Source organism: Triticum aestivum, chromosome 6B (genome assembly GCF_018294505.1).
Source record: "Triticum aestivum cultivar Chinese Spring chromosome 6B, IWGSC CS RefSeq v2.1, whole genome shotgun sequence".
Lineage (NCBI taxonomy): Eukaryota > Viridiplantae > Streptophyta > Magnoliopsida > Poales > Poaceae > Triticum > Triticum aestivum.
The window spans coordinates 657,715,086-657,859,264 of NC_057810.1; positions in this window are offsets into that span (position 1 = coordinate 657,715,086).

The following is a 144,179-nucleotide window of genomic DNA, read 5'->3' on the forward strand; positions in this document are numbered from 1 at the left end:
TCGTCGAGTTCTTCCGACCAACCATCAATGTAGAAAGAAAGGCAAGCATTTCAAAGGCGAGGCAGATCACCGAAAGAAGCCCGCCATGTGTACCGGTGATCACGTACTTGCTATGGTCAATGATTTAGACGTAATCTTGGAAAGGGTCCCGACGCACTAGCTGTTCCGAATGACGCTGGGGGACACGCACCCATGTGGAATAAGAAATCTATATTTTGGGACCTACCCTACTGGAAATACCTAGAGGTCCGCTCTTCAATTGACGTGATGCACGTGACGAAGAACCCTTGCATGAACCTGCTAGGCTTCTTGGGCGTGTATGGAAAGACAAAAGATATAGCTGATGCACGGGAGGACCTGTAACGTTTGCATGAAAAAGACGGCATGCCTCCAAAGCAGTATGAAGGTCCTGCCAGTTATGCTCTTACCAAAGAAGAGAAGGAAAGCTTCTTTGAATGCCTGCTTAGTATGAAGTTCCCGACTGGCTCTCGTCGAATATAAAGGGAATAATAAATATGCCAGAGAAAAAGTTCCAGAACCTAAAGTCTCATGACTGCCACGTGATTATGACACAACTGCTTCCGGTTGCATTGAGGGGGCTTCTACCGGAAAATGTCCGATTAGCTATTGTGAATCTATGTGCATTCCTCAATGCAATCTCTCAGAAGGTGATCGATCCAGAAATCATACCAAGGCTAAGGAGTGATGTGGTGCAATGTCTTGTCAGTTTCGATCTGGTGTTCCCACCATCCTTCTTCAATATCGTGACGCACGTCCTAGTTCATCTAGTCGACGAGATTGTCATTCTGGGCCCCATATTTCTACACAATATGTACCCCTTTGAGAGGTTCATGGGAGTCCTAAAGAAATATGTCCGTAACCGCGCTAGGCCAGAAGGAAGTATCTCCATGGGCCATCAAACAGAGGATGTCTTTTTGTGTTGACTTCATTCCTGGCCTTAAGAAGATAGGTCTCCCTAAATCACGGTATGAGGGGAGACTTACTGGAAAAGGCACGCTTGGAAGGGACTCAATAATATGCAGGGACGGATATTCTTGGTCTCAAGCACGCTACACAGTTCTACAGAACTCTACCTTGGTGACCCCGTATGTCGATGAACACAAGAACAGTCTGTGCTCCAAACACCCGGAGTAGTGCGACGACTGGATTACATGTGAACACATCAGGACTTTCAGCAGTTGGTTAGAAACACGTCTCAGAGGTGACAACACTGTTTGTGATGAGATGTACTTGTTGTCCAGGGGACCATCTGTCACGCCCAATATGCGACCCTATCCAAAAGGAACTCGAAGGTCCCACCAAGGATAGACCCACATATTGAAACGCTTTTGCAAGGTGGATATCATTACATCAACATTACATAATAGATGGTGATACATACATAAGGCATACAATGCCACACGAATACAACATCACAATACATCAGAGCATCATCCGACTACGGATGAAACACAAACAGAAACTCAAACGACATCCACCATGCTAGCCCAGGCTGCCGACCTGGAACCTATCCCCTGATCGAAGAAGCAGAAAAAGAACTCAACGCAAGAAAGCATCGCTCTTGCGTCATGATTATCGCATGAACCTATACCTGCAACTGTTGTTGTAGTAATCTGTGAGCCACGAGGACTCAGCAATCCCATTAGAATGGGTATCAAGACTAGCAAAGCTTAAAGGGAAAGGAAGGGGTAAAGTGGTGAGGCTGCACTAGTGACTAAGCATATATGGTGGCTAACATACACAAATAAGAGCGAGAAGAGAGCAAGCAGAACGGTCGTCAACTAGTAATGATCAAGAAGTGATCCTGAACTCCTACTTACGTCAAACATCACCCAGAAACCGTGTTCACTTCCCGGACTCCGCCGAAAAGAGACCATCACGTCTACACACGCGGTTGATGCGTTTTAATTCGGATCTGGTGTCCAGTTATCTACAACCAGACATTAACAAATTCCCATCTGCCTATAACCGCAGGCACGGCTTTCGAAAGATTATACCCTGCAGGGGTGTCCCAACTTAGCCCATGACAAGCTCTCGCGATCAACGAAGGAATAGACCTTCTCCCAGGAAGACCCGATCAGACTCGGAATCCCGGTTTACAAGACACTTCGACAATGGTAAAACAAGACCAGCAAAGCCGCCCGTTGTGCCGAGAAATCCCGATAGGAGCTGCACATATCTCGTTCTCAGGACACACCGGATGAGCAAGACGTCGGGTTGGCATAGACCCCGGTTGCCCAGGGGGCGCCGGACATCGCTCGGTTCGGACCAACACTTAGACAAGCACTGGCCCGGGGGGGGGGGGCTAAAATAAAGATGGCCCTTGGGTTGGCCGACCCAAGGGAAAGGGATAGGTGGTGATGAGGCAAATGGTAAAACCAAGGTTGGGCCTTGCTGGAGGAGTTTTATTCAAAGCGAACTGTCAAGGGGGTCCCATAAATCACCCGATCGCGTAAGGAACGCAAAATCCGGGAACATAACACCGGTATGACGGAAACTAGGGCGGCAAGAGTGGAACAAAGCACCAGGCAAAAGGCCGAGTCTTCCACCCTTTACCAAGTATATAGATGCATTAATAATATAAGAGATATTGTGATATCCCAACCAAAATCCTGTCCACCATGGAAAAATCTTCAACTTCACCTGCAACTAGCAACGCTATAAGAGGGGCTGAGCAAAAGCGGTAACATAGCCAAACAATGGTTTGCATAGGAAAGGTGTCAAAGGTTAGAGGTTCATGGCAATTTGGGATGGCTTGATAAACAGGTGATAGGTAGCACAGCATAGCGATAGAACGAAGCAACTAGCATAGCAATGGTAGTAGTGAGATCCAGGGTAGCGGTCATCTTGCCTGAAATCCCGCTAGGAATAAGAACAAGTCCATGAAGAAGACGAACGGATGAAGCCGAACCAAGCGTAGACGAACGAATCCTCACGATCGCAACGAAACATGAACTATCGAAAAGAAACACACAACATAGTAAACACACCACACATGAACATGACATGATGCACAACAGAGCATGATGCATGACAAAGCTACATGAAGCTACTCATGGCAAGAGATGATGCAAACAAGAGCAACACATCGAGGCAAGTTTAAATGAGGCCGGGAACAACATATAACAATTCCGGTAAGTCCTCATATGCAAATTTCGAAATTGGTCCAGATCTGAATAAACCTTATGTTCGAATTGTTAAACAGAAATTTAAGATACACCAGGATGATCTACACGAGATTCTAGTCAAGTTACATATAAAGTTCATTTAGTTCGGAGCTACGACCTATAAGATATGAGCAAAACAAGTTAACCATGGCATTGATGCAAAATTCACCCAACCATCAAGCAAACACCTCAAAACAAGGTTGCAACATGATAATATGAAACTACATGCAAATCAAGCAAGTTTCATATAGAGCACACTCAAAACGGAGCAAGGGTTCAACACACATACATGAAACAAGTTTAAAGGACAAGCTGTCCAAAATAGCCACTAGGCATAGTGCAAGCATCAAAACAACATGCTACAGCATCCTAACATCAAAACAAAAGACAAGGGCATGATGTACATGTAGAGCTTAACAAAACATGAACACTGAGCTATCTCCAGAAATCACTAGAACATGCTCAAACACACATGGTAAGATTGCAAGTTATAACAATTTCAGACTTTGCAGAAAATAACATCACGTTGCAATGTTTAGAGCTATCAAACAACATGTTACAGGAACTTATAATGGCAAACAAAGGCATGGCATGAATCTACTAATTGCATAGATAAAAAGTCCCTTACTGACCATAAGCCAAAAAGGATCAGAAAAAATGATGGCACCCATGTAAACATAGCAAGTTATTATACAGATTCAAACATGGCAGAAACAGCATTATGAAGGCATGTAGATGAGCATGTGCAACTCACTACAGAGCAATACATGGCATGTCAAGGCACCCAACAGTAAGAAGACATATTTGTGAAGCTAAGCATGGCAATAGCAAGGTCATAGGGTGCATGGAACACTAGCAAAACACATGGAAAGAACTGAACTTAATGTTAACAGGCTGACAACAACATTATGAAGCAACTTTGGAGCAAGGAAACAACAAGCTACAGGAACCTATAAATGCAACCAGGGGCATGGATGGATAGAGGATGACATGTAGATCAAAACATGTTCATAGAACATCTCCAGATTATGCATAGAATGATTAGTAGCAACATGTTTATATAGCATCACGAAATAACAGATTCAGCCTAGCAAAACAGCAAGATCACGAACACTACTTAACAAGCTCGATACACACTCACCACAAGTCATTGCATGACAAGATAAGCATAGCATCATCAAGAAGACATGTTTGTGGAACAAACCAAGGTAAGAACAAGTCCATAGCATGCAAGGATCAATTATAGCAAGCTTGGCCAAATTGAATAACATGTAAACAATCTGCCAGGAAACATTTTGAAGCAAAAGTAGAGCACGAAAATGACATGCTAGACTACTCCATAATTTTAACCAAGGGCAGGGGTGGATAGACAATAACCCTATGTTCAAAACATCCTTACTGAAGTATCTCAAAATATGCATGGATCTCTCTGTAGCATCATGTTTGCATGGCATCAAAATAACATCAGAACAGGAACTAAAATCAGCAACATCATGATGCCTAGTTTGCATGCTTGTGCTAGTCACCATGAAACGGAGCTACGGATGCAGAGATACGGCATGACGAACATGGCATGAAAATTACAGAATCTGGGGACTTAGAGGAATCGGGGTCAACCTCCGAAATGGATCTGGATCAGGCGCGACTCCCGAGGCCGGCCGGACCTCGCCGGAGCGGACGGGGCCGGAGGCGGGGAAGAAGGGGCCGGGGCGACCGGAGAGGGGCGGATCCGGCCGCGGCCAGGCCGGATCTGGCCGGGAAGATGGAGGAGGTCCCAACGGCGCGGGGCGAGGCCGGCGCCATGCGGCGGCGGGGCGGCACCGGCGGCGCGGGCCGGCGGCAGGGCGGCACCACGGGGAGGCGGAGAAGGGCGGCAGGGGCGGGGCCGAGGCACGGGCGGCGAGGAGGCCGGCCGGCGAAGGGAGGCACCGGAGAGGGCGGCGCCGGCACGGAGCCCCGGGCGCGGTGGCGCTCGGGAGCGGGCCGAGGAGGTAGACGGCGGCGGGGCATATTCTGATGAGTCTGCCAATTGTTACATGATACACTCATGTGTGTATATTCTGATGAGCCATAACCATCTAGCCAACAACATGGATATAATACACATTCTGGACCTAAATCAACATTTTATATTTTGTTTATGAAAAAATGCTGCTGATAATATATGCCAACGGTATCTTTACCTACAAATTAGGCGGTGAGCTACACGAGGTAAAAAATGAGATAGCAAAACAAGCTTACTAGCTAGCTAGTACACTAGAATGTGACCATCCAACATGCACACACGCATCATGCAGGAACATGTATGAACATTTTTCTGTAAGGGGGACATCAAGACCCTGTTTTGGAAGGACAAAAGAGCTCTTGAACGAGTTCTTGTCATCAGGTGCTTCTTCACCATCTGGCTCATTTGCTGCTGCTCATCCTCCTACTCCATCTACATGAACAAGAGAAAATTAGTTGTTTGCATGGCATTCACTTAATAAAACAGCGGGTCAAGCTGAAAATCTGTAATACAATGGAAAGATGCAGCAAATACGAGATTTCTGCATCATAGGATAACCTGATGGAAGCCTAGATGGAAAGATTAGCAGTACATGCAATCTAATATAGTTACAGTCGGACATTATCCTAGATGGAAGCCTTATATTACTGTAGAATTACAATTGCAGAGGAGGGATCGGAAATTACCCTCAAGGGCCCATGGAGATTGCCCCAGCAGCGACCTCGGAGAGGCCGGTGATGAGGACGAGGGACGAGCAGGCAGATCACCACCACCACCACCCTTGGGCGGCCGCGCGTTCACATCCTCTCACTGTGCCGCCGCACCAGGAGACATGGAGCTGAATGAGGAGTGCGACTGGATCTGGAAGGAGTGCTCCAATAAATCAAGGGGATGAAGGATCAAATCAAATATTGAGGTTGCCGCTTATATCTTACTGACGATCCTGGCGCGGGCGTCGGGCTGGAGCCCGGAGCGCCAGTGGCCTCCGGCGAGGGGGCGCCGGTGCGTTCGGGTCAACCCCGCCTCCGGCGGCCGCGGTGGCGGGACTTGAGTCTTGGGTGGGGCGCCAGTTGGCGTCCATGCTCCCCCTCCCCTCGCCCCTCCGGCTCGTCCGCCATACCCAACGAGTAGATCGGGGAGGAAGGTCGCTTGCTCGGGAGATCGATTGATGGCGACGGCGCCTGGACGGAGAAGTGAGGGGAACTGGGCTCGGCAATGGGACCAGCGCGGGGGCGAGGGGAGGGCGAAGGTGGCTCGCCTTCCCTTTTTCGGCGTGGGGCGTGCGGCGTGGTGGGAGACGGAGGCGAAGTGGTGAGCGGGCGAGGAACCCGGATCAGGGAGGTGCGAGGCCATGAGTAAAAGGAGGTGCGGCGCCGAGGGCGGGATGAGCGCGGCGGCCCTGCAGCGGAAGGCGCCGACTGAGGCCTCCGGGACGGGCGGAGGAAGAGCGGCGGACGTCCTCCAGGAGGCGAGGAGGAGCGGGTGGCGCGCGGGCATGGGCGGCGGGGTCGGATCTGAATCGGGAGGGATGGGATCGACGGGGTGGCGGCGGCGATGTGGGAGCGCGTGAGGTGGGTGGCGGATCTGGAGCGCTAGGGTTCGTGGGGTGAGAGGGTGAGGGAGTTTTCTTTTTTCTTTTTCTTTTTTTGAGACAAAGAGGGGGAGGGGGGTGAGGGAGAAAGGGCTGCCGCCGGATCCGAGAGCATCCGACGGTGTTTGAGCACGATCCGCGTGACATGTCAATGGACCAATCAGAACCCAGTACACGTTATGATCTTTTAAATTGGTCGTAATTGACTAAAAATAAGGTGTTGAACCATATTTTTGTCAAAAAATGGTGTTGAATCATATAAATAGTTTTATGATATGAGAAATTCAAAAAGAAACATTCTCATTTTGTCACCAAATGTGACATAGTTTTTAGGAAAACTAGCAAACTTGGAATTGGAATAAGACAAATATCTTTTAAAAATTGTTATGAGAAATGAGTTTTTAGGGGGGGGGGATCATTTTCTATTTTCGGAGTGCCAAAAATGTTTACAGCACCACTCCATTTTCCAAAACTATAAGACAGCATTTTATGTACAGTTGACCAAATCTTTAGATGTAAAATGCTTTCGATCCACCTCTCATCAAAAAGACAAATTGTGTTTCAAAAAAGCATCTACCTCGACATTCTTTTGTTTTTCTTCTACTTTTTCACATGAAAAATTCAAAGAAATGATCTTATATTGTGCATAATGGTGCATCTTGGAATGGAAAACAATGTTACCTAATAATGTTTTCATTTTCTTTGCAATTATTTTAAAAAAGTGTTCTCAGAAACGAGCTATCACGTATGGAGATCAATGGCTTTCAAGCCAAATGATCAATCTTATGGCCACATTCATGGCATAGTTTGTTCAAATGATCTCATATTGTGCACAAGGGTGCATATTAGAATGGCAAACAATGTTGCCTAAGGAAGTTTTCATTTTCTTTGGACGAAAAAACCATTTTTCATTTTCCGAGTGCCCGAAAGGAGGTTTGTTTGTGAAGGAACTACCAAATAATTGTTGCAAAATTGGACCAAATCATTTTTCTAAAATACTAGGACATATTTAATGCACAATTGACCAAATGGTTGGGTGTAAAAAGTTTTGATCCACCTCTCGTGAAAAAGACAAATTGCCGCCGATTCAGCTGGAAGCGGGTCAAATTTGAACTGTAGCTGCCTCATAGTTTGCTCGTTATTTTTTCCAAAAATCATTTCTAGGTACATAAGTATCTATTTAATCATAGAAACACCCAAAAAAATTCCAAGATTCAACCACTAGCTAGGAACGGTCATTCCCGCCGTTTTGACCGCATTTTGAAACGGGCATAAAAAAATTCAAAAAAATCAAAAAATTGGAAAACCTTCGCATTGTGTCATTATATGTGGACAAGTTTCCAGGAAAAATAACAAACTTGTAATACGGCAATTATTTTAAAAAAGTGTTCTCAGAAACGAGCTATCAAGTGTGGATATCAATGGCTTTCAAGCCAAATGATCAATCTTATGGCCACATTCATGGCATAGTTTGTTCAAATGATCTCATATTGTGCACAAGGGTGCATATTAGAATGGCAAACAATGTTGCCTAAGGAAGTTTTCATTTTCGTTGGACGAAAAAACCATTTTTCATTTTTCGAGTGCCCGAAATGAGGGTTTTTTGTGAAGGAACTACCAAATAATTGTTGCAAAATTGGACCAAATCATTTTTCTAAAATACTAGGCCATATATAATGCACAATTGACAAAATTGTTGGGTGAAAAAGGTTTTGATCCACCTCTGATGAAAAAGACAAATTGTCGTCGATTCAGTTGGAAACGGGTCAAATTTGAACTGTAGCTGCCTCATAGTTTGCTCTTTATTTTTTCCAAAAATCATTTCTAGGTACATAAGTATCTATTTAATCATAGAAACACCAAAAAAATTCCAAGATTCAACCACTAGCTAGGAACGGTCATTCCCGCCGTTCTGACCGCATTTTGAAACGGGCATAAAAAATTCAAAAAAAATAAAAAAATTGGAAAACCTTCGCATTGTGTCATTATATGTGGACAAGTTTCCAGGAAAAATAACAAACTTGTAATACGACAATTATTTTAAAAAAGTGTTCTCAGAAATGAGCTATCAAATGTGGAGATCAATGGCTTTCAAGCCAAATGATCAATCCTATGGCCACATTCATGGCATAGTTTGTTCAAATGATCTCGTATTGTGCACAAGGGTGCATATTAGAATGGCAAGCAATGTTGCATAAGGAAGTTTTCATTTTCATTGGACGAAAAAACCATTTTTCATTTTCCGAGTGCCCGAAAGGACGTTTTTTTGTGAAGGAACTACCAAATAATTGTTGAAAAATTGGACCAAATCATTTTTATAAAATACTAGGCCATATATAATGCACAATTGACAAAATTGTTGGGTGAAAAAAGTTTTGATCCACCTCTGATGAAAAAGACAAATTGTTGTCGATTCAGTTGGAAACGGGTCAAATTTGAATTGTAGCTGCCTCATAGTTTGCTCTTTATTTTTTCCAAAAATCATTTGTAGGTACATAAGTATCTATTTAATCATAGAAACACCAAAAAAATTCCAAGATTCAACCACTAGCTAGGAACGGTCAAGCCCGCTGTTTTGACTGCATTTTGAAACGGGCATAAAAAATTCAAAAAAAATCAAAAAATTGGAAAACCTTCGCATTGTGTCATTATATGTGACCAAGTTTCCAGGAATAATAATAAACTTGTAATACGGTAATTATTTTCAAAAACGTGTTCTCAGAAATGAGCTATCAAGTGTGAAGATTCATGGCTTTCAAGACAAATGATCAATCTTATGGCCACATTCATGGCATAGTTTGTTCAAATGATCTCATATTGTGCACAAGGGTGCATATTGGAATAGCAAACAATGTTGCCTAAGGAAGTTTTCATTTTCGTTGGACGAAAAAACCATTTTCCATTTTTCGAGAGCCCGAAAGGAGGTTTTTTTTGTGAAGGAACTACCAAATAATGGTTGCAAAATTGCACCTAATAATTTTTATAAAATACTAGGCCATATTTAATGCACAATTGACAAAATGGTCTGGTGTAAAATTTTTTGATCCACCTCTCGTGAAAAAGACAAATTTCTGCCGATTCAGTTGAAAGCGGGTCAAATTTGAACTGCAGCTGCCTCATAGTTTGCTATTTATTTTTTCCAAAAACCATTTCTAGTTACATAAGGACCTATTTAATCATAAATACATGGTTTGGTGGCGATACGTCGAGGTTTGGGCGGTGGCCGAGGGCCCCAACTCTAGAGCGCGTAAACTCGCATGCCCGCCGCGTGGTCACCGCGTGACCGTGGCGTTGCCATGTGTTCTGGGCGGCCTAGGCATGTCTAGTGGGTTGGGAACTCCCCAGGTTGGTGCTAGGAAGAAAATTACAACATAAGATTCTCACGAGTAGACCAATCGATGCTCAAACATGAATTAGCAGCCAAGTGTTTGATTAGCGGTACGGGAAATGTACATGGCTAATGGGCGTGAGTTTTGGCTGAGGATGATCAGTTACTAAGAAGACCGTTTTCACAAATTTTCAGCTCAAAAGGAGGAGCCTAGGTGGTACTTGCTTTGCAAACCACCACACTGGACATAAATACGAATGTTGAAGCTCGTCTCAAAATAATGAATGGATTGAGCTGGCATTTGGTGGAGGATGGTTATTTGGGCATAGGAAAGCACTGTAGAAAATGGATACTATTTGGACATGCCAAAGTGGTACTTCCTTCACAAACTGTTACTCTGAACAGAATAGGAAAATGAATATTTTTGAATTATTTTTGAACTAGGCAAGGAAGGTTTTTACATATTTGACGAAGATATGACCCAAATAATTTATGAGATTTTTTTGGGAATTTTGGGAATGACAGAAATATAGGTTGCTTCACAACCTATGGCAAAAACTGCCACATGGACATGACACATAGGCAAAACTGATGAGGTGGCGCCTAGTCATAGCAACCCACCACAATTTACAAGGCTATGGCCATCTATATTGGTCGTTAACAACTAGAAATAAGGCAGCGAACTAGCGTTGTTAGCTTTATGACCATTTCATGTAAGGAAATTATGACCTTTCTGACCAAAATGGTCGCAATGGTTTAGGGTTTGGAGCCCCTCGAACAGCTTTTGACCAATTGGTCTCAAATGGTCATAAATCTATGACCAATTCTTCCAGGTTCACTGACACAAGGTCATAAGTTGACATATTTCTTGTAGTCCCCCCCCCTTTCAAAAAAAAACAAAAACCACAGCCACTGAAATTCTGACGCGTGGATGCCTTTTGGTCCCGGTTGGTGCCACCAACCGGGACCAAAGGCCCTCCTGCCTGGGCTTGGCGCACCGGCCACGTGGAGGCACATCTGTTCCGGTTTGTGTTAGAACCAGGACTAAATGGGGGAGGCATTAGTCACGACCCTTTAGTCCCGGTTCAAGAACCGGGACTAAAGGCCCTTACGAACCGGGACTGATGCCCCCTTTTCTACTAGTGAGAAGAGCGGGGTTAGCAGACGACACAGAGGGATTTACCCAGGTTCGGGCCGCAAAGATGCGTAAAACCCTACGATCCTGCTTTGGTGGTTGTATTAGTGTTATTGAGCTCTCGAACTAGCTCTGGGTGCTGCGGGGTTCAAAAGAGCTGAATCCCCTCTCTGTATACCATGGGCCTCCTTTTATAGGCGAAAGGGGCTGCCACAGTGGCAGACAGGAGGTGGAAAGTGCTACAGCGTTGCGAGGTTACTGCTAGCATTACAGGACAAAGCGCATTTAATGCCAGGCTTAGGAGTCCATTCGCTTTATTGGGGACGGGGGTGAGGCCCGTCCCGTCCATCGCCGCTCCCTTTCGCTTCGACACGCGCCCTGGCCAGTGACGCATGCGGTGCCATGTAGGTAGGCAGGCAGCTGTGATGGCGTGGTGGTGGAGCCTCCATGAAGGATTGCATGCTGCCAGGGAGGTGTCTGCCCAGCTGGTTGGGTTGGTAGCTGCGTGCGAACGACTGTGGGAACTTGGCTGGCGCGGGCCTGGCAGTGGCCTTGCCGGGTGGTCTGGCAAGGGTCCTGCTGTGGCACGCTGGCTTCCCCGGTAAGGTTCTTGCCGGGGGTCCTGTGGGGTTTCTTTGGCGAGGATGGTTGCCTTCCTATCCTCTCTTGATCTTGAGCATTCTATGTCTTCACAAAGATCTGCATGCCACCACGGAGGTACCTCCCGAGCCTTGTTCCAATGCATCTGTTTAGAGTTGGTGGGCTCAAGGGTGGCTCGCTCGGTTGGCGTGGGAAAGCTGCCCCGGCAAGGGCCTTGTCGGGGCTGCTGGGGCTGCCCCGGCAAGGGTTCTTGCCGGGGGAACCTGTTACGCCTATCCGATATTTGTGGCCTTGATCCTCGTTGTTGCTTCATTTGTCCTTGTGTTTCGGCTTCTCTCCGGCTTCCCTTTCCTGCCATGTCTATGCGTGACCATGGCGGGAGGCTCTGACTATTCGTGCACAAGTAAAGGTGTCAAAAGCAGAGCCCCTACTTTAGTACACCGACAGGAGCCCCCGGGCCTGGGCCACACATAGGCGCAGCACGTTGTTGGGCCAGACCAAGAACGGTGCGCGGGAAGTTGGGGCGCATTTTTACCGTGGTAACTGTTCCGTCCGCTGCGCTTCCCCCCACGACCTGTGTCGGATGCGCGTCATGGGGGAGTGTGGGTGACGTGGGAGGCATGCGTGGGATGGAGACCGCACGCATGCGTCGCCTCACAGTTAATGGGAAAGGAGGCGGCCCGCTCATCGCCGACGCGCTCCCGTCATCCTCCACCTTCTTCGACCGTAATGGCGCCCAAATCCACCAAAGGAAAAGGGGTAGCCAAAGATGTCGGAGCGGCGGAGCCATCGGAGAGCGAGCTGGTGGCGCGACGGGCGCAGTTCGCCCTCTTTCCCTCGCCGGTCAACATGCTGATGCTCCGAGATTACTACAAGCTTCTGTGGGGCGTGAAGACGGGGGGAGAAACGACGGGGCATCCGGCCACACGCGTCGTCCCTGCCAGCGCTGGGCCCGCCCCAAAGAGGTACCCTTTTTTCGTCGACTACTTCTCTTGCGGGCTTTGTCCCCCTTTCTCTGATTTCTTCAAGGACATCATGCAGACCTTTGGCTTTCGCCTTCTGGATTTTACCCCAAATGCCATGGCGTGCATGGACCTTTTCGCACACCTCTGCCAGGGCTTCGTCGAGTTCCATCCCAATACGGCGCTCTTCCGCCACTACTTCTCCCCTCGGATCCAAAAGGGAGGCGCCATCACCGGCAGCGTTGCTTGGATCCCGAGGGCCAAGGGAGCGTACCCGGACGGTGCCATGAAGGAGAGGTGGGAAGAGTGGCGGGGCCGGTGGTGCTTCATCGAAGAGGAGAACCCGCCGGTGTTTTGTGAAGTCCGTTGGGTGGCGCCGGTCCATGGAAATGACTGGGGCGACGTCGATGTTGACGACGAGAAGCTCACGGTCGCCACCACCAGAATCCTCTGGCTTACCAAGGCCGAGCTCACCCTTGAGATGATCGGTGCGGACTTCATCCACCGCCGGATCGCTCCTCTGCACGACAAGGGGAGGCCGGCCAGGCTTTTTGTCAATGCCGCTGACATCATGAAGCTCCGCACCGGCCTCGACCATAATCTGACGGTGCTGAGGCACGCCCACCTTTGCAAGCGGATAATCCAGCTTGAGGTGAATGAAGAAGGCGATGTCAAGCGGTCCGGCAAGGTGGCAAGGGCTGCTGCGAAGGTCGGCAAGGTGGACAAGGACCTTGTCTTCAAGCTGCCGGCGGGAGTGGTCCCGCTCAGCAACAACTCTTGCCGGTCAGAGATCATCTCCATGATGCCACTCTTCAATGCGCATGGCCTTGACCCGAGCTGGGTTGAGCCTGACGAGCTCACGGTGCAGGAATTCTTCGACACCTTGCATGAGGTGTACGTTGTTGCCGAGCCGCGGCTTGTCCAGGATACCTCTCAGGTGGAGTTGGACTACATTGCTGCCAGCTTGCGGGAAGCAAGGCTCACCGAGGAGTCGGCAAAGCTGGTAGTGCTGGCGGTATGGTGGACAGCGCCGTAGCGGAAGCGGAGGAGGAGGACCTTGCCCGGTGTGCGGCGGCCGCTGGTGAGGCCAGCGGCGCCAGCACCGAGGCCACCCTTGTCGAGGACGTCGTCGACGGGGCTTCGGAGGAGGACGAAGGGGAGGAGATCGTAGCCTCGGATCCTCCAGCCACTGGGAGGGGGCGAGTTCTGCGACAGGCTGCCTCCGATGAGCCGGTTCGCCCTGGCTGGGTCACGCAGCTGCGACTGGCTCAGGGGACGTTGGCGCACCAAACGAAGGCCGCGGTGATGAAGAAGGCGGCGGAGGCCAAGGCAGCGGGGAGGGGGGCGTCTGCTTCCTCGTTGTCGAGGCGTGCCCGGACGCCACCGCCCTCCCCGCCGCCGGCAGGTGTTGGCGCGGGGATTGCCTTTGACTTCGGGCCCCTCAGCCCGGAGAGATACTCTGGGTCACCCAGCCCAGAGAGAAAAAGGAAAGCAACAGAGGAGGAAGGAAATGACGAGTAAGCCTCTGCTTTCCTCCCTCATTCCTTGCACTTCTCCCACGGTGTTGCTTCCTTGCTTTCATCTTGCAGGGCTGTAGAGACGCTGGCCGAGAGGATGATGAGGGCCAGGAATTTGACGAGTGGCCAGCCCCCGGCAGGCACCTCTGGCACGCCACTGGGGGTGTCGAGCAGCCTGGACAGCAGCCCCCGGCCCGGCCCCCAGCATGAGTCCATCACCCTCCCTCCATCAGCGTGTGTTATGCGCGATGCTTCAGTGCTAACCATGCCGTGGATGTAGGAGGGGAGCAGCACCAAGGGGAGCCACAAAGGGCTTCCCCTATCGTGCCACCACCGTCAACCACACCGCCCCGAGGGGCGTCCCCGGCAAGGGCACCAAGCTCTAAGGCCATGAACACGGAGGAGGGGGAGGAGAACGCAGGCGCTGGTGGCTTTGCTTCAGTGCCAGACCGCGGAGAAAGGGCCTCCGCCTCTTGGCCTGGCATGGGTAGGAGACTCACTCTTTTCTTATGTTTGCATTCTTCTTTTCCTCTTTTCATCACCGGCTTTCAATCTTGGCTCCACCCCGTCCATTTCTTAGTGTCTAGGCCCCTCGGAGGACGTCGACACCACCATCAAGGACGTCGCCGCGGAGGCCGCGGTGGAGGCGGAGAAGATTGCTGCTGAGGAGAGCGCCAGGGGTGCCGCCGAGGACGCCGCCAAGGGGCCCACTAATGGGCCTGACAACGGGCATGCCGAGGAGACCGGCAAGGGTCCCGCCAAAGGGACCGGCGAGGCCACTGCCGAGGAGGCGGCGGTCGACGACCATCCCACCTCCTCTGATGCTTTTGGCTCCGGCAAGTACTTGAAGGTGGGCGAGGACCTCTTCGTCCACCTTCCAGGCGCGTCAAGCTCTAGGGCCCCCATTGAGGGGGAGTTGTTCGACGGCGAGGTGCTTGCCACTGCCAGGCTTGATGTTGTCGACGAGCCGAGCGTCGACGACGATGGCTCCCAGGAGGAGCGGTTGCTCCGGGCCATGGGTGCCAACTTCCGAAAACTCCAGGCTCTCAACCGCGCTCGCCTGGACAAGGCCAAGTACAAGACGGTGGTGGTGGAGAAAGTGGAGGCAGACTTCAAGGGGCGCATCGCCGAGGCGCAAAATTGGTGGTGCTAGGCTCAGGACGAGCTGAAGGCCGCTTAGAGCGAGCTGGCCAGGCGCGACCTGGAGCTCACCATGAGGCTGGCCGACATCGAGAAGGCCCAGGAGACGGTGAAGAGGCTGGCCGATGAAGCCGCAGCTGTCTGGTCCCAGTACGAGGCCCTGAAGACCCAGGAGGAGGACCTTGCTGCGCGTGAGGAGAAGCTTGCTGCCACGCTCCACGGCAAGGATGAAGAAGTGGGCCGGCTCGTCACGCAGCGGACCCAGGAGCTGGAGCAACGGCATCAAGAAGCACTCAATGCCCAAGCTCAGGTCTACGCCGGCAAGGTGAAGGAGCTGGAGGAGAAGGCCTTGAAGCTGTCCCAGGAGAAGGACACGCTCAACGGTGCCTTGACAGTGGCACAGGGTGAGATCATTGGCAAGTCTGGAGAGCTCTTCGAAGCCAACACCTCCGTCAAAGATCTCAAGCTGAAGCTAGGGGAGCTCGAGGAGATGTTGTCGGGGGCCTTGACCCGGGAGGGACTCCTGACAAGGGAGCTGGAGATGGAGATGCAGCTGCTGAGGAACGAGACCGCCAACCTCAAGGATCACAAGGCGGACGAGAAACGCTGGCTTGAGCGCCTCGCCGCCGTCGCAAACTCGGCCACCGACCAGCTGGCCATCATGGGGATGCCGGGCATGGAGTACGCCCCGGAAGTGAACCTAAGCCCCAACGCCAGCCTGACCATATACTTTGAGAGGGTCGTTGGTGCCTTGAAGCTGCTCCACTCCAACCGGGCGGCCTCCCTTGCCGAAGAATCCCGGATTCTTTGCCAGGGGCCATCACCAGGGTGCTCGTCAAGATAGCGCATTGGCATCCTGACCTCGACTTCAAAGCTGTGCTGAAGAGCTTGCCGGAGGATGCTGACATCGCAGCGCTCAATGAGCGTATCCAGCCCATCCTCAGCCGCATCGACAAAATCAAGAGGGTGGAGGGCTAGTGTCGAGACTGAGCACCCCGTTTCTTATCGCTGCTGCATGTTCATGACCAACACAATGCTATCTTTAGTTAGAACCGTGGTGGCAATTTATGTAATTTAACTCTGCAGTACTCCTGAAATTATGCATGTTATTTTCATGTTTGATTTTCCTTTGTATGCATGCCCCACATCGAGTAGGTAGGCTTGCCGGCGCGTAAACCCAGGGCGGCGTCTTGAGGATGAATCCTCAGTAGCCTGTCGGGCGTGCTTGCTGCCGGGCAAAGCACCTTACCGCCCCCAGCGCGGCCGCTCGATCTGTCGAGCTTGACTCGAATCAGAATCGAGAGCGTAACTGGTGGCAAAAGGCTACCCTGCCGCTCTTGATGCGGCTGCTCGAACTGTTGAGCGGACTCGAAACCGAACAAGGGCGTTGCCAACCGTCAGAGGTTCCCTCCGTGCACAGGTTTTCCATACATAGGCAGAACCATCAAGGATAACAACCTTATATTTACGGATAAAAATTTAAAGTTCAACATGACTTAGCTCTCTTGTTGTCGCCTCGGCATCCTTCGCGCCAACAGGTAGCGCCGCCCTCTTGGTTGTTCTCTTCGCAGGAGTCGTGGCGATGATGAACTGCTAGGCCTACCACCAGACCAGATTCTCAAAATAGCGCCCCCTACCTGGCGCGCCAAAGACATCACTGGAATCCCTTCTACGGTTGCAGGGCGTGGGATCGTGAGAAGAGCGGGACTAGCAGACGACACAGAGGGATTTACCCAGGTTCAGGCCGCAAAGATGCGTAAAACCCTACGATCCTGCTTTGGTGGTTGTATTACTGTTCTTGAGCTCTCGAACTAGCTTTGGTGGAAAGTGCTACAGCGTTGCGAGGTTACCGCTAGCATTACAAGACAAGGCGCATTTAATGCTAGGCTTAGGTGTCCCTTCGCTGTATTGGGGACGAGGGTGAGGCCCATCCCATCCGTCGCTGTTCCCTTTCGCTTCGACACGCGACCTGGCCAACGATGCATGTGGTGCCATATAGGCAGGCAAGCAGCTGCGGTGGCGTGGTGGTGGAGCCTCCATGAAGGATTGCATGCTGCCATGCAGGTGCCTGCCCAGCTGGTTGGGTTGGCAGCTGTGTGCGAATGGCAGTGGGAACTTGGCTGGCGCGGGCCTGGCAGTGGCCTTTCCGGGTGACCTGGCAAGGGTCTTGCCGTGGCGCGCTGGCTTCCCTGGCAAGGATCTTGCCGGGGGGCCTGTGGGTTTCTTTGGTGAGGATGGTTGCGTTCCTATCCTCTCTTGATCTTGAGCATTCTATGCCTTCACAAAGATCTGCATGCCACCACGGAGGTACCTCCCGAGACTTGTTCCAATGCATATGTTTAGCGTTGGTGGGCTCAAGGGTGGCTCGCTCGATTGGCGTGGGCGAGCTGCCCCGGCAAGGGCCTTGCCGGGGCTGCTGGGGCTGCCCCAGCAAGGGTCCTTGCCGGGGGAACCTGTTACGCCTATCCGATCTTTGTGGCCTTGAACCTCGTTGTTGCTTTGTTTGTCCTTGTGGCTTCGGATTCTCTCTGGCTTCCCTTTCATGCCGTGTCTGTGCGTGACCATGGCGGGAGGCTCTGACTGTCCGTGCACAAGTAAAGGGGTCAAAAGCAGAGACCCTACTTTTGTACACCGACATACGGCCAGGGCTCGTGTTCATGGGGAGGCAACGGAATGTGTCGTGTTCATGGGGAGGCAACGGAATGTGTCGTGTTCATGGGGAGTCAACGGAATGTGTCGTGTTAATCTGGAGGCAACGGAACGTGTGGGAACCAACCGGCTGGGTCGGAAGGGAATGCGTGGTCGTGTTCATCGGGAGGCAACGGAACGCGTGGGAGCCCACCGGCTGGGTCGGAACGGAATGCGTGGTCTTGTTCATTGGGAGGGCTTGGATGGAACAGGCGATGGAAACGAGGTCTGGCGTACCGCAAAACGGAGGAAATGGACCTCCTACGTTCGGAATGGGGTCCTGTTGATCGGGAGGGGTCTGGCGTACCGCAAAACAGAGGAACGGACCTCCTAAGGTCGAAACGGAGGTCCTATTGATCGGGAGGGGTGTGGCGTACCACAAAACGGACGAAACAGACTTGTGTTGGAGCGCTACTGTCGAAATGGGGGTCCTGTTCATTGGGAGGGGTGTGGCGTACCGCAAAACGGGACTCCACGGGATACTGTTCATCTCCACCATCGACATCCTCCAGCCTCCACGGGCTACCTTCGACCTCCTACAGCCTCCATGGCCTCCTGTTCATCCAGCCTCCACCGCGCGCTACTCCACCAGCTACTTTTCAACCACCCCTCCACGGGCACCCCTCCATCGTCTACTGTTCATCCAGCCCTCCACACCATGGGGTCCTGTTCAACCACCCCTCCACGGGCACCCCTCCACTGTCTATTGTTAATCCAGCCCTCCACACCACGGGGTCCTGTTCAACCACCCCTCCACGGGCACCCCTCCACCGTCTAGTATTCATCCAGCCCTCCACACCATGGGGTCCTGTTCATCCAGAGGCAACGCCACCGCTCACTGTTCATCCAACCCCCCCCCCCCGCAACGCTCACAGTTCATCCAATCGATCGGCTTTAGTTAGCAGGAGTAGCGAAGGAATCGCTCGATCGGGTTCAGTTAACAGCCATCGATCGATCGCTTGGGTTCAGTAACGCATAGCCTGCAGTGCAATCGCTCGGGTACAGTTAGAGCCCAATGCCTCGCTCGGGTTTAGTTAGAGCCAACGCCTCGCACACATGCGCGTACGTGTATGAGAGAAATGCACATCGCTCGGCCCCCGACCTCCCACCGTAACCGGGAACTCCCTGAAATTTTCCTCCCCCTCGCTTCTACCATGGTTTTTTCCATCATGGACGGCCCAAAGAATGTCATGCAGCTGCGTCTCCGGCCCGCCCAGGATGAAAAGCCCATTTTCTGTCATGATTTTTTGTCATAGAAGTAGGATCCCACCACATCTATGATGATACCGGGTTTTTTCACAATTATCGTCATAGAAGTGTCATATGTATGATAGAAAAAAAATTTATTTGGCCCAAAATGTCACGGATGTGTCTTTTTTTTGTACTCTAGGGGGAGCTTTGAAGCCTTCTCATGTAAGAGTATGATCAACTAAATTTTGATAAGTGAGTCCATTAAATCATTCTAATAGGGTCAAATTACAATTTAATTTGCAGGCAAAGCATGGAGGAAATGATCGTTGGATTTGACTAAGTCTTGAACATGAGCTACATACTTTGCATCACACTATGATTTACGGTAGCTGCTTTTCTTTTAGTGCTGATGTTGATAGTTATTCATATGTAGTGATAGTTATATATAGTTTGTGAATTCATTGGATGCCTTGAGCTTACCAGCCAGGGAGGGAAGTAGTTTTAGGCGGGAAACAGTCTTCTGGTGGGAAACAGTGATGCTGTTGGCAATAAGAAGTAAGAGGGGTGAAAGAGAGGGAGAGAAACAACACCCAATCCACACACACATCCTGCTCCTTCTCTGGATCCTCTCCTCCAGCAGATCTGCTCGGTCCTCTACAGCAGATCCTCATCCCCTCCTATCCAGGAGCTCCTCATCCTCCTCCTCTCCAGTAGCTCATCCTCCTCCTCTTCAGAACAGCAGCAACCAGCAACAGCAAGGAGCCAACACCTCTGCCTCCCCCTTCTCCCCCACCATCATATGCTCTGTTTCTTCATTGTTAAGTTGTTCATTACTTGTTGTTTTCAGTTGTTAATTGCTTCCTGCTTTGCTGGTTGCTCAGTGCTTTGTGCTAGCTGCCTTGCTGGTTGCCCACTTCCTCTCTTATAGTGGTCAGTGGATGCCTGGATGGTTAGAATATTACTGGTGGGGATAAGAGAAAGTGCACAGTGGATGTTTCCTATATGGGCTCTACAACAAACAGCAAGTGCAAAATGTGTGGTGTGTATGCCTAGTTGCCTACCAAATTCTACTTCATTCTACTGCTTAGAACTATCTAAGGCGTCCGCCTTGCCTTACGACTTGATGATTTCCTCATTTGAAATATTACTATTACTAAGCTCAGTTATGGTATATTAATATTTGTACAATGGCATTAAGCAAATTTATAAGTGAAAATGTATTTGGCTGTTGAATATCAGACTCTTTTTTAAATTTTATTTCTTATGAATATACTTTGGTGTAGTGGTGGATCATTGATTTCCCTGTACAAATGTTTGTTTTCAGTGCAAATGTGTTCCTTGATCAACTAAACTTGGTGAATGTACGATTAGGGGGAGCCTTGAAGCCTTCTCATGTAAGAGTATGCTCAACTAAATTTTGATAAGTGAGTCCATTAAATCATTCCAATAGGGTCAAGTTACAATTTAATTTGCAGGAAAAGCATGCAGGAAATGGTAGTTGGATTTCACTAAGACTTGAGCATGAGGTACATACTTCGCATCACCATACGATTTACGACAACTGCTTTTCTTTTACTGCTGATGTTGATAGTTGTTCGTATATAGTGATAGTTATATGTAGTTTGTATTACCAAATATATAGTTAGTGGCTTCATTGGACGCCTTGAGCTTGCTAGCCAGGTAGGGAAGTAGTTTTAGGCAGGAAACAGTCTTCTTGTGGGAAACAGTGATGCTGTTGGCGCCAAGAAGTATCTGCTCCCTCTTCTCCTCAATCCACACACACATCCTCCTCCATCTCTGGATCTTCTTCTCCAGCATCTGCTCCCTCTTCTCCCGCAGATCCACATCCTCCTCCTCTCCAGTAGCTCATCCTCCTCCTCTTCAGTACAGCAGCAACCAGCAACAACAAGGAGACAACACCTCTGCCTCCCCCTTCTCCCCCACCATCCTCTGTTGTTTCTTCCATGTTAAATTGTTCATTGCTTGTTCTTGAGGCCCTGTTCATTGCTTCCTGCTTTGCTGGTTGCTCACAGCTTTGTTCTAGCTGCTTTACTGGTTGCTCACTGCCTCTCTTATAGTGGTTAGTCGATGCCTGGATGGTTAGAATATTACTGTTGGGGAGAAGAGAAAGTGCACAGAGGATGGATCCTATATGGGCTCTACAACCAGCAGCAAGTGCAAGATGTGTAGTGTGTATGCCTAGTTGCCTACCAAATTCTACTTCATTTTACTACTTAGAACTATCTAAGGTGTCCGCCCTGCCTTATGCCTTACTAACGCGCCCAACAAGCGCCTTGCCTCGCCTTACCGCCTTAAAGACAATGCATGACTTTACTGTACTCATTGACGTGATATTTCGAGTCATAGTTCACATAACTTGGATGGAGTTATACGATACAAGGAGTTATAGGGTCCGTCGCAAAACCGACGTTTAATATATCCAACACACCAAAAAGTATTTAAACCTATATATTTATATCTGCATGCATTAGTCCATCTTCAATTGCTTAAAACACTCAAGGCTGCTCTAATCTCTGGCGGGATGTTTGTAGCTGCTTCATTGTCTTTGACCATTAGCATATGGACCGTAACTTGGTGTCTGAGCTGTATTAGATCCTAGGAAAGGTGGAGAAACTCAATCATTTAATAAATTGTGTGGATAATAATTAGCACACATCAACTCATCATATATGTACTTACGCTAGTGTTCATCCAGCCGATGCTACACAAATGCCCAATTTGGTGGGCCATCTCCTATAGGACAAATAAGCCAGAGTGTTTGCTTCGACACAAAAAATAAATATTAAACATTATAACGGTCTACATCTTATGTATGCGATCAATTTAGTAGATTACCTACGACTAGTAGATTACATGGTATCCTGTCCCAAATCCATGATATGGGTATTCCAACCAGGGATCCTTGTCTGCAACACATTGTCCCCAATCCATGTTATGAGTGCTATCTTCAAGATCAAACGTGTTGAAGGATGGATCCATCACGACAACCCTCCTCCTCAGCCGGTTGACTACAAGTAACCCGTAGGAGGAATCTGAAAGTTTCAATGGTAGTAGATACTGCAGCATCAAGACACATGTCAATTGCTATTATAATAAGTATAACTAACTTTAAGAACGAGCGTCTCTTACAACTATAGAGTTGAACACATCATATTTAGGAAGAGGCTGGACCACAACATAGTTAATCAGCATCGTGATGCGCTCTCCTTGCGTCATCCAGGAGTACCTCGGGGCCTGTGACTGAGCATGAAACTACAAGTTGAAATACTGTTTGCTTCCAACCCAGTTGGTGCCTGCGGTCATCTCTACTTCAGCACTCGCAAGCTTACGAACAACAAGGTTGAAGCATTCGGGATGAAGTTTTTCATGAAAAAAAGGGTGTCCTAGATCATTCGGAGGCTGATTTCGATCGGCTACAGCCGGGCGCTTCTTATCCATATTGAGCTGCAAAATAAAATGCACAACAACATATAGCAAAAGACATCAATGGTCCTCTTCTAGATTAACTTTCTCTATACTAACCTATAAACAGAAATCATGGTTAGATTGCATGAAATTGCACGAGGTCAGATTGTCCTCACCTAGATGTATCTACATGTATGAAATCTAGTACCTGAATGCATGGCCTTTGCATGACATTGTTCATGTACAAGGATTCAACTAAAAAACGTATACATGTACCTATGAATGTTTTAGGTTTGCAAGTCTAGCTATCTTAGTTTGCTCTATAGCAGAGTGTTCCAACATGATTTGTATATAGCACAAGAATGTATAATAAGACAATTTACTTTAATGTTTCTTGGTCTCGAACGCCCATGATAAAGTGAAATATATTGGAGTGCATCTTCCACGGCATGCATTGGTGGGGGCAGAAGATCCATGGGTGTGGGCACATCCTCCTGGGGCCCGGGAACATCCTCCTGGGGTGCGGGCGCACCCTATTGGGGTGCGTGTGTAGCATTCCCAATGATCGCCTCCATGGGATAGAAAATTCGTTCTTGATCGGAAATTGCTGATGGCATATATGTGAACTTGGGTGGGTGGTTAAATAGGACGCAGATGGAGTTTATATCATTTTGTTACCGTGGCATCTCATTGTTTGGGGAGTTAATATTGCCTTCCAAAAGATGAACGTCGTTTAATTAAAGACGTTATTAATTTCCTTGTATAAATTATTTCCAATTGTGTTAGGATCATATCTTGCTCCCAATATTAGATAATATCTTCCCAATCCAATTATATTCAGCCATCCAACCGTTTATTCGCTACATATAGATAAACCATAGGCAACTAACAGTGCGTTTCAGCGGGGTATATATATTTTTTCAATGGTTCAACACATATATCACATAATATAACATATACCATGTGGAACAATCTATAGCTTTACCCTTAATTCAATTAGGCAACTAATGCCAACTGCTTTTACATGCATTGTTCCATATTCTGGTCGTTGGTATATCTCCCTGGAGTTATAAAATACGTTTTTGCTAAAGAACATTTAGATGTGCTTTTAGTAGTATTGCACATCTAAAGAACATGTCTTTGATTGTGCATGAAGATTGTTGTGGGTTGATTTTTTCTTTTATTCTATGTTTGAGTGTCTCATATTAATGTGGAATAACTAAGACACATCTAGTTATGCCTCAGACATACACATAGGACGCCTTCTTGAAAGAAATATCATGATTTATCAATAAAAAATAGCAGTAGTAGAATACATTATTCATATTGCCAAATGGATAATTATCAATTCGATCCCTAACAAAACTGTAGTAGCCATTTATTTGCGACATTTGAATATGCAACAGTACATAGCCAGTTATCCAAAACCCTCAAGGCCACTCTAGTTTCAGCTGGGATACTTCTAGCGTCCATTGTTCCTAGTTTGAACAACACCATTAACGTACGAACGTGTTTGATCAAGTGTCATGAGGCTGGCTTCATGGATATCTACGATAAAAAACAGTGTTATATAGTAGTGACATAGTATCAAAGACAAAAAACATTGACAATAAATTTAAAATAGAACGCAGGCCCTACCTTGTAGATGATGATCATCATCATTAATGTTAGGAGAGAAGAAGAATGTGCTCTCCCTCATAGTTTGCAAGCATCGGTGCCTCCGATTTACCTGTACGTAAGTAACAACAATCTTCTCGAACAGATTGTCAGTGCATTGCAAATGGCAGAAGTGACGACCAACATGTTCTTCACGTACACGTAAGAAAATTATCTGCCGTCTACAAACAAATATAAATGTGAGTCTATCATTGCAGCAATGAAATTACAAAAAGAAGCATATGAAAATCTCAAATTATAAATGGCGCTTACTGAAAGTCCAAGAGGCCAATCACAAGGGAAGGGACGCGGCACCTATATATTGAATCCCACTTATATTCTATCTGACCAACATAGGCAAGGATAGCAACCACATCGGCAATTTTGAAATCACAATGAGACTCTAAGATGTAGGGAGTAATATGCATTCACAAATATAAAGATGATGCACCAGTGATTGTTCTGTCCCGTAGCTCGAATATTTCTCCAAACTGTGGGAACCATGTTGGGCAAATTGTCGACGTTATCTGCTGTGCCGACATCCAAACCTCAGTCGTAGCACTTAGTGTGGTGACAAAGTCCATGGCCAGGTACCAGAAATGTCCTTCAGGCATTTCTCTGGGGTTGAACCCGACACGATTGAAATCATAGGTACTACTAGTTTGTAGAATGCTGATAACCCACAAGTGTAGGGGATCGCAACAGCTTTCAAGGGTAAAGTATTCAACCCAAATTTATTGATTCGACACAAGGGGAGCCAAAGAATATTCTTAAGTATTAGCAGTTGAGTTGTCAATTCAACCACACCTGGATAACTTAGTATCTGCAGCAAAGTGTTTAGTAGCAAAGTAGTATGATAGTAATGGTAACAATGGCAAAAGTAAAGATAATGGTTTTGTAGTAATTGTAACAGTAGCAACGGAAAAGTAAATAAGCAAAGCACAAGATGTGAAAAGCTCATAGGCATTGGATCCGTGATGGATAATTATGTCGGATGTGATTCCTCATGTAATAGCTATAACATAGGGTGACATAGAACTAGCTCCAATTCATCAATGTAATGTAGGCATGTATTTCGAATATAGTCATACGTGCTTATGGAAAAGAACTTCATGACATCTTTTGTCCTACCCTCCCGTGGCAGCGGGGTCCTAGTGGAAACTAAGGGATATTAAGGCCTCCTTTTAATAGAGAACCGGACGAAAGCATTAACACAAAGTGAATACATGAACTCCTCAAACTATGGTCATCACCGAGAAGTATCCCGATTATTGTCACTTCGGGGTTGTCAGATCATAACACATAATAGGTGAGTATGGACTTGCAAGATAGGATCAAGAACACACATATATTCATGAAAACATAATAGGTTCAGATCTGAAATCATGGCACTCGAGCCCCAGTGACAAGCATTAAGAACAGCAAAGTCATAGCAACATCAATCTCAGAACATAGTGGATACTAGGTATCAAACCCTAACAGAACTAACTTGATTACATGGTAAATCTCATCCAACCCATCACTGTCCAACAAGCCTACGATGGAATTACTCACGCACGGCGGTGAGCATCATGAAATTGGTGATGGAGGATGGTTGATGATGACGACGGCGACGAATCCCCCTCTCCGGAGCCCCGAACGGACTCCAGATCAGCCCTCCCGGGAGAGATTAGGGCTTGGCGGCGGCTCCATATCGTAAAACGCAATGAAACTTCCTCTCTGATTTTTTTCTCCGTGAGACGGAATATATGGAGTTGGAGTTGAGGTGAGCGGAGCTCCAGGGGGCCCCCGAGACAGGGGGCGCGCCCAGAGGGGCTGGGCGTGCCTCCCACCCTCGTGGACAGGGTGTGGCCCCCTGGTCTTCATCTTTTGCCAGTATTTTTTATATTTTCTGAAACTTATCTTCGAGGATTTTCAGGTCATTCTGAGGACTTTTGTTTTCTACACATAAAACAACATCATGGCAGTTCTGCTGAAAACAGCGTCAGTCCGGGTTAGTTTCATTCAAATCCTGCAAGTTAGAGTCCAAAACAAGGTTAAAAGTGTTTGGAAAAGTAGACACGTTGGATACATATCAACTCCCCCAAGCTTAAACCTTTGCTTGTCCTCAAGCAATTCAGTTGATAAACTGAAAGTGATAAAGAAAAAATTTTACAAACTCTATTTGCTCTTGTTGTTGTAAACATGCAAAGCCAGCATTCAGGTTTCAGCAAATATTATGAACTAACCATACTCACAATAGCACCTCGGTCTCACAATTACTCATATCAATGGCATAATCAGCTAGCGAGACATAATAATAAAACTCGGATGGCAACACTTTCTCAAAACAATCATAACATGATATAACAAAATGGTATCTCGCTATCCCTTTCTGAGACTGCAAAACATAAATGCAGAGCACCTTTAAAGATCAAGGACTAACTAAACATTGTAATTCATGGTAAAAGAGATCCAGTCAAGTCATACCCAATATAAATAAATAGTAATGAATGCAAATGACAGTGTGCTCTCTAGCGGGTGCTTTTTAATAAGAAGGTGATGACTCAACATAAAAGTAAATAGATAGGCCCTTCGCAGAGGGAAGCAGGGATTTGTAGAGGTGCCAGAGCTCGATTTTAAAATAGAGATTGAATAATATTTTGAGCGGCATACTTTCACTATCAACGCATCAACTATGAGATGGTTGTATCTTCCATACTACATGCATTATAGGCAGTTCCCAAACAGAATGGTAAAAGTTTATACTCCCCCACCATCAACAAGCATCAATCCATGGATTGCTCGAAACAACGAGTTCCTCCAACTAACAACAGCCCTGCGGCAGTTTTGTTTAATTATATTGATTTGCTTTCATCTTTTTGGATCATGGGACTGGCATCCCGGTTACCGGCCCTTTCTCGTGAATGAGGAGCGAAGTCCACTCCTCTTGAGAATAACCCACCTAGCATGGAAGATATAGGCAGCCCTTGTTGAAACATGAGCTGCTCGAGCATACAAAACATAATTTCATTTGAAGGTTTGGAGTTTGGCACATACAAATTTTACTTGGAACGACAGGTAGATACCGCATATAGGAAGGTATGGTGGACTCATATGGAATAACTTTGGGTTTTAAGGAGTTTGGATGCACAAGCAGTATTCCCGCTTAGTACAGGTGAAGGCTAGCAAAAGACTGGGAAGCGACCAACTGAGAGAGCGACAACAGTCATAAACATGCATTAAAATTAATTCACACCGAGTACAAGCATGAGTAGGATATAATCCACCATGAACATAAATATCATGAATGCTATGTTGATTTGTTTCAACTACATGCGTGAACATGTGCCAAGTCGAGTCACTCAATTCATTCAAAGGAGGATACCATCCCATCATACCACATCATAATCATTCTAATAGCATGTTGGCACGCAAGGTAAACCATTATAACTCATAGCTAATCAAGCATGGCACAAGAAACTATAATCTCTAAATGTCATTGCAAATATGTTTACTTCATAAAAAGCTAAATCAGGAACCATGAACTCATCATATTTACAAAAACAAGAGAGGTCGAGTTCATACCAGCTTCTCTCATCTCAATCAGTCCATCCTATATTGTCATTATTGCCTTTCACTTGCACGACCGAACGTTGTGTATAATAATAATAGTGCACATGCATTGGACTAAGCTGGAATTTGCAAGCATTCAACTCAAGAGAGAAGACAAAGTAATATGGGCTCTAAGTTAAATAAACAATCATGCATATGAGAGCCACTAGACATTTTCAATGTGGTCTTCTACTCTCGACCCCCAAAGGAAAGAAAAGAAAATAAAACTATTTACACAGGAAAGCTCCCAACTAGTAAAAGAAGAACGAGAAATCTTTTTGGGTTTTCATTTTAATTTCTACTACAAGCATGGAAATTAAACTAACTATTTTTTTGGTTTTTCTTAAGGTTTATCAAACACACAAGAAGAAAACTAGAAAAAGAAAATTAAACTAGCATGGATAATACAATGAAAGAGTATGAGCACCGACAACGAGAATAGTGTGTGAACATAAATGTAAAGTCGGTGAGAAATATGTACTCCCCCAAGCTTAGGCTTTTGGCCAAAGTTGGTCTATGGCCATGGGTCGCGGCTGCTCTCTTCGGTGTACTGAGGGGTGAAATCAGGATACCACTGGCTGGCCGTCTCCTCCGGGTCCCACTGGTAAGATGATGCTTGTTAAGGGTCCAGTGAAGGTTCCGGCTCGCGCTCGGGCTCTAGAGTGGATGCTTGGCCTCAATTAGCGTACACCGCTTCCGGCGTGACAAGATAATTGTCTGCAGTCAAATCAAACAACAGAGGTGCAGGCAGAATAATAGTCTCATTGTGTTTTTACTAAATCTCAAGTTATACAGGAGCATCTTATCATCATTATGAACAATAAACTCATGTGCTACCATGCTCCTGTAATCTAAAATGTAAGGAGGCAATATTGTGTCCTCTTTATCATGGTGCCTAATAGGTATCTCAAAATATTTAGCAAGACGTGCAACATAGATACCTCCAAGGATGGGTCCCTTTGTACGATTCAGGTTTAGACGTTTAGCAATAACGACACCCATGCTAAAACTATTATCACCAAAGAAGGCATGGAATAGAAGAATAATATCAGGGACATTGAAGTTTCCACTTATTTCCACGACCAATTAAGCATCGACTAGCAAATAAGGCAAAGTAGCATAAAACATGAAAATGTATGCTAGTGATTCTCGCATCGGAACCCTTCTGGATGCCCTACAGTAATGGTGTTAACAAAGCCATCCACATCTTTACGATGTGGTACATCTAATCTGCCCTCAAAGGGTATTCTACATACCGCACAAAAATGACGTAAAGACATTTCCTTGAATTCATCATATAAATAGAATGATACTGATCGAGGTGAATTCTTAGGATAATAATAAAAGTTTTGCATGAAAGTATTGGTGAGTAAGAGATACTGATCGATCCGGTCATGGAGGAAGTCGGTGAGGCCAGCATTTTCAATCAAGGAATAAAAGTCTTCATAAATACCGGCTTCTCTTAAGAAATCATCACATGGCCGTTCACACGGCCGTACCTCCGCTACGCGAGGAAGATTATATTTGGCCTTTTCCTTTTCTTTAGCTTGTTTATCCTGGGAGCCTTGGCTAGAAGAGCCCCTCAAAAATGTCCTTAACATTTTTTGAAAATTTCTGAAATTTTAGTAACTTGAAAATAAAAGTGAATAAAACTAAACAAGATTGGTAGCAACTACTCCTACAAGTGCCTAGAGCCTATATCATGCATTAGAATTACTTGGGACCTCATAAATTGAACATGCAAGCTCAAGAACAGGGTCACCAAGACAGCAATGAATTTGCAACGAATAAAGCACTAGAACAAAAACTAATTGGACCAATGGAGGAGTCACATACCAAGCAACAATCTTCCAAAGCAGTTTTGTGAATGGAGCTTTGAGCAAGGAGATCGAAAATCGCAGCAAAATGAGCTAGAACTCGTGCTTGAGCTGGATGGGGATTTTTTTGGGAAGAAGATGGAGTGTGTGTGTGCTGGCATAAGTGGAGGGGGTCCACCGGGGGCCCAAGAGACAGGGGGGCACGCCTAGGGGGTGTGGGCGCGCCCTCCACCCTCGTGGCCTGGTTCTTGCCCCTCCTGCAGTGATTTTAGTGCCTAAAATCCTCAAATAGTCCATAAAAAATCATACTAAATTTGCAGGGCATTTGGAGCACTTTTATTTTCGGGATATTTTTTTATTGCATGGATAATTTAGAAAACATACTGATAATACTATTTTTTTTCTTTATTTATTTTAAATAACAGAAAGTAAAAAGAGGGTACATAAAGTTGTGCCTTCTAGTTTCATCCATCTCATGGTTATCAAAATGAATCCACTAACAAGGTTGATCAAGTCTTGTGAACAAACTCATTCTGAATAACACGGAACCAAAGAAATTTCGAATAACACTAGGTTACCTCAACGGGGATATGAACATCCCCAACAATAAGAATATCATACTTTTGCTTGACAGTAGGGAGAGGAAATTCAAAACCTCCAATAATAATTGATGGAATTTTCCCAATAGAATTTATGCTATGAACTTGAGATTGTTTCCTCGGAAAGTGTACCGTATGCTCATTACCATTAACATGAAAAGTGACATTGCCTTTGTTGCAATCAATAACAGCCCCTGCAGTATTCAAAAAAGGTCTACCAAGGATAATCGACATACTATCGTCCTAGGGAATATGAAGAATAACAAAGTCCATTAAGATAGTGACATTTGCAACCACAACAGGCACATCCTCACAAATACCGACAGGTATAGCAGTTGATTTATCAGCCATTTGCAAAGATATTTCAGTAGGTGTCAACTTATTCAAGTCAAGTCTATGATATAAAGAGAGAGGCATAACACTAACACCGGCTCCAAGATCACATAAAGCAGTTTTAACATAATTTCTTTTTATGGAGCATGGTATAGTGGGTACTCCGGGATCACCAAGTTTCTTAGGTATTCCACCCTTAAAGGTATAGTTGCCAAGCATGGTGGATATTTCAGCTTCAGGTATTTTCCTCTTATTTGTAATGATATATTTCATATATTTAGCATAAGAGTTTGTTTTAGGCATATTGGTTAAGTGCATGCGTAAGAAAATAGGTCTAATCATTTCAGCAAAATGCTCAAAGTCCTCATCATCCTTTGTCTTGGATGGTTTAGGAGGAAAGGGCATGGGTTTTTGAACCCATGGTTCTCTTTCTCTACCATGCTTCCTAGCAACAAAATCTCTCTTATCATAACATTGGTTTCTTGATTGTGGGTTATAAAGACCAACAACAGGTTCAATTTCTATATCATTGTTATTACTAGGTTGAGCATCAACATGAACATCATTATTAGCATTATCATCAGGTTCATGTTCATCTCCGGATTATGTTTCTGCATCAGAGATAGAAGTATCATTAGGATTCTCAGGTGTTTCTACCTTAGGTTCACTAGAAGCATGCAAAGTACTATCATTTTTCCTTTTCTTCTTCTTAGAAGAACTAGGAGCATCTAGGTTATTATTCTGAGAATCTTGTTCAATTCTCTTAGGGTGGCCTTCAGGATACAAAGGTTCCTGAGTCATTTTACCAGTTCTAGTAGCCACTCTAACAGCAAAGTCATGTTTATTATTTAGTTCATCAAGCAAATCATTTTGAGCTTTAAGTACTAGTTCAGCTTGAGTGGCAACCATAGAGACATGTTTACTAGTGAGTTTAAGTTCACCTTTAACTCTAGCCATATAATCATTCAAGCATCCAATCATATAAGCATTAGTTTTCAACTTCCTACTAACATAATCATTGAAATTTGCTTGTTTACCCATAAAGTCATCAAATTCAGCTAAGCATGGGCTATGAAATTTAGTAGAGGGAATTTCAGCTTTATCATATCTATAGAGAGAATTTACCTTCACTACCTGTGTCGGGTTATCAAGAAAATGTGGTTCTTCAACAGGCAGTATATTAAGACCATGTATTTCTTCAATAGGAGGTAAATTCTTAACGTCTTCAGCTTTTATACCTTTTTCTTTCATTGATTTCTTTGCCTCTTGCATATCTTCAGGACTGAGAAATAGAACACCACTCTTGTTCGGAGTGGGTTTAGGAATAGGCTCAGGAGTTGGCTTAATTGGTTCAGGAATTGCCTCAGGAGTTGGCTCAGAAAGAGTCCAATTATTTTCATTAGTCAACATATTATTCAATAGTAATTCAGCTTGGTCGACTGTTCTTTCCCTGAAAACACAACCAGCACAACTATCCAAGTAGTCCTTGGAAGCATCGGTTAGTCCATTATAAAAGATATCAAGTATTTCATTTTTCTTAAGAGGATGATCAGGCAAAGCATTAAGTAATCGGAGAAGCCTCCCCAAAGCTTGTGGTAGACTCTCTTCTTCGATTTGCACAAAGTTATATATTTCCCGCAAGGCAGCTTGTTTATTATGAGCAGGGAAATATTTAGTAGAGAAGTAATAAATCATATCCTGGGGACTACGCACACAACCAGGATCAAGAGAATTAAACCAAGTCTTAGTATCACCCTTTAATGAGAACGGAAATATCTTAAGGATATAATAATAGTGAGACTTCTCATCATTAGTAAACAGGGTAGCTATATCATTTAACTTGGTGAGATGTGCCACAACAGTTTTAGATTCAGTGCCATAGAAAGGATCGGATTCAACTAAAGTAATAATCTCAGGATCAACAAAGAATTCATAATCCTTATTAGTAACTAAGATAGGTGAGGTGGCAAAAGCAGGGTCATGTTTCATTCTAGCATTTAGAGTCTTTTGTTTCAGCTTAGCTAACAATTTCTTAAGATCTGATCTATCATTGCAAGCAAGAAAATCTCTAGCAGTTTCTTCATCCATAACATAACCCTCAGGAACAACAGGCAATTCATAATTAGGAGGAGAACCTTCATCTTCACTTTCATCAATAATTTCATTTTCAATAATTTCATTCTCCCTAGCCTTAGTAAGTTGTTCATCAAGAAATTCACCCAATGGCACAGTAGTATCAAGCATAGAAGTAGTTATATCATAAGTATCATGCATAGCAGAGGTGGCATCATCAATAACATGTGACATATCAGAATTCATAGCAGTAGAAGGTTTAGATGTCGAAAGCTTACTCAAAACAGAAGGAGAATTTAGGGCAGAGCTAGATGGCAGTTCCTTACCTCCCCTCATAGTTGAGGGAAAAATCTTGGTTTTTGTGTCTTACAAGTTCTTCATAGTGATCAGCATATATAAATACCAAGTGACTCAAAGAATAGAGCTATGCTCCCCGGCAACGGCACTAGAAATTAGTCTTGATAACCGACAAGTGTAGGGGATTGCAACAGCTTTCGAGGGTAAAGTATTCAACCCAAAATTATTGATTCGACACAAGGGGAGCCAAAGAATATTCTTAAGTATTAGCAGTTGAGTTGTCAATTCAACCACACCTGGATAACTTAGTATCTGTAGCAAAGTATTTAGTAGCAAAGTAGTATGAGAGTAATGGTAACAATGGCAAAAGTAAAGATAATGGTTTTGTAGTAATTGTAACAGTAGCAACAAAAAAGTAAATAAGCGAAGCACAAGATGTGAAAAGCTCGTAGGCATTGGATCCGTGATGGATAATTATGTCGGATGCGATTCCTCATGTAATAGCTATAACATAGGGTGACATAGAACTAGCTCCAATTCATCAATGTAATGTAGGCATGTATTCCGAATATAGTCATACGTGCTTATGGAAAAGAACGTGCATGACATCTTTTGTCCTACCCTCCCGTGGCAGCGGGGTCCTAGTGGAAACTAAGGGATATTAAGTCCTGCTTTTAATAGAGAACCGGACCAAAGCATTAACACAAAGTGAATACATGAGCTCCTCAAACTACGGTCATCACCGAGAAGTATCCCGATTATTGTCACTTCAGGGTTGTCGGATCATAGCACATAATAGGTGACTATAGACTTGCAAGATAGGATCAAGAACACACATATATTCATGAAAACATAATAGGTTCAGATCTGAAATCATGGCACTCAGGCCCTAGTGACAAGCATTAAGCATAGCAAAGTCATAGCAACATCAATATTAGAACATAGTGGATACTAGGGATCAAACCCTAACAAAACTAACTTGATTACATGCGAAATCTCATCCAACCCATCACCGTCCAGCAAGCCTATGATGGAATTACTCACTCACAGCCTTTAGCATCATGAAATTAGTGATGGAGGATGGTTGATGATGACGACAGCGACGAATCCCCCTCTCCGGAGCCCCGAACGGACTCCAAATCAGCCCTCCCAAGATAGAATAGGGCTTGGCAGCGGCTCCATATCGTAAAACATGATGAAACTTCCTCTCTGATTTTTTATCTGCGAAGCGGAATATATGGAGTTGGAGTTGAGGTCGGCGGAGCTCCAGGGGGGCCATGAGACAGGGGGCGCGCTCAGAGGGGGTGGGCGCGCCCCCACCCTCGTGGACAGGGTGTGGGGCCCCTGATCTTCATCTTTTGCCAGTATTTTTTATATTTTCAGAAACTTATCTCCGAGGATTTTCAGGTCATTCCGAGGACTTTTGTTTTCTACACATAAAGCAACATCATCGCAGTTCTGCTGAAAACAGCATCAATCCGGGTTACTCTCATTCAAATCATGCAAGTTAGAGTCCGAAACAAGGGCAAAAGTGTTTGGAAAAGTAGATACGTTGGAGACGTATCACATGCTGTTGAAACGGATTGCCTGGCTATTGTACGCAATCACTTCCATCTTTGTTCCCTAATATATTTTTATGAATCATAACAACAATGAGCAAAAAAAATGCTTATCAATATTCTATTTTGAAAATGCGGCCTATAAAGTAGATGATTAATGCCTTACATGACGATCTAGTAGTATGCACTGAAGGTACAAGTTTCCCATGGAATTCTCTTTGATGTGAGCCTTCCACATGACCCTAGCTTGAATAATCTAGTAATTCTGATCTATGTGCTCCATTTGGACGCGATGAAAATTCAAGTTCCTGTAAGTAGAATAAAACAAAAGGATGAGGTAAAATTATTTTGCAACGGGAGCATAAAATTAAACAGACAAGTAGCGTAACATTCTTGTTTTTCTTATTTATTTTCTTGTACCTTTTCTTCTTCTTTTTCTCCTTCATCATATTATCTCCTCCTTCCGAGTACAAGATTTCCACCACCCTCAATTGCACATCTGGCGATTTTTTTAGGGGTTGCATCTGGCAATATAATGCGTAGATTGATTCTGTTTTATTTGGACGGACTGATTGGCATCCATGGAAAAAATGTATGTCCTACGGGGTTTGATTATAGCAATATAATATTTCGCTCCTCCGAAAAAAACAATTATGTACTTCAGACTCACTTTCCAATAGGTTTTAACTAATATATATACAAGATGAACAAGCCGAGTCTATTACTATGTTCATCTAGTTTTCACAAACATGTTTTAATCGCCAAGCCTATTACTATGTTCTAGTGTATGCCATGTGCTCCATCTTTTAAGATAAGGACCAAGTAACAAAACAATGGTGATTATTTCAAGAAAATAAAACACTATCTAGTGATGGCAAATAGACGTACAAAAAGAGACTTATATCTTGCCTGTTCATTGGAGGGGTGATCGGTTGACTAATGCCAGGAATTGGCGGCGACGCCATCACCCTCTTAGAGGTGATCGATCCGTATGAGATTACCATGGTGTCGGTGTACTAGAATAGGGGTTCCCTAGTACCCCAAACTTGTGCACGGGCAGTTGCAGCCCCCCGCGGCAAGGCTTGCCGGGCGAACGCCAAGATCCTCCAAGGTTCCCTTGGAGCCATCCAAGAACAAAGTATTTAAGCTAAGGAGACAAGGCCCCGGCAAGAGGAGCTTGCCGGGAAGGCCAACCAAGGCACTCCAAGGAACTTGCCGCGACGCGCCACGCGCTCCGGCAAGGCAACAAGGCCCCGGCAAGAGGAGCTTGCCGGGAAGACTAAACAAGGTACCCCGAAGCCCGGTGAGCGACGAGCTTCTGGACCCGACAAGATAACAACAGCAGCAAGGTGCTTGCCACGGCAGGCGGCCACTCTGTGCCCACGCTCCAGCGCATCCACCAACATGTCGCTCTGGGGACCTCTCCAGGCGCGCGTGGCGGGAGGCTGTGCAGCCAGCGGTGCGTAGTGGCATGCGAAGCTGACAAGATCGCCATCATGGCGAATGGTGGCGCCCCTAACGGTCCTTTTCTGCACTGTTTGGGCGACTCAGACGGGCATTTAATGCCCTTGTCCCCTGCCGTCAGGGTTAGGTAGGGTGCACTATATAAGTAACTGTATCAACTACCTCGCTTTTTATGTTTGTACCCTCCTCTGTGTTGCCACCTGTCGGTGACCCCTTTAGCGTATAAAAGGAGGCCCATGCGCAACGTAGAGGGGGTTCGGACAGGAAAAAAGGCTCGACTCACTCCGAAGCCAGAAAAACCTTAGCTCTCACGGGCAAGAAGACAAGATAATACAACCAGACAAGCAGCAGTAGGAGTGTTATCTCTCCGGAGAGCTCCGAAGCTGGGTAAACTGCTCGTGTGCTTCGCCTCGATGTGCTCTTCGTGCTATCTCCGCCCCCCACCGAACCGAAAGGGGCCCGGTCCGCCGGCCCCATAGGTGTTCATGGATCAGTTTCCCCTGACATCTTTGGCGCGCCAGGTAGGGGGCGTCGAGAGTGTGTGAACCTGATCCGGCGTTCACACGAGCTAGATCTTCATTCCCTTCATCAACATGCCACCGAAGAAGAAGACTTTGGCGGCAGCCGCTCCGTCCGTGTCACTTCCGCCACCGTTGGAGCAAACGGGTGGTGGAATGGACGCCGGCGGAAGAATGGACGTCGACGAGGAAGCTCATGATGCCGCCAGGTCCAAGAACAAGGCTGCACAAACCTGGCGACTGTACACGTTCCACGCCACTCTCAAGAGGCGCAAGACCAACAGCGTCATGGCACTAGCAGTGCCATACGCATGATATCCCAAGACCAAGCTGGTGGATCTCGGGGCGCTCAAGACCAGCATGCGCGCCAGCATATCAGCACGAGCGGGGCACGGTCGCCTGGAAGGGATACTGCTCCTTCTAACATAGTTAGAAGTTCGAGCACGTCCCGCTCCTCGCGCCGTCCGCCACTGCCACCCACCTCTCCAGCAGAAGCTTTGGCACGAGCTCAACTTCTCCTAGATTACCCTCCTACGTCGGACAAGATCGCCGAATGGAGGGCCACCATTCAGAGTCTCATCGGCTACGCCAACGGCGACACTCCACGGCGGCCGAGCGCGTCGCCGCCGCGGCAGGGTTGCTGGACGTGAGCCGGTGGCGACGAAACGAGCGGAGGTGCAACTACCATGCAATCACCGCCCCGAAGGCCAAGATCGCCGACTCACCGGATCCACCTCGACAGCGACTCCATTGCATCGTCGGATCCACGAGCTCGTCGCGATCAGCGCCAAGTTCTTCATGATCGACAACAAGAAGACGCTCGAACCTGCATCGAGCGCCAAAGAGAAGCGCGACGTCAATCTGACAAGCGCGCTGGGCCCTCTGTTGACATGCATGCGCCAGGGGAACCAGGCGATCTGCCGTACGCGGTAGGTTGTCCTGCGTTCACTCGTGAGCTGCGGCAAGTCCAGTGGCCCAGCACAAAGAACTTCAAGCCAGATGTACCAGAGAAGTACGACGGCAAGACGCATCCGTCGGAGTTCCTCAGCATCTACACCATTGCGGTACAGGCTGCCGGGGGACGAGATGACAAGATCCTTGCCAACTACTTCCCGTTGGTGCTCAAGCCCAACGTCAGATCCTGGCTCATGCACTTGCCGGACAACTCCATATCCTCTTGGGCTGATCTGTGCCATCAGTTTGTCAGCGCCTTCACAGGCGGACACAAGCCTCATGGCCAGGAGAGTGATCTTCATCTGCTCGCCCAGAAGGAAGGAGAGCCCCTGTGCAAGTACATTCAGAGATTCAGCAGTGTGCAGCACAACATCCCAGACCTCCACCCTGCCCTGGTGATCAGCGCGTTCCATCAGAACGTGTGAAACCGCAGGATGCGAGAGGAAATGGCGATGTGCAAGATCAGGGACGTCAGTGAGTTATATGCACTGGCCGAGAAGTGTGCACGTGCTGAGGTAGGGAGGAGACTCCCCGGAGAAAATATAGGAGCGGGAGGATCTGACAGTGAAGATGCTGCCCTGACAAGGAAAAACCGGCGGTGGAACAACAGAAGGAGGAAAGGCAAAGAAATGCTAGTTGTTGAGCAGTTCGGCAACGGTGGCGGCGCCAAGGAAGCCAAAGCTGGTGACTCCGGCAAGGAGATTGCCGCGGAGGTGGCGGTCGCCGACAAGCAGGACACCACCAACAAGCAGTATTGCAAGATTCACCGCACCAAGGGCCATGATCTCCAGAACTGTAAGAAGGTCGAACAGCTTGTTGAGCAACAGAAAGCTGAATACGAGCGGCGTGACAAGGAGAAGGCCCAGGAAGGAACTGGTGGATCCGGCAAGAAACGTCCCGGCCGAGGAGGACGCCGCGGCAAGGCCAAGCAGCGGCAAGGAGACAGACCTCCTCATGGCCGCGACAAGGATGAAGATGATAACAACGATGAAGACATGGATGACGAGCAGACTGATGAGCAGGAGTTCCAGAAAGCCACAGAGGTCCTGTGCGTTGACAGTGGTGCTTCTCTGCATATCTCGCACCGTCAGCTCAAGCAGTGGGTGCGGGAAGTTAATGCAGCAGAACCACCCGTCGAGTCACGCAAGCCTCTAAAATGGTCCGGCACGCCTATCATCTTTGATATTGAGGACCACCCGGATCGCATAACTGCGGTCGGGTGCTTGCCAATGTTGGTTTCACCAACAATCCGCAACCTCAAGGTCACTAAGATGCTAGTTGACGGCGGGGCCAGCTTGAACTTGATCTCCTCCGCGGTGCTCCAGAAACTCCAGATCCCTGACAGCGAGCTCGAAGAGACCGGCACATTTCAAGGAATCAACCCGGGAAGGAGCAAGCCAAAGGGAAAGATCACGTTGCCGGTAACATTTGGCAGGGAGCTGAACTTCAGGACTGAGAGGGTCACGTTTGACGTTGCCGACTTTCCATTACCTTACAATGGAATCCTTGGCCGTCCGGCACTCGCCAAGTTCATGACAGCCTCTCACTATGCGTACAACGTACTGAAAATGCCAGGCCCGATAAGTGTCATCTCTGTCCCTGGCGACAAGAAGGATGCTCTTATCTGTGCCGACAAGATCTACCGGGAAGCAGCAGCCGCAGCAGAATGCAGGACACTTGCCGCTGAAGCTCCCGGGGGGAAGAAGAAGACCAAGTCCGGCAAGAGCTCTGACGCCCACCCCGGCAAGCGCACCTCTTCAGAGTGCTGCGCTACCATCGAGGACGCACCATCGAGCTCCACCGGCAAGCGTAAGAAGGCAATGGCAGCTCCACCTGAGACCAAGAAGGTGTCCGCCAAGGAGGGCGGCACTGGTGGTACCTTCACCATCAGCGCCACTCTTGACCCCAAATAGGAAAGCGCGCTCGTTGCTTTCCTACGGGCGAATGTCGACGTGTTTGTGTGGCAACCGTCTGATATCCCCGGTGTTCCCAGGAAAGTAATTGAGCACCACCTTGCCGTCTGTCTTCATGCGCGGCCCGTCAAGCAGAGAGTCAGGAAGCAGGCAGTAGAGCGCCAAGAATTCATCGCAGAAGAAATCAAGAAGTTGCAAGCAGTAGGCCTTGTCAGAGGAGTGCTCCACCCCACGTGGTTGGCCAATCCTGTTGTTGTGCGCAAGGCTAACAGGAAATGGAGACTTTGTATTGACTTCACTGATGTTAATAAAGCTTGTCCCAAAGACCCATTTCCCTTGCCGCGTATTGACCAGATTGTTGACTCCATAGCCGAATGTGATTTTCTTTCATTTCTTGATGCATACTCAGGATACCATCAGAAAACCGCATTTATCACCCCATGTGGCACGTACTGTTTCGTACGGATGCCTTTCGGTTTGAAGAATGCTGGTTCAACATTCGCAAGGGTAGTCCATCATGCTTTTGAGCCGCAGATGCACAGAAATGTGGAAGCTTACATGGATGACATAGTGGTCAAGAGCAAGAACAAGGCGACCCTGATTCAAGATTTAGACGAGACATTTGCAAATCTGCGCAAGATCAACCTCAAGCTTAACCCCGAGAAGTGCGTGTTTGGAGTCCCTTCCGGCAAGCTTCTTGGGTTCTTCGTGTCTCAGCGGGGAATTGAAGCCAATCCCGACAAGATCAAAGCCATTGAGCAGATCGAAGCACCAAAGCGCGTCAAGGATGTACGAAGGCTTGCCGGTTGCGTGGCTACTCTCAGCAGGTTTGTCTCTAGATCTGCTGAGCGCGCCCTGCCATTTTTCAAAATTTTGAAAAAGGCAGGTCCAGTAAAATGGACTCCGGAAGCGGAGGCTGCGTTGCAGGACTTCAAGAGATACCTGTCCTCCACTCCAACGCTTGTCGCACCTAAGCCACAAGAGAAGTTGCTACTGTATATAGCGGCAAGCAATCAAGTGGTTAGTGTTGCATTAGTGGCGGAGAGGGAGGCGGATGATGAGCCAGCAACCACGGCAGATCCATCCAGCGACAAGAAGGGGGCTTCGCCAACAAGCTCTGGTCCCGACAAACAATGGTTTGCGCAGGAGCATGATAAGATGCCAAAGAGAATGGTGCAGTGTCCAGTTTACTTTGTCAGTTCCCTTCTGCAGGGGGCTAGATCAAGGTACTCTGGTGTGCAGAAGTTGCTTTTCGGCCTCCTCATGGCCTCGAGAAAGCTGCGCCATTACTTCCAAGCACATGAAATCACAGTCGTCACTCGCTTTCCGCTGAAGAGGATACTGCAAAATCCAGAAGCAACGGCAGGATTGTCGAGTGGGCGCTGGAACTGTCAAGCTTTGGCCTCAAGTTTGAGAGCACTTCAACTATCCAAAGCAGAGCATTGGCGGAGTTCATAGCAGAGTGGACGCCAATCCCAGATGAAGAAATTCCAGAAACGAGCATCCCCGTCAAAGAGGCAAGCAAAGAGTGGCTGATGTACTTTGATGGTGCCTTCTCGCTGCAAGGCGCCGGTGCAGGCGTGCTGCTTGTCGCACCCACCAGAGAGCACCTCAAGTACGTAGTCTAGATGCACTTTCCCAAGGAGCAAGCAACCAACAATACCGCAGAGTATGAAGGATTGCTTGCCGGACTCAGAATCGCAGCAGACCTTGGGATCAAGAAGCTCATTGTCAGGGGTGACTCGCAGCTTGTCGTCCACCAAGTGAACAAGAACTACCAGAGTCCATTGATGGAAGCATGTCTTGATGAAGTGAGGAAGCTAGAAGAGCACTTTGACGGCCTACAAATGGGGCATATCCCAAGAGCTCAGAATGACATTGCTGATGACCTGTCAAAGTGCGCCGCACTAAAGTTACCTGTGGAACCAGGGATCTTTGTGCTTAAGTTGACTCAACCATCCGTAACACCATCAACTGGACAAAGCAAGAAGAGGAAGTTGGTTTCTGGTGACTACTTTCCGGCAGAGCTCCCCGAAGCCGCCGCCAAGAAAGTCCCCAAGATCAACACCAAGGAGGCTGAGGGGCAGTCTGCTCCGGCAAGCCTTATGGTTTGTTCCGTTGAAGCAGACGCTCCCGACAAGCTTTGCTCCGGCAAGCTTGCCGGGGAACATCAAGCTCCGGCAGGACCACAAGTCCTTGCCGTGCAAGTGGATGTTCCCGCAGCAGCAGATGTGCCTTTAGTCCTTGTTGTCGAGCCACAAGCTCCAGCATGGGCACAACAGATTGTCCACTTCCTTCAGACAGGAGAACTTCCCGAAGAACAAGAAGAAGCGGAAAGAGTAGCCCGGCAGTCAAGTATGTACCAGTTTGTCGATAGCATACTGTACAGAAGAAGACTCAACGGTGTGAAATTGAAGTGTATTCGCCAGGAAGATGGACAAAAGCTGTTGGCAGAGATACATGGAGGCATATGTGGCCACCACATTGGCGCAAGAGCACTTGCGGGCAAAGCTTTCCGACAAGGTTTCTTTTGGCCGACAGCCCTCCAGGATGCAACTGCACAAGTAACCAAGTGTGAAGCGTGCCAGTTCCACTTCAAACAGATACACCAGCCAGCTCAAGCTCTCCAGACGATCCCCTTATCCTGGCCGTTTTCGGTCTGGGGGCTCGATATCCTCGGCCCCTTCCCCCGAGCTGTCGGGGGCTTTGAGTACTTGTACGTCGCAATCGACAAGTTCACAAAGTGGCCGGAAGTGCAGCCAGTGAGGAAGGTGACAGCACAGTCAGCAGTCAAGTTCTTCAGGTCCATTGTTTGCCGTTTCGGGATCCCTAACAGGATCATCACCGACAACGGCACGCAATTCACGAGCCGCACCTTCATGCAGTACGTCCAAGACCTTGGCGCCAAGGTCTACTTCGCTTCTATTGCTCATCCGAGAAGCAACGGTCAGGCAGAGAGGGCAAATGCTGAAGTGCTGCGCGGGCTCAAGACCAGAACTTTCGACAGGCTGCGCAAGTGCGGAAGAAACTGGATTGAGGAGCTGCCAGTGGTTCTTTGGTCGATCAGATCGACGCCAAATCGAGCCACTGGCTAGACACCTTTCGCTCTAGTCTACGGAGCAGAGGCAGTTCTCCCCACGGAACTCGTATACGGATCGCCTCGAGTGCTCGCTTATGATGAGCTTGAGCAAGAACAGTTGCGGCAAGACGACGCGCTGCTCCTTGAGGAAGATCGTCTTCAGGCTGCTGTACGAGCTGCTCGATACCAGCAAGCTTTGCGCAGCTACCATAGCCGCAAAGTTAAGGCCAGAAGCTTCGAGGAAGGCGACCTTGTTCTTCGGCGCGTTCAGTCCGCCAAGAATTGCAACAAGTTGACGCCAAAGTGGGAAGGCCCTTATCGGGTGAGACAAGTCACAAGGCCTAGCGCTGTCCGCCTTGAGACCGAAGATGGCATTCCGGTGAGCAACTCCTGGAACATAGAACATCTTCGTAAGTTTTTCCCATAGGGCGCGGTTGCCGGAACCCCGTTCCGGCAACCACCTTTTGTACAAGTCTTGCCGCTGTTGCATGTAATCCTTTGTACAAAGCCGGGCGCAGATCCCGTGCATAAAAAGAAGCCCATGTGCTCCGCACAACTTGTCCATTTCTTGCATTAGTTCCTCTCTTGCATGCGATTATCTGACACTTTGTGCAACACCTACATCCAGTAAGCAGTAACGAGCCGAAGAGCTCCATATTATTATTTTCTCTTCTTTCTCCTTTTTTAAAGGAAAAGAAGGTTCCCTCGCACACAAGTTTGCCGGGGGGGAAGGAGAAGATTGTGGTATGGACCAGGCGTCGTTCAAGCAAAGACTTGCCTTACCGGGAAGCAAACGACAGAAAAGCTAAGTTGCCAAAGTTTGAGCAATCAATTTTTAAATTTTTGAGTTATCTTCCTCGAACGACCCTGCTTTGTACAGAAAACCTGTGCGCGGAGGAACCGACTCGTGGCTAGTTGCGCCCTTACTTTGTTTCGAGTCCGCTCAACAGCTTAAGTGTGCTGCATCTAGTCGCGACAAGGTTTCTTGTCGGAAGCAGCACCGCCAGCAGGCTGTTGAAGTTCCGCACTCAGCGCTCGCGGCTCGGGTGCCTGCGCCGACAAGTTCCCTAGAAGCGTAGGGTAAAAACATACAAAGGAAGGAATCTAGTAAAGGAAATAACATAGCAATTGATAACAGAAATAAAGTTATATTACAAGATAACTTGTCGCAGCTCTAACAGAATGTTTTCATAACATGACTAGCAGCGGCAAGGGAAGAGAAGAAATGGACGGCCTAGTCTACGCGTCCGCCCTCGATCCTCTTGATCTCGCTCACCTTGTCCACAATGGGTGCGACAAGGGCCTTGAGCGCATCCAGATCGGCGTCAGGCGGCAAGGACCTGAGGACATTGGTAAAGCTTAGGCCTGGGTTGCGGAAGGCCACCTTCATCAACACCTTCTGGAGAACCCCGGCACAGATTTTGCGCGACTCGTCGGCCAGCTGCTTCGGGATCCTCTCCCGGAGCCGCTGGAGTGTCGTCGCCACACCCTTGTAGAACAGGCTGAGCTTGGCGCTGGGTTGAAGACTCTCGTCAGAAGGATACCCAAAGTCCTCCATCCCTAGCTGCGCCAGCTCCTCGTTGATGACTGCGGCAATGTTCACCAGACCCTCGGTCCAGTGCTCCATAGTGTCTCTGAACGAGTTCTGGGTAACTGCAATGCTCTCCAGCAGCACCGCGTCAGCCTTGACCTTCTCCAACAAGGTCTTCTCCCGTTCCTTGGCGGCCTCCAGCGTCTGCGTCAGCGTGGCCAGCTTTAGCTCCATGTCTGCTTTGGAATCCTTGGCGGCGCTGAGCTCCTTGCCCCTCTCAGCGAGAAGACCTTGCAGCTCACCGTGGGCGGAAGCATCCTTCTCACACTCGCGCTTGAGCGCGGCAAGCTCCTCACCGCTCTTCCCAATGTTGGCCTCCAGCTGCGCCACCTTCTCCTCCAGCTCTTTCTTGGCGGCCTCTGCAATTGCCGCAGCGTCCTTTGCCTCCTTGAGCGCCCCGCCAAGTGTTTGCTCACGCTCGGCGAGCTCTTCCTCGTAGCTGTCGAGGTTGGCCTTCCGCTGCACTAGTTCACCTTCCCGCGCGGACTGCTTCTCGGCAGCCAGCCTTTGCTCCTCCTCAGCTTCGGCCTTCTCGAGAAGGAAGGCCGTGCGCTCCTCGTCGAGTCGCTCCCGCTCCTGCGCTAGGGACCGGAGAGCTTCTTGATTATGGCCCCGGAGCTCCTCCGCGCGCTTCTCCATGTCAACTCCCGCCTTCGCGACAAGCGCTTGCCGGGAAGCCAGCTTGGCTTGCCGGGCGCGGTAGAGTGACAGCAGCTTCCGCAGCAGCTACTCCTCTTCAGGCTCGCCACTGCTGCTGCTGGGCGCGTCAACCAACGACAGTGCAGCAGAGGCGAGCACCTCCCCGTCGAAAGTCTCCCCCTCGACCGGCGCCCTGGAGCTCGACGCCCAGGGTAGCTTGATGAAGATATTGTCACCGGCCTTCAAGTAGGCGCCGGGCTGGGGCTCCTCGGAGCCCGGCTCCGCAGAAGCGGCAGAGGGATCGGCGGTCGGCGCAGCGCCCGGCGCTCCTGCGGCCTCAGGGTCGTCAGTGCGATCGCCCGACCCCTCGCCGGCTTCTGCAGCGGCAGCCCCGGCGGCCTCCTCGCCGACGGTCTCATCAGCACCGGCCCCTTCCTCGCCGGCGCCCTCTGTCTCCATTGGCTCAGCCGCAGATGGGTCTGAAGAACGAAGAAGGAAGGAAAATCAATCAAAAATCCAAGAGAGGAAAAACAGAAGAAGCAAAACCCAAGGGAAAGTTTCTGGGCAAGTGGATTACCTGCGCCAAGATCTGCAGTGGCGGCCTCGGTCACCGCAGGATCAACAATGCCGTCCCTTGCTGGAGAGTTCCCCCTTGCTGGAGAGCGCTCCCTTGCCGGGGACTCCTCCCTTGGCGGCGCAGTCGAAGCAGGTGGCACTTCGGGACCAGCTTCCGGGCGCTCCTGATGAGACTGCTCTGCTCCTGCACAAGTCAACAAGCAAGATATCAACAAAGGAAAAAGCACTCAAGCGCGCCCGGCAGCAGAAGGCTAAACTATGAACTTACACTGGGGGCTACGCTGGGGGCTGCTTTGAGGGGTGATTGCCGGGTCCGTCAAGGTTGTCTCGGACCCACCTCCTGCTGACACGATGGGTTCATCCTCGATGACGATCACCGCGGCCTTGGCCCTCTTCGCCGCTCTCTGGGCTAACGTTCTGAAAAGAAAGGAGTCCAAATTGGAGCAAGTCAGATACAAGATATAAACAGCAAGATTGAAGAACTACAAGAGCACCAAAGAAACTCACTCTTCTTCCTCCTCGTCGGAGCTGAGCGCGGAAAGATCGAAGTCCGGCCCTCCTCCGGTGCGGCGAGGTGGAGGAGGAGGATCCCTTGCTCGCTTGGCGGGGGCGGTGGCGATGGCCCGGGAAGATCCCGCTCCAGTTGCCGCTGTTGCGTGAGGCGCTCCCGCGGCAACATTGCTTGCCGCGGTAGAGCGTGTCGCACGGCTCGGCGGCTGTTGACCCGGCTGCTGCCCCGCTGTGTCCCCGGCCCTACGAAGGCGCCTTCTTGGCAAGGCCGGGGGCTCCGCCTGTGGCAAGTTTTCTGAAGGCTCGGGCTCCTCCTCGCCGGCCTCGCTCGGCTCGGCTTCGGAACCGGCAGGCTCCTCGTCGCCCATGAATTCCGCGCACTTGGCAAGGTTTGCCGCCTCCGCAGCCTCCGCCTCCTCCACAGTGAACCCAAACGCGCCCGCGGCAGCTGCGGCCGCAACCTCTTCCACCCTAGTGGCGATGCGCTGCAGCTCCTCGTCGGTGGTGTCACGGGTGAGGCTCTTCTGCTCGTCAGTGGACCAACACCTCCTCCAAGTTGTCGAAGAACGCTTGCACAACGTCATCCGTAGGCTCTTTCCAAGATGGAACGATTCCATGTGAATCGCACAACGGCATCATGGCGCGGATCCGGTCAAACGAAGAATTGTTGCACAGTGGAACAACGCCCCTCGGCAGCGTGAATGGATGCTGGGGGTCGCGTTTGAATAACTCCAAGAGCATTGCGTCCAGCTCCAAGACGGTGAAGTTGTAGTTGAGGCCCGGCCGCAGCCTCATGATGTCCGCCAAATTCTTGAATTCCCAAGCGGGCCTCCCCCTCTCCTGCAGGGGGGCAATGCAGCGGCGGAGGAAATCTGCCCCGACAGAACCTACGGTGAGCCCGGCAAGCCTGAGGCGAAGAATACTAGTGATGGCGATCTTCAGCCTCTCGTCTTCCGGGGCCACATTGCTCCAGTCATTGCCGCGCACTATTGGAGTTTGGCGCACGGCGGTGAAGGGCTGCGGATTCTCCTCGACAATCCAGCACCACTCCGGTCTCCACTCATCCTACTTGCTGCGGAGCTCACCCTCCAAGTACGCCTCCTTCTTGCCGACTCTCGAGATCCAAGCAATCGCTCCGGCAAGCGGCTCTCCTCTCTCTACCCGAGGTGTGAAGTAGTGGCGGAAAAGGGCAACACTAGGGTGGACTCCGACAAAGTTTACGCACAAATGTGCGAAAACTACCATGGTCAGGACAGCGTTGAGGGTGAAGTCAAGGAGGCGGAAGCCATATGTGTTCATGATATCACAGAAGAACTCCAAGAAGGGCGGGCAGAGCCCGCAATAGAAGAATAGCGTGAAGAATGGGTACCCGTTTGGAGCCAACTCCGAAGCAGCGGCCGGGAGTACCCTCGTGCACGGATGCGCACGCGTCTCCGTTGCCCAAAAGAGGTAGAAGTACTCCCTCAACTCCTGCACGCCGAGCTGAGGGGAGAAGACCGCCCGCTCCTTCCGCAGCGCCGCGAGCCGCTACGCCTTGACCGACTTCACGCCCTTTCCCTTGTCGGCTTTCGGGGCCATGGCGGAGGTGGTGAGGGAGATCGACGGCGTGGTGATGCTGGTGACAATGGGGGGCGGAGCGCTGCTCTCTCAGCTTCGAGAAGAAGGGGGGAGCGGCGGAGGTTCGTGAAGAAGAAGTAGCAGCAACCAGCGAGGGGGAACGAACTGCCCCTGTTTCCTCTGCTTATAAAGAGGGACGGGGCGGACGTTTCGGCCTTCCGAATAAACAACCACCCACGATCTCTCCCACGATGCCGCATTCAACGCGTGCCGTTATGGGAGAGCGCGGTGGATAAGGAGCGAGATTCGGCATGGCCCAGCCCGCATGTGCCCGTGCCCTGACTTGGGCCTGGCCCAACAGCGCTCGGCACCGTGTCTGGCCCAGGCCCGGGGGCTCCTGTCGGTGTACTAGAATAGGGGTTCCCTGGTACCCCGAACTTGTGCACGGGCAGTTGCAGCACCCCGCGGCAAGGCTTGTCGGGCGAACGCCAAGATCCTCCAAGGTTCCCTTGGAGCCATCCAAGAACAAAGTATTTAAGCTAAGGAGACAAGGCCCCGACAAGAGGAGCTTGCCGGGAAGGCCAACCAAGGCACTCCAAGGAACTTGCCACGACGCGCCACGCGCTCCGGCAAGGCAACAAGGCCCCGGCAAGAGGAGCTTGCCGAGAAGACTAAACAAGGTACCCCGAAGCCCGGTGAGCGACGAGCTTCTGGACCCGACAGGATAACAACAGCGGCAAGGCGCTTGCCGCGGCAGGCGGCCACTCTGTGCCCACGCTCCAGCGCATCCACCAACGTGTCGCTCTGGGGACCTCTCCAGGCGCGCGTGGCGGGAGGCTGTGCAGCCAGCGGTGCATAGTGGCATGCGAAGCTGACAAGATCGCCATCGTGGCGAACGGTGGCGCCCCTAACGGTCCTGTTCTGCACTGTTTGCGCGACTCAGACGGGCATTTAATGACCTTGTCCCCTGCCATCAGGGTTAGGTAGGGTGCACTGTATAAGTAACTGTATCAACTACCTCGCTTTTTACGTTTGCAACCTAGAGGGGGTTCAGACAGGAAAAAAGGCTCGACTCACTCCGAAGTCAGAAAAACCTTAGCTCTCACGGGCAAGAAGAGAAGATAATACAACCAGACAAGCAGCAGTAGGAGTGTTATCTCTCCGGAGAGCTCCAAAGCTGGGTAAACTGCTCGTGTGCTTCGCCTCGATCCGCTCTTCGTGCTATCTCCGCCCCCAACCGAACCGAAAGGGGCCCAGTCCGCCGGCCCCATAGGTGTTCGTGGATCAGTTTCCCCTGACACATGGTCGCTGTGGAGGAAAATATGGTGCTTCTCCTGTATAGAAAGATGGAGTCAAATATGGTGCAGCGGGGCCTTTTTATATAAGCATAGTGGGCAGCGGGAAAACGAAATATATTTGAAATTTTGTTTTTGGCAGGCTAGGTCCCCGTGGGTGACATATCTATATTCAGATCTTTAATATTGGGCAACCTATTAATAATTGTTTATTAATCAAGGAAACAGACATCTCAAAATCGGTCCATGATCAACCGAATTGATTGACATCATATTTAATTAAAGGAAAATTGTGATTTATGATCACTTGCCTATGAAAAGATATCTGAATTATCAAATGCGCATATAATATCAATTAGTTGCCTATGAAATATTGACTTTCTTTTTTATGGATATTTCCTAACCATTCTGACTTTCACATTAAATTATTTATTGTATCCCTTGTATAATATGTTCTTTTCCGTTACCTGGATTATATCTTTAATTATGTTATAGGTAATTGCCCTTGTGCAAAAAATGATAATAGACAGTTTTACTATTTTCACATAAATCATGTCTAACACATAATTTTACGATAATATTGGTTAATCTGTATAACACACATACGTACATATGAGAAACAATAGTACAACAACTAAAGATAATAGAAGTACCAGTACACGCTCCCATATCTAGCACACAACATATTTTTGTCTATCTATGCGTATGCATTAGCAGCAACGGTATTAGACACATGCCCCTCTCTGTCTATGCATTACCAGAAGCAGCACATCAGCGGCATCACTCGGTCACAAAAAAATAATCGCTCTATATCTATCTATCTCTCTACGCCTGAGTCCTGGTTCATCTTGCGAAATCATGCACAACTCTGGTTGCTGCTGCTCGCTGGCATCACAATTTCGTGCGTGGGTAAAACTTCTCTAGCCCTTGTGCCTTTCTCAAACACACACGCTCTCTCTCCCATACGGAGCAGCAGAAGCCAGCAATTACAAGCCAGCATTAATGGTCCACAAACCCAAGGAGACCACACTGGTAATGAGGTGATCATTGGAGGTAGCAAGAGCATCCCAAAAATCTATCGACATAAAATGGGAGAGGGAACCATATGCCTCTCTTAGGTAGTAGAGATAGAGTTAAATAGTTTGCTAGGATAAATAAAAGATAACTGAAAATTACATGTCATCAAACATAAGTAAGAGACACCAAGCAAATTAATAACACTTCATTATTTGAGTCCAAACGATTACATTGATAAATGCTCATAAGGAGCAATGTAACAACTAACATAGTAAGAAATATAAATAACAATGTAGACCTCCTCATGCTTGGTCTTTAGATGGTGCTGGTGGCTTCTTGTCGCATGCTTGGATATGCTTCACGACGACCTCTATCAACCGATTCATTTGGTTAATCAAAGTCTGAACCAACATGCTAGTATGCTGTTGTGCCTGCAGAATATCATAATTGCTGGTACCCCAACCGTATTTCCTTTATGCATTTGACCCCTTGTCACGCTGGATATCCCAGCCTGAGGGGACATGTGCATGAGGAATGTGATGCACCTCACGACATTGGATTAGGTTATCAGAGTGGTTTGTCGAAAGAGTGGTTGGGAATTGAATAGGTAGAGTATGATCATGCATCTTTAGGGTCTTACTCTTTCGTGAGGATCCCTCACCAACACCACGATCTCGATGCAGTTCTGCATCCTCCAGTTGACCTAGATCATCAGGGTGAAGCTGAGGAGTGTCTTCCTGATCTTGATGGTTATCCCTCGGAACTATTGCATGATGACATGTCTAAGTCAATGGAGTGGCAAGGGTGGAGCTTTCTGGTTTGGGTGGTGCTAGGGTGTAGCAATTTATAGATGTTTACAAGGAAACTTTGATTAGAAAATCTGTTTATGAATCAACCGAAATGATCACAATCAGAAAATAAAATCTGTTGGAATAAGATTTACGATTCCGCATGATCAACCTAGTAGTAGTTTAGAATAAAAAACAACGAACATGCCATTAAATAAACTAACACTACCATTTTTATGTCACCGAACCATTTGGAGATATAAAGGAAACACATTTAAGGCTGATGATACACGTTCTGATTTGGTGACATGGTATTGGTGATTGGCATGATCACTTGCCGTAATATACTATTTGTTTCTGGATATTATATGGGTTTTTTATTCTTTTTATATTTTGATCTACAGAAATACATTTGATAACTGCATGGTCAATCGTCTTGGCCGGGTGCAACCTACATTTCCTCCACAACAGCCCAACCAGCCTCCTTAAGATACTGTTTCAAACTACAATCCCCAACGGGTCATATATGCTTGATGTGCATGAGCATACGGTGTATCTATAACACCATTCATTTTAACAACTGAAATAGTAAAAGTTGTTTGACTGGTAAATTAATTTGTAGTTTTCTAAATAGATTTTTATAGATCAAATTTACACTTGGTCAGCACTAAAGCTCTCCAAAGATCTTCATATTTTACAAACAAAACTCCTAAATTGAGAGGAGATATGCATCTGTTGTATGAGTAGCCTCTGCAACTAGCCAACTGAACGATGTGGTAGCTCACGTAAACATTGTGGTTAATATCGTAGGCGGACTGTTCGGTGCCCCCTAAGGTGCCAACTCCTTCAGGTCCATATTACCAATTAAAGTCGGATACAACGGAGCACATATCTTCCTTGCCTAGGAATTTAACTTTGGTGTAGGTATAGCATAGGAATTTAACTCTATCAGTTTCATCAGCAAATTGCTGGTCTTCATGTATAAGTAGATCTAACTATTCTAATGAAGCATTTCATAGCCTACCTTCAGTGTCATGCATGAAGCCATCACAATCTGAACCAATTCTGACTAATTATAATCATCCTATCAGCAGAGCTCTCCTTACAAACTTTATTTTTATCTGAAGAAAAGGGATCATCAAGAGAACAGTTGTATTTCCTAGCTCTAGCACCAGTCTGCTGAATTCTTTGATTCGGTCTTGGCAGTACCACCCCGATGGTATTTCCCCCGGAATGCCTTAAACTTCTATGGGAGTGTGATGATGAATGATGAGAATTTTTATCTCTAAAATGTTTTGATTCATCTTCTCCATATTTCTGTGTTGCAAGAAGAAGAATCAGTGTCATACTCCATGACATCAGATGCCTAGATTTCTTGTGATTACCCATTGTCAATATCCAACATTTCATCTTCAAATACAGATGAGATTATTTGACAGCCACATCTCACATGTACTATGCAGCACTATAAAATCAGGAAATTATCACTTGCCATAATACAAAAGTTTCATTGCATGTTCCAGGTCATTATCAGTTCAATCATTATATTTAAATCACATATTACACATAAATTAGTGTGTTTGTAGAAAACCTATAACAAAGATGATTCTGACAATATGACGGCTGAAAATTGAAATGCAGTTAGTAGCCAACTAAATGGAGTATACCTCCATCTATGAAAATACCAAATAAAAAGATATAAAAAAACGAATTACAGCAAAACTTGACCATTGGAAGAGTAAGTTATATGACATTACAAAACCTGCCGGTGTATTAAGACCGGACTTCAGCCTGTAAGGACTTCCTTGTAGACGATGTTCTTCATCGAGGTCAGTAAGGACACGGTCGGTCTTTTTCGCTTCTTTGGATTTTCCTTTTTCTTCTTAGCCTTCTCCTTCGGCTTCTCCTTCTGAATGAGTATCTTTATGTTTCTCTTCGCGGTGGCTCGAGACAAAGCAACATAGAGTTGACCATGAGAGAACACATGACTGGGTAGGTAGACACCAACAATAGGGATGGTCTGCCCTTGAGCCTTGTTAATGGTCATAGAAAAGCTAAGTCTTATAGGAAATTGCTTCCTCTTAAACTTGAATAGAAACATGTTGTTTCCAGATGGGCAGAGAGGTATTCGGGGAAGGAAGACCCTCCTGCCAGCATGTTGTCCAATCATGATTTCTGCATCAATGGTGTTCCTCTCAAATCCTCTAACAACAAGCCTAGTGCCGTTACACAGTCCGTTAGCTGGATTAATGTTCCTTAGAAGTATGACAGGGCAGTTTAGTTTTAGTTTGAGTGTATACGGAGGAAGACCGTTGGGAGTCAATCCATTCAGAAACTCTTGAGCGTAGTATCCATACGGGTCGTCCTTCACATAGTCAAAGATATGGTAGATTACTTCATCTCCCTGAAAACGCACTATCATGCGGATGTTTATCTTGTCGACATTGTCGTTTGTGGTGGAAAGGATTGCGCGACATGTCATGTAATTCGAATCAGACATGTTGTCATCTAGACTCAGAAACACGTGGTCAATAAGCTTCTCCAAGTCGTCAACCTCACCTGTAGAAGGCAGACAAATGTCTTCAGGGAGTAGTATGTTGCCTTGATCGTCGACATCCTCAGTGCCATTTCCGACCCTTAGCAAGTAATCTGCAAACCACGTGTCATTACGAGACCTCATGTTGGTGATGAGCCGAAGCTGTCGCATACCCTTCCATAGATGAGAACTTCGGAGGGTTGCATCAATTATCTAGCCCCGCGACCCCCTTCTGACAACCGGAAGCACCTGCCTAAAGTCCCCGCCAAAAACAACAGTCTTTCCTCCAAAGGGTCGGTCGCGTATTCCCATGATGTCACACATGCTATTGTCCAATGCCTCGACCGCTTGTCGCTTCGTCATGCTGGCCTTGTCCCATATTATCAATGAGGCCATCCTAAGCAGCTTGGCAGTCCCACTCTGCTTGGTGAAGCTGCACAAGGCTCCATCATCGCAACTCAATGATATCTTGAACCTCGAGTAGGCAGTCCTGCCGCCAGGCATGATAGAAGAGGCGACGCCCGACATCACAGTAGTGATACCAATCTTGCCCTCGCTCCTGACCTTGGCAAGCATCGCCCTGTATAGGAAGGCCTTCCAAGTACATCCAGGGCCATCAACAAAGAATACAACCCCATCACCACGTTCAACAACCGCCAGTATCTCATTGTATGCGGCCCTCTGCTCCAATTTCAGGGAAGATGCCAATTTAGTGTCATCCATGTCAAACTCAACGGTTGATTCCTCGATGACCTCTCTACACTCACCATCAGTTGGGTCAAACGCATCATCGATGCTTGGAAGAGAGAAATCAACAATGTATTTACCCATGGACTGCAACATACCCCTAATGTCAAGCAACACCAACTGCTCCACCTCGTTCTGGGACGTGCGTGTTCGACGATAGTCATCTGACATAGGCTCGAGGTGCCTATCCCATAAACTGCGCACGTCGCCTGGCTCACAGTGCACCAAGATGGTTGCGAAGAGCCTCCTAAGAGAACATGGCATCGCCCACTGCTCAGCCTCATTAAGACAGTCGTCGAGCGTGTTGTCTGCCTCGATGAGACCCAACCGTTCAGCAGCCTCTATAAAGCTCCCACATAGCATGTCGTCCACGGTGAGCAAGTCGTCAAAGGATGTTTTGCCCGTAACATGGTTCAGCAATACACCCAGGTAGTATCACCCCCCCTCGGCAGGATTGGCAGACACGATGCGTCCTATTTGAAAACGCTCGACCCGAGGCTTCCAAGAGTTCTTTTGCTGCGGCCATGTGAAGCTTTCTGGAAAATTCTTATACAGTATATGCCTAGCCCAAGGGTGTTCCTGGTTAGCCTTGAAATACTCTATTAACATGGATTTTGAAGCTTTTTCGGAGGCGGCAACATTCTTCAAGTCAACCTACGCATTGAATGCAACCTTGTGCATATTCGGGAGATGAAGAGGCAACTGCAACACATGCTGTGTTTTCATTGAACGGCCGCGGGTATCTGCACTTCCATCCGTTTTCTTGCATGCAAACATTCTTTGGCTTGAGAGGACCGCATGGTCCGTGCATCATATGTTTTACCACCATTTCATACAATTCGGGATACTTATGCTTGTCTGTGAGCTCTACTGATATGAGTCGGTCATACTGCTCTGGGATGATAAGCTTATATGCTGAGTCCATGATCAACAAAAAATATGCGTGGGGAAGGCCCCTTTTTTGGAACTCGACTACGTACACATAAGCGACAACAACACCCAGGATCTGCTTCTTGAACAACATGTCTTTCATAGCCTCTAGTTTGTCGTAGAACACGCGAGCCACAATATCAGGTCGGTCTTGCGCCGTCTGACCAGGCAGCAACTCATTAGTTATCTCTTCCCATTTTGGATTGCATGTCATGGTCAAGAAGATGTCAGGCTTCCCGTATGTATGGACAATTGCCATGACATCCATATGCCTCTTCTTCATGTCGCGGTCGCCACCTGGGTATGTTCCAGGGAGCACTATCCTTGTCCCAATAGCGCTTGCTCGTGTCTCCCCCGATGTGATCACATCAACAACTCCATTATACAAGTCGGCCCGAATCTGCGTCTGGTTCTTCCTATACCACCTCAATCGACAACTCTCAATCTTGACATACATGTCGACCACCCATTGCTGCAGCAGGTGTGCTCCACAGAGTATGGGATTGAAGATCGCAGACTGTGTCTATAGAACGTAACAGTAATAGTCTCTGACAGAGACGCACAACCTGCTATTCCCCTCTGCATGTGATCGAGTACCATCAAAATGAGGATATATTCGAGAAAAAATTATATTATTTGTAACAAAATGGGACACATACGGCATACCTGCATCCTCATCATCATCATGGCCCAGTTGAGGATGTGGTACAACCTCCCAAGGAACATTACGTTTAGGTAGCTTCGGATGCCAACCTAGTTCCCCCCTTGGATAGAATAGGGGATAAGACAACGGGCCATATGCACGAGAGGTCACACAAATACTATGCCTTTCGTTGGTGTTACCACAAAGTGTTATCCTCCGGCCAAACCTTTTTGCTAGGTCGTTGCCCTTAACCCAAATTGCAGCGACCTCAGATGACAAAGGTCTATTATATCTTCTTTGGTCAAGCCTCTTATCGATGTTTAGGTCTATCCTATAATCATCGAGGTTGTCCTTGTGTGCACCCAAACTCCTAAATTTCTGGGAGTACGGGTTTTCTTTGAGTGTCTACTAACTTCTTAAAGACATCCTGGTCTAATTGCTTGGTGGCCGCCTTACGATGAGTTATGGTTAGGTCGTCATCATAGAAGTATAATTGCAGATGTTCTGGATGGGAGTTAGGCCCGAACGAGTGCACATTGTGGTAGCTAGTGCCGTGTGCCCAGAATGTGTACACCCCAGACTTCATGTTTGTGTACTTCTCATCAAGGATGACGCCAAGGGTTGTGATGGAGAAATGCTCATTGAAGAACCGTATGTTCTCCTGTAAATGTCTAGAATTTGCATCCATGTTGGACCATAGCCTCATCAGCTCTGGGACTGGTTCCGGTTGTTTAAGTTCGATCTGTCCATTGCAACAGAAGAACCCGTCAGTCTCAGACACAAACTTTTTGGCCTTGCAGTGTTTGAAGTTTGCGTCGAGTTTCAGGATGTGAGTGGTGTCTGGGATGTTTGTGTAGACAAAGTCTAATGGATCAACCTCGCTAGGTATAGCAGATGACATGCTCGTTTCATCGTCATCCTCAATTGTGTCATTATCGGATCCTACAGGCATTTGTTGAGACATGATGTTCAAAACAATATTCATAAATAACTATAATTACAATAAAGCTCCATGACTTTGAAGTTCCAATTTGACCATACCTTGGTCGCGCAACATGTAGTACTCCCCATCCATCAAGTCAGATGGTGTCGGCTCATGCCCATGATGGGGTCTCGGAACACATCGATGTCGTCTGCATTATAGTTGTGGCGAATGTGACAATAGACAACATCATGTTAGAACAGAGTTATTGAGAATGAGCATAAGAATCGGACAAAAGCATTTTCATACCATTGGTGCCAACACCGTAATTCGGCATGACCAACGGAGGGTCGCCCTCTGATGAATCATCTTCGGTGCCCCACCCGAGTAGTATTGTGCGGCAGGTGGATGCGAGACATTCAGAGGTTGAGTTTGCTAGGTCTGGACGTGGGAGTGCAAGGGATTCTTTGCACGGGGTGTTTTTCCTTTTAGCATAACTAGCCTTCCTTTGAGCACATGACTGCCCCTACTCAATCACCGACATGCTTTTGCGGTGTTGCACATGCTTCCCTCGTATCTTTTCATTCAAATCTTCTCTGCCATCAACCGTTAGTTCATCCTTTCTCTTCTGATAACATGATCGGCTATGTGAGTTTCTCTGCTCCCTCTTAGCTCGGTCATTGTCATGGGTAACACCAGACGCGTCTAATGATGAAGGGGGTAATGTTGCTTCATTATGCAAACAGTTTGTATACCTTGGGCCATCAGGGGTGGCTTTATGAAAAACGATGTGAAAACATCATTAGAACAATCTGATGTAGTGACTAATGAATATTAGAACAATCTTTTGCTACTCAAATACAAATCATGTGCATTAAGAGCAAGCATTTGACGGTATGCTTCGTGCCTAGTGGTCGCTAAAAGAATATGTTGGTATGAGAAAACAAATCTTTGTACTTCAATGTGAAACTAAAGGTAATATTTTACCTGATGTAGATAGTGGCTGCAGATTTTCATCTGCTTTTATCTGGTCCTTTTTCCTCTGATAAGAAGCTCTCCTCAGTGCATTTCGATGATCTCCCTTGCGCTCTTCCTCAGTTGTTTGATTTGTTTCTTCAAGGACATTGAAGTGAACGTGTGGTGTCATTCAGGTCATACTATAAATGTAGAGAGTAAAACATAATCTGACCTCAATTGATGACATCTTACGCACAAGTTGATTACCTTTAAGAGCATTGTCATTAACTAGACCAGATGTGGCCATAGTTGTAGCAGTAAATACTGAATCATTATGCGATAATGTTGTATAGTCGGAGCTAGTTGAGTTGTCTGGTTAAACATGGTTAATAAAACATACTCAAAACTTAATGGTTAAGACAGGAATTGAAGGTACTAAATATAATGGTTAGAACATTTAAATCTTACCAGATAAATTAAGGGCCCCGAGATTCTCTTCTTGGAGATCCCGATCTTTTTTCCGCCAATAAGAAGGTCTCCTTAGGGCATTTCAATGGTCTCTTTTGCGATCTTCTTCCGTTATTTGCGGACTCTCTTTGGTGTCATTCAATTCATCTAATTCAACATGTGTGGTCAGTATCTTACTTGATATACCAAGGGGACGCTGACCTTGCTCTTTGATATACCATGAGTACTTGATGTACTTGGTATCGCATTAGCAGGTTGACAAACATTCGTGATATCACCTAGGGTACAATGTTGATCAACGTGCCCATCGTCTTGTTGTTTTTTCAAATCTCTGACCTGCTAATGCGATAAGATGCCCGCCTCCACGCGTTGTTAAGTTCCCTATGATCTACAAGATGAATCAAACATATGAGATGTGTGAATAAAAAAGCCCCAGCATGTATTAAGGTTATATCTACAACTCACTTAGATCACATTCGTAGCACGTATAAGAAACCATCTTAAAAACTTATATGCTGCAAATATTAGTCAGCAAACTCACATTAAACAACTTACCAGAACTTTTCAAGGAGGGCTGATGAACCTCTTGCAACAACACGATATCCTGGTCCTTTTTCTTACGATAAGCAGCATGCCTCTGTGCATTGAACAGCTCCTTTGTTTTGTAAGTGTAGTCTATGCAAGTGATGTCGTCTGCATCATGTCAAAAGTAAAAACTACAAAGCCCATAGAGAAAAAATCATATTTGTTGGATGATGGATCCACTACCAAACATGTGAGTATGGACGGTGGATAAGTATGCATGGGAATACCTTTTAGCTTTGTCGCACCATCTATCTCATCGTTCGAAGGTTCACAGCCTATAGCTTACCAATAAAAAATAAATGTGGTATGTTGTACATGAAGTAGAACACACATGATTATAAGTTAGGGCAACTGAAATGTGGATGAGTCAGTACCATATGAAATGCGGCCATCTACAATAGTGCCAGAATTGAGAGTTAGATTACTCGAAGCCAACAACAAAGCATCATGATGATCTCCAACCCGTAGCGATCTTGATCCGTCTGTAGAGTTGTAACCAGTAGGAAAAGAAAACCAATGATATATGGAGACAATATATGCAGCTAACATTCTTGGCGGATGAGTGAATACCATATTCATCTGTGCAACAATCCACTGTTAGTATACTCGGAGCCGACAACGAAGCCTCATTATGCTCTCCAACCGGACACGAGCATTCTGTAGAGTTCTAACAAGGATGAATATAAGGAGAATGATACAGGTGCCAATGTATGCGGCAACAAAATCATCATTTTTGTCAGCATTTTGAGCTACGGGTATGATGCTTGCATTGTTATCTTCAACATTTCTACTGCTTGAAAGGACTGCAAAACATTATGCATATAGCTTGTCAATATAATACATGCACAGAACCCATGTGTAGCACTTTATGATAGAAATGTAGCATACGCGTAGTGACGTCATCTTCTGGTTGCTGTTCAACTGCCTTGCTTTTTGAATTACCCATACGCAGCTATGTAAAGGCAGTACACTCACATTAAATGACCTTTGACTGATGTGAACTATGACATGGCACAAACTCTGCTAACTACTAATCTTGTCATACATAGTGTTCTTTATTCAATTGATCCAAATGATGGTCATCTTGAACTGTTTTAAAGAGTGGGAATAGAAGCATTTCTATAATATGTTTCTAGCCTTATACATATTCAAAATGCACTCAGTTTCTTATTACTTATTTGTGTCTCTTCAATAAGTGTCCCCTTGGTATATCAAGTACTTGAAAATGCACTCAATACTACATATGTTGACTATTGCATGGAAACAACATCAGCTATTTTCCATAAGTGTCCTAACTACCACTTACTTGTGATGTTGTTATGAGATGCAAACTGGGAATCCGTTGTTAGTTGCTGCTTCTGATGACCCCGGCACCGAGGTGAATCACCACCTGCAAACTCATAAAGTAAGTGTCAATTATGTGCTGATACAAATACATGCAAACTCAAATATGCTCCTGCTGTTTGTATGTAAACTGGGTGTCAGATATGTGCAGATGGAGCTTGCGATACTGTCCTTCCTACCTCTTATATGTTTCACTTCTTGATTGTGATGTTGTTGTGAGCTACATAATCGAAAACTATTGCCAGGTGCTGCTTATGATGACCCCGACACCGAGATGACTCACCACCTACAAACTCCAAAGGTGGGTGTTACTTATGTGCTGATACAAAAACCTACAAATTAAGTTCCTACTGTTATTAGATGTAAACTGGGTGTCCGTTATGTGCAGATTTCGCTTGCAATCAGATGTAAACTGACCAAAGCAGGTACAACCACATCATATGAGTCAGTAAGCTGTATAGGCATAAGATTTGTAAACTGGTTCCAGATTTGTAAGGGTTAACACTCAGACTTGAATGGTCCAGGAACCCGTATCCAGGAGTCCACTTTGAATGGTTCCAGATTTGTAAGGGTTACCTCCCAGATTTGTAAGGGTTAATTGCGCAATACCTAGATGGAAGTGATCAATGGTGGCCACTGTAACAAACGAACAAGGCCAACCTGGGAGGGTCACACCGATCCTGATGATCAGCGGCGGATCATATGGGATCGGCCTTAGATCTGATGATCAGCGGCGGATCATACGGGTTCTAGCCGATCCAGAGCAGGGTCCCTCAACGGGATCATCCTATCTTTGCACTCCGATGGCGGTGACGAAGGGGTTGAGCAGCGGTGATGGAAGCTACGTGTACGTAGGGACGAATGATGGCGGCGGGCAAGTGCATCGAGGGCACAACGATTCAGGTGCGATGGTTTCTGTTGGGACGATTTGGTTAATTTTCGTAGGTTAACCGTTGTAGATTTTTTAGGGCGATTTTTAGGACGTTTTCCGTACTGTTGCACAAGGGGCCTCGTGGTAGCATACCTTTTTTTTCGGTCTGGATGGAGGAAGGGGGAATCGCTGGGTACCGGGAGGTGGGATCGAGGACGAAAATTAACCGCAGCTGGTGGGACGAAAATTGACTGGCGGAGACTACCAACTGCTGCATTAGGAGTAGAGATACAAGATTGAGGACTTCGTCTCGTCTCCGAATGGGACTCTCCTTTGCATGGAAGACAAGCTTGGCAATTCGGCACCGACTCTGTGTAACCCTAGCCCCCTCTGGTGTCTATATAAACCGGAGGGTTTACTCCGTAGGACAACAACAATCATAATCATAGGCTAGCTTCTAGGGTTTTAGCCTTTACGATCACGTGGTAGATCAACTCTTGTAATACTCATATCATCAAGATCAATCAAGCAGGAAGTAGGGTATTACCTCCATCGAGAGGGCCCGAACCTGGGTAAACATTGTGTCCCTCGCCTCCTACTACCATTAGCCCTAAACGCACAGTTTGGGACCCCCTACCCGAGATCCGCTGGTTTTGACACCGACAACGGCCGGCAGGGGAGGAAGATGACGCGAGGGAGGAAGGCCGGCCGGGAGGAGGGTCGGCACGGGCGAGGGAGGCCGACGCAGGGAGGAGGGCCGGCGGGGGGTACGGCAGCATGCGGGGGTCGACAGTGGCACGGGGGGGGGATTAAGGGAGGAGTGTGGAGTGTGTGAGTGAGCTGAATGATTAGGCCGGGGGCACGAGCAGGCCAACCGGCGCGTGGGCCGGGAGTGGGCTTAATAGCAGCGTGGGTAATGGGCCAGCGCTACTGCTAAGCCCACTAGCTGTAGCGCCGGCGCACATCACACACTACAGCTAAGTGGCCTGCCCTTTTGGCCCCGGTGGCCCGCTAAACAGCAGCGTGGCCCACGCAAACCAGCGATGATGCTATTCAGTAGAAGTAGCGCCCGTTTTGGCCGGTGCTACTGGTACATACGAGTAGCGTGGGCGCCCAAACAGGCTCTACTGCTAAAATTCTATGTATAAGAATTTTCCTAGTAGTGTCTGACACCTCTACAAATCCCTACGTCCCTTTGTGAAGGGCCTTTCTTTTACTTTATGCAATTTTTAGTTTTGAACTTGAGTCTCCATCTTGTCTATAAAGCACCAACTAAGGGGCACTATGATCGTATTTGATCATTGGGTGTAGCTAATATTCGAGTGTGTTTCATTAATGGATCAATGGTTTAGCATAATGGGCTAGGGATAACTTGCTTTAGTGTTGATATTTCGAAAGATATGGTTGTTTGTTGATATGCTTGAGTATTAAAGTCTTCATGTCAAAACTAGACCATTGCTTTGAACCATATAAAAGTCCAATGTCCATGCTACAAAGAAAAGAATCTGTGATGAACATGTTAGGCAGCATTCTCCATCAAAATTCTGTTTTTATAATTTACCTACTCAAGGACGAGCAGGAATTAAGCTTGGGGATGCTGATACGTCTCCAATGTATCTATAATTTTTTATTGTTCCATACTGTTATATTATCATTCTTGGATGTTTTACAATCATTTTATAGTCATTATATATTATTTTTTGGTACTAACCTATAGACATAGTGCCTAGTTCCAATTGTTGTTTTTTGCTTGTTTTTTATATCGCAGGAAATCAATACCAAAAGGAGTCCAAACGCAGCGAAACTTTTTGTGGATTTTTTCTGGACTAGAAGACACAAGTTGGGTCGAAGAAGTACCAGCGGGGCTCCCTAAGGGGGCACAACCCACCACGGCACGCTGATACGTCCATTTTGCATCATGCTTTTATATCAATATTTATTGCATTATGGGCTGTTATTAGACATTATATATCAATACTTATGGCTATTATCTCTTATTTTATAAGGTTTACCATGAAGGGGGGGAATGCCGGCAGCTGAAATTTTGGCTGGAAGAGGAGCAAACATTGGAAACCTATTCTGCACTGCTCCAAAAGACCTGAAACTCCATGAAACTTATTTTTGGATTTAATAAGAATTATTGAGTGAAAGAAACACCTTAGGGGGCCCACACCCTGGTCATGAGGGTGGGGGGCACGCCCACCCCTACTGGGCGCGCCCCTGTCTCCTGGGCCCCCTGGTGGCCCCCCGGTGTCCATTCTGCTATATGAAGGCTTTTACCCTGGAAAAAATCATGGGCAAGCTTACGTGATGAAACTCCGCCGCCACGAGGCGGAACCTTGGTGGAACCAATCTAGAGCTTCGGTAGAGCTGTTCTGCCGGGGACACTTCCCTCCGGGAGGGGGAAATCATCCCCATCAACATCACCAACGATCCTCTCGTCGGGAGGGGGTCAATCTCCATCAACATCTTCACCAGCACCATCTCCTCTCAAACACTAGTTCATCTCTTGTATCCAATCTTGTATACAAAACCAGAAATTGGTACCTGTGGGTTACTAGTAGTGTTGATTACTCCTTGTAGTTGATACTAATTGGTTTACTTGGTGGAAGTTCATATGTTCAGATCCTTAATGCATATTATTACTCCTCTGATTATGAACATGTCGGGGGTTGGATACGACATATGCCAAAGGATGGCTTATCATGGTGGGAGCGAGTAGAACGTCGCCGGTGCCTGGAAGCGGGATGAGGCGAAGACATGCACGCCGGCGGAACTTACCCAGCTTCAGGGCTCTTCTAGGAGATAACACCCCTACTGCTGCTCTGCGGGGTCTCCGCATGATCACTAAAGCAAAGTGGTTACAATGGTGCTCCTGGAGCTGTTTCGGGAGGTAGGAGAGGGCAAGGCTAGCTCTCTCTTCCCTGGGCTATCTGGTCTATCTCTCTCTAGGTCCGAACCCTTTGCATGGGTGCCCCGGGGGGTTTATATAGGCCTACCCCCCGAGGGTACAATAGTAATCCGGCTGGGCGCGGTCCCAACCGTCTGTCTCTCAGGCCGCCGTCCTTCCCGCCGGCTTTTGGGGCCCGCCGACTGGCGGCTCCCGCGGACAGGCTTGATACTGTAGCGGCACTCATGAGGACGCAGGCTCGGTCATCGGGTCGTGGCAACAGTGCCGCCGTCTATCGGGCGATCACTGTCACCATTCCCCATCTTATCTGGTTAATGGCTCGTGGGGCCCAGGGAGGAGTCGGCCGACTCCAGGGAGGCCGACTCCCACAGATCCGTCTTTGGGTTGCCCAGGCCGCCTTCGGCCCACCCACTGATAGGTGGACCCGCCGCCTTCGGGTCGTACAGGCCGGCGTCGCAGACACAGTGTACTGCGCACTGTGGCTGAGGTCAGGGCAGGCATGGCAACAGTGCCGTATCTCACCGGAGATCTTCCAGCGATACGGCTCACTGTAGCCATGCCGGCCCTTCGTAAGCAAAAGGGGGAAACGGCCATGCCGTGACCGTACCCCACATCGTACATCGAGATGAGGGAGGAGTCATGGGCCGACTCTCCATAGTCGGCCTCTCTGGAGGTTGCCAGCTTGGAGTCGGCTTTTCTGGGAGTCGCCGTCTGGGACTCGGCATATTTTGGAGTCGCTCCTGGGACTCGGCCTGAGGGGCACGGCCTGCCCGTGGCCCATTACTCCGACAGTAGTCCCCGAAGCTGGTGAAGCCCTGCGGTCGCTGCATTGTGGGGCTTCAACAACTTCAATCTTTAAAAGTGCAGACTCTGGAACTCGGCTGCCATCTTCCCTTGGGCCGACTGTCAAAAGTCGGGGCTTTAGTGAAGAGCCGCAGTTCGAAAGTCGCGGCGGGAAACCAGGCGGCGTGCCTGATATGCTTCCCCGCTGCCATCAGGACGGTCCTATCGCGTGGCGCCACGTGAGGAGAATAGTCTGCCTGCCCACGCGCGCGACGGGACGTGCCGTCAGGCGGGGCCCACCACTACCGCGCCTCGGCATATGAACGGATCCGTTGGGGCCGTGGACGGTTGGTTTTCCCACGTCGTTACTGCGCAGTAACTTCGTGGGGTAAATCATGGGCTGGCATGGGACATCGTGCGCAGTTAATCCCACGCCCGCCCCCTCGGCTCCTCAGCCTGTAGGGCTATAAGTAGGTGGGGGAAGCGGAGCGGCACAGCTCGCGCGCCCTTCTTCCCCGCTCCCCCGCCTCATCTTGCTTTCTCTCCCTTCTTCCTCCGCTGTTGAGCAAGAGCACACCATACCGCGGCGATGAGCTCTTCCTCCGCCGCGGCCCCTGCCGTGTGCTCCGGCGTATGGGACGGCTCGAAGGTAGAGGAAGAACACATCGAGTTCCTCCGCTGGACACGCCATCTCCCCAACGCGGACCTCGTGCGCGCCCGCGCCGCGCTGGAGGGGGAAATCCGGCCGGCGCCGGAAGAGGGCGAGCGGGTCATCTTCCGCTCACACCTCATGCGTGGTCTCGGGCTGCCGACGAGCGGCTTCTTTTGCTCATTCCTGGAGTTCCACAGTCTTCAGCCGCACCACCTCACTCCGAACATGGTGGTGTTGCTCTCCGCCTTCGCAACTCTGTGCGAAGGTTTCCTCGGCATTCTCCCCACCATCGAGCTGTGGGGAGAATTCTTCTCTTCTAAGCTCGGCACGCACATCGCTGGCGTGCCGGCTCAGTGCGGCGCCTTCATCGCGATGCGGCGCTCGACGGCCGACAACCCCTTTCCTCCCATCCGCTGATCAAGTCGGTGAAGATGTGGCAGCGCTCGTACTTCTACGTGAAGAACCTCGCCTCCGACGGCGACTGGGTCAACTTGCCGCCTTACAACGCCGCTCCCCTGACTGGGAGGCTTCCCAGCTGGTCCCACCGAGTCAAGACGCTGACTCCCGCCGGAGCCGCCGCCGTAGCGCGACTCCAAGTCTTGACGCAGTCGGAGGGACTCGTCGGGGCCGACTTGCTGGCCGCCTTCGTGGCGCGCCGAGTTCTCCCGCTCCAAGGCCGGCCTCACCTGATCTGTCAGATGAGAGGCCTCCGAGACCCAAGTCGGATGAGCACCAAGGAGATGCCCCGCAAGGAGGTGGCGAACATGGTGAATTACATCGCGCACTGCGAGTACGAGGAGGACTGGCAATTCGGCAAGGAGCCGTACTCGCGCGACAACCCTCCACCAGTGGTAAGTCGCGTCTGCCTACTGTTTTGTCTTCTTTGCTGCCGACTCCGGCTTCTGACTTTTGTCGGTTTCTTCTGAGCTAGAATCCTCTTATGCAGCCTGCCACCGGTGCCACGAGACAGCCCCACGAGTATGTTCCCGACCGTGCGGAGAGCGACGTCGACGACCCCGACTTGGCGGCGGCGGCGATGGAAGCTGACGCCGAAGGCGGGGGAGGAGGGGCAGAAGGCGACTTCAGGCCCTTGGCCACCTTCGCCGATTGGCCTGACGACGACGCCGAAGGCGAAGTCGCTCCGCGCCACCAGCTGAGGATCGGCCCATCGGGCGCCGGCCTCTCCGTCGGCCAAGGCGGCGCGAAGAGGCATCACGCCGGGTCGAGTCCGCCCGGCGGCAAATTGAAGAAGTTCAAGGGGGCGGCCGCCGCGACCAGACGAGAGGAGGCGGCCGTGAAGGCCAACCGCTTCTGAAGGGAAGTGAGAAGGCCGCCGCTAGTCTCCGCGTAAGTCTTCACGCTCTTTTATTTTCTTTTGTTGAATCTTGTCCGAGTCTTCGTTTATATACTCCCTCCACTCTTCTTCAGGGCCCCTATTTCCCTTGAGAGAGTCGTCGTCCCCTCCGTCATGTGAGTCGGCAGAGACGTCCGCCAACACCCGGCAGCCCGACCCTGCTGCCGACCTCCGGGAGGCGACGGAGCGGAATGCGCGGGAGAGGCGCGAGGAGGAGGAGGCCGACCGTCTGGAGAAGGCGGAGGCCGACAGGGCGGCCGCCTCCGCCGAGAAGAAGCTGGATGATGCCGAAGCCGCCCTTGCGGCGAGACGACGTGCCGAGGAGGCCGCGCGTCGCTGATCGGCGATGCTCGTCCCCCCACTATCGTCTATACCGCCGCGTCCGGAGTTCACGGGGCAGACCGAGGAAGCCGGCACTGAGAACCCTGTCGTGGAGAAGGAGAGCGGCGAGGCCTCCATGTTCGACACTCTCGTGCCGCCACCACCGCCGTCTAGAGACAGCACGGCAAACAGCCGGTGGGTCCGTCGGAGCCGCCGGCTATGGACGAGGCCGAGGCACGGCTGCTTCTCGAAGTCGCCTCACGGGCGCGCCGCCGTCTTGAGAGGGCGACCTCGGCGCCGCGACCTCGGGAGACCGGCCCTGTCAGCTCGGCAACCCTAGATGCCGAGGCCACAAGCGCCGCGCCCATCGGGTGGGTGCACGGAGGCGGCACTAGGCCACTAAATCAATTGCTCCTGGAAGTCCAGGTGAGGTTGCGGGCCGAAGGCGACGCCCTTCAAGCCTGCACCAGAGCGCACCTGGCCGCACGAACGGCCGTCCGAGTAAGTTTCTTCTCCTTCTTGATTCTTGTTTTTCTCTATGGGGGCATGCCAGCACACCCACTGGGTGTAGTCCCCGAGTTCCTGGCCGGCTGCTGAGCAGGCGGTTCGGAACTCCCTCTAGCGAGTTCCAAACACTAACTTAGTCTTCAATGACTTATTGCAGGAGTATCACAACCTCCACGCCACTACCTTCAACCGCAATGTTGAGGAGTTGAGCAAGCGGGCTGCTGACTTGTCGGAAAGCCGGAGTGAGTTCTTCTTCTTCGCGGGGGCGCGCTGGCGCACCCCCGGGCTGTAGTCCCCGAGATTCGGGCCGACTGCTGAGCAGTCGGGCCGGATCTTCCCGGCGATCTTTTTTGCTGCTGACTTATTTTGTCTCTTCTTTCGCTCCTCAGAAGCCAACGCCGTTCTTCAGGAGCAGCTAGGCGAGGCCAATACCGCCCGTCGTGCCAAGGAGGAGGAGTGTGGCAAGCTCGCCACGGAACGTGACCTGCTGGCGGCGCAGCTGGCTGAGCAGAAGGAGCTGCTCAAGAAGGCGCAGGACGAGGCCGAGAGGAGGGAGACAGCCCTCCTGGCCGAGTTCGAGAGCGAGCGCTCCTCCTGGACTGACAGGGAGGCGATGCTGACCTCCGGCTTCCACGAGATCGAGGATATCATTGATGGTTAGTTTCTTTCGTTTCTTCGGGCTTCCGACTATGTGTTAGGCCGACTTCTGATTTTTCGACTTGCTTCTTTTTTGTCTTGGCAGACTTCTTCCCTGGTCACTCGCAGGCAGTCCCTCTGGCCATCGAGGCTGCCCGTGAGGCGCGGAGGGCGAACGGCAAGGAGATCGCCGCTAATGCCCCCCGAACCGTCGATGAGTAGCTTCTGAGTATTGAAGCCCGTCTTCGTCCAGCTTGCCGGCTGATGCGCCGGCGTCAGCATGCCGGCGCCCAGGCGGTTGCCGCCCTATGGCCAGGCACGCCGGCTCTATGCACCGCCAGCCGAACTGCCGATTGGCTGGAGGTTGCTGCCGGCTGTCTTGAGGCCTGGAAGGGCTCCTCGGCCCGGGCCGGAGCGCGCTGGGCCTTGGAGTTCGTCAAGGCATGGTATCCAGGGCTAGACCTGGACCGTCTGGCCGCGTTCCGGTCAGAATCCCAGGCCGAGCTAGAGGCCATGGAGGGCGCCCTTGTCGAGCATGCGGCGGCCATCGCCGAGTACACGGACACCAGTGTCTTCATGCCCGAGCGGGATGAAGGCGGCGAGGAAGTGCCGCCAGAGTGGTTCGGGATGAACCCGGAGTATGGCGAGGACTCGGCGGAGGAGATCGACTCCAGCACCGAGGAGGAGGACGAGGCGGAGGCCGAAGGCGAGGCGGATGTGCCAGAAGACAGAGCACGCGGCCAGCCTCAGCTCGACCGCGCCTCCAGCAACGAGCCGCGTCGGGAAAAAAACGACTGCCGCCGGAGGCGGTCAAACCGAGACCACCCAGCCGACTGCCCCGGCGCCCGACACCGCCGTCACCTCCGATCCTCCGATCCCAGATGCCGTCTCCTAGGCCGCCCTTTTCCGCCTCTGCTTGTCTGTCTTAAGTAATCTTTTGAGAACTTTGTTAGATTCGAACAATTCCATCCACGGGGTGTATCTTGAACTTCTATTCGAAGATTCGGCCAAGGGCCTATGTAAATATTAATCTGCTTTCAGTCTTTCCTTGATTATTGCTCTTTAGGCTTTTCCCTTTGCCGCCTTCCTTTAGTCGCTGCCTTGCCAGTCGGGCAGCCGCTCTGCGGACTGTTGCTGGGTCAAGCGCTCGGCTACTTCAGGAAGGCAAGTACTTGGCCGTTTAGAGTTTCTTTAGCAAGTCGGATAGAAAGCGACATGCCGACTACCCAAGAGTCGGCCGTCCTTATTAGAGGCTAATAAAGACGGCGAGCCGGCTACTCATGAGTCGGTTTTACGCTTCAGAAATGCTGGAGGCCGTCTTACTCTATGTTCGTGCTTTTAGGTCCTTAGCCATTTTTCGTGTGGGCGCCCGTTCTTCCTCACTCCTGCCTGCCTCACAGTCGCTCTGCGAGCTATGGCTTTGCCAGGAGGCGGATTGGGCACCGCACACTACTTGTCTGACTGTGGGAAGCTTCTCATAGCGCAGGGCGGCGAGTCTCCGGGCCGACTAGTCTGGCCCGGTGGCAAGCGTCTTGCAATGAAAGTAATGTACTCGGAGGCATAATTCTTATCGTACAGATAACAAAAAGGGCAATCCCCGAGCTCGTCTCGGGGGGCCCAAAGTCTTAGTACTTTAATACAAAGGGGTAGTGTGGTACATACTGCATCAACTATAAAATATTCGAAGAAGATTTGCATTCCACGGGCGCTCTGTCTCTTTGCCGGATTCATCCCTCTTGCGCGCTCGGGGCTTCTGAGCGTCTATCAGATAGTAGGCGTCGTTCCCTAGCACCTTGCTGATGATGAAGGGGCCTTCCCAAGGTGCCGACAGCTTGTGTTGGTCGGCTGTTTGCTGGATCAGCCGGAGCACAAGGTCGCCTTCTTGGAAAGATCTTGGCCTGACCTTCCTGTTGTAGTATCGACGCAGACTCTGCTGGTAGATACTGGACCGGCTGAGTGCCAACAGCCGGCCCTCTTCTAGCAGATTGACGTTGTCTTGACGTGCTTCTTCTGCTTCTTCCTCGGTGTACATGGTGACTCGTGGGGAGTCGAACTCTATGTCCGTTGGGATGACAGCTTCGGCGCCATAGACAAGGAAGAATGGTGTGAAGCCGGTTGACTTGTTTGGAGTCATGCGCAGACTCCAAAGGACGGCTGGCAGCTCCTCGAGCCAACAGCCGCACTAGAAGAAATATGTCAACTTGTGACCTTGACTATTGGTCACTGAAAGGTCACAAATTTCCATTTATGACCTTTTTGTGACAAAAAACAGAAGGTCAAAAGCTGGCGGTCGTAAACTGACTATAGCGACCTTCTCTGTGAGAAGGTCGTAGATGTTTATGACCAAAATATGTCCACTGTGGCGTTTTGGTCACTAGCAACCTCCCCAGGCCACGTAGGCATCCAGCGTGGCAATCTGACGTGGCACAAGATTCAGCCCGGTCCAATTCAATTTTCTACATGGGCCTAGCCCAACAATTCGGCCTATTTGTGTTTTTTTTCATCAATTTTTTGTTGGGTTCATGGGCCAAGCCCAACAGCCATTTATTCTTTTGGGCCAGCCTTTTTTCTAAGCTTCTTCCATTTTTTGGGCCTCAGCCTTTTTGTGGTCCATTCATTTTTTTGTCCAATATTGTTTCGTCTAAGGCCTCTTCCAGCCCATCAATATTTTCAGCCCGCTAATTCAAAGGACTGGACAACAGAGAAACAATTCATTTTTTTCAATTTTGCTATGAAAGCAACATTTGTTTCACTGTACAATCATACATCATCTGTTGCAGTTACATATTCATCACATTATCTATACATAAGAAGCAGCTACTAAAAGATTGTCATAACAAACGACAGCCACTCAAAAGAAAGATCACCATCACAGCTCCAGCGACTACTAATATACACTACAACTTCGACTTATGTGCAAACCTACAAGAAGGCCAAACAAAAAAGGAATCACTGAATATTCAGAGACCACTGCCATGCTGCCGATTGGATTTGGTTGCAGCCCTTCCAGTTTGCTAATGGCATCTCTCCAGCACCATATCTCATAACCTACAAAGAGAACATAAACCAGCATAAGAATTTGAAACTTATTCTAATTTGAAACTTCCGGTAAACGATAAACTTGAGGTAACATTCAGGACAGCAGCACTGCTCCACTGTTTGATATAAGTGGCTGCTGCATGTCGTGTGTATAGTACTATAGTTTCATCTTCAGACCAATCAACGCAAAGTTTCAAAGAAAATCTGATGATAAGTTGCACCAAGATTTAGCAAGGTGCGTACCTCCAAGTGGATGAGCGAGCTCTAAGACCCACTCCCTGACCCTCTCCGCAGATGCTCCCGTCGAAGCATACTGCATCATAGCAAGCACAAAAATTCAGAAAACTACAACTGGTGTAAAGATGGACCAAACTACAGTTTAAGTAAAACTATAAGAACACAAAATAAAACTACAAAAACTACAGTTTCAGTAAAACTATAAATTAGTTTAGATTGTGAGAGCATACATGGAAAGTCTGCACCATCAGCAGTAACCATTAACAAAAGAAAATAAACTATGTCGATGCTGGAAATAACATCTCTAGAGTAGTTTTAATTGAAAAAATCTATAGAATACTCCAGTAATTAGAGTACACAGCTAAGATGCTGGAAAGAACATCACACAGGCAGGACAAACTACTCCATCTCTGCACTACAGGCAGGAAAAACTACAGGAGTATACAGCTACTCATATGGGAGTACTATGGGCAAGACAAATACATGAGTAAGATGTTGATCATGTTAGATTCAGACTATCACTGGTAGTGTAATTTTCTACTACATAAACATCTACTGAACCAATGGTGAATAATAGCTTATTGTAGGCAAAATCATTTGGATTAGAGTAACTTGTTCAGATAGTCGGAATCAATTAAGCTGCAATCAATTAAGATGCTTAGGCATCTGTGTACGTGATTGTCTTGCAAAGAATCGATCAAAATCACTAGTAGCACAAAGGACCCTCGCAGACATTTGTAATAGTACGCAAACTGACCTTGTGCATTGTACATGTAAGGTAAGGTAAATAGAGTTCCCAGCAGACAATGTATTCTAGTTATTAAACAAATGCTCGCCAAGATAATCAGTACAGTGGTGAACCGAACGCAGTAATAATCCAAAGGTGATACTAATAAGCAGTAGGAACCTCCCTACTTTTGTGATATAAAACTAATATCAGACCAATTTTGTACCAAGTTAAAGTTACTTCAGATTGTGAACAGTTAGCTCGACTAACATTTTCTAAACCTTCTAATTATAAGTTCCACAACCTAAACACACTATGCAACCATTTGTGTGCTCTCTGTCAAGCTGAATTTAGGCCTTTCCATGGAGCAGAGAGCATAGATTCGATCACCGGCCTTGTGCCAAGTCCCCCACGCCTTCCCGTGGCGGCCTTCACAACAATGAGCTGCAAGCCAAACACGTTAGCTGCAAGCCAAACATATTATTTTAGATTAATATGAATAATTCAATATGTATTATCTGTTTTTAAAAAATGAAGTAAACAAGTTATTCAATATTTCTTGGAAGAAAATACGGCTGGCTGGAGAACCTGCTATCCGAAATGTCTAGGGATTGGGAACCCAGTAAAGTGGGAACCCAGTAAGGAGCTATGTATCTTTGTTCTAATAATTTTCATTGTATCTTCAGAGATTGCTCTAAATTCAGGATGGTTCAGCTTTCATTCTAAGATGTGTGCAACATTGCCATCCTTCAGAAGGAAGCTACAGGGAGTCTCAAGGAAATTAAACCTGCAAAGAGGCCATGATGGAGACACGAGGAAATTGTGCAGAAAATACTACAACCACATTTCCTCATATCACCATGACATATCCACATCCCCTGTGCAGGTGGAATTTGTCACATATCCATATCCACATTCCCCTGCCGAACTGAACTCGTATATGGAAATACAAACCAACAAATCAGACGAACATAGCAATTTCTGCACACTCCAGAGCTGGTGTTACTGACTAAACCAACCTATTTCCTCTAGTATTTCACAGAGATTACAGGTCCGTACGCAACAGCGGCCTGATTCCCTTGACAAGGCTAAGCACTACAAAGAAGTCGACCTAGGCAATACGCGATGGAACTAACAGAGCAGGTGCAGAGGCGATGCTACGCAGACATTACAGAGCGGAATCAACGGGGTTCAGGTGGATGAATCGACATCGCTTCGGCTGGCTCACCAAGGTTGCTCCAGAAGGAAAAGGAATGGACCCAAATCCGTACCTCGGGCTCGAAGGAGCCGACGACCCAGGATGGTCGACGCCGACGAGCGTGGCCGGCAGGATGCCGAAGACGAAGTCGCAGAAGGAGATGTTGTAGCTCCGAGGCGCGCGCCTGGTGCTCCTGCCATGGGCCGAGCGCGCGAGGACGGTCGGGCTCCTCCCGCTTCTCCTCCAGAGGCCTCCGTTGTGCGCTGCTCCCACGTGAGCCCTGCATGTCACCCAAGGAGAGGAGAGGAGCGCATATGTTAGGAACCGTAGGAGAGGGAGGGGAGGTGCGGAGTGTCGTGCGCGTACGTGGTCGTGGCGGGGCACGCTGCCATCCTGGTCGTGGACTTCGTGCCTGTGGTCGCCGGGCCGGCGAGACGAGGCGCCGCACGACAAAATCCCAAGGATGGAGTGGTTGGTTGGCATGGAGTGGATAAGGCTAGGGGAGAACGGGAGGGAGGGAGGAGGTCGATCTCGTCTATGGTGAGGGTCGTCGATGGTGGGTGGCGGCGGATCGAGATCTGAGGGAGGGAGAGGGTGACTTGGAGATGGGGATCTGGGATTGAGGGGCGCGGGAGAGGGTGGAGCAGCGGCGCTTGGGGGTGGGGGTCGAGCTCCGCCGGAGGGAGGTGGCCGACACACGCAGGAATGGAGATGGAGGCCGGGGGCTCTGACTTGGATTGGATCTGGGAGGCCGCGGCGATTGGGAGAAGGGGGCTAGGGTTTCGTGGGTGGACGAGGATGAGAGGATCTGCGTCGGGGGAGAGGGGAGAGGAAGAAAGAAAGAAAGAAAGAAAGGAGGCGGTGGGGGGGGTGGATGGAAGATGCCACCTAGGGTTTCGCCTCAGGTGGGGTTGGTGGGGGAGGCGTGGAGCGACGGCTACCGTTGGATCCGGGAAGATCCAATGGTGTTTTGTGCATGATCCGTGTGCCTTGTCCACGGACCAATCAGAACGCAATACAATATTATGACCAATTGAATTGGTCGTGATGAATTTAAAAATAAGATGTTAGATCATCTTAGCTATTTACTTGACCTGATACATTGGAAAAAAATGAAACAAATGAAAAACCTTCTCATCATGTCATCAAATGTGAACTAGTTTTTAGAAGAAAAAAGTAACAAAATAGTAATAAGGAACTTTTCATTTTCTTTGCACGAAAATTCATTTTTCATTTTTCGAGTGCTCAAAATGAGTTTTTTTGTGAAGAACATACCAAATATTTGTTGCAACATTGTATGAAATCATTTTTCTAAAATACTAGACCATATTTAATGAACCAATAACCAAATGGTTGGGTGTCAAAACTTTTAATCCACCTCTCGTGAAAAAGACAAATTTCCGCCGATTCAGGTGGAAGCGGATCAAATTTGAACTACAGCTGCCTCATAGTTTGCTATTTATTTTTTCCAAAAATCATTTCTAGGTACATAAGTACCTATTTTATAAAAGAAACACCAAAAAAATTCCAAGATTCAACCACTAGCTTGGAACGGTCAAGCCCGCCGTTTTGACCGCATTTTGAAACGGGCATAAAAAATTCAAAAAAATCAAAAAATTGGAAAACCTTCGCATTGTGTCATTATATGTGACGAAGTTTCCAGGAAAAATAATAAACTTGTAATACGGAAATTATTTTAGAAAAGTGTTCTCATAAATGAGCTATCATGTGTGAAGATTCATGGATTTCAACCCAAACGCTCAATCTCATGGTCACATTCATGGAATAGTTTGTTCAAATGATATCATATTGTGCACAAGAGTGCATCTTGGACTTCCAAACAATGTTGCCAAAGGGAGTTTTCATTTTCTTTGCACGGAAAATTCATTTTCCATTTTTCGAGTGCCCGAAATGAGGTTTTTTTGTGAAGGACCTACCATATATTTGTTGCAAAATTGTACCAAATCATTTTTATCAAATATTAGGACATATGTAATGCATAATTGACAAAATGGTTGGGTGTCAAAAGTTTTGATCCACCTCTGGTGAAAAAGACAAATTCCCGTCGATTCAATTGGAAGCGGGTCAAATTTGAACTGCAACTGCCTCATAGATTGCTATTTATTTTTTCCAAAAATCATTTCTAGGTACATAAGTATCTATTTAATCAGAGAAACATCAAAAGTTTTCCAAGATTCAACCACTAGCTAGGAACGGTCAAGCCCGCCGTTTTGACCGCATTTTCAAACAGGCATAAAAAATTCAAAAAAAATCAAAAAATTGGAAAACCATCGCATTGTGTCATTATATGTGACCAAGTTTCCAGGAAAAATAATAATCTTGTAATACGGAAATTATTTTAGAAAAGTGTTCTCATAAATGAGCTATCATGTGTGAAGATTCATGGATTTCAACCCAAACGCTCAATCTCATGGTCACATTCATGGCATAGTTTGTTCAAATGATATCACATTGTGCACAAGAGTGCATCTTGGAATTCCAAACAATGTTGCCAAATGGAGTTTTCATTTTCTTTGCACGGAAAATGCATTTTCCATTTTTCGAGTGCCCGAAATGAGGTTTTTTTGTGAAGGACCTACCATATATTTGTTGCAAAATTGTAACGAATCATTTTCTTAAAATATTAGGACATATTTAATGCACAATTGACAAAATGGTTGGGTGTCAAAAGTTTTGATCCACCTCTGGTGAAAAAGACAAATTCCTGTCGATTCAGTTGGAAGCGGGTCAAATTTGAACTGTAGCTACCTCATAGTTTGCTATTTATTTTTTCCAAAAATCATTTCTAGGTACATAAGTATCACTTTAATCAGAGAAATATCAAAAGTTTTCCAAGATTCAACCACTAGCTAGGAACGATCAAGCCCGCCGTTTTGACCGCATTTTCAAACGGGCATAAAAAATTCAAAAAAAATCAAAAAATTGGAAAACCTTCGCATTGTGTCATTATATGTGACCAAGTTTCCAGGAAAAATAATAATCTTGTAATACATAAATTATTTTAGAAAAGTGTTCTCATAAATGAGCTATCATGTGTGAAGATTCATGGATTTCAACCCAAACGCTCAATCTCATGGTCACATTCATGGCATAGTTTGTTCAAATGATTTGATATTGTGCACAAGGGTGCATCTTGGAATTCCAAACAATGTTGCCAAAGGGAGTTTTCATTTTCTTTGCACGGAAAATTCATTTTCCATTTTTCGAGTGCCCGAAATGAGGTTTTTTTGTGAAGGACCTACCATATATTTGTTGTAAAATTTTACCAAATCATTTTTATAAAATATTAGGACATATTTAATGCACAAGTGACAAAATGGTTGGGTGTCAAAAGTTTTGATCCACATCTGGTGAAAAAGAAAAATTCCCGCCGATTCAGTTGGAAGCGGGTCAAATTTGACATAAGTACCTATTTAATCATAAATACATTGTTTGGTGGTGATACGTCGAGGTTTGGGGGGTGGCCGAGGGCCCCAACTCTAGAGCGCGTAAACTCGCATGCCCGTCGCGTGGTCACCGCGTGACCGTGGCGTTGCCATGTGTTCTGGGCAGCCTAGGCATGTCTAGTGGGTTGAGCACTCCCCAGGTAGGTGCTAGGAACAAAATTACAACATAAGATTCTCACGAGGAGACCGATCGATGCTCAAACATGAATTAGCGGCCAAGTGTTTGATTAGCAGTACGGGAAATGTACATGGCTAATGGGCGTGAGTTTTGGCTGAGGATGATCAGTTACTAAGAAGACCGCCTTCACAAATTTTCAGCTCAAAAGGAGGAGCCTAGGTGGTACTTGCTTTGCAAACCACCACACTGGACATAAATACGAATGTTGAAGCTCGGCTCAAAATAATGAATGGATTGAGCTGGCATTTGGTGGAGGATGGTTATTTGGGCATAGGAAAGTACTGTAGAAAATGGATACTATTTGGACATGCCAAAGTGGTACTTCCTTCACAAACTGTTACTCTGAACAGAATAGGAAAATGAATATTTTTGAATTATTTTTGAACTAGGCAAGGAAGGTTTTTTCATATTTGATGTAGATATGACCCAAAGAATTTATGAGATTTTTTTGGGAATTTTGGGAATGACAGAAATATAGGTTGCTTCACAACCTAGGGCAAAAACTGCCACATGGACGTGACACATAGGTAAAACTGATGAGGTGGCGCCTAGTCATAGCAACCCACCACAATTTACAAGGCTATGACCATCTATATTGGTCGTTAACAACTAGAAATAAGGCAGCGGACTAGCGCTATTAGCTTTATGACCATTTCATGTAAGGAAATTATGACCTTTCTGACCAAAATGGTCGCAATGGTTTACGGTTTGGAGCCCCTCGAACAGCTTTTGACCAATTGGTCTCAAATGGTCATAAATATATGACCAATTCTTCCAGGGTCACTGACAGAAGGTCATAAGTTGACATATTTCTTGTAGTGCCAGCAGATCGCTCCAGCGGTACGACGAGTCGAGGCTTGATGCCGGATAAGATGAGGCCGTTTGCTTGCTCCACCTGGCCGTTTGACTGCGGATGGGCAACGGACGCTAAGTCCAGTCAGATGCCCTGTGTCGCGCAAAAACGGGCCAAGGCACCTTTGGCAAAATTCGTGCCATTGTCGGTGATGATGCTATGTGGGATGCCGTACCGAGTTGTGATGTCAGCGATGAAGGTCACTGCAGTAGGACCATTCAACTTCTTGATGGGTTTCACCTCCACCCACTTGGTGAACTTGTCCACTGCGACAAGTAGGTGAGTCAAGCCACCTCGTGCCGTCTTGAATGGTCCCAGCATGTCCAGGCCCCATACTGCAAAGGGCCAGGCGATGGGGATAGTCATGAGTGCGGAAGCTGGCTGATGTTGCTTGGAACGAAAAATCTGGTACCCCTTGCACTTTTGGACTAACTCTTTGGCCTCTTCCAGAGCAGTTGGCTAGAAGAAACCGTGCCGGAAGGCTTTGGCGATGAGTGCCCTGGAGGCCGCGTGGTGACCGCACTCGCCTTCATGGATGTCTCTGAGGATTGCCTGGCCTTGTTCTGGCTCGATGCAGCGTTGGAAGACGTCGGTAACGCTGCGCCTGACCAGCTCTCTGTTGACTATGGTGTAAGCTGCTGCTCGGCATTGCACTTGCCGAGCCAAGATTTCATCAGTTGGCAGCTCTCTGTTTACTAAGAATCTGAGGATGGGCTGAGCCCATGAAGGTGCTGCTATTTCTTCAACTGCCACTAGTGCAACTTGGATAAGGGAGGCCGGGCTGGGAGGCGGCGGGTTGGAGTCCGCAGTCGCTTGCTGATTTGACAAAGTCCCGGGGCCGACTGGAGCAGTCCCCGGGCCGAGCTCTAGAGTCTTCGATCTTGCTACTGCAGTCCCCGGGCCGGGTTCTGAAGTCCCCGGGACGGCTTCGAAGTGGATCTGTTCTCCTGGAGTCGGATCCATTCTCCTCAGGTGGAGCCGGCACATAGATTTAATCTAATTCGGGTGACGGCTTGATAGAAGGCTTGAGGAGGCGCCGGAGGGCGACACCAGATGGTATTTCTTGGCGAGTGGAGCCGATTCGTGCCAAGGCGTCTGCTTGGTCGTTGTCGTTCCTTGGCACGTGGAGGAACTCGCACCCCTCGAAGTATCCGCTGAGTTGCTGGACGAGAAAACGGTAGCTCGCCATATTTGCGTCCTTGGCGTCCCAATCGCCAGATGATTGCTGGACCACCAAGTCAGAGTCGCCATAATACAGGATCCGGCGAATGCCGAGTTCTTTGGTAAGCCGGAGCCCGTGGATGAGCGCCTCGTACTCGGCCACATTGTTGGAGGCGGCGAAGTGGATCTGTAGCGCATATCTGAGTTTGTCGCCCTTGGGGGAAGTGAGGACGACGCCGGCCCCCAAGCCAGTGCGCATCTTGGAGCCGTCGAAGTGCATCTGCCAATGGGTGGAGTCGGGCGCTGGCGGCAGATACTGGGTCTCGGCCCAGTTGATGAGGAAGTCGGCCAGTGCTTGTGACTTGATGGCAGTGCGGGGCTCGTAGTAGATGGTGTAGGGAGCCAGGTTAATGGCCCTTTTGGCCACTCGGCCCGAAGCATCTCGGCTTCTGATGATCTCGGCCAGTGGAGCTGTGCAGACCATGGTAATTGGATGCTCATGGAAGTAAGGCTTCAATTTCTTGGCGGCAAAATGCACGCTGTAGCACATCTTCTGGTAATGGGGGTAGTTCTGCTTGGAGGTCAACAGCACCTCGCTCAAGTAATATACCGGTCTCTGGACAGGTAGCGCCTTGCCTTCCTCCTTGCGCTCGACTACAATGACTGTGCTGACTACTCGGCTGGTGGCGGCAATGTATATGAGCATGGGCTCTTTGGGAGTCGGAGCCGCCAGCACAGGGGGAGTAGTCAACATCTTCTTTAGCTGGAGAAAAGCCTCGTCCGCCTTGGGAGTCCACTCAAAGAAGGTCGCCTTCTTCATGAGCTGATACAAGGGGAGAGCCTTCTCGCCCAGCCGACTGATGAATCGGCTGATGGATGCCAAACAGCCGGTGAACTTCTGCACATCTAAGAGTAGTCTGGGTGCTTCCATCCTCTCGATGGCCTTGATCTTCACAGGATTGCACTCTATGCCGCTTTCGGAGACCAGGAAACCGAGGAGCTGGCCGGCTGGTACTCCGAAAACGCACTTCTCTGGGTTGAGCTTGATCTGGAATCGGCGCAGATTCTCAAATGTTCCAGCAAGGTTCCACGCTTCTCCGTCTTCACCACCACGTCATCCACATAGACGTGGGCATTTCTGCCGAGTTGCTTTAGGAGGCACTTCTGCATGCAACGCTGAAAGGTGGCGCCGGCGTTTCTCAAACCGAACGTCATGGTCAGGTAGCAGAAGGCTCCAAACGACGTGATGAAGGCGGTCTTCAGTCTATCAGCCGGGTTCAGCTTGATCTGGTGATATCCTGAATATGCGTCTAGGAAACTCAATAGCTTGCATCCGGCTGTGGAGTCTATCACCTGATCAATTCTCGGCAGAGCAAATAGGTCCTTGGGGAAGGCTTTGTTGAGGCTCGTGTAATCAATGCACACCCGCCACTGCTTGTTCATCTTCAACACCAGTACTGGGTTAGCCAGCCACTCTGGAAAAAATACTTCCATGATGAAGCCGGCTGCCAGGAGCCGGGCTATTTCTTCTCCAACAACTCTTCTTTTTTCTTCTGACAGGCGGCGCAAGGGCTGCCTTACGGGCTTCATATCAGATCGGACGTGTAATTTGTGCTCGGCGAATTCCGTCGGGACACCAGGCATGTCCTTGGGGGACCATGCGAAGATATCGTGATTCTCACGGAGGAAATCGACGAGCTCGCCTTCCTATTTGCTGTCAAGGCCTGTGCCCATGACAACATACCTCTCCGGGTGCTCTGGGTCCAACAGTATCTTCTTTGTTTCTCTGGCAGGCTTGAATGATCCTTCTGCTTCCGACTCCTTGGGGTCGGGCGATAACTCGGGCTGCTTGCCGGCCATCGCCACGACCCGATCAAGAAGCCATTTCTCAGCCGCGATCACCAAGGACTCGGCCAGCCGACTGCTTTCGGCCGCGCAAGCGGACGACTTCCTGTAGTCGCCGGACACGGTTAGGACTCCGTTGGGACTCGGCATCTTCATCTTGAGGTAGGCGTAGTTGGGGACCGCCATGAACTTGGCCAAGGCAGGTCGGCCAAGCAGTGCATGATACGGGCTTTCAAGGTCCACCACCTCAAACCAAATTGGCTCTCGTCAGAAATGATCCTTGTCTCCGAAGAGGACATCTATCAGGATCTTGCTGATCGGCGAGCAGGAAAGGCCAGGAACGATTCTGTGGAACACAGTCCGGCTGCTTTGAAGCTGTCTTCGCTTGATTCCCAATTTCTCCATTGTATCCTTGTACAGGATGTTGATACTGCTGCCTCCGTCTATCAGTACTCGCGAAAAGCGAGCGGCCCGTCTATCTGTGGCCAGTGTGGCGCTTAAGACCAAGGCGTAGGAGCCTGGACTCGGCATCACCTCTGGGTGATCAGCTCTGCTCCAACTAATAGGCTTCTTGGACCAATGCATGAACTCTGGAGGGCTTGATGCAACGGCATTCACTTCTTGCTGCTGTTGGCGCCTGCTGCGGCGGTCATCCGCTACACTGGTGAACACCACATAGGCTCCGTGATCATCCGGGAACTCGTCTTGTATCGCGCCGACTGGGCTGACGGCCGGCTGCTGGGACGGCGGGGGAGGAGGCGGCCTAGCAGGAGCGGGAGGGAGCAGGCCGTCCCCCTTGGCGATTCTGGTCAGCCAGTGGCATTTCTTGGTGGTGTGGTTCGATGGCTTCGCGCCGCTGTGAAACTTGCAGGGACCATCTAGAGTCTGTTCGAAGGAGAAAGCCGGCAGCCAGTTGGACTTGCCGCTCTTCTGCCGCTTCGTCGGAGGCGGTCCCTCCAATTGCTGGTCCTCTGCTGTTGCCACTTGCCGACTGCTGGAACTCGGCTGCGGGGCTTTGCGCTTCTGATCATTCTGCTGTTGCCGCCGACTGGTGTCTCCAGCCGGAGTTCTTGGAGCCTGGGGGGCGACTTTGCCAGTTGTGCTGACCCAAATCTCCGCCTTCATGGAGGAGTCGGCCGTGGCGTACTTGTCCGTTGTGATCAGTAGCTCATCGAGGGTCTCCGGCTCGTCGCAGAGGAGTTTGTGCTTGAGGAGGGTGCCTTCTCTGCACCCGGCAGTAAAGTACTCGATGGCCTGCACCTCGTGCATGCCCTCTCAGGAGTTCTGGAGTTCGCCCCAGCGCGTGAGGTAGTCGCGAGTAGACTCGTCAGGGCCTTGCACGCACAAGGAGAGCTGGCGTGGCTTGGGAGGTCGCTTGTACGTGCTCGTGAAGTTGCGGACGAAAGCCTCGGTGAAGTTGACCCAGCTGTTGATGCTGCGAGGCTTCAGACTGTTCAACCACGTCCGGGCGGAGCCCTGGAGCATGAGCGGGACGTATCTTACGGCAACACACTTGTTGCCGTTCGCTATGTTGACGGCCGTGGAGTAGTCGATCAGCCAATCTTCCGGCTTCACGGTGCCGGTATATTTGGGCGTGTCTCGGGGGAGCGTGAACCCTTTAGGAAAGGGCTCGTCCCGGATGCGGGGTCCAAAGCAGGGGGGACCCAACTCGTCTTCTTCTTCCAGTGCCAGGGATCGGTGGAGTCGGTCGATTCGGTGGCGGGCGTTGTTCTCTTCGACTCCCTCTCGGCGGCCAAGGCGGTCGCCGAGAGTCGGATGTTCCACGGGCGGCGGGGAGACTCGCCTTTCTCTGTGAGGAGGGGGAGGCAGGTAGTCGTCCCGCCGTTCCACCGCTTTGGGGCGGCCGTCTTGGTCGCGCTCGATGGTGATGTGAGTCCGACTGCGGCTGACAACCGGCTCCTTGTCCTTCTTCCCACGGGCCCCGCGAGTCTATGTCCGAGACGTCGCACCTTGGTCTCGGCGAGGCAGTGGGTCGTCGTTTTGGCGCTGCGGCGCCTCGGTGCGGCAGCCGGCATCATTCTGCACAGCAGCCGCGTCGAGGAGCTGCTGAACTCGCTCCGTCATTATGCGGCGCTCTTCGCCTTCGAAGTTGTCGAGCTCGTCTGCCGCCGCCTGGGCGGCACGGATATTCTCTGCGGGCGTGGCATACACAGGGCGATCAGCCCCGAAGAGGTTGGCGATTTCCGTGCCGCGCTGTCGGACCACGCCTAGGCGGCTAGGCCCGGTCGGAGCCGGCGAGCCGCCTACGGCGCGATCCATCTCGCGTTGGTAAGCTTCTGACAAGCGCCTCATGCTCGCCAGCTTCTTCGCGCCCTCGATGAGCTGAAGGCGGAGCGCCTCCAGCGTCCCGGCATCGGCGTCTTCTGGAATCGGCGCTGCAAGGTCTCGCAGGGCCGCGTACGAGAGTGGCTCGTCGTAGACCACCACGTTGGTGGGGAACGCGTCGAGCGACGCAGTGTCAGAGTCGACCAGCATCGGGTCGGTGGATACTATGGACTCCAGGTCCGTGGCAGGCTCGCCAGCGACGTGGAGTTGGTCGAGGAGACCCGCAAGGAGGCTCTCGGGGCCACTCGTGCCTGCGTCGAGCGCAGGCTCATCAGAGAGGCAAACCTCGCCGATAAGATCGGCGAGGCAGCTGGCCGCACAGGCGATCTCAGCGCCGTGCAGTGCGTCGGCACAGACGCCGTCTGGCGTGCCGGGCTGGCTGTGCTCGCCGGGGAGGAACAGGGTTCCCGTCCAGAGAAGATCTCCGGACGACGGTGCACCTCGCCCCATTATGGGCGCCAAATGTCGGGGGTTGGATACGACATATGCCAAAGGATGGCTTATCATGGTGGGAGCGAGTAGAATGTCGCCGGTGCTTGGAAGCGGGATGAGGCGAAGACATGCATGCCGGCGGAACTTACCCAGCTTCAGGGCTCTCCTAGGAGATAACACCCCTACTGCTGCTCTGCGGGGTCTCCGCATGATCACTAAAGCAAAGTGGTTACAATGGTGCTCCTGGAGCTGTTTCGGGAGGTAGGAGAGGGCAAGGCTAGCTCTCTCTTCCCTAGGCTATCTGGTCTATCTCCCTCTAGGTCTGAACCCTTTGCATGGGTGCCCCGGGGGGTTTATATAGGCCTACCCCCCGGGGGTACAATAGTAATCCGGCTAGGCGCGGGTCCCAGCCGTCTGTCTCTCAGGCCGTCGTCCTTCCCGCCGGCTTCTAGGGCCCGCAGACTGGCGGTTCTCGCGGACAGGCTTGATATTGTAGCGGCACTCCTGATGACACAGGCTCAGTCATCGGGTCGTGGCAACAGTGCCGCCATCTATCGGGCGATCACTGTCGCCATTCCCCATCTTATCTGGTTAATGGCTCGTGGGGCCCGGGGAGGAGTCGGCCGACTCCAGGGAGGCCGACTCCCACAGATCCGTCTTTGGGTTGCCCAGGCCGCCTTCGCCCACCCACTGATAGGTGGCCCCGCCGCCTTCGGGTCGTACAGGCCGGCGTCATGGACAGAGTGTACTGCGCACTGTGGCTGAGGTCAGGGCAGACATGGCAACAGTGTCGTATCTCACCGGAGATCTTCCAGCGATACGGCTCACTGTAGCCATGCCGGCCCTTCGTAAGCAAAAGGGGGAAACGGCCATGCCGTGACCGTGCCCCGCATCATACTTCGAGATGAGGGAGGAGTCATGGGCCGACTCTCCATAGTCGGCCTCTCTGGAGGTCGCCAGCTTGGAGTCGGCTTTTCTGGGAGTCGCCGTCTGGGACTCGGCATATTTTGGAGTCGCTCCTGGGACTCAGCCTATGGGGCGCGGCCTGCCCGATGTCTTGAAATGTCTTGGGGCTCGGGTTAGCCTACCCATGGCCCATTACTCCAACAGAACATGAATATACTTTGTGATTAGTTACGTTTGTTCCTGAGGACATGGGTGAAGTCTTGCTATTAGTAGTCATGTGAATTTGGTATTCGTTCGATATTTCGATGAGATGTATGTTGACTTTTCCTCTAGTGGTGTTATGTGAACGTTGACTACATGACACTTCACCATTATTTGGACCTAGAGGAAGGCATTGGGAAGTAATAAGTAGATGATGGGTTGCTAGAGTGACAGAAGCTTAAACCCTAGTTTATGCGTTGCTTCGTTAGGGGCTGATTTGGATCCATATGTTTAATGATGTGGTTAGGTTTACCTTAATACTTCTTTTGTAGTTGTGGACTCTTGCAATAAGGTTTAATCATAAGTGGGATGCTTGTCCAAGTAAGGGCAGTACCCAAGCACCGGTCCACCCACAAATCAAATTATAAAAGTACCTAACACGAATCATATGAACGTGATGAAACTAGCTTGACGATAATTCCCTTGACGATAATTCCCATGTGTCCTCGGGAGCGCTTGTCTCATTATAAGAAATTGTCCAGGCTTATCCTTTGCTACAAAAAGGATTGGGCCACATTGGTGCACTTTATTTACTTTCGTTGCTTGTTACTCGTTACAATTTATCTTATCACAAAACTATCTATTACCTACAATTTCAGTGCTTGCAGAGAAAACCTTACTGAAACCCGCTTATCATTTCCTTCTGCTCCTCGTTGAGTTCGACACTCTTACTTATCGAAAGGACTACGATAGATCCCCTACATTTGTGGGTCATCAAGACTCTTTTCTGGCGCCGTTGCCGGGGAGTGTAGCGCTTTTGGTGAGTGGAACTTGGTAAGGAAACATTTATATAGTGTGCTGAAATTTTCTGTTACTTGTTACTATGGAAACTAATCCTTTGAGGGGCTTGTTTGGGGTATCCTCACCCCAACCAGAAGAGCAAAGAGTTGCTCCTCAACCTACTGAACTTTTTGAAAATATTTACTTGGAGATTCCTTCGGGTATGATAGAGAAACTGCTAGCTAATCCAGTTACAGGAGATGGAACATTGCATCCCGATTTACACCTTATCTTTGTGGATTATTTAAGCTTGCAGGTATTCCCGATGGTGTTGTCAAAAGGAAGGTCTTCCCTTTATCTTTGAAGGGAGATGCATTGACATGGTATTGGCTATGTGATGATACGAGATCTTGGAATTATAAACGATTGAAGTTGGAATTTCACTAGAAGTTCTATCCTATGCATCTTGTTCATCATGATCCTAATTACATATATAATTTCTGGCCTCGCGAAGGAGAAAGCATCAGTCAAGCTTGGGGGAGGCTTAAGTCAATGTTATATTCATGCCCCAATCATGAGCTCTCCCGGGAAATGATTATTCAAAAAAATTATGCTCGGCTTTCTCTTAATGATTGCAACCTGCTCGATACTTCCTGTGCTGGTTCTTATATGCTAAAGACTATTGATTTCAAATGGGACTTATTGGAAAGAATTAAACACAACTCTGAAGATTGGGGTTCCGACAACGGTAAGGAGTCAGGTATGACACCTAAGTTCGATTGTGTTAAATCTTTTATCGATACCTCTGCTTTTCGTGGATTTAGCGCTAAGTATGGACTTGACTCGGAGATAGTAGCTTCTTTCTGTGAATCTTTTGCTACTCACATTGATCTCCCTAAAGAGAAATTGTTTAAATATAATCCTCCGGTTGAAGTGAAAGTAGTTGCACCTATTACAGTTGAAGAAAAGACTATCACCTATAGTGATCCTATTGTTCCTACTACTTATGTTGAGAAACCTCCTTTCAATGTTAGGATAAAGGATCATGCTAAAACTTCAATTGTTGTTCGTAAGAGTAATACTAGGACTTATACACCTCCTGAGAAAATCAAAGTTGAACCTAGTATTGCACCTAGTATTGCTATGGTTAAAGATCTCTTGGATGATGATTTAGATGGGCATGTTATTTATTTCATTGGTGAGACTGCTAATATTGCTAGACGAGATACTAAGATACATAGACCTGTTGTAGGCATGCCTGTTATTTATGTTAAAATAGGAGATCATTGTTATCATGGCTTATGTGATATGGGTGCTAGTGCTAGTGCAATACCCTATGATTTATATAAAGAAATTATGCATGACATTGCACCCGTTGAATTGGAAGATATTGATGTTACAATTAAGCTTGCCAATAGAGATACTGTTAAACCTTTTGGGATTGTTAGAAATGTTGAAGTCTTGTGTGGGAAGGTCAAATACCCTGCTGATTTTCTTGTTCTTGGTTCTCCACAAGATGACTTTTGTCCCATTATATTTGGTAGACCCTTCTTGAACACTGTTAAAGCAAAGATTGATTGCGAAAAGGATGTTGTTACGATTGGCTTGGATGATATGACTCATGAGTTTAACTTTGCTAAATTTCATAGACAACCTCGTGATAAAGAATTATCTAGTAAGGATGAAATAATTGGTCTTGCTTCCATTGCCGTCCCTCGTACTGATCCGTTAGAACAATCGTTGCTAGATCATGAAAACGAAATGTTTATGAAGGAAAGAAGGAAAATAGATGAAGTGTTCCTTAAACAGGAACCTATGCTAAAACATAACCTTCCCGTTGAAATTCTTGGGGATCCCCCACCACCCAAGGGTGATCCCGTGTTTGAACTCAAACCATTACCTCATAATCTTAAGTATGCTTATCTTGATGAGAAGAAAATATATCATGTTATTATTAGTGCTAACCTTTCAGAGTAAGAAGAAGAAAGATTATTGAAAACTCTGAAGAAGCACCGAGCTGCTATTGGATATACTCTGGATGATATTAAGGGCATTAGTCCCACGTTATGCCAACACAAAATTACAGTGGAGAAAGATGCCAAACCAATTAGAGATCCTCAACGACGACTAAATCCCAAGATGAAAGAAGTGGTAAGAAAGGAGATACTAAAGCTCCTTGAAGCAGGTATAATTTATCCTGTTGCTGATAGTGAATGGGTAAGTCATGTCCATTGTGTTCCTAAAAAGGGAGGTATTACAGTTGTTCCTAATGATAAAGATGAATTGATCCCGCAAAGAATTATTACAGGTTATAGGATGGTAATCAATTTCTGTAAATTAAATAAAGCTACTAAGAAAGATCATTACCCTCTACCTTTTATTGATCAAATGCTAGAAAGACTGTCCAAACACACACATTTCTCCTTTCTAGATGGTTAATCTAGCTTCTCTCAAATACCTGTGTCGGTGGGGGATCAATCTAAAACTACTTTTACTTGCCCTTTCGGTACTTTTGCTTATAGACGTATGCCTTTTGGTTTATGCAATGCACCTGCTACCTTTCAAAGATGCATGATGGCTATATTCTCTGATTTTTGCGAAAAGATTTGTGAGGTATTCATGGATGATTTCTCTGTTTATGGATCCTCTTTTGATGATTGTTTGAGCAACCTTGATCGAGTTTTGCACAGATGCGAAGACACTAGTCTCGTCTTGAATTGGCAAAAGTGCCACTTTATGGTTAATGAAGGCATTGTCTCGGGGCACAAGATCTTCGAGAGAGGCATTGAAGTTGATAAAGCTAAAGTTGATGCTATTTAAAATATGCCATGTCCCAAGGACATAAAAGGTATAAGAAGTTTCCTTGGTCATGCCGGTTTTTATAGGAGGTTCATTAAGGATTTTTCTAAGATCTCTAGGCCTCTGACCAATTTATTGCAAAATGATATTCCTTTTGTCTTTGATGATGATTGTGTAGAAGCATTTGAAATACTTAAGAAAGCTTTGATCACTGCACCTATTATCCAGCCACCTGATTGGAATTTACCTTTTGAAATTATGTGTGATGCAAGTGATTATGATGTAGGTGTTGTTCTAGGGCAAAGAGTTGATAAGAAATTGAATGTTATCCAGTATGCTAGTAAGACTCTTGATACTGCCCAGAGAAATTATGCTACTACTGAAAAAGAATTCTTAGCAGTTGTATTTGCATGTGAGAAGTTTAGACCTTATATTGTTGATTCCAAAGTTACTATTCACACTTATCATGCTGCTATTAAATATCTTATGGAAAAGAAAGATGCTAAGCCTAGACTCATTAGATGGGTTCTCTTGCTCCAATAATTTGATTTGAATATTATTGATAGAAAGGGAGCTGAGAACCCCGTTGCAGACAACTTGTCTAGGTTAGAGAATGTTCTTGATGACCCACTGCCTATTGATGATAGCTTTCCTGATGAACAATTAGCGGTCATTAATGCTTCTCATACTGCACCATGGTATGCTTATTATGCTAATTTTATTGTTGCTAAATTTATACCACCTAGTTTCACATACCAGCAATAGAAAAAGTTCTTTTATGATTTAAGACATTATTTTTGGGATGACCCACATCTTTATAAAGAAGGAGTATATGGTGTTATTAGACGCTGTGTGCCTGAGAATGAACAGGAACAGATCCTACGCAAGTGTCACTCTGAATCATATGGAGGACACCACACTGGAGACATAACTACACATAAGGTATTGCAATCCGGTTTTTATTGGCCTACTCATTTCAAAGATGCCCGTAAGTTTGTTTTGTCTTGTGATGAATGTCAAAGAATTGGTAATATTAGTAGATGTCAAGAAATGCCTATCAACTATTCTCTTGTTATTGAACCTTTTGATGTTTGGGGCTTTGATTATATGGGACCTTTTCCTGCCTCTAATGGTTATACACATATTTTAGTTGTTGTTGATTACGTTACTTAGTGGGTAGAAGCTATTCCAACTAGTATTGTTGATCATAACAATTCTATTAAAATGCTTAAAGAAGTTATTTTTCCGAGGTTTGGAGTCCCTAGATATCTTATGACTGATGGTGGTTCACATTTTATTCATGGTGCTTTCCGTAAGATGCTTGCTAAGTATGATGTTAATCATAGAATCACATCTCCTTATCCCCCATAGTCTAGTGGTCAAGTAGATTGAGCAATAGAGAACTCAAATTAATTTTGCAAAAGACTGTGAATAGATCTAGAAAGAATTGGTCCAAAAAACTTGATGATGCATTATGGGCCTATAGAACTGCATACAAAAATCCTATGGGCATGTCTCCATATAAGATGGTTTACGGAAAAGCTTGTCATTTACCTCTAGAACTTGAACATAAAGCATATTGGGCTATTAAAGAGCTCGACTATGATTTCAAACTTGCCGGTGAGAAGAGGTTGTTTGATATTAGCTCACTTGATGAATGGAGAACCCAAGCCTATGAGAATGCCAAACTATTCAAAGAAAAAGTCAAATGTTGGCATGACAAAAGGATACAAAAGCGTGAGTTTAACGTAGGTGATTATGTGTTATTATGCAACTCTCGTTTAAGATTTTTTGCAGGAAAACTTCTCTCTAAATGGGAAGGTCCTTACGTTGTCGAGGAGGTCTATCGTTCTGGTGCCATAAAAATCAACAACTTCGAAGGCACAAGTCCGAGGCTGGTAAACGGCCAAAGAATTAAACATTATATTTCAGGTAATCCTGTCAATGTTGAAGCTAATATTATTGAGACCGTAACCCCGGAGGAATACATAAGGGACACTTTCCAGAACGTTCCAGACTCCGAAAAGGAATAGGTATGTGGTACGGTAAGTAAACCGACTCCAAAACAAATCTAAAGGAATTTTTTATCAATTTTGGAATATTTAAGAATTTTAGGAAGAAACAAGTAGTCCGGGGAGGACAGGAGGCCTCCACGTGAGTGGAGGGCGCGCCCACCCTTACTGGGCGCGCCCCCTGTCTCTTGGACACCTCGTGTGTCTCCCGGACTCCGTTTTCATGCACATTACATGTTTTGGTCGGTAAAAAATCATTATATAAACTCCCCAAGGTTTTGACCACCATATCACGCAAATATCCTCGAGTTGTTTTCTGTTTCAGAGCTAGAGCACCATGGCGTGACCCTCCTTGAACAATGAAGACAATGATGCTTGGCTATTGAAGATAGAGCTGAAGAGAGAAGAACCAGAAGAGATCAACAAGGATGAAAGGATCAAGAAGGCCATGGAGGTTCAAGCCCCGACAGTGAAAGAAGAAGACATCCCTCAACCATTACCTAACCTCTTTACTCCAACTAAGATTGAAGCTTTCAAGATGATTGAGTTAGCTCACATACAGAATAAGTATCTCACACAGGAGAATATTTTGTTGAAGGATCATATCGCCGGACTCAAGGGCATTATCCGCAAGTTGGAGGAACTTTTATGCTCTATGTGCGATTATCCATCATCATCACCACCTCCATAACCTTCGATGACATAATCACATGGGTATGGGCACTCCCCTTGGCAACTGCCAAGCTTGGGGGAGGTGCCCCGGTATCGTATCACCATCACACTTCTATCTTTACCATTTTATTTAATTCGATCCTTTTAGTAGTATCTTGATCTAGTACATTGAAATTTTGATATCAAGTAGTTTTGAGTTTTGCTTCGTGATCTCTTTATGTAATCGAGTCCGTGAACTATCTATAATAAAGTTTAGTGTTCAGTCAAGGGCTTTGCTATCTTGCTATGATCTTGAGAAAGTAAAAAGAATAAAAGAGTTAACATTGATCTTATGGTTAGTGATGACTTCACACATAGAAAGTATGAGGCATAAAAGTTGTTGAGAGCTGATAAACGTAGTTTTGGTCATCGTTGCAATTAATAGGAAGTGATAAGGAAAGACAGGTTCACATACAAATATACTATCTTGGACATATTTTATGATTGTGAGCACTCATTAAGTATGACATGCTAAAAGAGTTGACGTTGGACAAGGAAGACAACGTAATAGTTTATGTTTTCTCACATCTCCGTTAAAGTATATTGTCATTGTCCTTCCAAACATGTTGAGCTTGCCTTTCCTCCTCATGCTAGCCAAATTCCTAGCACTAAGTAGAGATACTACTTGTGCTTCCAAATATCCTTAAACCCAGTTTTGCCATGAGAGTCCACCATACCTACCTATGGATTGAGTAAGATCCTTCAATTAGTTGTCATCGGTGCAAGCAATAAAAATTGCTCTCTAAATATGCATGACTTATTAGTGCGGAGAAAATAAGCTTTATACGATCTTGTTATGGAAGCAATAAAAGCGACGGACTGCATAATAAAGGTCCATACACAAGTGGCAATGTAAAGTGATGTTCTTTCGTACTAAGATTTTGTGTATCCAACCCTAAAAGTGCATGACAACCTCTGCTTCCCTCTGCGAAGGGCCTATCTTTTACTTTATGTTCTTACTTTATGTTTTTACTTTATGCTTGAGTCAAGGTGATCTTCACCTTTGCCTTTTTCATTTTATCCTTTGGCAAAGCTCCTCGTGTTTGAAAGATCGTGATATATATACATCCAATTGGATGTTCGTTAGCATGGACTATTATTGTTGACATCACCTAAAGGTGAATACGTTGGGAGGCAACACAATAAGCCCCTATCCTTCTCAATGTCCGGCTGAAACTCCATAACCACAAGTATTGCGTGAGTGTTAGCAACTGTAAAATATTATATGATAGTTGAGTATGTGGACTTGCTGAAAAGCTCTATTCTTGAATCTTTGTGATGTTACGATAAATTGCAATTGCTTCAATAAATGAGATTATAGTTTGTTAGCTTTTAATGAAGTTTCTGAACCATATTTGACATTGTGAATTGATTGTTACTTGAGCATAATAATTCATATGACAAAATCTATATATGTTGCTGTCATTATAATGATCATGATGCCCTCATGTCCGTATTTTATTTTTATCGACACCTCTATCTCTAAACATTTGGACATATTTTTCAATTTCGGCTTCCACTTGAGGACAAGCGAAGTCTGAGCTTAGGGGAGTTGATACGTCCATTTCGCATCATGCTTTTATATCAATATTTATTGCATTATGGGATGTTATTACACATTATATATCAATACTTATGGCTATTCTCTCTTATTTTATAAGGTTTACCATGAAGAGGGGGAATGCCGGCAACTGAAATTCTGGCTGGAAAAGGAGCAAACATTGGAAACCTATTCTGCACTGCTCCAAAAGACCTAAAACTCCACGAAACTTATTTTTGGATTTAATAAGAATTATTGAGCGAAAGAAACACCTCAGGGGGCCCACACCCTGGCCAGGAGGGTGGGAGGCGCGCCCACCCCTACTGGGCGCGCCCCCTGTCTCCTAGGCCCCCTGGTGGCTCCCCGGTGTCCATCTTCTGCTATATGAAGGCTTTTACCCTGGAAAAATCATGGGCAAGCTTACAGGATGAAACTCCGCCGCCACGAGGCGGAACCTTGGCGGAACAAATCTAGAGCTCCGGCAGAGCTGTTCTGGCGGGACACTTCCCTCCGGGAGGGGGAAATCATCACCATCATCATCACCAACGATCCTCTCATCGGGAGGGGGTCAATCTCCATCAACATCTTCACGAGCACCATCTCCTCTCAAACCCTAGTTCATCTCTTGTATCCAATCTTGTATCCAAAACCACAAATTGGTACCTGTGGGTTGCTAGTAGTGTCAATTACTCCTTGTAGTTGATAATAATTGGTTTACTTGGGGGAAGATCATATGTTCAGATCCTTAATGCATATTATTACTCCTCTGATTATGAACATGAATATGCTTTGTGAGTAGTTAAGTTTGTTCCTGAGGACATGCGTGAACTCTTGCTATTAGTAGTCATGTGAATTTGGTATTCATTCGATATTTTGATGAGATGTATGTTGTCTTTTCCTATAGTGGTGTTATGTGAACGTCGACTACATGACACTTCACCATTATTTGGGCCTAGAGGAAGGCATTGGGAAGTAATAAGTAGATGATGGGTTGCTAGAGTGATAGAAGCTTAAACCCTAGTTTATGCGTTGCTTCGTTAGGGGCTGATTTGGATCCATATGTTTAATGATGTGGTTAGGTTTACCTTAATACTTCTTTTGTAGTTGCGGACGCTTGCAATAGGGTTAATCATAACTAGGATGCTTGTCCAAGTAAGGGCAGTACCCAAGCACCGGTCCACCCACATATCAAATTATCAAAGTACCGAACGCGAATCATATGAACGTGATGGAACTAGCTTGACGATAATTCCCATGTGTCCTTGGGAGCGCTTTTCTCATTATAAGAAATTGTCCTGGCTTATGCTTTGCTACAAAAAGGATTGGGCCACCTTGCTGCACTTTATTTACTTTCATTGCTTGTTACCCGTTACAATTTATCTTATCACAAAACTATCTATTACCTACAATTTCAGTGCTTGCAGAGAAAACCTTACTGAAAACCACTTACCATTTCCTTCCGCTCCTTGTTGGGTTCGACACTCTTACTTCTGGAAAGGACTATGATAGATCCCCTACACTTGTGGGTCATCACACGCCTGGGGCCCAGGCGCGCCCAGGTGGGTTATGCCCACCTAAGTGGCCTTCCGCATCGCCTTTTTGCTCTCTATAAATACCCCAGTATTCCAGAAACCCTAGGGGAGTTGACGAAAATTAGTTCCAGCTGACGCAAGTTCCAGAAACACCAGATCCAATCTAGACACCATCACAGAGGGGTTCATCCTGTCCATTTGTGCCACTCCGATGATACGTGAGTAGTTCTTTGTAGACGTACGGGTCCGTAGTTAGTAGCTAGATGGCTTCCTATCTCTCTCTCTCTCTCTCTCTCTCTTGATTCTCAATACAAAGGTCTCTTGTAGATCCATATGATGTAAGTCTTTTTGTAGTGTGTTTGTTGGGATCCGATGAAGTTTGAGTTTATGATCAAATCTATGTTTTTCTCCATGAAAGTTATTTGAGTCTTCTTTTGATCTCTTATTTGCATGATTGATTATAGCCTCGTATGTCTTCTCCGATATTTGGGTTTTGTTTGGCCAACTTGATCTATTTATCTTGCAATTGAAAGATGTGCTTTGTGATGGGTTCGATCTTATGGTGCTTGATCCCAGTGACAGAAGGGGAAACAACATGTATGTATTGTCGCTATTAAGGATAACAAGATGGGGTCTATTTCTACATAAATAGATCTTGTCTACATCATGGCATCGTTCTTATTGCATTACTCCATTTTTACATGAACTTAATACACTAGATGCATGCTGGATAGCGGTCGATGTGTGGAGTAATTGTAGTAGATGCGGGCAGGAGTCGGTCTAGTAATCTTGGACATGATGCCTATATAATGATCATTCCATGGATATTGTCATGATTATTTGAAGTTCTATCAATTGCCCAATAGTAATTGTTTTCCCACCTTTGCTATTTTTCTCGATTGAAGCCGCTAGGGAAACCTACGGCCCCCGGGTCTCTTCTTTATAATATTTTCCTTCGTGATCTATTTTATTTGCTTTTATTTTGAGGTCTATTAAACCACAAATACAATAATACCTTGCTGCACTTTATTTTATTTGCAATCTATTTTATCCAATCTATTACAACTTTATTCTGTCTCCGTGCCAATTTCGGGCGCCGTTGCCCGAAAGGGATTGACAACCCGTTTAACACGTCGGGTTGCGAGTATTTGTTATTTGTGTGCAGGAGTTGTTTATGTTGTGTTGCTTGGTTCTCCTACTGGTTCAATAACCTTGTTGTCATCACAGAGGGAAATTGCTACCTTCGCTTTGCTGCATCATCCCTTCCTCTTTGGGGAAATACCGACGTTTTTTGTTCAAGAAAACATCACAAGCATGAACATATCAAGAATACTACCAAGTAAGCATATAACTAGCTAGATGTAAAGGAACATGCATATCCACGTTACTGGATAACTGACGATAGGCATGCATCAGAATGAACATTACTACTACCAAGCATGACATACGAAAGAAATACCAGCAACTAGTACATGATAACCAGGTGCATAAAAACATAGCACGAAGGTGAACATGATACTATAAGCAACACCGAAAAAACAATAACACTTACAGACAAACAAGAAGAGATGTATTAAATATTCAAGTTGAAAACCATGGCTACTGCATGGCTATCATGCAAGTGGTTGACATTGCCTGGAGATGAAGAATGCACTGGGGAGAAGTGCAGAATGATCGCAGTTGGAATCGCTAGAAAGGGTTCTCCCTCAGAGGGGGCTGATTAGGGGAAAGGGCAATAAGGTCATTTTCAAAATGTCAAACCATAGTGAAAATGATATGAACAGAACGGGCACGGTGACACAAAGAAGTAGGCTTTGGAATCACGGTTAAAAAGAAACGGCCGTTCGGTCATTAGCAGAAAAACAAATAAAAATATATGATTTTCTGTTGCTAAGGGGTGAACGTCCACTATTTAACCGATTCGGTCGGCGGCTGGAAAACAGAAGGCGCATTTTCTAAAATACGTCTATGCAGTAGTGAAAGCATATTGTTAGCATATGATATACTGGAGTACGCTTTCAAGAAACAGAAGCGTATTTTTGGTGGATTACGTCTCCACTTAAGCTAACGTGGTGGGGCGGGTTCAACGCTAGTGAGGCTTACATGCGGGGCCCGCGCCAGCTCTCTCTCTCTCATCCACTCCTTCTCTTCTTCCTCCCGACGAGGGCATAGAGGAGGCAAGGTCGGGCGCATTGCCGGCGATGGGGCGGCCGGCTTCGGCATCTCTACCCCAGGTGAGAGCAATGCTGGCCCCGGGAAGGGGCTTTGCATCTAGGTGGGTGCAGCACGCGCGCCGAGGGGGAACATGATGACAGCAGCTTGGACGTCGGCGGCAGAGGCCGTCGCCTAGATCTTTTCACCGTGCTTCTGGACACTCCGGGGAGGAAGTGGGGGTATGAGGAGATTCGTGGAGCTCTGGGGAGTGCTCAGGTGGTGGTAGAACGGAGGGAAAAAGGCTTGGTTCACCGGCATTTAAGACGGCCGATGCGGCAACGGGCGGGAAGGAGAGACTCTCGACCTCCGGGAATAGGCGCGGGAGGACAAGACAAGGGTGGGGATTCCATTGGTGAGCTCGAAGGGCTCAGAGGAGGTCTATAAATAGGCGAGCACCAAGGAAGTGGCCGCGGACGCGTGGCCGCGGCTCGGGCGTGGTAGTATACGCGTGTGCAGGCGAGCTGGGTTGATGGAAGGCGACGGAGGGGAGTAGGGCGCATGTAATGGGGTAGAAGAGTTCGAGGGGCACGGGGAGGACACGGCCAGGGGAGAACCGAGAAGAAACGGCACAGTCCGCCCGTGGACGCGCGGCGACGAGCGCCAGCGAGCGAGCTACCGGAGGGGGAGAGGGGTCCGGGAAGAAGAGGATGGCGTGGGTGACCTGGAAGACACGCCCGTGCACACTGCGACGCGAAGCAGAGGAGGGGCCCGAGCAAGAAACTAACTAGCTCGCGTCCATGGCATGCCAGAGCAGTGGTCACCGCGTGCACTGGTGCACACAATGCACGGTGGTCGAGGAATTAATGTCTAGGAGACAAGGGAGGCGGAGAAGAATGCCAAGGAGGAGAGAGCCAAGGATAGTGCTCACTGGTGTGATCACAGGTAGCAAGAAAACAAAGGAATGACAAGGTGTTTGGATTTGCTTGGAGCAGCTACTTGGTGATTAAGATGGTAGGTTTTAAGCTCAAGAAGAGAGGTTTAGCTAGTAGCTGCTGCACAAACCACCAGACTGGATAGAAATACAAAACATGAAGCAGCACTCACATGCTAGCTTGGAATGAGCCGACTTTTTGGGTAGATGAGTTATTTGGGCAAATGAGGGTGCCACAAAAAATTCATGCCATTTAGCCAAGCCAAAATGGTACTTCCTTCATACTGCACCTCTCTGGGCAGAATCTTGGGAAACATCCTGAGGGAAAATGGCTAAATTAAATGAGCCAAAAGCTTGTGGAGATAGGTCAAATGGGTATGAGAAGGTCCTGGAAAATTTTCAGCCATAATGGAGCAAGATAAAATACACTTGCTTCACTAACTAAAAATTTGGACAGAAACAAAGAATTGATCCTGGGCTCACATATATCAATGGAATGAGATGAAACTTAGAGGAGGGTTATGATATGAGCACATGAAGAGGCATGCAAAATGTCAACTCATTTGGATACTCCTAGCTAGTACTTCCTTCACAATGGCTTCTGTCCGATAGAAACTTTGAAAAATCACTGAGGAAGGTTGGCTAGGCAAATGAATTTGAATTTTAGCATGAGGCAATGATATGGACAGGAAAAGGTGTACGAAAAGTTTGGGATCAATAGGGCAAAGATAAATAGCACTTGCTTCACAATGTGACATTTAGGGAAGAATAGGAAAAGGAATATTGGTGGAATATTTTTGAACATGGCAATGAAATATTTTTCCATATTTGATGAAGATATGACCCAAACAATTTATGAGAATTATTTGGGAATTTTAGGAGTGATGGAAATATAGGTGGCCTCACAACCTAGGGCAGACAGGGTTATTCCTTTAACAAAAAAAGGAATAATCCCAAGGTAAAGAATATTGGGGTTGGTGCAAGATGAATATGACATGGTCTTGGGATGGATATGAGGATGAAAAGCCACTCTGTAAAGAAAGAAGAGGTCATCTTCTTCAGTTTGCAGACCACATAGCCATGAAAAAAGAAAACTCAAGCAAAATACTCAGAAAATCAAAAGAAAAAGAAAGGGCCAAAAAGCAGGGTGTGACATGCACCTACTATGAAACAATATCTAGTATATCATTTATGTTAGGTGTTTCATATTTCCAATTCCTTTGTAAGTATCTAGGTCAAACTACTGCTAGATGCTGCTAACGCGACACTACGATTAGAGACCCTTTGACGAAACTGTGTGCAATGCATTAATCGCAAACGGGGATGTAAAAAACGTCAAAAAAGATGCAAAATGTTTGTGATGGCAGAGTCATCAAACACGGTTCAGATTTTAGTTACATGTGCGATGTGGGGCATACGGTTGATCCATACGAGCGGTTTGCAATTAGACACAAGAATAGAAACGGGCAGCCATATCAATGTGTATGCAATATACGTCATACAGTTTGCTCCGATGAACTATTTGTTATTAGGGAATGCAACAAAATTGGCCAGCTAGATCAAGGTGTGTGTGATATACGGCATACGGTTTACTCGGACGAACTGTTTTCAATTAGGGAAGAGAAGAGAAACGGTTCAACTTAACAAGATGTGTGTGATATGCGGATACAATTCACATAGATGAATTGTTTGCGATGAGCCAAAAGAACACAAACATTTTGTGTAAACAAGATGTATGTGATACGCAGAAAATAGCCACTCGGATGAACTGTTTGCGATGAGAAATTATCACATAGACGGTTACTATAGTTAATTTGTGTGTGATTCTGTTTCTACAAAAAACTTTGAAAAATGCAAACTAGTTGCTTGCAGTGGCTAGGAGTATCGCACATGATGCGTCTGCGAGTAGTCGTGTGCGATGATTAGGAAGTTACACATATGTTTCCTTATGTTAACAAGTGTGTGATAAATCACACGTGGCACCGCATACGGTACTCGGGTTGTGTGTGTTCTCCACTTAGTCTTCCCGAACTCCAGTGAATGCTTCCCGCGCTCCACATGGGTCAATTGTAAAATCCACGCCTCTCCCCTCAATGATTTCCCGCCACCAGCTAATGGCTTTCTGCATATAACCAAGGCAAGTACGCACCACCACGAGACTCTGCGCGGATCTAATCCTCATCCATCTACCATTAGATATTCCAAGAATGCCAGGTAAGGACCAAATCTTCGACGTCGACCCCTACCTGTGTTACATCTTCGGCAAGGAGAACGAGCAGGAGCAGGTCGGGGATCAAGAACTTCATCGGCCGGTGCAGGCACCATGTCCCATCGGCAGCAATATCAGGATGACAGTCCTTGCCTGCACAATCGACATATTGTAGAGGAAGTGTGATTAGTAGTTTGCCATCCACCGTGTAGAAGATCCAAATCTGCTTGTTGGCATGATCAACGACCCACCCAAAGAGCCACCATCACCAGTGCTCATCGAGAGCCCGATGCCCCACAAAGAATGGGCAGAGGACCTCTGCAATTAGGTCAAGACACAGCCAGCATGCGGCTTCATCATTCCCGGCAACAGCCATGTCAACCTCGATCCCGATGATGTGGTGGCCAGGCTCGAGTGCATCCTTGGTGAGGTTGACATCCCCGACAAAGTAGAACATCGCCAACACGATACCTTGACGATGTAGGTGATGGATGCAATTTGCTACCAGGCCAGAGACATGGAAATGGAGCGGTTCCGTGGAGATATCATGTGTGCGATTGCACGCCGTCAAGCTCTTCTAGAAGAGGCCCAGCAGCCCTAGGAGCCTCCCAGCGCCAGCAGCTTCGTAGGCAGAGGTGGGTCGGGACACTTGGAATGAACGATCCCAAGGGTGCTATGCTGATCATGGAGTCCGAGAAGATCGTCGTTGGAAGGCCGCCAGCCCAGCCTTTTAGCCTAGATTTTATTATTATTGTATGCATATGTAGGTCGTGAGTGTTTTGGGCGTTGTCGCATGTGGCATTTTAAATTATCTTTAATATGTAAGACAATTATTAACCGTTGTCATTGTAAATTTGCCTCAAAAGCGAGTAGAGCGCATGCAGGGACGCCAGAGCAGACCGCACCGCAGACGCCTCAATGGCGAGCAAAACGCGCGGACGGACGCGAGCATAGTGCACCACAGATGCCTCAACGATGACCAGAGCACGCCGCGGCCGCCTCAACAGTGAGCAACCACATGGTCAACCTTCTCGCACCCTGTGGGAGGCACGACGATGCATCCATCAGACACGATGGTGATATCTTGACCATGTGTGATAGTGCGCAGACACGTACGCGTACATCCGAGAACGCGGGCCCACATTTCGGCCTTCCAATGCGTGGCATACGATTGATCCATAAGAATTGTTTGTGTCGTGGTAATCTCATGTTAGATGCCAGGGGGTGGCTTATCATGGATGGGACCAGAAGTACGTTGTCGGGTCCTGGAACCGGGAGTGAGCACAAGCTCGGACGAACACGAGATGTACCCAGGTTCATGGCTCTCGTAAGAGATGAAACCCCTACTCCTGCTCTATGGGGTGTCCGCATGATCACTATATCACAAAGAGTACAAGGGTGCTCCTAGAGCTGTTTGGCTAGAGGAGGAAGAAGGGCAAGGCTAGCTCTCTTCTCTCCCTAGATGTGGTGTGTGTTGAATGGGGTTGGAACCCTTTGCATGGGTGAGGCTTGGGGGGCTTTATAGGCCAACCCCCAGGGCTACAATGGTAATGTGGCCGGGTGGTAGGTACCGGCTGTGAGTGCCTATGGTGGTCGGGTTCTCCGTGGGCTGCTGAGGCATGCCTCTGGTTGGCCCCACCGGCTGCCGAGGAACCGGCTGACTGGTGGGGCCCGCCGCCTGCAGGCCCCTTCGACGACTCTTCACTATAGCGATGTCCGTGCTGAAGGAGGCTGTGTCGGGTGCGCCATTGCTACAGTGCTGCGCCGGGCGGGTCAGCGGCCGCCTGGCGGCGCTTACTGTATCCATGCATGCCGGGATTCGTGGGAGGCATGGCGCACTATAGCCACGCCCCAGCTTGTCGCTTGGTCGGTCTCAGACTCCAAGGGAGGGGACAGGCCTTCTGCTAGAAACTGACCTGTACCCTCGCCGCCTTCTAGTAGCGCATCGTCTTCTGGGAGTGCGCTGTCTTCTAGGAGTGTGTCGTCTTCTGGGAGCCGGCCATGTGGCACTAGCCATCTCTGGAAGCCGGCCATGAGGCTTGTCGGCCTGAGGGGCATGGCTTGCCCCGATGTCTTGAAATATTGTTTAGTGTGGATGAAGCTACCCGGGGTCTATCCCCCCGACAGTAGTCCCCGAAACTGGTGAGTTTCTAAGACCAGGCACCGTAGTGCCTCGAAAGTTTCCCCTTCAAGGGATCTTCCGCCTTCTGCTCCATCTATTTGGGAGGGGCCGGATGCAAAGAGACGGCCGCAGCTGCGGCCGCTTGATGGAATTCAGATCAACAAGGTGGGAGCTGGAGGGGCACCGCCCGCCACACGCACACCATGGGGCGCCAGCAGGCCAGGCCGGCCTGCTAGCCCACGCGCGCGACGGGACATCGCCGCAGACTAGGGCCTGCCACTACAGGGCCTTGGCCCGCGCGCGGATCCACTACGGCCGAGGGCGGCGGTTGCCCTTCTGTGGCGCAGTTAATGCGCTTTTACTGTGTGGAATACATTGGGCGCGTGGGGCGTGGGGCGCAGTTAATCCTGCGCTCCCACATCGCCTCAGCTTCGGCAAGCCGGCTATAAATAGGAGGGGAAGGAGGAGGAGGGGCGGCACAACACACGTGCTCCCCCTCCTTCGCCTCTTCTACCTCTCGCTACCGCTGCTCTATTGCGACCGCTGGTTCTTAGCTGTTATCGCTTCGTCACAGCTACCGCTCCGTCGTAGCAGCCGCTCTACCTCAGTCACCTCGCACTTCCGCCGCATTGTTTGTTGTCGTCATCTTCGAGCTTCTCCGAGCCGTCCTAACGCCATGGCAAAGAGCGGTTGGTTGGGCTCCAACGTGTATGGAGACCATATTGACTTCCTTCGCACGACGAGGAGGCTTCCCCACACCGACAATGTGGGGGTGCGTCGCCCTCCCGAGCGGGAGATCTCGCGGCGGCTGCTACGTCTTGAGCTCGCGTTGGTTTTTCTTGAAGAGGAAAGGGTGATGTAGCAAAGTAGCATAAGTATTTCCCTCAGTTTTTGAGAACCAAGGTATCAATCCAGTAGGAGGCTCCTCAAAAGTCCCACGCACCTACACAAACAAACAAGAACCTCGCAACCAACGCAATAAAGGGGTTGTCAACCCCTTCATGGCCACTTGCAAAAGTGATATCTGATAGAGATAATATGATAAGATAAATATTTTTGGTATTTTTATGATACAGATTGGAAAAGTAAAGATGCAAATAAAAGTAGATAGTAAACTTATATGATAAAAGTTAGACCCGGGGGCCATAGGTTTCACTAGTGGCTTCTCTCAAGATAGCATAAGTATTACGGTGGGTGAACAAATTACTGTCGAGCAATTGATAGTAAAGTGCATAGTTATGAGATTATCTAGGCATGATCATGTATATAGGCATCACGACCGTGACAAGTAGATCGACTCCTGCCTGCATCTACTACTATTACTCCACACATCGACCGACTCCTGCCTGTATCTAGAGTATCAAATTCATAAAGAACAGAGTAACGCATTAAGAAAGATGACATGATTTAGACGGATAAACTCATGCAATATGATATAAAACCCATCTTTTAATCCTCGATGGCAACAATACAATATGTGCCTTGCTGCCCCTGCTGTCACTGGGAAAGGACACCGCAAGATTGAACCCAAAGCTAAGCACTTCTCCCATTGCAAGAAAGATCAATCTAGTAGGCCAAACCAACACTACAAAAAAGACACATCCGTGACATTTTGGGCTGAACAAATTTTTTTCCGTCATACATATGACACTTCTATGACGATAATTGTGACAAAACCCGGTATCATCATAGATGTGGTGGGATCCTACTTCTATGACAAAAAATCATGACAGAAAATGGGCTTTTCGTCCGGGGCAGGCCGGAGACGCAGCTGCATGATATTCTTTGGGCCGTCCATGACGGGAAAAACCATGGTAGAAGCGAGGTTGAGGAAAAATTTCGGGGAGTTCTCGGTTACGGTGAGTTGTCGGGGGCCGAGCGATGCGCGTTTCTCTCGTACACGTATGCGCGTATGTGCGAGGCGTTGGCTCTAACTGAACCCGAGCAAGGCGTTGGGCTCTAACTGAACCCGAGCGATTGCACTGCAGGCTACGCATTACTGAACCCGAGTGATCGATCGATGGCTGTTAACTGAACCCGATCGAGTGATTCCTTTGCTACTGCTGCTAACTGAAACCGATGGATGTTGCCTCTCTGGATGAACAGTGAGTGTGGAGGGGTGGATGAACAGTGAGCAGTGCCGTTGCCTCTAGATGAATAGGACCCCGTGGTGTGGAGGGCTGGATGAACAGGACGACCCCGTGGAGGGCTGGATGAATAGTAGATGGTGGAGGGGTGGATGAATAGTATCCCGTGGAAGGGGTGGTTGAACAAGAGCCCGTGGACAAGGGTGGTTGAACAGTAGCCAGTGGAGTAGCGCGTGGTGGAGGCTGGATGAAAAGGAGCCCGTGGATGAACAGTCGCAGGTGGAGGTTGGAGGAGGTCGACGGTGGATTAATAGTAGCCCGTGTAGGCTGGAGGATGTCGACGGTGGAGATGAACAGTATCCCGTGGAGTCCCGTTTTGCGGTACGCCACACCCCTCCCGATGAACAGGACCCCCGTTTCGACCGTATCACTCCAACACAAGTACGTTTCGTCCGTTTTGCGGTACGCCACACCCCTCCCGATCAACAAGACCCCCATTTCGACCGTAGGAGGTCCGTTTCGTCCGTTTTGCGGTTCGCCACACCCCTCCCGATCAACATGACCCCCGTTTCGACCGTAGGAGGTCCGTTTCCTCCGTTTTGCGGTATGCCAGACCCCCCCCCCCCCCCGATGAACAGGATCCCGTTTCGAACGTGGCCGGTCGAACACAAGGCCGTTTCCTCCATTCTGTGGTACGCCAGGCCTCGTTTCCATCGCCTGTTCCGTCCAAGCCCTCCCGATGAACACGACGACACATTCCGTTCCGACCCAGCCGGTTGGCTCCCCATGAACACAAAGACGACACTGTTTCCCCATTCCGACCCAACCAATGTACACGAGCCCTGGCCGTATGTATATATGCGCGAATATGCATTCGAGACCCCGCCCCTATGTACACATACGTGGCCGTATTTTCTTTCTTGCACCCTGGCCGCTATACGTATGTGTACATGCTACGTGCGCGCCTATACTACGACACGTGCGCGCCTCTACATCGACCAGTATATATGTATGTACACGTTCGTGACCAGAATGACAACTCTACGTACGCTTTGACCAGGTGGGTCCCGACTGTCAGGCACTTCCTTGGGTGCGAAGATGTAGCTGGTGGGTCCCAGCTGTCAGCGGGGCGAATCATTTTTTTTTGCCCGGACGCAATTCCTTGCGTGCGAAGGTGTAGCTGGTGGGTACCAGTAGTCAGGGGGGAAACGTTTTTTTCACGAAATACGGTGGCCCGTCTGGTGGGTCCCTGCTGTCAGGTGGAGGAATAATTATTTTGCGCGTAATAAGGAGGCACTTCCTTGCGGTCGCCGTGGACCCACCTGTCAGCCTCTCCACGTACACTCCACGTCCGATGGAAGACGTTCCTTGACCACGTTGACCACGCCGTTCTAAGAGCACCAGAGGACGACGCGGAGCCGGGGAAGACGCGGCAGTGGATGCCCACACGTAGAGGAGTACGAGGATTCACTGGTTCGCTGCGGTGTGAGGATGTCGTCACCGCAGAATAACAGTTAACAGGGGGTGTGGGTGAGTAGAGGGATGTCCTGGCCAGCGGTGGGAGTAGTAGGGGGTGGTGAGGCCTCCGCTGAATCGTAGCCGGCCACGGGAGGTAGGAGCACGAGACACGACCGGCGCTGGTTTTGGCGGCTGGAGCAAGAAGACCAGAGGTTGAAGAAGCACTACGGCCGTTGGATGGACATCGTACGGTCACTTGAGCTAGAATCATGCATATTGACTAAGTTGACAAAGCCCTCCGTCCCTGTCAACGTAGTAGGCCCACAAGTCAGCGGCGGTAACGTTTTTTTCGTGAAATACAGAGGCCCTTTCGGTGGGTCCCTGATGTCACGTGGAGGAATCATTATTTTGCGTGTAATAAGTAGGCATTTTCTTGCATGCGGCCATGGACCCAGCTGTCAGCCTCTCCACGCATAGTCCACTTCAGATGCATGTCGATCGTTGACCATGTTGACCAGGCCGTGCCGAGAGTACCAGGGGGATGGACAACGGAGACGCCTAGGAAGGGAACGAGATGGAGGCAGGGAAGACTCGGCAGTTGTTTCCCAGGTGGAGGGGAGTACGACTGTACGAGGGTTTACTGGTTCCTTTGCCGTCGTCGGAGAATAACAACAGGTGTGGGTGCGTAGAGGGATGGCTAGGCCAGCGATGGGAGTACGGTGGGGCGGTGAGGCCTGCGCGGCAGCACAGCCGGCCGCGGGGAGGAGGGAGCAGGCAGTCCCACTGGCGCTTGTTTGAGCGGCTGGAGCAGGAAGAGCAGAGATTGAAGAAGCACGACGGCCGTTGGATGGAAATCCAACAGTCACTGCTTGTGCGTCAACCTTTTTTTTTCAGGAAAGCCTCAAATCTATGGAAAACAGCATACAGCCCATCTGCCATTATTTCTAATAATTTACAGCCCATTTGCTAATTCTTAAGGGTTTTTTTGGAGCCCATATTCTTTTTGTTAGCATTACAGCCCATATTGTGGCCACGGTTAAAAAATTATACGAAATTTTGCATATTTCGGTGCGGTCCGAACTGTTTTTAATCCCGAAATTTCGAGTCACATTCAAACTGATTTTAAAAATAAATGTATATCAATATAAAGTCCAACAAATTGTCCACGCATAAAAATCAATGCAATTTAAAATCTCGAAATGAAAAAAAGAAATTTGAAACTAATTGCCGGTTGATGTGTTTTAAAAATGTACAACCCATTTCTCATTACTGATAGGCCATTTTCTCGGCCAGCCGAATGAAGCTCTCCTCATCTTGAAAGATTTGCAGCCCAATAGGCCTGACAAAGCGACTTACTTGGCAAATCACAAAAAAACTGGGTTGTGGCCGTGGACCCAGCTGTCAGCCTCTCCACGTACAGTAGTATTCCGATGGAAGTCGGTCGTTGACCACATTGACCACGCTGCACCGAGATCACCATGGCGGTTGACGATGGTGAGGCCTAGGAAGGGGACGACGCGGAGCCGGGGAAGACGCGGCAGTGGATGCCCACGCGTAGAGGAGTATGAGGGTTCACTCGTTCGGCTATGGTGTGAGGCTGTCATCGCCGCAGAATAACCGGGGCTGTGGGTGAGTGGAGGGATGGCCTGGCCAGTGGCAGGAGTAGTAGGGGGCGGTGAGGCCTCCGCGGCATCACAGCCGGCCACGGGAGGCAGGAGCAGGCGACACGACCGGCGCTGCTTTGGGCGGCTGGAGCAAGAAGACCAGAGGTTGAAGAAGCACGATGGTCGTTGGATGGACATCGTACGGTCACTGCAGCTAGAATCGTTCATATTGACTAAATTGACAAAGCCCTTCGTCCCCGTCAACTTAGTGGGTCCAGCTGTCAGCCTCTCCATGTACAGTATACTTCCGATGGAAGTCGTTCCTTGACCACGTTGACCACGCCGAGTTCCGTTGCATGCATGCGTCCATGGCCGTGGTGCGTCCCCACTGTCAGCCTCTCACATACAGTCATCTTCACAGCGATAGCCTGGCCAGCGGTGGGGTAGCGCTTCGCAGTGATGCGTGCTAAGCAGAGCCGCTAGCCGCCGGAGGCCGGACCAGGCGGTGCCGGCAACGCTGGAGGAAGAAGACGAGAGATTGAAGGTGCATGCCGGCTGTTGGATATAAATCCAATGGTTGTAGATGTCACAATCATTTGTTGACCAAGTTGACAACGCCCTGCGTAGGCTTCGACCTAGCTATTGGCCCACATGTCAGCATGCAAAAATGTGGCATATATTTAACCCATGTTTTCTAGAATGTACAGTCCATTTATTGGGCTGGGTGAACAAATAATTTCGCGTCAATCAGGCCTATTTATATTTTCTAAGAAATCCCAGCCCATTTGCACTTCCTTGAAATACACGAATTAGCTGGGCTCGTTATATTTTCTATGAAATCCCAACCCATTTATACACGAATCCCAGCCCATGTCGAGAAGCACTAGCGTTGAGTGAGGAAATGGACCTGGAAAGAGTACATATTGCTACTGACTGTCTGAGAGTCGTCCGGGAAATCGAAGCACCAAAGAACCTTGGTGGACATTGTATGGTGTTTCATGAGATCAAAGAACGAAGCAATTTATTTAGGGCTTGTCTTTTTAGTCATGAACAGCGCGAATGTAATGAGGAGCCTCATAGACTAGCACGTATGGCTACGTCTCTTGATATAGGTAGGCATGTGTGGCTTGATGCACCACCTGCTCATTTATGTATCCCTGTAAGCATTGAACTTAGGCAATAAAGTGCGCTGTGATTCTCAAAAAACAAAATGCTGGGCTCGTTATATATATAATGTTATGTTAGAAGGAGCAATTAATATCAAAGAATAAACCGGAGAGGCACATTTTTATATATAATTAATAAATTAACGAGTTATTGCTCAAAATAAAAATGAGCGCGTTATTATTAAATTGGTCCTTAAAATCTTCGCAAGCTTTTGTACGCAATCACCAGGATTTTCCTTGCCTGTGAGTCAAAAACAACCAGGATTTTCCTTGCCAACTTCCGTTAAACATTTACTTTTATAAGTTAATAACACGTGGGATGTTTTTATAATGTATATAAAAGTCTCTATAAAATATACGATAATAGTAATAATATAAATATATATAATGTGGTTAGAAGGGAAAACATAAATTGGACACAACATTATTATTCTTATATATAGATAAATATAACAGAGACCTGCGTTTTGTTAAAAAATACATTGGGCTGCCGATCTTTAAGAAAAAGCCCATAGGCCGGTATGGACCTCAAAAAATAAGTTGAAACCACTGTCTCCGTATGTCGTGGGCTACGCATGTTAAAATACAAAACCTAGGCCTAGCTGATACTTGTTCGCCCTCTGGAAAAAAATGATACCAGATCCCCGAGCGAACTAGATTAAAGAGGGGGCCGGCGGCACGACTGAAGAAGCACATCAGGAGTGATTTTTTTTCTTCAGTGGATGGCTCTCGATAGCGTTTTTTTACTTGCCTCTGCACCATACAACTTGTATTTTTAGCCTCCCAGTCTGTCGTGGTGGACCAGCAGCCCATTTGCTGGGCGGGCCAACCTACAGAAACCAGCACTCGATTTTTCAACAAGCCCCAAAAACAACGCAGTACTATGTTTGTTTTGAGGCCGAAAACATTACGGCAGGGGTTGAGCAGGGGAGAGGGGAAGACAGAGTAATAAAAAGATTAAAAAGAGCTGATGCGCCGTTGCTACCCTAACAAAGCAGGTGCAATTCTTCTCAGGAAGAAGGTGTGCCGTTGACACCCACACGTCACATACCCCACAGTAGGCATACTAACAAGTTCACACACAAATACAACAGAAAAGGTAAACATTCGTATCAAACTCAGGTTCACAGGACACGTTCATATTCATAGCCAACATTCACTATCAACAACTCAAAAGATTCATATATACACAAGCTCAGCATATCTATGCATCCAAATGATTGATAGATCACACGACAATATTCATGCATAATTCACAAAAAGATTCAGATATACACATGTTCAGTATGTTTATGCATCCAAATGATTGAGATCACAGCCAATATGATCCATGGACGAACTTTAATTACCTAGGGTACAGACTGGTAAATGGTGTTCAGTCGGAGGTACTTCTTGCTAAAATTAGTTCTTGTACGAGTAAACTTTCGAGTACATAAGAGGCAGCACAGACAATCTGAACTTTGCTTGTAGGTTTATCCTCAAATAGTGGCCTCGTGCCGAGCGAGGTTTGAGCAACTTGGCCACTACTTTCATCCAACTAGTTTACTGGCTCATCTTGGTCCTGTAGCTCGCCAAAATTCTACATTGCAGACGAGAAAGGAGGCAGTTGAGAAAATGAACCACCCAAATTTTTTGTGCAGTTCAACTGAAATGGAGCATCCCTGGCGTGCAGACTGATTAAGTGCCAGATGAATATACGCGTCAACCAACTTGTCTGGAATCTTTAGACTCCATGCCATACAGTTCGCTACCATATCTGCCGATAACCAAAAGGCACAAGTTGGGACCAAAGACTGGACTGTGTTCTTCTGGGCTATGCGCCAAGCAATATTTTTGGCGTTCACTCTCCTAATACTTGGGAGTTTGACAACTGGTTGACGCCGGTTGATACTCGAATGAATATAGGCACTTCTTGTCAACATCGATGCTTGTCTGAGTGAACTTTGGAGTACATGGCAGCAGCATAAGTATCTGTCCATCTGATCATTTTGTGCAGTTCTACTGAAATCACCCAATGCAATGATTTGCCTGCGAGTTCAGGCTCCAAGTTACTCCTTTATAAAATCGGCAAACAGTAGCACAATACCAAATTACCAATACATGACAAGCACAATAATCAGGATAAAGCCCAGTACCAACCTGTGTGAGGTAGCATATCAATTACTATTTCCTTTCACTGGAAGTCGAGATAAGCGACTGACAGGAAACGAAGGAAGCAAGCAAGCCGAGACAAAGCGACTGACATGAAGGGAAGGAAGCGGTCGAGGCAATGAAGCACCCAAAGTTTTTGTGCAGTTCCACCAAAATCGAGCATCCCTGTTGGCACATATATTGAGAGAGTGAGATTACTGTAATAGTGGGACTAGTTGATGAAACATACACTAACAAACAGAAGCACCCTCATTATCTTAATGGGTAAAGTTAGCAACATAGTAGTCTTGCTTAAAGAGAGGTATTAGTTTATTTAATCAGTGCCAATTAGCTCAACACTCAAAACATTGCCATGTATCATAGGTTGCAAAACTTTAACGTGCAAAGATAAAGGAGTTTCTCATGACAGTAGCAACACAGTAGCACAATACATATATAGGTACAACAAACTAATATGGCTGAAGGCCTTAGGCTGGTACCAACCTGAGCAAAATATGCTTATTCAAGTAATTCCAGAAGAGATGATAAAGCACTCACTGGAATCACTCAATAGTATATATTTTTGTGCACTTCAAATGTATGGTTGAAATAACTCTTGTTTACCAGTGGTGAGATTATATCGAAAGATTATCAAGAACTTCTAGCAGAGTTAAAGCACTGGCTGGGATACAGTTCATTGTATTCTCTAGTGCAGTTCCACTAAAATGTACGATTGGCACAACATGATCCCTGTTTGCACAAGTAGGAAAAAGGTGAAACCTTCATTAGCTTAGTGAGAAAGGATAGAAAGACAATAGCATTATTATGTCATGACACTACCAAGATTCCCTCCCTGCTCCACCACATGATTCACCTCCAGATACATATATACACATACATGATTCAGCATAGGGTGCTACTAAAGATTTGTTTAACTCTGACGGGAAAATTAGGCAGCAATAAATTAGTGCTACTTAAGTACTCCTGATTAATTAAGTGACCTTGCAGGAGAGACGACAGAAGTGGAAGGGCTCCCTGGAGGATCGTCTCACATGTAAGGGAGACATTGCCGGAGCCCTTGAATGGCCTCGACTGAGGCCTCGGCTTCAGCAAGATCAACTTGGCACTGTTGATCGTGTAGAGCTGGGTCACACATGCATCGAGAATCCGGTTAATTAGTATGATGTGTCGTTAAGCCAAGTACTACTATGCTGCATTTCTCTATCTATCTCTACTCTATTATCTATTACTCTTATACTCTTACAAAAAACAGATTTGGTGATCTTGTTGTTAAGTGCATCTCGATGTTACGTGCAACGAACGAGCATCTTGCTAGTCTTCCAAGTAAATTAAGACTAGTAGCAACACAACAATACAACACCACTAGCAAGATGTCAGGATAACATAGGACGGTACCATCGTGTGATCTTCTTCATTTCCTCCTCCTCCTCTTCTTCTTCTTCCTCTTCATGCTCTGTTTCTCTTTCTCCTCACCAGTTGGTGAAACCAAGTACATGATTGGCCTTCTAGTTCAGAATTGGTTTTGTCAGTGAGGGAGTACAAGTGTACTAGTAAAAAATAGCATTATTTTCTCATGGCAGTCGGAAAATAGAGATGAACACATGCATTAAATATCATTCTTACCTAAAGGAAGGTTATGGCGCCAATATGGATGATGAGGATTGGAACACAGATCTCCCTTTGTGCAGTTCCACCGAAATGAACCAACTGTTCCATTCTGACATTCCAGTTAAACAGCACAAAAGTCACTTCTTTTAAGAAGAGTTTTGTGCAGTGCACCAAAAGGTCACAACAGCAACCAGGTGAATTGGATATCCCTGTTTGCACAAAAAGGTACAGAGGAAACAGTCAGAGTCTCAAACAATTACAGGCAAAAACATTTGGCTAAACTTGTCGTGGCTTATAACAGTGGCATGGCTTCATTTTTACCAGGGACATTAGATTAAGAACAGCTAAATATTTGGTATAAGGGCATGGGACAGTGGATGCACCAGCAGTCCAGCACCATGTACGTAAACAGGGGCATAAAGTGGTGATTCATAGTTTGTTCCCCCGAGAAACAAACATCCAAGAAACATATCTGGGTTGGTCCCATTTTTGTTCACTCTAGCCACCTACTCCTATGTGTGGATAGCAAATCTAGTCCTGGTCATACCACTGTGTACAGCGTTACCCCTATATTTCCCTTTTCGACCAAGATACCGGTTGGATGACCAGTCTGTACTACTTTCACCCCCTTTCCTTCCTGTTTGTACCAAGTCCGATGTACATACTAAATTCCCCCACCCCCACTTTATTTCTTGTTTGAACCAAGTACTCCCTCCGTCCGGAATTACTTGTCATCAAAATGGATGTGTCTAGAACTAAAATACATCTAGATACATCCATTTCAATGACAAGTATTTTCGGACGGAGGGAGTACAAGATTCGACTCCATGAAGTAGCTTTACCTCTAACAATAGAAGAAAAAAATACTAGGTGACGTTGGACCATCCGATCGAGAGGGGCTGAGAGGTAGAAAATGATGCACATGCAGCGACGTAGCGAGCTGGGGAGGTAGAGCTAAGGCGGTTTCGAACGAAGATATACCTGAAGGTCGTCGGGATGTGGATAGGTGGGCGGCGGGAGGCCGGATCCGCCCACAGGCAACGACGAAGGGATCGGAGGACCTCCCGCGCCGGCGCTCGGCCAGAGATAACGGTGCGGCCGGCAGTGGGTCTCCTCCCTCGCTGTCGACGACGGCCTAAACGCTGCCCCTCCTCCCCTTCACCGGCGGAGGGGGATACGTCCGGATCTGTAACCAGCGGTGAGGATAGAAAGCCAGTGTTTTTTGAAGGGAGAAAGACAGTGTTACTACCCCTATCTTGTTTAGATCTGGAGAGGATGAGAGTGTGTGAATAGAGCAACCCTAGCAAGCAAGCGCGGAGGCTCCGGCCTATATATACGTAGTGGGGTAGTTTTCCTTTTTCACTCCATCAAAACAATCGTTTAAAATTGTGTACTACTACATGCCAGGTCGCGGTTTTTTTAGTTGTTGATTGTTTTTTGAGATAGCTACCCGCTTGTTCCAAGTGGTGTTACGGTGTGCCAGGTCGCACTTTGTATCGTTCAAGTCTGGTACTACAAGTCCCTCCATTAAATGAACAACCACCCCCTCGTAAAAATTGTGAACAAGCCCACGGCTAAAATTAGCGGAAACGTGGGTTGCCCCAACATGCATTATTATTTATATTTTCTACTCCACATGTCATAGACACAAAAATAATGTGTCATAGACACAAAAATTGTGGCAAGATTCCCTTAGGCAAGCCAAAGTGTGTCTAACAATTTGAGCAACTCAGGTTAGGCAAGTGTGGCAAGTGTGGGAAAAATAATGTGGCAACATAAGACAAACATAGTCACAATCCAAACAGCCCCGTAATTTTTTGTGACATGCATGAAAATTTGGTTAGTTAAATTTATAGTCAAAATTTGGCAAGGTGCATCAAATCAACACATGCAAGTATCAAAAGGAAAGTCACGGCATGCATGCATGCGTTGTACTCCCTCCGTTTCCAAATATAAGTCTTTTTAGAGATTGCAACAAGTGACTACATACGAAGCAGAATATGTCTACATACGAAGTAGTCCATTTGAAATGTGTAAAAAGACTTAGGCTGGCCATAGTGGGGGTAACATAAGTAGTATCATGCACTTGGGACTCGCAAACATGCTTATGTGGCAGGCAATTAAAGAAGAGAGAGATGGTTATAGTAACATAGGTAGATACCGTAACAAAATAAATGTGATGCTACTATGTGTCATGCATGTCAATAAATGAGACCACCTATGATACTAATCTATGATACTATGCACTATAGAGATAAGTAACATAGACTAGTAACATATGCATGTTACTAGTCTAAGTTACTCCCCATTATGACCGGCCTTATATCGAGTGCAGTGCTTTGATGTGTCATGTCAACTCATACAAGACAGAGAAATTTGATTACTACAACGCCCTCTCCCTCGCGGACTGAGCTCCGTTGCCTTAACTGCACCTGCCTTTGGCTGCATGACAGGAGGGCCAACCACTTGTTGGGCCCACCAGTCATAGACGCAAAGGCAGGAGCAGTAAGTAGAAGCTTTCGCTACACGCTATCCCTCCCGCATGAGGTGGACGGACATGCAGCAGTGGATTCGATACTATAGAAGTAGGAGTAACATCATTGTTCGTCTTCTCAAAGAGGCGAAGAGACAAGCGCAACCCGAACGCGGCAGTTGCGAACGCTCGCGTGGTGCGGTGCCTTGGAGCACACATTTCTATTGTTTAACAATTAAACTCCATCATCCATTGGTTGATACTCATTCTGCATAGGTCCATGCGCTTAGCACCATTTCGTCCTAGGGTCACCAATGTTTATTTGCTAATTAATAGCATTGATTGCAATGAACTAGCCATTGCAAGTCATTAAAAGCATGCACACCACTCATCTCTTATTGGTTGATATGTCAAGAAACAAGAAACAAGGTAGAAGTTAATGCACCGCGCCTAAGTGTTTTGGGACTATTTGGTTTTCGTAAGATGACTTACACACCTAGACGGAGGGAGTAGTATAGCCCTGTAAACCGGAAAGGAGTATTTTCCTTTCTAGAGATTTCAACAAGTGACTAGACTACACCGTGTGCAGCCGTGCAGTACTCCCTCCCTTCTGGTTTATAGGGCCCAAATCTCAAATCTCATGAACCAAGGCATTTTGCGATTGCAGAAATGTATCTCGTACTACTTTACAAAACTACCCTAATTAAACTCATGCATTAATTATGTAGTTCTCTTGTTTTCCTCTTTGCCTTGGTCGCCGTGCACAATATTGAGCACTCCTATATGACTAGCCGCTCTATCTACATGCGGGACATTTCAAAGCATCCGGGCCCATGTGCCATCCACCAAATCACAGCGAGGTGCTACAGTCGAGACACACCTGTCACCTCGGTGTGGCCGTCATGACTCGTCATATCACAAAACCCACACCTTTACCAGCAGTGGTAAGGTGGCCTCCAAGTTGGACTGGACGAAGCAACCATCATTTCACTGGAACGCTCGTTCAAGCCCTTTCTTCCCTTTCTTGAAGAAAACCTCACTCCAGGCTACTCACTTCTGCCATTTTTCTTCTGTACCGATGAAGGAAAGGTGGGCGAATCAGTTATGCTGCTATATTTTCATTCCAAGAATCTTCTTTTTGCGAAGCACCGACCGATTCTCACATCCTATTCTTTTCCCGTTTTCATTGCGATTGTGGTTTCCTTTCGATTGCTTTTTGTTTGTCAGTTCATTGATGGATCCTGGAGCACTAGGCAAAGAGTTGCCGGCGGACAACCCACTGGAGACAGCGATCTCCAGGAAGCGAGCACCGACCAACGAGTTGACCATGTTGGCGGGCCAACCCATGGAGACGAAGAACTCCAAGAAACAAGCACTGGCCAAAGAGTTGAGGACGTTGGCGGACGAACTCCTCAAAGAAAGTTGGAAGAACAGCAAGGGCCCCACCGTGCCTACCCCAGGAACTCTGATTGCCACCTATGTGAGGCTCAAGACCGAGTTTGAGGAGATAGTCGCCGTTGAGAAGCAGTATTCCCCTGGCAAGGTGATGGCCCCCATCGAGGACGAGGAGATGGCCCCCGGAGGGATGAGATCCCCCGGTGAGCTGCACAAGGTAAAAAATAATGGCTTATTACCATAGTTGTGGTTTTTGATTATTTGCAATGTGCTTGCTAATATGTTAGGGTTGTGCAGGTGCCGGTGGACGTCCTTGATGATTCCGATGTCGTGGCCCGTCCTGTTGGCATCGCCCCGGAGATCGATTCCGATGCCGCTGTCCATCCTGTGGACATCGCCCCAGAGATCGATTCCGATGTCGCGGTCAGTCCTGTGGACATCGCCCCAGAAATCGATTCCCATGCCGCTGTCCGTGCTGTGGTCATTGCCCGAGAGATCGATGACAAGAAATAGTTGGTCGCGCTAATCCTTCAGGGTAGTTTGCATTGCCCTGTGTTTAGTTACCAGAACGATGCGTGTTATCAAACCATCTTAGGGCTAGTGCACTGTCTTGTGTGGGCGGATCTTGCTACTTTTGTTTGATAGTGAATCATGCGATGAATCATGCGAACCCTCTCCGAGTTATGGAAACAGATGTATCCTCACCAGCTTTTGATGTAATATATGGCATGCTTAGATGTAAGTTTGAACTATTTATCATATCAGCAGGGCTTGTTTGATGATTCTTGGTGTTAGTAGGCTAGCTACTGTGCGAGCTATAGTACTTGCAAAACACTCACCGAAGAGAAACGTTGGGGCTGATGAGCTCGTGGTACGCTTATACTTATCCCTCGTCGATCGACCAATAGCCCTAGCTCCTAAAATTGTAGGCTTAGCGATCGATCAGACAATAGTCGACACGGATACATTCAGGCCTCATTTGGTTCATAGGGTAGGAAAATCGTAGCAAAAGTACAGAGAACGTGCAACACAAAATCATAGCAGTGCAGAGACGTACTCCCTCCGTTCCAAAATAGATGACCTAGGCGGGCTAGTTTGGCCTAGTGGGTTTCAGTGATATGACGTGGTACAGTGCCGTCCAGTCTTCGCGTGTGGTAGCAGTATTGCGGGTACAGTAAGTTTTCTTGAAGAAGCGGAATTCAACGAAGTCGTGATGGTTCCTTCGTCCGAACAACTTACAGTGGGAAAGGTTGGGCCTGCGATACGACCGGGGTAGACGAGGATAATTTTGTGCATGGCAGGTGGACCAGGATGGTCGACGTCCTACATGTCGGCGAATGAAAGTATTCTTTCCTTTATAGAGGACGAGCAACGAGTATTCATTGTTTATTTTTTATGAAACCTATTGTCTCCACTGTTACTCCTTGACTTTGTCAATGCCTCTCTCTCCTCCACATAAGCGGGGACTACTTGTTATGCATGCGACGGGCAGCTGGCGTCTTGAGGGGCAAGGGCGGTCAGAGCGAGCTCCGGAAGCGGTCCGGACTCCAGAATGGCCCACCTCAGATTATCACCATATATTTGTTGGAGTCCGTGCGCGGCGGGCGGGCGACCTCTTATCCCTCCCTTGTTTCTCTCTTCTCAGCCGACACCCGCCGAGCGATTAGATTTCGGCTATCGCCGGTTTATTCAATTACAGTCCCACATGTCAGTGAAATTGCAAGACAATGGGTGTCCCCTGTAGTGAGCGGCGTGCGAGCCGTACTATCAGGGGTGCGACGCGTATGAGTCGTAAGTGTGCCACCTTTTCCTTTAGAACTTGCGAAGCATAACATTTTCGCGCGATCGATTGATAAAATGACGAGGGTGGTGCTTTCCCGCTCGTTAGGCGGGCTAGTTCGAGTGATATGACGTGCTACGGTGCCATCCACTTGCTCCATTTTTATGTAAGCAAGATAAAAATGGAGGACTATTAGCGATTATAGCATGATAGTTAGAGCATCTCCAGCGCTGGCCCACAAATTTACACCGGCATCTATATGAACTAACCGGACGAAATTCGTGCAAACAAAGGAAATTTCAAATTAAGTGAATGAAATTCATTACATTTCAAAAACTTTTCCTACAAACTGGACGAAATTCATTTCATATTTCACACAAACTGTAGTAAAACGTACTATAAATATAATCTAAACGATCGCCGGCGCCCGACCACCATGTCCAGCCATGAGCCCGAGAAATCCGGCCATTGCCTTTGCCTCCTCCTCATCTGCCTTGATAACCTCCTCCTCCGGAGCACAAGGTTCTGAAGATTTCCGCCTCCACGTCGCCGTCACGCGGCTAATCGGTTGCCGATGTTTACCCCACCAAGCTTGGCGTCGATCGAGTGGAGTAGCGGTGGCCTTCCCGGGACCAGCGTGGCGGCGACCTACCGTGTACTACTCTTCCTCGCTGCCGGCTGCGCCCGTGGACGTGCGCCGGCTTCGTGGTCGTGGCGGCGGAGGGAGGCCGGGGGGGGGGTGCCGGCGATCTCATTCTTTTGCTCCTGTGACAGTACATAGAAGAGAGCTTTGGAGCGCGCCTAGAGAGGAGCCGCCGATGTCCCTCGTCTGCTCCTGTGACAGTACGTCCAAGAGATCTTCGGAGCGCCAGGTGGCCATTGTTGGAGTGGTGCCAACAGAAGGAAGGGACCGGAGGAGAATAAGTGTGGGTCTTTGGCTATGGCTGGGAGCTGGAGCTCAAGTTAATATAGCGGGCGAATGGCAATGAGCCGCGGCAGAAGGATGGACAACTAGCGCCGGAGTAGGTTCGTCGGGCGTGAATGCGGATGCTGCTTCAGTGACTTAACTACAAATGTGTTTGGTTACTGACATGTGGGCCCAATGGGCATCTGCCCCGCATGTTAGTGACACACCAATTGCACCTGCAGTTAAGTCCGGTGAATGCGGCATTGACATTCTGGAGAGATGGTGACTGTTTCAGGAGGGAAGCGTGCGCTAGCGATGGAAGGGGTTTCGGTGTGCAGTGGCACTAAGATTGGTTGGTCACGATAGTACATACTCCATACCATACTACCATAGTACCCTCTCTAGCTAGGTTGTTTTATAGATAGTCATTGTGATGGACGATATACATGAGCAAGGCGGTCCGAGTATGACCGTTGGTGTTGAGCCAGGTTAATACATGCTCGGCGTTCGCGTAGCCTCCATCAAACGTCTAAACAGTAGTGTCAGGCACCGCCGGGGCGCGCAGGTGATGGGCTCGCTGTTTGCGTTGCGCCATGAGCAGGACTTTTATTTAGAGGGCGACGTGCATGCATTAGCATGCTTTGACAGCATGAGCGTGAGTGTCTGACGCGAAGTATTTCATTTTCATTTGGCTGACCAGGGTACGTTGCAGTGACGAGTCCGTGGTTTGATTCCCCACATACGCATAACTTTGGTTTTTACAGTATTTCTTTCTCCATTGATAGGTAGGCCCGCGTAGATAGATAAAGAACAAGAGCTGATGAGGCGCATGTGGACTGTTTGACTGGTCAACTGGACAAATATGCAGCTATACGATGAGCCAGTGACCGTATAATCACCATATCTCGTATACAATGATCAAAGTGAGCTATCAAGACAAGTTCGATGACCACCAATGCATTTTACTTGGTAATAAATGACCAGGATTGAAGGGGAATCCAAATTTGCTTCGTCTTCTGTCCTTGAGCTCTTGACAAACCAATGCACCATACAGTTGTCCGGCCACTCCACCCCAGAGCTCTCACCAAGCGTCGTTCATGCCACCGCGCCGCACATTAACCGGTAAGGCAGTGATGGCATCCCGCCACGCCGAGTTCCTCGCCGCCCACGACCGCACACAAAATGGTAAGGAAGCGATGGCATCCCGCTGTGCCGAGTTCATCGCCGCTCGCGACCTCACAACTATGTGGGAGGAATTTGAAGATGCCTAGGCCGAATGGGCGATAGAGCAAGAGGCGGCCAAAGCTGCAAAGAGGGAGCGGAAAAGTCAGAAAGCACTCAAGAAAAGAGAGGCCCGCCACCGCAAGAAAGAAAAGTGTTGGAAATATGCCCTAGAGGCAATAATAAAAGGATTATTATTATATTTCCTTGTTCATGATAATTGTCTTTTATTCATGCTATAATTGTATTATCCGGAAATCGTAATACACGTGTGAACACATAGACCACAATACGTCCCTAGTAAGCCTCTAGTCGACTAGCTCGTTGGTCAACAGATAGTCATGGTTTCCTGACTATGGACATTAGATGTCGTTGACAACGGGATCACATCATTAGGAGAATGATGTGATGGACAAGACCCATTCCTAAGCATAGCACAAGATCGTGTAGTTCGTTTTGCTAGAGCTTTTTCAATGTCAAGTATCTCTTCCTTAGACCATGAGATCGTGTAACTCCCGGATACCGTAGGAGTGCTTTGGGTGTACCAAACGTCACAACGTAACTGGGTGACTATAAAGGTGCACTACAGGTATCTCTGAAAGTGTCTGTTGGGTTGACACGGATCGAGACTGGGATTTGTCACTCCGTGTTACGGAGAGGTATCACTGGGCCCACTCGGTAGTGCATCATCAAAATGAGCTCAAAGTGACCAAGTGTTTGGTCACGGGATCATGCATTACGGTACGAGTAAAGTGACTTGCCGGTAACGAGACTGAACGAGGTATTGGGATACCGACGATCCAGTCTCGGGCAAGTAACATACCGTCTGACAAAGGGAATAGTATACGGGGTTGCTTGAACCCTCGACATCATGGTTCATCCGATGAGATCATCGAGGAGTATGTGGGAGCCAACATGGGTATCCAGATGCTGCTGTTGGTTATTGACCGGAGAGCTGTCTCGGTCATGTCTGCATGTCTCCCGAACCCGTAGGGTCTACACACTTAAGGTTCGGTGACGCTAGGGTTGTATGAATATGAGTATGCAGCAAACCGAATGTTGTTCGGAGTCCCGGATGAGATCTCGGACGTCACGAGGAGTTCCGGAATGGTCCGGAGGTAAAGAGAACTATATAGGAAGTGTTGTTTCTGCCATCGGGAAAGTTTCGGGGTCACCCGGTATTGTACCGGGACCACCGGAAGGGTCCCGGGGGTCCACCGGGTGGGGCCACCTATCCCGGAGGGCCCCGTGGGCTGAAGTGGAAGGGAAACCAGCCCCTAGTGGGCTCGCGCGCCCCCCTTGCCCTTCCTGCGCCTAGGGTTGGAAACCCTAGGTGGGGGGCGCACCACTTGCCTTTGGGGGCACTCCACCCCCCTGGCCGCCGCCCCCCTTGGGAGATTGCATCTCCCAGGGCCGGCGCCCCCCCTGGGGGCCTATATAAAGGAGGGCAAGGGGGAGGGCAGCCGCACCCCAAGTCTTGGCGCCTCCCTCCCCCTGCTACACCTCGTCCTCCTCCCGCAACAGCTTGGCGAAGCCCTGCCGGAGTTCTGCTACATCCACCACCACGCCATCGTGCTGCTGGATCATCATCAACCTCTCCTTCCCCCTTGCTGGGTCAAGATGGAGGAGACGTCACGCTGACTCTACGTGTGTTGAACGCGGAGGTGCCGTCCGTTCGGCGCTAGGATCTCCGGTGATAGGATCACAACGAGAACGACTACTTCAACCCCGTTCTTTTGAATGCTTCCGGTCGCGATCTACAAAGTGGTATGTAGATGCATCTCTCCTTTCACTCATTGCTTAGATGAACTCATAGATGGATCTTGGTGAAACCGTAGGAAACATTTTATTTTCTGCAATGTTCCCCAACAGTGGCATCATGAGCTAGGTCTGTGCGTAGTTCTCTATTGCACGAGTAGAACACAATTTTGTTGTGGGCGTAGATCTTGTCAACTTGCTTGCCGCTACTAGTCTTTTCTTGCTTCAGCAGTATTGTGGGATGAAGCGGCCCGGACGGACCTTACACGTACGCTTACGTGAGACAGGTTCCACCGACTGACATGCACTAGTTGCATAAGGTGGCTAGCGGGTGTCTGTCTCTTGTTTAGTTGGAGCGGATTAGATGAAAAGGGTCCTTATGAAGGGTAAATAGAAGTTGACAAAATCACGTTGTGGTTATTCGTAGGTAAGAAAACGTTCTTGCTAGAACCCAATTGCAGCCACGTAAAAGATGCAACAACAATTAGAGGACGTCTAACTTGTTTTTGCAGCAATTGTGATGTGATGTGATATGGCCAGAAGTTGTGATGAATGATGACTGAGATATTGTGATGTATGAGATCATGTTCTTGTTATACGAATCATGACTTGCATGTCGATGAGTATGACAACCGGCAGGAGCCATAGGAGTTGTCTTTATTTTTTGTATGACCTGCGTTTCATTAAAGAATGCCATGTAAATTACTTTACTTTATTGCTAAACGCGTTAGCCATAGAAGTAGAAGTAGTCGTTGGCGTGACAACTTCATGAAGACACGATGATGGAGATCATGATGATGGAGATCATGGTGTCAAGCTGGTGACGAAGATGATCATGGAGCCCCGAAGATGGAGATCGAAGGAGCTATATGATATTGGCCATATCATGTCACTACTATATAATTGCATGTGATGTTTATTATGTTTTATGCATTTTGTTTACTTAGAACGGCGGTAGTAAATTTCAAGAAAGTGTTCCCCCTTATAATAATTTCAAGAAAGTGTTCCCCCTAACTGTGCACCGTTGCTAAAGTTCGTCGTTTCGAAGCACCACGTGATGATCGGGTGTGACAGATCCTTACGTTCACATACAACGGATGTAAGACAGATTTACACATGCAGAACACTTAGGGTTAACTTGACGAGCCTAGCATGTACAGACATGGCCTCAGAACACAGAGACCGAAAGGTCGAACATGAGTCGTATGGAAGATACGATCAACATGGAGATGTTCACCGATGATGACTAGTCCGTCTCACGTGATGATCGGACACGGCCTAGTCGACTCGGATCGTGTAACACTTAGATGACTAGAGGGATGTCTAATCTGAGTGGGAGTTCATTAAATAATTTGATTAGATGAACTTAATTATCATGAACTTAGTCTAAAACTTTTGCAAAATATGTCTTGTAGATCAAATGGCCAACGCTCATGTCAACATGAACTTCAACGCGTTCCTAGAGAAAACCAAGCTGAAAGATGATGGCAGCAACTATTCGGGCTGGGTCCGGAACCTGAGGATCATCCTCATAGCAGCCAAGAAAGATTATGTCCTAGATGCACCGGTAGGTGAAGCACCCATCCCAGAGAACCAAGACGTTATGAACACTTGGCAATCACGTGCTGATGATTACTCCCTCGTTCAGTGCGGCATGCTTTACAGCCTAGAACCGGGGCTCCAAAAGCATTTTGAGAAACACGGAGCATATGAGATGTTCGAGGAGCTGAAAATGGTTTTCCAAGCTCATGCCTGGGTCGAGAGATATGAAGTCTCCGACAAGTTCTATAGTTGTAAGATGGAGGAAAACAGTTCTGTCAGTGAGCACATACTCAAAATGTCTGGGTTGCACAACCGCCTGTCCCAGCTGGAGATCATCCTCCCGGACAAGGCGGTCATTGACAGAATCCTTCAGTCGCTCCCACCGAGCTACAAGAGCTTTGTGTTGAACTACAATATGCAGGGGATGGTGAAGACCATTCCTGAATTATTTTCAATGCGGAAGTCAGCAGAGGTTAAAATCAAGAAAGAACATCAAGTGTTGATGGTCAATAAGACCACTAAGTCCAAGAAGGGCAAGGGTAAGAAGAACTTCAAGAAGGACGGCAAAGATGTTGCCGCGCCCGGTAAGCCAGTTGCCGGGAAGAAGTCAAAGAATGGACCCAAGCCTGAGACTGAGTGCTTTTATTGCAAAGGGAAGGGTCACTGGAAGCGGAACTGCCCCAAATACTTAGCGGACAAGAAGGCCGGCAACACTAAAGGTATATATGATATACATGTTATTGATGTGTACCTTACCAGTACTCGTAGTAACTCCTGGGTATTTGATACCGGTGCCGTTGCTCACATTTGTAACTCACAGCAGGAGCTGCGGAATAAGCGGAGACTGGCGAAGGACGAGGTGACGATGCGCGTCGGGAATGGTTCCAAGGTGGATGTGATCGCCGTCGGCACGCTACATCTACATTTACCTACGGGATTAGTTTTCAACCTCAATAATTGTTATTTAGTGCCAAGTTTGAGCATGAACATTGTATCTGGATCTCGTTTGATACGAGATGGCTACTCATTTAAATCCAAGAATAATGGTTGTTCTATTTATATGAGAGATATGTTTTATGGTCATGCCCCGATGGTCAATGGTTTATTCTTAATGAATCTCGAACGTAATGTTACACATATTCATAGTGTGAATACCAAAAGATGTAAAGTTGATAACGATAGTCCCACATACTTGTGGCACTGCCGCCTTGGTCACATTGGTGTCAAGCACATGAAGAAGCTCCATGCTAATGGACTTTTAGAGTCTCTAGATTATGAATCATTTGACACATGCGAACCATGCCTCATGGGCAAAATGACCAAGACCCCGTTCTCCGGAACAATGGAGCGAGCAACCAACTTATTGGAAATCATACATACTGATGTGTGTGGTCCAATGAGCGTTGAGGCTCGTGGAAGATATCGTTATGTTCTCACTCTCACTGATGACTTGAGTAGATATGGGTATGTCTACTTGATGAAACACAAGTCTGAGACCTTTGAAAAGTTCAAGGAATTTCAGAATGAAGTAGAGAATCAACGTGACCAAAAGATAAAATTCTTACGATCGGATCGTGGAGGAGAATATTTAAGTCACGAATTTGGTACACACTTAAGAAAATGTGGAATCATTTCACAACTCACGCCGCCTGGAACACCTCAGCGTAACGGTGTGTCCGAACGTCGTAATCGCACTCTATTGGATATGGTACGATCTATGATGTCTCTTACCGATTTACCGCTATCATTTTGGGGATACGCTCTAGAGACAGCTACATTCACTTTAAATAGGCCACCGTCTAAATCTGTTGAGACGACACGTATGAATTATGGTTTGGGAAGAAACCTAAGCTATCATTTATAAAAGTTTGGGGATGCGATGCTTTTGTCAAGAAACTTCAACCCGAAAAGCTCGAACCCGAGTCGGAAAAATGCGTCTTCATAGGATACCCTAAGGAAACCATTGGGTATACCTTCTACTTAAGATCCAAGGGCAAGTTCTTCGTTGCCAAGAACAGATCCTTTCTGGAAAAAGAGTTTCTCTTGAAAGGAGTAAGTGGGAGGAAAGTAGAACTCGATGAAGTACTACCTCTTGAACCGGAAAGTAGTGCAGCTCAGGAAAACGTTCATGTTGTGCCTACACTGACTAGAGAGGAAATTAATGATGATCAAGGTACCCCTGATCAAGTTGCTACTGAACTTCATAGGTCCACAAGGACACGTTCCACACCAGAGTGGTATGGCAACCCTGTCCTGGAAATCATGTTGTTAGACAACGGTGAACCTTCGAACTATGAAGAAGCGATGGCGGGCCCAGATTCGAACAAATGGCTAGAAGCCATGCAATCCGAGATAGAATCCATTTATGAAAACAAAGTATGGACTTTGACTAACCTGCCCGATGATCGGCGAGCGATAGAAAACAAATGGATCTTTAAGAAGAAGACGGACGTGGATGGTAATGTCACCATCTATAAAGCTTGACTTGTCGCTAAGGGTTATCGGCAAGTTCAAGGGGTTGACTATGATGAGACTTTCTCTCCCGTAGCGAAGCTGAAGTCCATCCGAATCATGTTAGCAGTTGCCGCATACTATGATTATGAGATATGGCAGATGGACGTCAAAACGGCATTCCTTAACGGGCATCTTAAGGAAGAACTGTATATGATGCAGCTGGAGGGTTTTGTCGATCCTAAGAATGCTAACGAAGTATGCAAGCTCCAGCGATCCATTTATGGGCTGGTGCAAGCATCTCGGAGTTGGAACATTCGTTTTGATGAGATGATCAAAGCGTTTGGGTTTATGCAGACTTATGGAGAAGCCTGCGTTTACAAGAAAGTGAGTGGGAGGTCTGTACATTTCTCATATTATATGTAGATGACATACTTTTGATGGGAAATGATATAGAATTCTTGGACAGCATTAAGGCCTACTTGAATAAGTGTTTTTCAATGAAGGACCTTGGAGAAACTGCTTACATATTAGGCATCAAGATCTATAGGGATAGATCGAGACGCCTCATAGGTCTTTCACAAAGCACATACCTTGATAAGATTTTGAAGAAGTTCAAAATGGATCAGTCCAAGAAAGGGTTCTTGCCTGTACTGCAAGGTGTGAGATTGAGCTCGGCTCAGTGCCCGACCACGGCAAAAGATAAAGAAGAGATGAGCGTCGTCCCCTATGCCTCAGCCATAGGATCTATTATGTATGCCATGCTGTGTACCAGACCTGATGTAAACCTTGCCGTAAGTTTGGTAGGAAGGTACCAAAGTAATCCCGGCAAGGAACACTGGACAGCGGTCAAGAATATCTTGAAGTACCTGAAAAGGACAAAGGACATGTTTCTTGTTTATGGAGGTGACAAAGAGCTCGTCATAAAGGGTTACATCGACGCTAGCTTCGACACAGATTTGGATGACTCTAAGTCACAAACCGGATACGTGTATATGTTGAATGGTGGAGCAGTAAGCTAGTCCAGCTGCAAGCAGAGCGTCGTGGCAGGATCTACATGTGAAGCGGAGTACATTGCAGCCTCAGAGGCAGCGCATGAAGCAATTTGGGTGAAGGAGTTCATCACCGACCTAGGAGTCATACCCAATGCGTCGGGGCCGATCAAACTCTTCTGTGACAACACTAGAGCTATTGCCCTTGCCAAGGAGCCCAGGTTTCACAAGAAGACCAGGCACATCAAGCGTCGCTTCAACTCCATCCGTGAAAATGTTCAAGATGGAGACATAGATATTTGCAAAGTACATACGGATCTGAATGTCGCAGATCTGTTGACTAAACCTCTCTCGCGAGCAAAACATGATCAACACCAGAACTCTATGGGTGTTCGATTCATCACAATGTAACTAGATTATTGACTCTAGTGCAAGTGGGAGACTGTTGGAAATATGCCCTAGAGGCAATAATAAAAGGATTATTATTATATTTCCTTGTTCATGATAATTGTCTTTTATTCAAGCTATAATTGTATTATCTGGAAATTGTAATACACGTGTGAATACATAGACCACAATACGTCGCTAGTAAGCCTCTAGTTGACTAGCTCGTTGGTCAACATATAGTCATGGTTTCCTGACTATGGATATTAGATGTCATTGACAACGGGATCACATCATTAGGAGAATGATGTGATGGACAAGACCCATTCCTAAGCATAGCACAAGATCGTGTAGTTCGTTTTGCTAGAGCTTTTTGAATGTAAAGTATGTCTTCCTTAGACCATGAGATCGTGTAACTCCCGGATACCGTAGGAGTGCTTTGGGTGTACCAAACGTCACAACGTAACTGGGTGACTATAAAGGTGCACTACAGGTATCTCCGAAAGTGTCTGTTGGGTTGACACGGATCGAGACTGGGATTTGTCACTCCGTGTTACGGAGAGGTATCACTGGGCCCACTCGGTAGTGCATCATCAAAATGAGCTCAAAGTGACCAAGTGTCTGGTCACGGGATCATGCATTACAGTACGAGTAAAGTGACTTGCCGGTAACGAGACTGAACGAGGTATTGGGATACTGAAGATCGAGTCTCGGGCAAGTAACATACCGTCTGACCAAGGGAATAGTATACGAGGTTGCTTGAACCCTCGACATCGTGGTTCATCCGATGAGATCATCGAGGAGTATGTGGGAGCCAACATGGGTATCCAGATCCCGCTGTTGGTTATTGACCGAAGAGCTGTCTCGGTCATGTCTGCATGTCTCCCGAACCCGTAGGGTCTACACACTTAAGGTTCGGTGACGCTAGGGTTGTATGAATATGAGTATGCAGCAAACCGAATGTTGTTAGGAGTCCTGGATGAGATCCCGGACGTCACGAGGAGTTCCGGAATGGTCCGGAGGTAAAGAAAACTATATAGGAAGTGTTGTTTCGGCCATCAGGAAAGTTTCGGGGTCAGCCGGTATTGTACCGGGTCCACCGGAAGGGTCCCGGGGGTCCACCGGGTGGGGCCACCTATCCCGGAGGGCCCCGTGGGCTGAAGTGGGAGGGGAACCAGCCCCTAGTGGGCTGGTGCGCTCCCCCCTTGGGCCCCCCTGCGCCTAGGGTTGGAAACCCTAGGTGGGGGGGCGCACCACTTGCCTTGGGGGGCACTCCACCCCCCTGGCCGCCACCCCCCTTGGGAGATTGCATCTCCCAGGGCCGGAGCCCCCCCCCTGGGGGCCTATATAAAGGAGGGCAAGGGGGAGGGCAGCCGCACCCCAAGTCTTGGCGCCTCCCTCCCCCTGCTACACCTCGTCCTTCTCCCGCAGCAGCTTGGCAAAGCCCTGCCGGAGTTCTGCTGCATCCACCACCACGCCGTCGTGCTGCTGGATCATCATCAACCTCTCCTTCCCCCTTGCTGGATCAAGACGGAGGAGACTTCATGCTCACCGTACGTGTGTTGAACGCAGAGGTGTCGTCCGTTCGGCGCTAGGATCTCCGGTGATAGGATCACGACGAGAACGACTACTACAACCCCGTTCTTTTGAACGCTTCCGCTCGCGATGTACAAAGTGGTATGTTGATGCATCTCTCCTTTCACTCGTTTCTTAGATGAACTCATAGATGGATCTTGGTGAAACCGTAGGAAAAATTTTATTTTCTGCAACGTTCCCCAACAAAAAGGACGCACGTGCTGCTGCGGAGAGGTCGGCGGAGATCCAAGCACGGTGGGGTGTCGCCGACAAAGCCGGGAAGGAGAACGACGGCGTCTGGCCAGCATGTGAGAAGTAGTAGTACTAGTAGTTAGTGTGTGTGTCTGTGTCTGAGTACAAGCATGTACCAGTACTACTAGTTACTACTGTAGTTTTTAGAGCAAATTACCAGTACATTAGCCTAGACTAAATGGAAAAATTCATATGCTATGCATCAAATGGCATCTCTTTCTCTATAGGAATTGAGATGCATGTCATCTCACTTCCTATGATTTTCATATTCCTATAAAATTTCTATCCTATGAACGAAAGGAGGCCTCTGTTGGAGTAACTACTGTAGCTAGCAGTACTGCTGGTACAGTAGTTTTCTTCAAGAAGCAGAATTCAACGATGTCATGATGGTTCCTTCGTCCAAGCAACATCAAAGTGGGAAGTGGGGCTGTGATTTGACGGCTCATTAGTCATTGTTAGTGCGGCGCGACGACCTGGGTGACTCTCCCTTGGAGTTCTGCGTGCATGGCAAGTGGACCATGATGGTCGATGTCCCACATGTTGGCGAACGGAAGTATTCTTTCCGATATCGAGGAGCAATGAAACCGCATGGTATAGTATCACTGCTGATTGGTTCGCAAAAAAATAGTATCACTACTGATTTATAATTATTTTTTATTTCTGATGAATGCTAGCGTTTCAACTCTTACGACGAAGGGTGCCAAACACGACACGTGTTGGATGTCCCACATGTCAGTGAAAGGAGTGCGACATGAACAGCGTGGTAGAGCCCAGCATAAAAAACAGCGTGGTAGAGCGTCTCCACTTCTTCCACTTCTGCATCGGAGACCACACGTAGTAGTACTTAGTGGTATGAACAATACAAAGTGCGACCTGGAGAGAAAGACACGTCTAGTTGGAAGGTCTCTGGGCATACAAGTAAACAAATATAGAAGTTAATATGTGCCTCCAACTAATATAGTAGTAGTAGAGTACTTAGGCACGTAGTCAATAACATCACCGTGCATTGCACATACAACATTTAGTGGTAGTACGTAGTAAGAGACAAATGCCGCCCAAGAGTTCCCTTCTCGACCCACTTTTGGGTGTTTGGTAGAGTGTATGGAGGGTGCATGAGTCCACACTAGTTTAGCACAAATACACTAGAAGCATGCATGAAGAGAGCATGCATGAAGAGGGGTGTTGAGTTGAGCATGCATGAAGAGGGGTGTTGAGTTGAGCATGCATGAAGAGGGGTGTTGAGTTGAGCATGCATGAAGAGGGGTGTTGAGTTGAGCATGCATGAAGAGGGAACAACTATGCTGAGACGAGAACGCAACCTAACACACCCTATATGCCACGCATGTTCATACCATTTGTGCCTTTCTACTTCACTTACTGCGCTACATTACTCGGGTTCGTACGTCCACTCCTGGGTACATGTCCGTCTCGTAGTTCCAGTCCCGCGTGTTCTTCATATAGATGGAACGATCCTTGCATAACATGTACACCTTGATGCAAGATGTCTCGCGTGTTGGCAAAAGGATGAACAAAGCTCATGTAAAAAAATAGAGTGGAAGAACATAGATTCCGGACGACCGAGAAGGAGCAAGGAACCTCGTGGTGGAGCGTCTGCACTCATAATATTTAATATTATTCAGTGATATAAAATTAACAAATCATCTCCACACTGGACTTGAAGAGTACGAAACACAACAGCCCAGTGTAGTTACATCATACTAGTACATGGCTAACCCACGCTATCACCATATTTCTTGGCTTCCGTGCGACACCTATCTCTAGTAATCCAGCAGCATGTATGGCTTCTCCCTCCTCGTCTCTATCAAAGTGCGGAGGGCTGGTGTTTTTGCCGTCTATTGAGGTCGGTTAACTCATCACATGTTAGCGACATGCAAAGAGCATTCTAAAAAAATTCCTTTCACGTTCCGTTTTCAAAAAGAAAAAAATCATTTCACATACGAATTTGCCTGTATGCTTTGAGCAACTTGCATGTCCTATACTACTCGTGTTTGATACTCTAACTTAGCTAGAGGTTAGACTAACTCATGACTAAGCCTGAACTAACTGTAGCCAAAGAGGTGTTTGGGTGATAGGATTAGATTGACAATAAATGCACTTGATGGAGGGAGAAAAGTGATTTTTTAGTGGTCCCAATGAGAACTATCTCCAGTTAGCACCTCTTGGGTGGGATAGTTTTTTTTGGTGGATTCGGTGCAACTTGCTCCAATTTAAACCCTCATGCTTGGATACTTTAGGGCAATTTGAGCCCCAACTAGCTCAAAATAACTCTAACCCATGGGTCCAAACAGGACCTATGGCCAGTCTCGACGCGGAGCAGTCACGTGCACCGGGAAGCGGCACTCTCTCAGCCGTCGCGCCACTTCAAAGCCGGCGCCAGTGAGAGGTCGCCTCCACTCTGGCCGGGCATTAATGCGGCACTGACGCTCCAGGGAGACGCTGACAGTTTCACGCGGGAAGCGCGCGCTGGCAAGGGAGTATAGGTTTTGAACTGTTTAGTGTAGTACTCCCTCCGTTTCAGTTTACAAGTCCTGCTCGTATACCTAGGTTGTCAATTTTTTCATCCTAATATAAACTATATAACACAAAAATTATACCTTTTGAAAATACAACATCTGAAGCTTATATTGGTATATTTTTTGTAATATATGACTTATGTTACGTTGGTCAAATTGAAGACCTAGGGGTATGTGCATGCCTTATAAACTGAGAGAGAGGGAGTACTGGTAGTTTGCAAAACTACTCAATTATTGCACTCAGTTTCCTAAGAAATTATGGTAAAAAACATTACTCCACAGCCCGCTTCCCTTCTCCTTCCTCTTCCACCGCCTGCGCATGTCCACGGGAAGAGACCAGTCAACCCTTATATAGGAGTGCTAGCACAAAAATATGCATGCATGACCACTAAAATTTCCATATAAAAGCGCCGTTCTGGCAGGAGTATGGTGTATGTTGTTACCTTCGGCCGGGCCATGGCTACCAGGCGACGGCGACCAGAGAAGAGGCGGCGGGAGGGGAATGAATGCAGCTACTGTTTGGGTTCGCCTTCCGGCTTAAATAAATGCGCAGCATCACGTGTACCCGTGGGTGCACAAATTGTAACATACGTGTCTGCTTAAGTGGGCGTCACGTAACTGGTGTGTGTGAGAGAGAGATTCTGAGAGACAGAGTGCGTGTGTGCGACTCTACTCTTCGGACATGTACTCAACCTTTTGCATCGGGATATAAGTATATTGGTATTTACTTTAGCTAGTGATTTACGTGGCCATGTTAACATGGTTGTGTCAAAAAAATGTCACTTCCTGCTCGTGATTTGTGTTATATAATTACAAGCAAGATTCTCGTGCATTGCACGGAACATCAATATGGATTTTTTTACAAAACACCTGTTATGATTGACCCATGCAGAAGTAATCCCATGTGTAAAAACTAATGATATCTCGAGAATTTTATCGGAAAACTGGTATCTCGAGAATGTCATCGAAAAATGAAAGATGAGAGATAAGGCGAGGAGGAGTGGAGCGTGGTGGTGACTGGTGGTCGGAATGGGCGGAGGCATGGGGATGGATGGCGCCGGCAGGCGGCAGCGGCCACCATGCATGCTAGATTGTTCCTGAGACTTATTCCTTTTTTAATTGCTGAGCAATGAGGTTGTGGGAGATAATGATGTGGAGAGAGGTGCGGGTATCTTTGGTAAAATTATCATAGTTTCCTTTCTATTCGTCAGATATAGATCATACGGTGTGTATTACAAGATGGCAGGCAAACCATCATCGCCAACTCATTTTTTTATAAGGGTACAGATGATAAGTTTGCCGACTACTAAAGTAAAGTGGAATTTGTCCATGTTATGCAAGTAAATAAAGGTGATTGTTTATCTACGGGTAAGGTTGGATGAAGGGTGGTAGGAACAAATGCTCCGCCTAGAGCATGTGTGTGTGAGATGGAGTCTTAGTGTGTGTGTGGGGTGTGTGTGTGTGTGTGAGAGAGAGAGAGAGAGGGAGAGAGAGAGAGATGGAGTCTTAGTGTGTGTGTGGGGGGGGGGGTGCGTGCGTGCGTGTGTGTAAGTGTGCATGGCTTCATCATAGAGAGGTGATGTGTATGGCAGACGCCACCAACGATGGGTTGCGAGAGAGAAAACGCCCGTAGAGAGGGAAGAGAAGGTGTGTGCGCGTGAGAGGAGTCGATATCTAGAGAACGTGTTTGTTCGAGAGACACCGAGGAAGACTACTATATATCGATGGTGCATGTAGGCGGGAATTAAAAAAAGGGATGGTCTTATTGGTTTCGGGGATATAGGGGAAGAGTGAGAGGCGGGGGGGGGGGGTAGCTAGAAGGAGATTCTTAAGTGTGAGTGTGTGTTTTACCCATCCAGGCGGAAGTTATGTGCACAAAAGAGTAGAACGATTCGATGTGGCGTTAGGATTGAGGGTAATTAACTACATATGGAGATATAGAGACCTTGAACGTGCATGTGTGAGAGGTATACATGTATACATGGGGTGTATGTGTGTGTGCGCGTGCATGATCGAGATAAAAGAAAGAAGACATAAGTCATAAGATCAACGACATGGGAGAGACGGATCGGTATGACAATATGCATGCATGTGAGAATGCAGAGAAGAAGGCCCGACAATTGAGCATGCGTTTTTGTCTTTAAGAGATAGTGGCGTGGGCTGGAGCATGCATCTATGGCGAGCAGAGGGAGTGAGGCACAACGATTGTGCAAAAGAGATCAACCTATAACTGCATATGTATGGAGAGACATTTATAGTGTGGGTGATAGGAAGCAAGACTCCGTGCGAGAAACAGATGTTGACGGAGAAACTATAGATAGATACAGAGATGGAGATGCTAGCTAGAGGGACATCCGCTAGTTTGGGTGTTGGAGATGATCGCCGGGTGGTTCAGAGGGTGAAGTTATATATGTGTGTGAGAGGGCACTTGACTGCATTTAGAGAGAAACATATGTAGTGTGCATGATAGGAATCAAGAGTGAGGGCGAGAAAGAAGGTTCATGGAGAAACAGATAAATAGAAAGATAAAGATGCTAGCTAGTGTGCGTTAGACATAGGAGTTGAGTGGATCAGAAGGCTGAGTTATGTGTGTGGGTGTGAGAGAGATAGAGAGAGGGTGCATGTGAGTCACATACAAACAGGTATCAAAGAGAAATGAGATCCCGAGAGACGGAGTTTTGTGTCTACGATAGAGAAAGATATTTCACAACGAGAGTGATAGCTAGAGAGACATATGAGGGAACACAAGATATATCTAGGGAGAGAGAGTGTGTGTGAGCGGCATACAAGAGAACAATGGAGAAATATGAAACCCTGGGAGACAGAGTTTGTGTTTGTGTGTGAGAAAGAGATATTTAAGAGGAAGAGTCACAGGTTCTTATATCTAAGGAGCGAAAGACACCTCTGTATGAGGGTGTGCGAGTGGAACACATGGGAATAGTAGAGAGGAATGAGACCCCGGGAGACAAAGTTTTGTCTTTGTGTGAGAGAGAGAGATTCGTCATGGAGAATCATAGTTAGAGACACATAGCAGGGAGCGAGATATACTTAGAGAGAGATAGAGTGATGAAGGTTGCGGGAGAAAGTACCATCAGTGTGTTATGAAGATAAAAGATCATTGTCGACATACATGTAGCATGAGAGATACCTGAGAGACGATGAACGCGTATAGGTCCAGAGAGATAGTCCTATATAAGCATGAGTGATAGCTATATGAGATGAATATTTGGATTAAAGGGGATTCAAATATTTAAACTGGAGATCACGACATCGATAATATCATAACGCAAATTTGTGTATCAAACATGCATATTCATTTGAATTTGGGCACACGTGTAATGTTATATAGTTTATCAATATTGGTGATCCATAGATTCTTTAATTACAAACAATGCATGGTTTATATGCAATTAATGTCTAAACGGGATTACACTATATGTTGCGTGTGTGAAACACATTATACATGTTTGAGAAGTAAAAAAACCGCATGAAAGACACATTAATTGGAGAAAGTTAGCGAGGAATGCATACTTTGGATTTCAACATAAAGTGGTTTCAAATATTTGAAAATCCAAATTGATGGATACAACCTTATAAATCTGAGATCGTGCCATTTGTAAACCATATGTATAAATGGTGTTGTGCTTTTGAAAGTATATATAAAAAAAATGATGTATATAGAATGTAATCCCAATTGAAAATGGATCCCGCCCGAAAAAAATAGAATACAAACGGGATTCGAATTGAGTTGGCACGAGCATAAACGTGCACTCTGAGAGATGGAAATTACTACTGCCTATCCCTGCCACGCAAAGCCTATCTACTGGATTTCTCTAGGTTTTGATAGGGGTAGGTTTGTAATTTCACCCAAATGTGACGTAATCGCCTCTCAGCCGGATTCAAACACGATGGGCGCCAAAACACAGTGTGTCCTCGGTCGAAATCGACTCCCTCCCTGATTCATAATCATATACACGATGGGCGCCAAAACACAGTGTGTCCTCGGCCGAAATCGACTCCCTCCCCGATTCATATTCATATACACGGTGGGCGTCAAAAACAAACTCTCGTCGGCAAATATTTGGAGTATGTGAGATTACCGTCCTATCCCCAACTAACTAATGTTGCTGTGATGTAGTAGAAATTTGAAACGGGGGCTAAGTTTGTAAATTTCCTCGCATTTGAGACAAGTGTGCCCTGAATACATGGTTCCCCTTCCTCTCTACCTCCCTTTTCCCCGTTCGTACTCCGTGGGCGCCAAAACACCCTCTCCACCCTACCCTCCTCCATCCGCCGCCGCCCGCCACCCCATCCACCGCTGTCCTCCTCCACCATGCCGGAGCTGATACGCCGACGCCGCCGTCCATTACAAGAGATCGACCTCTCTCATCCACGGCTTCGGACCGGGATCCTTGCATCCCGTCCTCTCGCTTCATCCCCGCCGTCATCCACCTTGTCGGTGCCGCTCCTACGACCGTCTCGTCCACCGCACCCCACCACAACCGTCTACCCTCCTAGATCTGGTTCCACGCCGCCGACAGCCATCGCTACCGCAGCACCATCAAATTCTCAGCAGATGCGTACACGGAGCTGCACCAGAGGCGGTACTCTTTCGTATCTGCTCACCTTATTTATCGCAGCAAGAAAATAGATCGCCACTGCTTTACTCTGATTTCTTGTCTTGGTTGCGAAGTTGCCTTTGTCCGGTTTGCACCTTCAGATCCGCCATGGCACGCTCAACACTATACTCCCAATGCTTATGGTTTTCCCATTTTATATTGCACACTAGTTAAATCACAGTAGACTAAATTTTTCAGAGCTCGCCGGAGTTCGCCGGTGCAAACGAAGGGGCTCGGGTGGTTGTGGGGACTCGTCAAACAAAGAAAACTCAACGCGGGTGGGGGTTGGGGCAAGGGTGGGGGTGGGGTGGCGGAGGAACACGGGCGGTGGGTGCCGGTGGTCTGGCCGGCGGCCCGTGCGGTGTTCTGTTTGAGAAGAATCAGGGACGAGGAAGAAGATGGGTTAGGAGACGTAGGATCTTCATCCAACCGCCTGAAATGGTCGAGAGACAGCTGGGATTTGCATTCTTAATGCGCTCTGGTTCATCATGTGTGGGCACTGCGCAACCAACATTTTATTTTCCAAAATCTGCTTGCTCTTCTTTACCATGTTCCTGTTCCGTTCTTCTTTAATATGTAATCTCTCCGTTCCTAAATACAAGTCTTTGTATAGATTCCACCATGGACTACATATGGAGCAAAATGAGTGAATCTACACTCTAAAATGTATCTGGATACATCTGTATGTGATCCATAGTGGAAATCTCTACCAAGACTTATATTTTGGAATGGAGGGAGTTTGATAGTAGTACAGTATGTTCGTTGTACTGAAGATGAGCAGGGACATTTGCAGTGTAGAGGTCTATACGGTCGGTTGTAATGGACACTTTGAGCCTCTTTGATTCGTAGGATCTTGTAAACATAGGAATGGGATTTGTGGTGGCCTGCCCACTTGAATCCTATAAGAACAGCAAGGAAATGTGGGGAGTTGTGTTGCCTTTGAGAGTTACACTGATATTAACAGTACCGCACCTTCACTTGAAGAGAGCTGGTATCCGAAGCCTTTCTAGCTGTACCGGCAAACTAGCACATATATTCCAGCAAGTTCCACTTTGCTGAGTTTACTCTGATGCTTAAGGTTTTCTCGTTATATCTACACTATGATCTATGTAGCTGCTTTGTGTCGCACTAGCAGCAGTCCACTCGTGAAGCTAAAAACTACAATGACTCACAAAATTGGCACCAAGGCATTGGGTGCCATTCTGGATGCAATGAAACTCATACGCTCCCCACCTGTTGACTCTTGTTCAGAATATGATCCTAATGACTCTTTTCCAAAATTGCCACATATAGAGAGACAGCATGGAATTGCATTTCTTTGGGCGCTGTGATTCATCATGAGTGGGCAACCAACATTGTATGCAATGAAGCGGAACCTCAAGAATATGCTTCCTCTTCTGTTCTTTAACATGTTCCTCTTTGTTTATTCTGTATTTAGTACGTACAGTATGTTCCTTGTCAGGAAGGGGCGCAGGGACATCTGCAGTCAACAGCTGATAGAGCTGGCATCTACGTGATTGATAGGCTTTCAATTACTAGCGGCAATACAACACCGTATTTTCAAGCCAGTTCCACTTTCCCGATTTATATATCTTTGTTATGCTGTACCCCTGTTATGTACACTATGATCTGCCTAGTTGATGTGTTCTCTAGTTATCATGGTTTGGCAATAAAATCTCTATACAGTATATTATGAACCTGTCATCTGCCAGCTATCCTTACTTCTGGAGACTATTTTTTTGTGTACTTGTGCTAGATTAATAAATGCACGCACCATATTACAGCACACATGAGCTCTCTCATCAGAATCCAGTGATAGCACACAAGTGTTTACAAGGGCACCCCTATATTAGAATATCATCTGCATTACAAAGATAATCTCACAACTATTTATGTTTTCATGGTTCTCAGATATTATACGTAATTATAGTGAATATCATAATCCGTGCATCAGAAGAATATTGTGGAACACTGCAATGACTTACAAAATTGGCACCAAGGCATTGAGTTCCATTCTAGAAGCAATGAAACTCATACGCTCCCCACCTGTTGATTCTTGTTCAGAATATCATCCTAATGACTATTCTAACCTCAAGGAGTCAAAGGCAGATGGCATGTCCTATTCACCCATCAAGGTGCCTGTTCTAATTTGGCAAGGTTTTATTGATTGCGCGTATCTTGCATATGTTGTCTTGCATTTCTTCTAGTTTGTTGCACCGCCATCTGCTTAGTTTACTCATCATATAACGCGAGATGCCATGCCCATCCATTATCAATACATATTCCATCTATCATCATACCATGTTTTTCCACTCAAATGTTGTTCTTGTGCATTAGACATCAAAAAGGAAGACGGTGATTGCCGAACCCGAAGGAGCACCAGCAAAGTCCTTGGAAAACGTGGTTTTGCCGGAGAAATCAGACAACACCCCACTTATATTGGATGTACAACTAGTGACACAAAACGTAGGACCGACTCCAGCAGACTATACCCATACTTCACTGGCCACACCACTAGCCCCACCACACAGGACCTGCACTCCAGCAAAAGGTATACCGATTTCATTTGCCATAGCACCAGCAGTACCATAGAAAAGTCCCACTCCAGCAAAAAGTACAGCAAGTCCACCGGCCGAAGACCTATCCCAACTGCAGAGATGACCAATTCCTGCAGATTGGAACCCCATTCCATTTATTCCTAGTTTAAAAGACAATGCTTTCAATGTTGTTAGGGACTACGTGCATATATTTCCATCATGGGAAGATTATAGTGAAGACAAACACCATTTTCACATCTTCTTGTCCAACTTACGTGTAAGTGCTATTATTCATGGTTATTATTTTCCTGTTTTCTGCTGATCAAACACATCAATGATTTACATTACATTGTTGTAACTAGGCGAGGGTCAATCTGGATAGTCATGACCAGCAGCTTGCTTGTGCTTTTCAAGGAAGCATTGCAGCAGTATCGGTGTTACCTAAGGAAATCACACTTTGATGGCAAGTCTATAAACGAATTTCTGGTGAAGTCTCCTGTGCTAAATTTAGAAGACATTGAATGGAAAAACCTTGTTATGCACTGGTCTCGTTCCCATGATGAGGTACTGTCTATGAAATCACGTGACAATTTGAACTTCTACTTTTCCGCATGTGCTTTACGGATCTTTTTTGCAGGAAATTTGCTCGAAGAAGAATTCCGGTTTGAAAAGAACGACACGATATCGCAAATATGCTGCCCGCTGCTTTGCTCTTGTTAGTACCTGTTTTCCTGTATCACTGTACTTGCATACATACCTGGTTCATTATGTGACAACAGTATGCATGATAGCTTGCTTATCAATTGTTCGCTCCAAATTATCTGATCTGTATGAATGGTTACATTAGTGTAGAATATATCCAACGCCAATGAATTTTTTTAGCTCTGCATTATTCTTGTAAGTACATACTGTCCTTTATCAGTGTACTTATATTGACAGGTAGTTGTTCATGTACCATCACTCTGCAGCTTATTTTCCTTTGCCCTCCATTTTCTACACATCAGATCTATATTTACTCTTACCATAAGGTTGGTACTGAAGAAGTTTAGCTGTGCATTGCTTTTGGCTTGTGCCTTTTGTCTGTATCGCTGCACATACATTTATAGCTACTTGGTTATGTAGCATCACTCTTCATCTTATCTTAAATATTCTCCATTTTTTCGTATATTATCACATCTATATATACTCTTAACAAAATGTAGAATAAAGGAAATGCTTATGAAGAAGATTCTTTGGTAAACTTCTTGAATTGCCCCCCCCCCATCAGCATGGACAAGGGCTTTATAGAGAATGTCTTCACCAGTAATGTAAGTTTGTCCTTCTCAAGCCTTCAAACTTTGTTGTGTATATTTGGTTAGGCATGAATGCAACAGCTGTTTATTTTTGGTGTTTGCATCAAATTGCATGTTTAAAGTTTATTATGTACGCCCTCCGTTCCTAAATATAAGTCTTTCTAGAGATTTCAATATGGACTACATATGAAACAAAACGAGTGAATCTACACTCTAAACTATGTCTATATACATCCATATGTAGTTCATATTGAAATCTCTAAAAGACTTATATTTAGGAACGGAGGGTGTCGGTGTCAAAACCGGCGGATCTCGGGTAGGGGGTCCCAAGCCGTGCGTCTTAGGATCAATGGTTACAGGAGGCAAGGGACACAATGTTTATCCAGGTTCGGGCCCTCTCAATGGAGGTAAAACCCTACTCCTGCTTGATTAATATTGATGATATGGGCAGTACAAGAGTTGATCTACCACGAGATCAGAGAGGCTATACCCTAGAAGCTAGCCTATGGTATGATTGTTGTATATCTCTATCGACTAGCCTGGCCCCGGTTTATATAATGCACCAGAGGCCTAGGATAACAAGAGTCCTAGCCGAATACGGCGGTGGGGGAGGAGTCCTTGTCTTGATCGCCAAGTCTTGTGGATCCTTCCTTGTATGCGGCAGCTGTCTGGACTAGCCCATGAGTATACGGCCATGGGGGTCCTCGGCCCAATCCAACTGATCGGGAGACGACGCGTTGAGTACCCCCTAGTCCAGGACACCGTCGGTAGCCCCCTGAACCGGTCTTCAAGTTAGGGACGCTCCTCGATTCTTCCGAACTGTTCTTCATCTTCGGTTGCCGGTCTTGAAAACTGGTTCAACAAATCTTCTCATCTTCTATCTTGAGGATCGCCGAAATGCATTCGACGAGTTTACACGTCGGGTATCCGAGGAGCCCCTTTAAGTTTCCGTCCTTTATCAATTCCTTGTTATTTTTATGCCACAACTCGGGTTCGGAGTTGTTCCCGGGAGGCAGTGTCCTCTTGCGTCCGAGCTCTAACGCCGGACTGCATTCAAGGTATCCCATGCAGCCAAGCACCAATGCCGGACTTCTTCCCGGCTCTAACGCCGGAATGTATCCGAGCTCCAACACCGGACTATGTATCCGAGCTCCAACGCCGGACTGTGTCCGACGTGTCGTAAATCACCTTGGTTCAAAGAAGTTTGAAGGAGTTTAGCCGAGCTTAATGCCGGAAATGCCCTCTATGGAGCCAGCCACTAGCGCCCGAGCTTTATGCCGGACTGCTTCCGGGGTGGTACACCTCCCCGAATGTGGGCCGATTTTTGTCAATATTTTGGATTGGTGCAATTTATTCTCTGCCGAGATACATAGCCAGTAGCCCTCAAGGTGGGTATCGGTCTAAAACCCGAGATGGACATGAATGATGACATAAGACTGCTGATCCCCGTAGCCGCTAAGACTCAGGTTGATTTGAAAAATCATTCTGAGGATCAAGTCCTAGCTTGGCAGAATACTTCGGGACACAAAAAGTGGCGTGCTCAGTCCTCGAGACTCAGGTTGGGTGCGACCGACCAACCTGAGGATCAAAATCTCCTCGGAAACTGTATTGCACTTCAAATTTTCTGCATAGAACAGGCAATGCAGTAGCCCCTGAGACACTGGTCGGGTGGCAACACCAGATCAGGGGATTGATGTTCCCCTTTAATATTTGTAAATAATAAGCCCGAAGCCCAGTAGCCCCCGAGCCTTAATACGGGCACGGGAGGCCGAATTAAGGATCGATATCCATAGTAAAATCACAAATTATGTGTAATGACTCTATGTATCCAAGTACTTTACGTCATTAATGCTCGGATCCGCATTGTACAAAACTTTGTTGACTGACCATTGGCTTCCACCTCCTCGGCCAATAGCCGAGGAGTGTTTGTCCTACTTTATAAAGCCTTTATGAGGGCAAAGATTTACAACAAACAAGGCAATCTGGCCATATGGTTTTATAAACAAAGGTACGCTGAGAGACATGTTATATTACTGTTTAACAGAAGAAATGTCTTCCAAAGAAAATAGTCCCGCTATCGGTTCCTTTCTTTGGGTTGTCATGCTAAGCATGATCGTGAAACCTCATCTCCAATGTAAGAGCAAAATATTGAGGATTTAGTTTGGGAGGCCGGTTAATAGCCCCCGGTAGTGTTCGGCGACAGTCGAGGTCAAGCCGTAAACACTTCGGCCATTGTTATGAATGGCCCGTCGTTTAACGCCGTCATCGGATCACCGACCAGTTTACGCTTATTGTGACAGTCAGTTTTTGGCTTTCTCCACTGAGGTGCTTAACCATGTGAGCTGGAAGCACAATCACAATGGTTCTCCCTTTGCACACCTAGCCGAACAAAGCGGAACATAGGAGGCAAGCGCAGGAGCCGGGCAACCCAACTATTAACCGAAGACACAATTCGAAACCGATACATATATAGCAATATCCGAGAATGTTTTTGCCGAATCTCTAAAGGTGTCCGGCGTTGCACTGTGCGACTTGTGCTGAAAACACACAAATAGTTTAAAAGTGCCATGGGCTCGAAAAGCCAAAAAACTTATTCAAAAGGTTAATGTACGAACTAGATCAAGTGTTCGGTGCCAATCCGAAAATTGGACTTTAAAAAAAAAGGTGCTTCTGTCGTGCTTTAACATGACACATCCTATCTCAAAACTTCAAGCGGGTCAGCCTACGGCTTCAACCTCCTATCCCGAAGGCGGAGTACTTCTTACTAGGCCAGCTTAGCAAACTAAACTCTAGCGGCTTTGAGAGAGAAATTAGGCTCCCCGGCTAGTGACCGCACACTTGTGTCGAAAAAAGGAGTGATAAATAATAATAAAAACTTTGCAACGACTAAGAAGAAAAACACTTATCATAAAACGGCTCATATAAATTTAAGAGCCCCCAAGTGACTTGGGTAAAAGAATGATTGCATGTACCGAAGTACTTAAATCATATCTATGTTCAACCGAACTTTAAACGCGTCTTAACCGACCGTCGGCTTCTCCATCTTCGGTCAAGGACCGAAAAGTGTTATGTACTCCATCTGTCGAGAATATCGACTGTGTTTCCAATAACCAGGCAATCAGGCCATAAGGTTGTAACAGACAAAGAGCGCTCAGGGAACTTATGCTATATTACTGCGAAGTGTAAGAGGCATCTTCGAAGAAAATAGTACCCCCACCTATACCTTTCTTCGGTGCTCATTGTTATTATGAGACTTGTGCAATAGATTTTTTGTACTCATGAGTTCCGTTGTGTGCCGACCATGATTGAAAACAATAAGAGCGCTAGCTTTCGGCTTCACCCAGTCTGAGGTCCGGCTCGGGTGACCCGATCGTGACAATCACAGAGGTGCTCCCTTTACTCCCTAGCTAAACAATGAACTTAGGGGTAAGCACAGGAGCCAGGCAACCCAACTTGCAAATCGCTTAAGTCAGTATGGTGCATATTGTGGCGTAATACACGAACAAGGAATGAAGCCGTACAAGTATAACCATATGCAAGAGGAAAAAGCTTCATGAAGGAAGCCCCCAAGTAAACGGGGTATTTGAATTTGCACGTCACAAACAAAGTTTGGACAAGGAAATTTTTACAAGCAACTTTTTTCCAAAATAGTATAATGCTTGGCCGAGCCGAACACAAGTTAAAAATTTAAAACATTGAGCATGAAGACAACTTAGCTGGTTAATGTGTTCGGTATTGATGACCTGGTCTAAGCTTGATGCGGGACAAGGTTCCATCCCCGAGCCGGTCCCGAGGTGGCGGAGCAAAGAGCTCGGCACTCCGAAGTGGTGACATAGCACGGTCAATGCAGGACGACAGGGTGATGCCGAAGTCCCCGATATGGGGTAATGAAGTGTTGACGAAGCCCCCCGTCAAGCCGAGGTGACGCCAAAGGATATAGTCCGGCTGGATCATTTTCATGTGCACAAAAAATAGTGCAAACCGGAGATAATAGTAATAATAATAAATAAATAAAATCGTTGCATAACAAATAATTTATGCAAAGTGAGTAATAAAAGAAATATGGCCTGGCGCCGAAGTCAATGTCGATGCAGGGCGGCGGCGTGATGCGGTAAAGGCATGGCAAGGCCTGAATTCACAGGTCGGTTTGAGTTCCGGATGCGGCGTTCGCCGGACTATGTACGCAAACTGAACGAACCCCCATGCGACCGTCGTTAATGCGGCCACCATTTCATAGACCTGCGTACATACGACGGACACACCAGAGTAATAATTCATTGGGAAAAATGAACCCTAACAAGCAAAAAATACTAGGATTAATAGCACCTGGCTTATTTGTTGTAGCAATCCGAAGAAAGGTGATTCCCAAAATTGGGACTCGATCCGCACACCTATCGCCTGATGGGCGATAAAGCAACGGCATGGCGATGCTGACAAAGGTTGGCTCGCCGAGGCAAAGCCCTCAGTCCAGCTAACGTGACGGAGCTGGTCGGCCAGTGACGCCAAAGTCTCCTGAGTAGGTTGATAAACAGATGATGAAGCCCCCGGTCCAGCGATGCAGGTCATGACGTGGTCGATGCCGGCTTGATGAAGTGACCGTTTGGCGATGCAGGTGTGCCCTCTCCGTTTAATCCGTTGGGAGGCGATGTTGGTGAAGATTTATCCTTCGCGATGCCGAACTATTGTTCGGCTGGCCGAGATGATGATCTGAAGAAATTGAGCTCGGCTCAACAAAGCGACGACGTGTCTAACACAGGTCGGCCGCCGTGGAGTGATGTTGTCAGGCTGGTTTGACTCCGGCGCGACGGTGAAGTTCGTATTGCAAAAATACTTTTAATACTACTGGGATGTGTTTGAGAATAAAATACAACACCCCATACGACAACTTCCTTCAAAAAGGATGTCTAAGATCCCGTTCGTAAAGAAGATGAATTCGGGTCGGATTCGTTCTCGCGCAGAAAACAGATCCAGAAAGTGATGCACTAATCGGAAGTTTCCGGAGTTTCGACGGTCAGATCGAGTTGAATTTTTGGAAGGTAGTAGATATGGTAATTCCGCAGCAAATCAATGGTTGGATCCTACAAAGGACATCCGAGCTAGAGGCTGGATACCACGCCCTAAACTCGTCCGGATTCTCGTCCAGATTCAACAGGGCTCCGGTATATCGGAGATTGCCGGAGAGTCCTCCATCGGAACTCGACGAAATTTTTGCAGGGTTGTTGTAGACTTAATTCCGCATAATTCCA